We start from the raw sequence: 144179 nt of genomic DNA on the forward strand, positions 1-144179 counted from the left end.
TAGCACAGGCTTAGGTGCTTGATTTGGTACTAAAATAAGAACTTGAATGTGTGATAGAAGATTCCTTCAAGATTCCTTCAAGGTGGGAGAAATTGTTAAATGTATTCTAAAGAGTGTATGTTTAATAAAGCTTTTTTTTAAAAAAATCTTCTAAGGCATGATGCATATTTAATTCTGCTGTGGTTTTTTATAGTGAGTAGTAAAAAAGGGTTGGAAAGTAAAGTGTCTTGGAGGGTAACATCTGGCAAGGAAAAACTAACTTTCCATGGTCTTCACAGATGAACCATCAGGAAGGCAAAAGATTTTATTGGAACCTTGCTGGAAATGCAGTCTCTGCATAATGTCTCTGTAGCAGCAATTTTTTTATTCCCCAACCCTACATAAATTACTAATTTGATATAAGTCAAAGAGAGTTGCAGTTAAAGAGAGGTTACCAGATAATATTAGTAATCAGCTGTCTGTCACCATTTAAAACCAGATCCCACAAACATATGGACTAATTTTGCAGCCTGGAACAGTAAAACCTAGAGATCATAGTATTTTTAGGAATGGAGTTCATTAATTAAATTGTGGCAGAATTCGGCTTTCAAGTCTCCTTATCCTTGTGACTTCTGCAGTAACATATAAAATCCCTCTGCAGGAATTTAATTGTGAGTAGATGTGTGGTTAATATTCAGACACAGGATATGCAATACATATTTGAGCACGTGGAAAGATGCATAGTAATTTTTAAAATTAAATTTTAAAGTCAATAAACTGGTAGATATTGGAAATATGTATAATTTCATATAATTCTAAGAATTTAATAATCAGTGTGCTTTCATTCAGGGTCCTGCATAAGAGGACCACTGAATCTTTCTTAAATCAAATGATCATAACTTTGAAAAGCGTACTTTGTATAGAAATTAATTATTTGCATATGTCATTACGCTGATTTTCCTTATACTGATCACTGATATTCAGACTATTTTTTGTAGCACTAAAAGATGTTCTCTTTTCCTGACATTTAGCCCAACACAAGAAGCTTCCACAGGAAAAAAAAATCTCAGCCTGTTGTAAGGACACCAAATGTAAAGAGACCACTGCTTTTTAGAAAGATTTGTAATATACACTGCAGTATATTCTTGAGAGATGATCAGACTATGTGCTCTTTCAACTTAGATCCTGTGAGAAGCTTGGCATGGTCAAACATCCTTTTCTGAGGCTGCATTTAATGGATGCTCAGTAGCCAGCCTGGAGTTGAGCACACCTGGGTCTTCTCTCAAATTACTGAACTCACAGGCAGCAGCAGCATTCTTGTTACCACACCTGAGAGCTTTGTCACATGCCACATGTCACTGATAAACTTCATCTCAGTTCTTTAAAGGCACCTATTTCAGATGGTCCAGGTGTTACCTTTTCATTAGTGGTATGTACCAGCTGTAGGTTTTCAGCCACTTCTTCCTGTGTGCATACTTTTATAAGTTAAAGGTTCTTGAGTGTTCCTACAGTCCTCTAAAGTACAAGGAAACAGATTAAGCTGCACATTCACTTAACAGTTCTGCCTACACTTAGCAAGTAAAGTTCCTTTTGCTGGAAACCACTTTATGTAACACTGCAGATAACGTGGATTCTGCAGGACATTTTAGCAAGTGTAGCCAGAGATAATGTGAAATAAAGCTGGCCTCAGGGCTTTACTAGTGGGAATTAGTAGTCTGGTTATCCAGGACAGGAATACCTAGCCAAGAGAAGAATTCAGAATGGGAATTGTTTACTTCTCTTCATAAATTACAGAGGAGTTAGGTCTATAGACATACATAGCATACATAAGCAGACCAGTCTCTGGAAGAGCTCCTAGTTTTTAGTATGGGAATTTATTGCAAGTCCACTTTTTCCCTTTTTCAGTACAATTTACTACAAGTAGCTGTTGAAGTGAAGCTTGTACCTTGAAGACCAAGAATGTTTATGGTGCTCAAAATATCAGAAAGATGTAAAAAGCATTTCAACAGCACACTTTAATGTGAAAAAGTAAAAATACGTTTTAAAATCCATAGGTATGAGAATTCTAGGAGCTTTCATGCAAAAATATGAATATTTGAAAAATTTTAATATATAGAGCTAAATAGGAGGTACTCAAGGAATTTTGATTTGCAAAATATTAACTCTGTTCATGCTGCAAAGATGACTACTATGACTGCAGGCCATATTCAGAGCAGTATTTTAGACAAAACATGGGACATTTCTTGATACTTTCAAGAGATGCATCCTTGTATAATTTCTCTGTTTTCCAAGGGCCATTCAACAGCTCAGAGGTAGCAGTGAAATTTCTTACCACTTTGGTCACATACCAACTTCTACATTCCACCTTAGATAAGTTTTATAACCCATACTATTTCTGACATGTTACAGTATATTGCAAAATTTGCCTTACTGCAGTACCACAAAGTAGATGGTGGTAGATGAAGGGTCAGAAAAGAAAGAACTTAATTTTTGAGACAAACAACCATCTGATCAGCCATCAAAATCAAGTCTTGTAAAAAGCCTGACTTGTTGAGTTTGTCACCATAGTGACTGGCACCTGTGAAGTGTCTGAATATGGAATGCAGCCCAGGTTTCAAGTGCCTTCATTAAAACCACAAACGGTTCACATTCACCTGCTTGAAGTTCAACCAACCCTTCTAACTTCCCTTTGCATCCTACAGGAAGGTGAGCTTGTGGGGTAACAACACAAATACATGCTGTGATCACCATGTAGCAACATTTGTTTTTGAGGAAAAAAAGAGCAATCACCATAGTCAGTTGTTACCAGAATTTCTTTATATAACTAACCTGTTTTCAAGCGTTTCAGATATGATCAAACATTTTTAAGTGCTGGACTAATTGACAGAGGCCCCCAAATCCATACCAGATATGGCTGCCACACTAAGACATCCAAAGCCTTTCGGTGCATCACATGAAACAACAAAAATTACAGCAGCACATGCAAGCTTATGCTCAGAAATCACAGTCATGATAGCTGAAGAAACTAATCAGACTGCCTTGAAGGATGGGGAGAGAAAGATTTTCTCATTGCTGCTGCATTTTGCAGAGCATTTCTCTAGAACTTTTTGGCCATCAGCAGCACAGACAAGCTTTCATTCACACTTCCCAGCCTGCAGCTGTCAATTTGAAGGCACCTCAAGGCCTTGGCTTGTAGAAGATGTTTAAATATCACTCTGTTGTGGCAGTGTAAGGGAGAAAATGGAAAGTTAAGACCTGGAGACTTCCAAATTAGCATAAGAGCTGCTGGCAACTCATACAAAAGCATTTCTACAGCGTCTCTTCTGTGTGTGTCTCTATAAATCCAAATTATTTAAATTTAAATGAGAGATCACATGAGAATTTGGATGAACTTCAAGGATGTTATCAGTATTAAAAATCAGCTTATACTTGTAATGTCAAAAACGCTACACCTGACACAATGAACTGAGGTACACTGAATAAAAATCATTGTGTGCCAAAGGGCATGGTTGCGCAGGATTGAGTTTGGAAATTACTGCTACTTAACTGGATGTTGAATCTCATAAGTGAAAGTGAAGTGAAAATGCCAAGTGGAAATGGCTGCTCCGTTCCAGGCCACGGACATGGGCTTAACATGCACAAAGGCACGCCGAGTTTGTAATGAGACTATTATGTAACGCTCACTCAAACTGATTGGGCAGCTCTGCCAGATAATTGCCTCACACACTCCCTCAAAATCTTTTTAGTATCTAGGCTCCTTTGGGAGCCAACTCACACCCCTCTGGTCACCTAACTGTATCCCACAGGCAGGGGTACTTGGGACACTCCAGGGACAGGATTCACATGCTTGGGACTGCACAGCTTTGGGATGTTCTTGCCTGTGTGAATGAGCAGCTATTCCCCTTTTGAGGCAGCTAAAGTGAAAATAATAGTGATTCTGCTGTAGGAAATCATTCTTCCTCCTGGAGGCCAGTCCAGCCAGATGAGAAATAGCCTTGTAGCTGAGATACACTTGGACAAGAGTCAGGATTCAATTTCCAACTCTGCTACAGATTTCCTGTCTGGAGCTTGACTAAGTTGTTCTGTCAGTTCAGGCCTCATATTAATTTCCCATGTTTCTAGTACAGATAATTGTATTTCCCTAATTCACATGGGAATCCCGTGGATAAATACATTAAATGTTTATGTGGTTCTCAGATGCTATGGTGAAAAGAAGAGAAAAGTTATATATAACATTCAGTAAAGCCAAAATCCAGGACTGGCCTGTAATTTGTAAAGCAAGGCTATACTAATGGGTAATTCAAACCCAGCCTACAAGCTAATCATTATAAAATACCCCCCTCTGCAAATAAAGTGTCTTATGTACTAATACACAGCAGCTGAGAGTGAGAAGTACAATTAAATATGCTTCTAGCAGGGCTTGGCATGAGAAACTGGCAGCAGAGAAATTATGCTAATGTCATCACTGTTGTTTCCAGCTGCTGCAGAGAACTGAGAATTTGTTAATTCACGTTGTTTGGCTCTGTAGATTTGGTGTCAATACTTGGCAAAAAGATGGGTGTAGCAAAAACCAATTTACTTTAATCTGGAGACTGGTATTCTAAAAACTATCAGCCTATCTGCTGACACCTCGCTATTTATGATATATCTAGGAGTTAGTTCTGGTTTTTGGACTCATTAAAAATATTTCATACAAAAAATATTTAAATATAGCTGATGGCAGACTTATTACTAATGCTAGCAATGATTTTCTTTGGGGGAAAGGACAGGTTTCACCCTTTTAAAATAGCTGCAAATGTACCAAATTCCTCCCAACGCCAGACGGAACCAAATGCACTGACAGACCTGACTCTGACCAGTCTCACCTGGGGCTCAGACCCTCTGCCCATGGGCCTTTGTTTCTGCCTGTTGCATGGCAGGTGTACCTGCCTCCAGCTGTGCTACAGCTGTGGACGTGTCTGGCCATTGAACAACACCCCATCTTGGCTGGGCACACCCTGGACCATGTCTGACTGTGATTGTCCTCACTCCTGGCCTCTGCTCATCCCCATCCCCAGGGAAGTGCCCAGCACTTGAGGCTGGGGCCACCTCACTGCCCCTGCCACCCTGCTCCGGAATGGAGGTGGGACAAGACTGGCTGGGAGGACTCTGCCCTGCTGTCCTTGGGAGCACGTGGCTCCTGTGGTGTCCTGCCTGCTGGGTATCTCTGGCTGCCTCAATCCCTAAACCAGCAGTGCAGAGCCAGGCCTGCAGCTGCACAAGCTGGGCTCTGACTCTCTGTCATGGTTTAACCCCAGACAGCAACCCCAAGCAGCCGATTGCTCATTCCCCCACCATTGGGATTGGGGGTGGAATTGGAAGGGAAAAAGCTGGAAAATTCACAGTTTGAGATATAGACAGTTTAATGGGGAAAGCAAAAGCTGTGTACACAAACAAAGCAAAAGAAGGAATGAATTCAGTGCTTCCCACGGGCAGGCAGGTGTTCAGCCATCTCCAGGAGAGCAGGGCCCTATCACACATAACGGTTACTTGGGAAGACAATCGCTGCCGCTCCAAACATTCCCCTTCCTACTTCTTCCCCCCACTTTATACACTGAGCATGACACCACATGGTGTGGAATATCCCTTTAGCCAGTTTGGATCTCCTATCCCAGTTGTGTCTCCTCCCAGCCTCCCAGGCACGCCCAACTTCCTTGCCAGCGTGGCAGTATGAAGAGCAGAAAAGGCCTTGGCCTTGTGTAAGTCCTGCTCAGCAATAACAAAAACATTTCTGTGTTATCAACCCTGTGTTCAGCACAAATCCAAAACACATCCCTTTCCTAGCCACTGTGAAAATACGAACTCTACCCCAGCCAAAACCAGCACACCTTCCCACAGCACGAGCCTTGCCTAAACGTGAGTCTGAGTGAACTCCTCACAAGGGGGACATGATGCTCTTCAGGGGCCATCTGAAAATCCCCTCTTTGATCCCATCAGGACTCTGGGGCTATGCAGGATCTGCCTGAGCCCTCACCTGGCTCCAACATTCCCTGTCCCTGCGCTGGTTCTGTGCCCCTGAAATGCCCCCTATACCCCACAACAATTAAATTCTTCTTCAGCAAATCCCATCAGAGCCCACTTACTTCTCTGTAGGGTGAGAGGACTCATCAGTCTCGGAGGGAGCTCCAGGCAGGGCTCTGAGGGCCCTGCTGGCCCTGGGCCTGGCTTCACCACCATGGACAGGCTGGTTGTCCCTGGCTCTGTGTGACACTGCTCCCTGTCACAGGACACACTTTGCCCTCAGAGCTCTCTTGGCACCATAACCTTGTCAGAACCTTCTCAGTCCTGGCTGTTCCCTCAGACCTGCCCTGGCTCCCCAGCCCTCCTGTCCCCCTGGCAGTGCCACTGGTACCACCGTGAGGATGACTTGCAGCTTGCTAACAGCATAATTTCCTGGAATTTTGGTATTTACAGATGAGTTAGGGCAGCAGAAGTAGAGTTGGTGCAACTAGAGAAGCCTGGAACCTCTCCCCTCTAAACCCCACTCCTTCATACATTCATACATTCATACATTCATACATTCATACATTCATACATTCATACATTCATACATTCACTGCTGGGTCATGTCTACACATGCACTGCTGTGCTGAGCACAACACTGGCTGAAGCACCAAACCCACGGAGCAAAATGAAAATGGGAGTTGGAAAATCATCCTTGGGCTACAGGGGATATCAGCTTCATCAGCCCTTCAGTGCTGCACAGTCCACATTGTCCAGCCTGCACTGTTCTGCACAGATGTTATCCAGGCTTTCTCATGGACCTGCAGTGTGCTCCACAGAGCAGCAGGGACTTCATCTTTGTACCTTGCCTCTCTAGCCTTCATATAGGCAATCACAATCACAGGATGCATTCTTTCATATTTCTCACTGATGTAGGAATATGAAATTTTAGCAATTACTTTCATAGTAATAGTAAAAAATAGGAAAAATTCAGTCATTTCCAGGTTGTTCACAGAAATACATGTAGGAAGAATGAACCAGGGAGATTAGATGAACCTTGGTAGAGAATAACTGAAATAGAGACCAAGTAATTTTCAGCTTTAATGTTTAATTTCATGCAAAGGAGTTTTGGCGCCTGCTCCAAAGGTTGTGCAGTAGATTCATTAAACAAACAGTAATTAGGAAAAAGCCCAAAGCACTTTTACATACACTCACATGTTCTTTGGTTGCTGCACCAATTCCTAGCACTGTTAAGGCCTGCAAGGAAATAACAAACATTCAAGACTTGCTTCTGGTTTTTCTGAATTCCCAGTGGAGTTACTCAGTAGCACAAAGGATGGAACAAAAGCACACTATTTTATATGTGTTTTGTGGAAAATGTAACACATGTTATAAAACTCTTTATTAATTTTTTTCCTGTTTTCTCTTGTCCACAAGCAAGGTAGATAATGATATAACAAGGTGTGTGGAGCAGTAAAGAAATGCACATACAGTACATATGGGGTTTTAACAAGACTGCTAAGTATACCAGGTCAGGAACACAAATTCTGAACCAAACTTCCAATTTCACTGGAAACCACACATTTAAAAAAAAAAAAATCCATTCCCATTTCATATTAAATGTTGGTTGCCTTCCTTATGCAAGCATTGCAGTCCTTTTGCATATTTTTTTAGAAAGAAACTATTTATTTAAACTTAAGGGAATATAGATGCAGAATATGTATCAAGATCCTGTAGCAAATACATTTAATAATATTCTGAATCACTAGTTCAAACTGAACTCTGAATATGTGAAGGAACAGTATCAACATTACATCAGTACTGTCTGGAGTCACTCTAGTATTATTGAAATAAAATATTAAACCCCAAGCTTTGAAACAGATGCATGTCCCATCTGGATATACATATCCTCATCTGGAGAAGTTGGCTCCTTAATACATGAGGGTTTAAACTCAGCTGGTTCAGTGACCCACTCTATTGCTTCCTTTATTTCTCATTTTTGCTTTGCATTCAGCATCTGGGATAAGAAAAATAAGAATCAGATACAGCGAAGGTTTCTAGAGAGTTATTTTTTTTAAACTGCAAAATTTTTATGAAGTGGTAGAAATTCAGGAAATAGAAAGCAAATGAAAAGTTGGAATTGCTGTTCTGTCTTTATTTTACTTTTGGCTACTCTTATGCAGACTTGCAGTGACTATGTCAATATCCAGACTGGGTTCAAATTGAGCAGATCAGGACTTGTAGGAAGTAGAGCAGCCTTCTGGGGGAATGAGTATATCTTTGGCAGCACATAGTTAAGTAAAGCACCCTAAAACATGGACATGGCTGCCTGAAATTTTCAGCAGAAAAGCTTCTTGACAAAAAAAAAAAAAAAAAGTGCAGTAGTTTAAATAAGATGAGTTTTTGAGGCAGTATTTCTCTCCCACACAAGGGAGAATTTTTCTTTCTATAAAAAATGAATCATCTGAAAATTACATCATAATTCCTCTGCAGGCTCTTCGGGTCCTTGCCATTCTATATTGACAGAGTTCTTCGTTCAGCATTCCATGATTTGTGGCATCTCATGAAAGCTTTTTGCTGCACTGCAGCACACAGAGTAGGTCAGCAGCTGTGGTGTGTCAGTGAACATATGGGGCAAAGAATCTGACCCATAGCAGTCAATAGAGTAACATTTCAAAATAAAAATGAGCAACTTCCATCTACTTTTTCATTTTCACTCAAATATTTTAGCTTGAATAACTTCTTTTCCAGCTTGTTTTTAGCAAAATATCCATTAAAATTATTAACAAGCTTTACTCTGGAAGCCTCCCTGGATATAAAAACCATTTTAAATCTTCTAGAAGACAATCCTGGTAGTGGGGTTCTCCTGCAGACTTGAATTTCTGGCACAGAAATACAGGATAAAATTCTTAGTAGTACATCTGCTTTGGTCATATCCAATACTGCTGTTCATTGAAATATATCAATATTTGTTGATTTCATTATTCAGGATTTGAAGAAGGAAAAACCCAATATTTGTCAATAAATGCATATAAGAGATATGTCATCTAATGGTTTTAAATAAAAAATAGCATAGTATAGTAGCAAAAAGTGATATTCACAGTTATTTTGTCTGGCCAATCATTTCCTGTGTAGATCTCAATCTGTAAATATCATCCTGTAGATAAGCACCCACTTTTACTTTGGATGTATATGCATACTTGGAACATGAAATAGATCACTTCTGGATGATTAATGGGGCCATAAACTTGAATCCATAAACTGGATTTTACACTTTTAGCATCACTGTTTTACAGAAAGAACTTCCTTTTTACTTCTCCCTTGTGAGTAAGCTTCATCCTACTCTGAAAATAAAACAGTGATGGTTTTTGGAAGTCAACGGAGACGCGTTTATCTTCACTTGTGATCAGCCCTCAGCTTTCCCACAGCACTCCTGTTTTCCTGCAATGCAGCATTATGCAGTAGTGGAAGGGGGGAGAGTCTGGGACAGATACAGAAGCAAAGTCATCACTGCCCATATCACAGACCTGCAAAAGTTGGACTAGGCCCAGTTCATCCTTTCAAAGCATAAAATACAGAAGTGTAAAACTCAATTCAAATGTTTTCTGTACATTATCCAGCCTTCTCTCAAGGCCTATGTGTGCAACTGCAAGCAAAATTAGTCAATTGATTATACATCTCCAAATAACTCCACCAAACTGCATCTAGAATAATATCAATTTACATGTAATTACAATAAGTTTGTTATTTCTTCCTCACAAGTAGCTAGAAGAAACCATCAGAAAATTAGAACAGATGTATCAGTAACATACAGCTGAATCAAATCCCTCAGCTAAGTGTAACAAATAAATTTTTCTAATCCAGGTATGAACATCCCATAACTTGGCAACAGTATTTCTATGTATACCAAGGTGTATATTTTCTGAAAGAAAAATGCCTTGATCTGACACCAATAAACTAAGACAGAAAGTCAAGCACATGCAGCTCTCTTTGGCAGTAGGGATGCTGTTTATAAAGGAAGCTAAGGGCCCTCTGCCACTGACAGTTCCAGAGTATCCCTCAAAGTGATGGCAACCAGAATTTCTGGATTAAACCAGCATTTATCAAATGTTGAGGTTCATGTTGGCTCTGAAGACAACATCCCCATTTCTCATCCATGAAGTTACCACAGGCTAAGGGTACTGTGCTTCTCAATGTAGGTGCCCAAGCACAGATTTTATGTATTTTCATTAACACTTTAATGATCATACTTTTGGTTAATTCATAGCACCCCCCTGAGAATCCCTATGTGCATAAGCCCCTTGCATAAACCAACAACAGCTGTACCCATGCAAACTCACTGTTACACACAATATACCAATCAAGAGATTTCCATTTCTATGTTAGTTCCATGGATATATCTTCATTCATAAACACTCTGCCTAACTGGGAAAATCACTGAGATGGTATTAAGCCCACTTTTTTACCTCCCCAAATGGACCTGAAATTATACATTTTCAATCAGTCTAGCAAAACTTCTAAGCATTTAGGAGCAAGAAGTGAGAATTGATTGTCATCTGTTAGCATTTCCCACTTCACATACTATTTAAATCTTATGGCTACAAAATTGAACATTCAAACCTGTTTTAACTGCTGGTCTGAGTAGCCCAGCCAGGAATAGGATCCTGAGTAAGCCAGATATCCATCCTTTAACATTTTCTGTTCTGAAGCAGATAAGAATAATTACAGATCAGGTTGTGTTTTAGTCAGCAGTGCATTATTTTGTTAAATAATGCATCAGAGAACATAATTTGGGAAAACTGAAGGACTGGAGATGCTCTTATTTCTTTATTTTTCCCAAAACCTGGCATTTTAATCAAATAGATCAGTTTGGCCAAATAAGCCTTTGCCTCTACTCTCTAGCTATTTTATTGCAAGAGAACTGCAAGGCAGATAAATCCTTGGAAAAAGCAGAGATCAGCACAAGCTCCTTGCTAACCCAATGCAAGGAGTTACATGGCAAAACATCACCAATGTGGCACAAACCTGATGCTTGACATTGCACTCCTGGCACACACAAGAAGATGCCAGCAAACAACAGGCTTAATCTCACACAGTCTCCTTCCCACTCTCTAAGAGATGCAAAGTAATTGTTTTCATTAGGTACAGATGTATTTAAGCTCACACCTTCTTTTTTTTTTCCAAGCAGACCATTTTGGACTATTTCTTTATGGGAACAAGAATGAATATCAAATTACACTGAACTGGATCAAAGTCTCCTCACACTCCAGATTTCATCATTACCATTGTTCCTCCAGCCTGTCAGTCTCACAGGCTGATGGTGTGTTTCTGACAGAGTTATTCCCATCAAAACTGATGAGACCAGGATTAGGATTAATGGACAGTACCAAAACTCCAGCTTTGAAGGAAAGGTGACTTACCACAAGCTTCCTCTTCTGGTAGCACACCAGTATACGTATCTGAATTCCATGCAGAATAGCAAATGCTTGGCAGCCTACTTCAAGCCTGACATATAAAATTTTAAAAACCCCATAGCATGATAAACTAGTATGATAAAAAATGATTAAGTAATGCTAGTCAGTTGAGGAATGGCTGCCAATCTTTTCCCCATTTTTCTGAGGCAAGCAGGGAGTTGAAACAGCAGATATTCTAAACCTTCACACTCCCCTCTCTCATCAGCTTGTGTTGCACTGCCAAATGTGTGTTCGCCTGATTTCATGGCTGTGAATAGCTAATAATAAGCACTTTTCAGCTTCTTTTTAAACTCCATCCAAGCAGGAGTAAAAGATTAAACAGGAAAGCCAAGTCACACTAAATTTTAGCTGTCAAATTAAAGCAGAGAAGCACCCCTATTCTCATACCTCCCGCTCTCAGAAAAGGAAATACCAAGTTATTTTAGAACAGGATCTTTTAGATCTTAATACTGAAGGGAATTCCTCCCAAAATGACTGATCACTTCAGCCAGCAGATCAACACATGAAGGCCAAGCATTGATTAGCAGACAATGGTAGCACAGGCAACTAAATTACAAGTTTGTAGTTTTCAGTAAGGAGTTGTTTTTGTGAAAAAGCCCCCAGCCATTAAAAAAACTAAAACAAACTCCCAGTTATCCAGACTTAAAGAAAAGCAGATTCTAGTCCAAACCCTAAACAAAGTCACAGATTAAAGCACCTTCTTTCAATACACAGCTTCCTGTAGCTGTAGACATCAGTCCCCAGTGCCAGCTGTGATGTGAGAGAGAGAAAAGACAAGCTGTGAGCTTCCCCAGGAGAGAGGCTAGTTTGCATCTCTGCTTGAGAGCAGACACTGGAAGAGGGTATGTTGGGAGGGAAGGACTCCTCTGGGCAGAAAGCAGCACTCCCTGCCAGTGACACAGCTGAAATGAGCTGTAAGACCATTTTAGTTTGGATGCCAGCTGAAACATGTACTGTTCTAATAGGGCCCAGTTCCTTTAGACTTTCTGACCATGCCAACCTGTAACTTTCACATAAATTAGAAAACAAAACAAATTAAATAACTGGAGGCACAGTGATGCTATAACACACAGATGTTTTTTTCTTTATGATGAAATGTCACAAAATGCAAGTAACATTTACATTTGGAATGCAAAATTAATTCCTGCTCTCAACACTGAACAAGAGCATTTGACACTTTCTCCTGAAAATCATTAAGGATTGAGCACCCATTTAAACTTGGTTTCACTATGGAAGCAGTATTAGTAGAGTGGTTATTAAAAATGTGTGAAGAGATAATGACTGTGGGTTTGTGGGAATCTGTAATACACAAGCATGTGAAAGCTTTGCCCCCTAAATTTCTTTCCTTTATTACAGATTACCACAAATACCACAAAAATTGCAACTAAAAAAACATATCTATGGTTAATAAAATGAATATGAATGAATATACATCAAGTTACTGCAAATTAATATGCCACCAGTAATATATATTATCAAACAACAGCATGGTATCAATTAATAATAACAGGAATCAGTACTGTGGTACAACCAAAGACGTCAGTTGCCAAGTAGATATATACTATTTTAGATTACTGTTTATCTTGAATGAAGCAAATTTATCAATGATATAACAGTAGATATTTTTATGATTACTTATATTAATATTTATGTAATTGATATGAAGTGGATTAGTCAGATTTCAAAAGCAGCAAAACCATCTCACAGGATGGGAACAATCTGGGGGGAGAAAGGAGGACAGACCTAGACAGCAAAACAGCTAGTAGAGTCCCATTTACTAAAGGATCCGTATCACAGACTCTATTTTCAATCAGGTATCCCTAGGGAAAGCCCAAATGCTCATAGAAAGGTTGTATGGGATTCAACCAAGAAGTTCTCAGGCTCATCTTTGGATAAACATAAATATAGTCATAAGAGGGAGTGGGGCATTGAGCAGCCAATAGATCCTGTTAAATTTCTGTTTTTCACAGACAATTGGGGATGCTGTTTTCTGTTCCTTCAGAGCTAATTTTTTTCAGACTGTTTTCCACCTTCACATGACAAATTGTTGTTCTAGTCTCCTTGTTTTGTGTTTATCAGTGGTATCTGTGGATGTTTCTGGTTTCTAGGTACCTCAGCTGCACTTCAAAGAGGCCAGCTGCCCTTTTCAAGGATGTTTTTCAGTAGTTCACAGGGCCGGTCCCCAAGCTCACAGTTCCAGGCAGCCCTTTCTATGTCAGGCTTTTTTTGAGCAGAAAATATCTTTTGTTCACTAATTTTCCTTTCTAACCAGGCTGTCTTTATGGCTCCTATTTATTTTTAATAAATAGTAACATGTTAAGTATGCAAGATTTGGCTCCCAGATCAATGGCATATTCAGTATGGAAGTGGCTAGAATCTCAGATTAAAATTTGTGAGTAAGAAAGATTAAATCAAGAGTATGGTATATGAAGAAACAGGACTCAGCAAAAACATTTTCTTCCAGAAATGCCAGAGTTCACAAAATTACTCTGTAATGTTCTGACCAATGCCAGCTCTAAGTGCTGTGCAATGGCTACAATTTCCATTCTGCAAAAATTAATTTAAATTTCCATCCTCTGCATGGGCAGAGTCTCCAAGAACTCAGGGATGGCTGTATTTTATTTGATATTTTAAAGCCAATTAAATGTATAGATTACTTCAAAACCAAGATCACATGTCCATGAGGGCAGCCAGGAGCAGGGAATCTCTCTGAGTTAATAAGCATTCTTACTTTGAAGTCCCATGGGTGTCACCTTTCCTTCTTGTTTGGTCCACAGAGCTTTCAGGAGCAGCTAGAGCTGCTTTTTCACAGCAGCTATAGCCAAGTGGACAGTGCCCTTCTCTGGTCCAATCTACTAAGCAAAAAAATTGTAGACCCCTCAGTGTCACCAAAGTGGTTTGGTACTCACCAATGTCTCAGTTTCTGTTAGATGATATTTTGTTCCACAGTTAAAAAAAGTGTTAATAACACAGCAAGGGGAAAAGTCACTAATACTGGGGGGGAGAAAGAGAACAATTAATATTGGTTAAAATCACCAAAATAAAAATTAAAAAAAAAAAAAAAAAAAAAAAAAAAAAAAAAAAAAAAAGAAGGTGCAGAAATGTGCAACTTGCATCAAATACTCCTGGAATTCTTTCTGACTGGTCACTTTCACACTGGCTGGCCTGAGAACCACATGTGTTCCCAATTTCTAAGAATACAAACAGAACTATTTTGTGAAAATTCACAACTTACATGTTTGTTACTATCCTTTTCACAATAGTACCCTAAAATGTCTCTCACAGCAGAGTTGCCTGTTGCTGGTAAGCTCTCTGGAGAAGCCTTCAAAATTGTTGACAATTTTTCCCGTGTCTCCATTGACCACATGAATAAAGAAAACCTTGACAGCACATATGACTGCCAAGCATAGCCAAATTTACTGCCTCATTACATCCAAATGCCTATAACAGAAGGACTGTGGGCTCTTTCCTTAGCTGGTACTTTGAGAATTAACCTTTTCAGACAGTCTGGGAATTTGAAATACCAGCATGGAACCATTCACTTTGCACCCAGACATGGGTGGCCACTGTCAGTTTAGTTGAGTGACCATGTTTCATCTCATACTTCCTGTTTCCAGATGCTTACCCCTTCCTCAAAAATATTAATAATCACAAAGGGCTTTCAAGATGAAAATTATTTTCTATCACCTTCCACTCCACAGAAGAAAACAGCCACCCTGGACTTGGCAGTCCAAAACACTGTTAAAGGCACAGAGGCAATCCGATCCCATTATCCTGTGAGATTAGACAGCCTTTACATACCATCTCTTTCCAGCCACTGCTGCATCTCCCTGAGTTGTTTTGGTACTTGCAGCCATGTTCAAGTTCTCATTTCCTCATAAGGCATTCTGTTTCTGGCAGTGAGGTCATGGCAGTTGTGCTCCAGCTGTTTCAAGTCCCAAGACTCAGGGCTGCACCAGAATTGTTTTTTTGCAGTCCCATATACGGCTACTCAATGTCAACATTTATTCCCAGCAAAGGCTTTTGCCAGGGTAAACCACATGCCAATCTTCTTCAGCAAACTGCAGCGTCAGAGAAAGCACAGACAGAGCATAAGACTTGTACCAGCCATCATTTTCTTCAGCAGCATGGAATAAACAGTCTAGAGAGTTGACACTGATTCCAGTTCTGTGAGTTTTCCCTTTCCAGGGTATTTGTTTAAGACACAAGTAAGTGATGTCTGAAACAGTTTTGTGAGGACTCTTTTGTGTGGTTCTGGCTAAGACATTTTCCTTGCATGTGTCTCAGTTCCTCTGCTGTTCCCACCTGCACTGTGGGAACAACATCCCATCCCCCTTTTCCTGGATGTGATGAATCATGTACTACAGTGCCTGAGGTCATTTTTGTATCTAGGCAGGTTGTACTACGCACATTTCACCCATGATGATGGGAAGAGTTTTCAGCATCTTATAACAAGCCAGGTGATACACAGACTCCAACCTTAGGCTGACTAAAGATAATGGCTTGTTCCTAAAGAAGCTTAAAATAACTGAGTATGTACTTTCCAGATTCTAAGTGAATTAAAAGAAAGCTTATGAGATGTTTCTGTGAGAAACAATTGCAAAGGTAGATTGAAGGAGGAAAAGGCATGATATCATCAAGCCAGAAGTTTTGTGGGTGTTCAGCTGAGTGCTTAGAGGGTTTTGACATATTCCCTGTGTCAGTGAAACAGACTGGGATGGCAAAGAAGGAAGTGCTCATTTTGTGGTCTAGGGCTGAAAGGGCACTTCTGCAAAACAGTGATGTCTGGAGCCATCAAGATACAAGAAGGGAGCACTGAGAACTGTAGGGGAACTCATGAATGTGCTCACTGGGCAGTGCTTGTGGAACAATCAGAAGCTGTGTCCTGTCCAAACTGCCTGACAGAAGCCTCCTGCCCTGCTGGCTGTGTCTGACATGTGGCAGCTCAGTGACCTGGGCAGATCCCACTGACAGTCACTGCTGTTCTCAGAGGCCAAGGTCCAGCACTCACCCACATGTGGGCTGTGAAAGGTGGCTAGCTGCATCCCAGGGACCCCTGGGCAAGCCTCAGGCTAGAGACCCATGCTCCATGCTGCCTGCATGACATAATTGTTGTACTGGCTTTGTGGCAGCCAAATTGCTGTCAGAGCCCACAGGTTTTATATGAGTTTCTCTCTCTCTCTCTCTTTTTTTTTTTTATTTATTTTTTTTTTTTTCTTTTTTATGACTCAGGTGTCCATTGTGAGCAATAATAGGAAATTATTTTTTGCAGGTTTTCCTCTCCAAGCTCAAGACCAGGGGTCAAGGTTGGTAGGTTATGCTAAAAGTTGCCCATCTGAAAGGAAATGTTAAATTGGCCAAATTCTGTCTATAGATTCTGGCTATTGCTTGATCTTCAACTTGGCCCTGGATGAGTCAAAACACTGCTTCTCCCCTTCATAAAGGATAATGACAGAGATAATGACACCGATCTCATTTGTTTGAGAGTGTGTGAGAAATGCTATGTATTAGGCAGTAAGGGTTGTTGGACAAGATAGGAAATTCCTTGGAAACCATTGGGAGAGATGCTGCCTATCAGTAGATTTCTATTTATTGCCTGGCATAACAGTGTTCTGTCTTGGAACAAAAAACAAATAAAGCCCAGGCTATTTCATCAACAGATCAAGAGCATTTCCACCAGATATGCTGACCTGTCATAGTGGATGTACATCCCACTATCCCCCTAAATGCTCTTTGTCATCCTCAGGTTGCAAAAAGGGTCATTCCTTCCTATTTTGCTGATCAATTGAAATCAGGGGCATATCTATTGCTAAGTGTATGCACACTTGCTCTTCAGAACACTTTTAGTAGCAGTCTGAAAACACTGGGGCCATTCTAATGACAGTGGCGCCAGAACTCATATTTAGCCTGCTTGTAATCTGCTCATTATAACCTTTAACTCACTGAAGCAATTGATTGAACTTCATTCCACGTGGAAAAAAACCCCTCTCTTTGCAAATGACAGTCCTTTGATAAAGATGTCAAGAAAATTAAATGGACAGATTTTGATGCAGTCACTTAACAAGTAACACTAGACTGAAATGTAAACATGGAAATTGTATGTATTATACTTCTAGTCTTTTAGCACAATGGAAATAATACACATTTGTGGTTGTCATAAGCCACTTTGAAAGACAGAGTCATTCCAGAAGTGAAGAGGATAATATAGAACAAAATCAAAACTCCAGCGAAAGGGGTTCAGATCTGACCTTGCTCTTATAAAGCTACTTAATTGCCAGGCACTCTCCACTTAAAAGAGGAAACACCAACCTGTGAATTCTGACATGTGCCCATGCTATTACTGCACAGCCACGATGGAGAATAAAAGCTGATTGGTTGTAAACACTCCAGCTACAACTGAGAGGCATGTAAGGAACATAAGTCATTTAGTCACCAGCTTTCACTCTTAGGAATGTGAACCAACATTCTTGCCTTTTCCTGAAAACTCTCCAGAAGGACAGAATTACTGACTTGGCATTCTTTGCAGGACTGAACAGGGGCTGCAATTTAGCATGGCAATTCCCTGTTCCACAGCACACCATGAGCATCTCCCTGAGTGGCATTTTCTACACTTGCTGGAGAGGCAGGGAAAAGTCCTCACTGTTCTCATGATGAAGCAGTCAAATGCTTAGATGTTCTCTTCATGTGTGGTACTTTTATCATAGGAGTCATACTGAACTGAGATTTATCATATTTTGTTTTTGAAAGAGCAGAAATGCTTCCTTATCCTTCCTTACTTCAGCAAATACACCCCTGGCACTGCCAAACATTAGCCAAGAGAAGGATCAATGGCCATTTAGCCCCTGGAAGGCTGCCCCAAATGTGGATAAATGTGTGTGTGGGGGGTATTGAATGAATGGTGAATCCAGCAGCTGGCACCTGTGGAGCTGCAGGAAAAAAAGGTGAATCATCAAGCACGCCTGGGATGGATTTTCAGGGGCAAAGGTAAAATGCACAGATCTATCCATTTCCCATGTACTTACCAGCAGCCTCAGCTAGACTCAATAATCTAGCAGCAGGGCACAAAGGAAGTGCTCCTACTGGCAGTAGCTTTTTGATTAAAGAAATGAATGCTTTCACAGCAGTCAGCTTTCCAGTTGGTACATGACTAATTCATCAAGACTGCTTCTATTCAGGTTTCCCTTTTACATTTCCAGTCTGTTTCTTAGACCCTGCTGAGTTTAACTGGGAATCTGTCCTGTCTTCTTTAAGAACAAAACAAAAACAACACAATGGCCAACACGTTTCTCCTTGCCTACAGGAAATTAAATACTAACAGAAGGTGGACAGTATTCTGTAAAAACACACAGTGCTATAAATACTTTGATACCCCAACAACAGTTACAATTTGACAAAAACTATGCCTTTAAAGAGAATGTTAAAAAATATAATCAATGTGCTACCTACAAAAAGCATGATTGCATGCAGAACCGACAAGGAAAATAAGCTCAAAGAGTAGGACTATGGGTGCCATGGGTAATGTCTGAACTCTGAAGTTCCTAGGCACACCATACCCATACAAGGGAGAGGAGGGAAACCTGACACAAAATCCTACATCCACATACATTCACTAGGAAAGAAATGCTAAGCTACCTCCCAGAGTCTAATATGCTGTGTATTTGGGATTCAGGGGCCAGTAACTCCCTGGCCAGGCTCTCAGTATATTTATTTATTTATTTATTAATTTTCCTAAGAGCTGATCAAGGTTCATTCTTAGAAATTTGATGGCAAAACAATGCTTGGGACTCCCCAACTAATATGAAGTGGTTTTGCTAGAAACCAGTCAGGGTGAGCTGCCCAGAACCATCAGAGAACAGAAGCAGCACTTGGCATTAGCCTTGCTCCATTTCCACTGTGCACAGGGGAACAGATGCTCTTCAGCTCCCCTGCATTTCTACCTCTTTTTCAAAATATGAGAACATGACATCTGCCATGCCACGCCCCTGAGCCTGCTTCCCTCTGCCCAGTGATGAAGTGTGGTACCTCAGCTGCTTGCCTCCATCCTTCCATCTCACCCTCCTCCTTTTCATCCCCTATGCTAAGGGAGAAAGAAGCAGGGAAGCTGTTGCTGTTTCTGTAGCTAACACTCTTTCTGTGTCACCAGGAAAAAGTGCAGAGAAAATAATCTGGTCCTTGAGGAAACGTTAAAGTCTGCAGCTGAGGGCGAAGTTCTGCAGTGGGTTCTGCTTCCAACTCTCAACAAGCTCATAAGTCTCTCACAGCTGACAGCCAGTTAGCCAGGATTCTTGATCAGAACACAGGTTTTGCACTCAAGGCTGTTACATCAAAAATAGATACAACCACCTCATTTCCATCTCCTGACTCTTCCCATCCTGTGTTGGAAAGGTGTCTGCCAGAGATGTATATTTGGAGCCTCACAGCGACAATCATTCTCCTGCAGTGCCTGGAAGGTCAAAGGCAGTTTCATTCCTGTACTACACTGAGGCTGAATTGGGAGCAAGGTGTGTGCCTATGAAGGCACCTGCACTTTCAGAGATTTGCACAGAGCCCAAGCACCTATTGCACAAGGCAATAGTTATTGGGTAATCACAGTTCTGGACTTAGGCTGTTATCCACCCAGACCTGCTTCTGGTGCCCAGATCAGTTGTTGTAATTTAGCCCTAAATTCTTTAAGCCAGGTGTGAGGATTTGAGACTGCTGCTGACAATGTACTGTTTAGCTTACACTGAGTGCTCCTGTGGTTTAACCCCAACGTGACAGTGGCTCTAATTGAAGTTGTGTAGGGGAAACATTGGCACAAATACAAACACCTACAGCGTCTCCACGGAAAACTTAAAAACTGACAAGTTTATTGAATAGTTGAAAATAAATAACAAAAGTAGGGGCTCATTAAGTTTACTTCTTTATACTCACTCCACCTGCAGAAAACGTGTTTTAGAATAAACAGTACTGTAGATGACTGTGGGTAAGACAGCATTCTGCCTTGTTTCTGCCCATCAGCACACTCTGTAAATCTTTCTTTAAACAAAAAATTAACTCCAACCAACCAAAATAACCCACCAAACTGACCAAAAATCCCTCCAAACCTTTCCAAGGCTATTTTTCAGTTTTAAGGGCTACTCACAAGTCTGGTGAAATGACAATTCACTGGTTGCAAGGGTAAGAACACGTAAGGTTCTTTTCATAATGCTTTATGCTAAAGTAGGAATGTACTTTATCTAAATAGTAGGACTGTACACATGTTTATGTTAGGAAGTTTACTCAAAAATACTATGAACATATTCTTAAAATACTGCAGCTTGAAACAATGCATGACAGAAACAGTCTGCAGGCCTAGCATGCAGAATGGGAATCACAGGGTTCAAATGGACAACAGGGAGGAGTATAGATTACCAGAAATTACATGATTGTTCTCATTAAAAATAGTCAAACATTAATTACATTACAGGAAATACTAAAAATACAGTAAACTTTGCAGTTTGTAGGTTCTGTAAGAAGAATGGTTTTAGTGCTGTGTTAGTTATTATTGAAACTCAAACAGTACTAGCCCCTTGACCTACATGCCAGGATCTGCACTTTGAGTTATACTGGTCATTGAGACAGGTAACATTCAATGAGGTTGAGATAAAACATTGGCTATCACAAGAACAAATGTATAAAATTCCCTGAAAAATCAGACAGAAGTGAACAGTGGCTGCTAATCCCAGAGAAAGCAAGAGGGAGGATATGTGCTTGCCTTACAGCGTGGCATGAACTGCCAGCTGAGAGTTTTAAGCTGGACTTGCTCTCACAGGAATCCCAAGTCCATCTGTCTGTCCACCACAGCGGTTTGTTTTAAGCCCAGGCAGAGGTGTTCTAACCCATTCCTGCCAAGGACCTGTGAACCAGTCTAGAAAATGTCTGTTTTAACAGCAATAATGTACAATGAACTCACAATCCTGTATGAAAGTACAATTTACAGAGGATAAAAAAAACCTCACGAACGTTTTATTCCCATCCTTCTCCCCTCAATGTGAAGGTTACTCTGCTTTTTTCCCCCTCCCACATTCTCTCCTCCCCCACCTCAAATAAGCAGATGCAATCAAGGTGAAATTTATTTTGAACCAATTCTGCAAAACAGTTCAACAATGCCATACTTTTATAAAAATACTTAGTTACATAATTAAACTTATTACTATTTATATAAAAAGTGTGAATGTGAATTTTAAACTCTGTTAGGGTAAGAACCACATCAAGGTCTTCAGGTGAAACAAATAAATTTTCATAAACATACAAACTCTTTTGGAGAAGTTTTATAATACACAACCATTTACAATGAACACGTTCATTAAGTTAGTGTTTTATTCCTTTACTATACAAGTGTTATTACAATGAACTGTTCCATTCAGTAATTAAAAATCCATATAATGCCAGTGTCATTTTTGGCATTTTTTGTTATGACTGTATTAATACATAAACTCATATGATTGTGTTATTAATTTTAAAATATTTAGAAAAATTTAAATGTCATCATATTTTTTGGGTTTTTCCGAGTATTTTGTGTGTGTGTTTTTTTGTTTTGTTTTTGTTTTTCTTACAGAAAGCCCTTTTAAAATTTGATAACCACAGATGTATAGTTGATGAGCAATGATGAGGGAAAATGATGGCACTGTTCCTACACAGATCTGATTCAATGTAGTGTAAACCAAACCCATGAATGTTAAGTTTAGTACCAGAACTATATTACCAGCTTTTCTGAATTCATTTGTTGGATAGCTTTACAATGATAATATGAATTCCAAGCCAGTAACTAAGTAAGAGTGTTTCAAAATTAAAGTATATAAGCTTGATCAGAAAATTCAAGAACCTCATGCAAATTGTTGAGTAAAAGACATGACGTTATTGCTTGATATGTCAGTAACAAAAAAAAAATAAAAATCTAAATGTAGTGTCAGCTGGGCTGAATGCCAGCAAATTTCATTATTTGGACAATATTAAATATATTTTATCCCTTTACTTTTTAAACTTTCACATTTTCTTTCATTTATTTTTAGTTAAATAATTCTGTAGGAAGGGCAGAAGTGGGAAGAGCAACTGTGTGTCTTAATAGTCAAGAAAAGCAAAAGTGCAATCAAATCCCTGAACTAGTGACAGACAGCACTTGTGGCACCCACCCTCGCACTTACAAGCCACATACAACAGTACCAAACCTGTCTCTGAAAAAGGACCAAAAGGTGGCCATTTACCAGCTTCAGTCTTGCTTTCCTGGTGAACTTTGTTCAGGTAGTCTTCCCATACAAAAGCTCACTGTTCCATTGGAGCTTAAAAGATTAAAGGTTTTCCCTCCGTGATTGTATTACATAGCTTCAAGTTCAAAGTATCATCATACTTTATCAATACAATTTTATAAAATATTACCTCATTTTCTAGTTACCTTCATTATTCTTAATTAGCTATGCAGAATGAAAAAAGGAAAAATCTCTCATGCTACTTTCCAGTTATATTAATACAAGTATTAACACAGTGCATTATGCTCTCTAATCTCACTATTGAGGTCTACCATTTAGCTCAAGTTTCTCATTCACTTTTTCAATTTCTCTTTTTGCCTGCCTACCCTAATTACGTCCATGAAAGTGGAAGCTTAAAGATCAAGACTATAAATCAAATACAGTTGTACCATCTTTCGTTTTGCACACACATGTAGTTTTAAACACAGGGAGTTTTACTGAACTGGAATAGAATTGCTTGGTCCCAACAAAGTTCTGCTTTAAAAAGGCCTTACCCCAAGATCACTAATTCCAGACAATTCCCTCATTAGTAGAATGATTAGCAAATACTGGGAGAATAAAGGATTTGAAACATTGGTTTTTCTGCTATTGTTCACACCAACACTCATTTTTTTCTGCCCCGTATTTTCAGTAAGCTTCCTTTGGACCCTGAAAATAAGTTGGGAAAGAGGAAAAAAATAAAAACATGTCATTGGTAAATCAGAGTATAACACTTTAAAAGTGGTTTTGTGCAACTGCATTATGAAATTCCAGTTTGCCATTAAGAGCATGCAAAGTAGCGAAGATTTTCTTTCCTGTGATTCCTTAGAGACTTCAGGAATTCTTTGCAAGTCTTTTACATTTGGCAGATTTGTGCATGTTATATAGACTGTTGGCTTATAAATTGTCTCCAGGCTGGTACTGTGGTTCTGTAGCAGTAAAGTAGTCCTCCAAGAAAGACTGTATATACTCAAATGTTGGCCTCTCATCAGGGTCCTTCTTCCAACACAGTTTCATTAGCTCGTGGAGAGACTCTGGGCAGCCTTGCGGACAAGGCATCCTATAGCCACGTTCCACTTGCTCCAGAACTTCTCGGTTCACCATTCCTAAAAGGAAAGTGTATTAGCTCTGAAGGACATTATGCAAAGAACAGTTTCCCAAAGTTTTTCAAGAACCTCTGCACCTGCAATACAAGTGGTTCTACCAGAACAGAACCTTTAATGAACACACTTTATAGTGAATGATTTCTTTACATTTTGCATTAAATATATTTTCTGAACATTATTTCAGTACACTGATAATTCTTCAACACCTGGTCCTTTTCCCCTTTCCCACTACCTTGGACCTGTCATTTCAGAAAAGAGACTCCAGCACAAATAGCTTCTCCCTGCCTTAGGTTTCACTCAAGGACCATATAACTTGAAATCAGGCCAAGAAAAAGGCTAACAGAACTGCCTTACAAATTCCAGATCCAGCAAAATATCTGCTGAAAAATATTTAATTTCAAAAACTGGTTTAGTAGATTCAGTGTATTGATGCTCTCTGTAGCCTGGGAAAATGTCAGAAGTAGAAATACCAGGAACAGACAGATAGGAAACATAGGGATACCACTAATCTGAAATAAACTGTCAGTCACATTTAGAAGTGCTATTATTTTAAAACACTTTAAAGTATGCAATATTTAATCTGAAAATAAACCAAGGCATCTTTGTGAACAAAGGAGCTAGTGAGGTGTGACTAAGATTTTGTCTCTGCTTGTCAACTGTGGGCTCTGAATAAAGGGAAAAAGTACAAAAGGTTACTTCAGAGGCAGAGAATACAACAAAAAAAGAAAAAGATATTAAATCTTCCTGTTACCTGGATATGGCACTCTCCCCTTAGTTACCAGCTCTGTCAGTAAAATTCCAAATGACCACACATCCGACTTGATTGTAAACCGACCATACAAGGCTGCTTCTGGAGCGGTCCATTTAATTGGAAACTTAGCTCCTACAAACATTGGAAAGACAGTCTCAATTTCCCTTGCTAATTCACAATTTTCTTACACTTCAAAATATTTTGAAAATAATAATGCACTAAAAACATTTTTATACTTTACTGATAAAATTCAAGGCATTCATAGTATTTTAATATTTCTCAAACTAGGACAGCAACTACTGGCTACAATATCTGGAAGCACTAAAGATATCTGCAAGTCTTACTTAAGTATGTTTCAAAAAGTGAACCTGATGAACAGCTTCTCAGGAATTTCATCTCTCTTCAAACTGTAGCATGTTTTTCATCCCCCCAAAATAATTAAAAATGCTTTTTGAAAACCCAAACAAACTGTCACATAACTTCAAACACAGGAAGTTTACGAGGATTTGACTTGGGCAAGGAGCTCACCTAAACATAGCTGTGAAAGCACAGCTCCATGCATGATCTTTATCCACGAAAACAGAACACACAAGCATGTTCTGTTAAATGCAATAGTTCTAAGCAATTGAAAGGCAACCAGTCTTATAAATTAAATAAATTAACTGGCCTTACCTTGTCTTGCAGTGTACTCATTGTCCTCTATCAACCTTGCTAAACCAAAATCTGCTATTTTACACACAAGATTGTCTCCTACAAGAATGTTAGCTGCCCGGAGGTCCCTGTGGATGTAGTTCATTCTTTCAATGTAAGCCATGCCATCCGCAATCTCAAAAAGAAAAGTGTTATAAAAAGTTATTTTTCACTACTGTATACATTTCTCCCAAGCATTAAGCTGCACCCCCTTATTTTAGCTCCATTCCCATTGTATAAGTATAAGAATTACAGCATAGTAATCAAGAGCTTGGCACTGATTAGTGTGTCTGGCTATGTAGTATCTGCTAATTGCAAACCAGACTGTTTCCTTTCTGACAAATTACAAACCCACAACAGAAGGTGTAAAACAGAGCAGCATACAATAGCCAGAGCATTCAATAGTTATGTTTAGTTGACATCTGACACTTTTCTCTAAGCACAAAATACAGGCTTTTTTGGTACCTGAGCAGCCATGTCGACCAGCTGTGGGAGTTTTAAGTATTTCCCTTCCCCTTCTTTAAGGAAGTCTAGCAAGCTGCCTGTAGAACATGACACATTTTGGGGGAAAAAAAAAAGGAAAAAAAAATCAAAAACATTAACTTGACCTGAAAACACCAATAAGATTTTTTCTTAGACATTATACTTGACACATTTATCTCATGAAATCTGTGCTTGAAAATTCATCATTTACCAGAATGTGTGACCCAATGATCATACCCAAAATTACATCTGCATTGATAACTAGTTAGTGCTATTCTATCCAAGTGGTTCAGAATCCACTTCAATAATGCAAATAACTAAATACTAGTAAAACAGACTGCTGTTTCTGGCACTACATTAGCATTTTTCCAATGTTGTTGTAATCAGTGCTCCTCCTAGCTGGACTTTCTTCCACTGTGAGATTTATAATTACAGAACAAAAAAACCTCTATCCCTTATATTTTTCTGCCAGCCCCAATCGTATATTGAAGAAATTATTCTGAAATTGTTGCTTTTTCTTTCTTACAGAGAAAACTATCTTCATTCTTTACAATACCTTATTTTCTCCCATTTATATACTGCAATAAATAGAGCATTATATGTGCAGTATCTGAAATCAGTTTCAAGGACCTGTGCTCTGTTAAGACAACAACCTTTACTTGTGCAGTGAAACTTTGTCTCACCATAACAGTTTTCCCTACAGGTGGCATTATGTCACATGAGGTAAGAACACTACCTCTGCTAAGAAACTAATGAAGATTGGTAACTAATCACTCTTTTCAGTCAAAATTACAGTAACAAAATTACAGGTGTGGCTGTGGTGGGGAAAGAAACTACTTGACTGTATATCCTGGATTCATAGCAGTAACTCTGAACTAGATTTCTCAAACATAAGTTTAGTGACTTGCTGCATTTTTGCACAATGAAAGTAAAAATGAGGCAGGTCAGACCCACACTGCTGCTGCTGTTTGCTGTGTGTGTTTGCACAGACTTTTTCTGACCTTGGTTCATGAGATCAAAGGACTGAAGAGGAGCAAAGATTTCACACTGATCTCTAGTAACCTGTCCACACTGCAAAAAACAGTTGGACACTTTGCAGTTTGTACCTGCTTCTTTTCCTTGTAAAAGGGGATATATAAATAAAAATAAATTGTTTTACTAGCTTACAACAAAGAAGTTATATGGGTTTTTTGTAAAATGCGATAAATTTGTGAAAGGAAATCCCTAATTTAGACAAATTACAATTCTTTACTTCTGCTTTTGCAAGGTAACCGGTTCTGGTAGTAAACTTTGGTTTTATTTAGACAGTAAGATAGTAAGGAAAAAAATACTTATAACTGTCTAAATCTCATTTCTGAACAATGAAAACTGATTTTGCATGGCTATCTAGTGTTATTTAGGAACAAAAACGCAGAAGGAATTTTTTACATTTTCTGTTCCTTTTTACCTTTTCAAACTTGAAAAACCCCATCCAAACAGGAAAAAAGCAAACCCATACATTTGTGATGCTGTACTGAACACAACTGGCCACTCCCTTGCTTCTGTATCTTATGAGGATAGCAAAATTTCTCTATGAGTTCAACAGCAGCTTGCATTTTATAAAATGGAATAATTGATTTGGAAATCTGCTGCTTCTTAACACTAATATGCTTATGATGTTTATTTCTACATTCTGCCTAAATCTCTAAATCTCTGTTCCAGCAGCAGGGGGAGGGGAAGATGATGAAGAGCAAAGGAAGAAGGATCAAAGACTGAAAACAAGAGGATAAAGGAGGGAGTCTGGGGAAAAAAAATGCTCAACCTTTTTAAAATTTACTATTACACTGCTGGGAAAGAAATGCTAAAAACCCAAAGCTCAACATGTTTTGTTGTTAGCATGACCTGTCTACAGGCAGACATAATCTCATCATAATACGGCCAGCTATACTGTTCCATTTAAATGTGGTGGACAGAATACACTAAAAACAAAGAGGAAAAAACCCCAATCTTGTGCTTGGAAGATTAGCAAGGGTGACACAGATGTGCAAAAGAATCATGCCTCTGCCCATAATCTAAATCAGAACTGCTCCAAGTAGGTCAAGCGTTGCTCATTTTAATTTAATCAAAATTAACACTTGTACTCCAGTCAGCTTATACCTAACATTAATTAAACATCTGATTTATTGCTGAGGTCTTAAATAACCTTTTGAGTGCAGTATTTCTAACTGTCCTGTCCCACACCTTTTGTCATGAACTCCGTGACGATGTAGATCGGCTCCTCAGAAACGACCGCGTACAGCGGAACAAGCTTGTCGTGTCGTAGCTTCTTCATGATCTGAGCCTCCTGCAGGAAAGCTTCTGGCATCATTGTACCAGGTTTTAGTGTCTTGATTGCTACTTTTGTGGTTCCATTCCATGTTCCTAGAGAAACAGATCAGGTTTAATTTCCCACTGTATTAGTGAAGAGATTCTTTGCTGGAACTTTTTTTTTCTTCTGTTTTCTTAGCTAAAAGAATAATCATAAACTAGAACTATATTGAATATCAATTTTACCATTACATGCATGATCATAACTGGTATTTTTTCCTTAATTTCTCTATGATATTATCTTCTCAGATCCTAATTTACTTAAAACACATTAAAACATCACAGGAACAACTGAAATGTGTCACATTAAACTCTTACCCATCCATACTTCACCAAAACATCCTTGGCCCAACTTAACTTCCAGCCTCAAAGATTCTCTAGGAATTTCCCAGGCATCTTTTGCTAGTCCCTGCGTTTGCGGTTTCACAGTGGGACAAACAGTTGTTAGCTTATGACACAGCCCATCGGCATGTTCTGGAAAACAGAAAAAATAGTTAATAGCTTCACAGTTAAGTAGAGGCAAGACTGTAACAAAAGTAACATCTTAATGTTGATGAAAAAGAACTAGTCCATTTCCTTTTTGTTGAAATCAGAAGGTAATTGTATAGCTGTGAATTTTAAGAATAAGCTAGGTAGTCCTTCCTCACAGTAGGTAACATTGGGACACTGGAACTTGGGCTTACCTCTGTAGTGTTTCACCAACTTCTGTAGAGATTCAAATTGTGCTCTGGTTGTGATATAGTATCCACCATTGTCAAGTTTCCTGATTTTGTAGTGTTTTACATTATCACCTCTGACCTCATCCCAGTCACGTATAGAAAGGGAATAAGCACCTAGGAAAAAAGTCACATACTGGTTCTTTACCAAAATACAAAAAGGTATTTAACGAATCTCCCCAGTTGTCTCTGTACACATACATGTCGTGCACATTCATGTGTATCATGGGGTAGGCATAAAAATGTTCACCTTGGTGTTGAGGAGAGCAGGGAATGGGAGAGAGGAGAGATACACAGACACATACATACCTTTAGTGGTTTCACTCTCTCTTACTAAGAAAATACCACGCTGGTTCCCAGGATTTAAAAGTAGCCTTTCTGCATCCTTCCTGCCCATCTTACCAAAATACCACCTAGAAAATTTAAAAGGAAATATGTAAATAAAAGCTTCCTATGCTTTGGTACTCATATAAGCAAAAGATTTAGAAATCTCAAGCACTGACTGGACTACTAATATTCCAAAATAGTTCCTGGGCTACAAGTATCCCCAAGCAGATACAGACCAACAAAAGCAATGGCATCTATATAATCACAATATTAAGATGACCTATTTCTATATGACTCTCATTTCTATTATCTACAAAATACATGTAAAGAGTCCTGTATCTGCAAATACTATGGTTTTCTGCTAATTTAACAGCAGACATCAATTGTTCTTAACATTGAAGGAACACCCTCCTCAGGCTAAGTTTACAGACCAAGGTGAATCAGATGGCACACTTTGGTAGCACATTCAACACTACAGCAGCTGAAACTCCCTTCTTTAAAAAGTTTTGGCTCTATGTTAGAAAACAATATGTAATGGAAAGTGAGTGTCCATAATTATCATTGGATGATAGGCTCATTCAGACTGGAAGGACCCTTGGAGTTCTCTGGTCCAGCCTCCTGCTGCAGGCAGGGTCAGCAGTGATATCAGACCTAGTTGCTCAGGATGTAATCTACTTCAAGCTTGAAAACCCTGAAGGACAGACCACCCACCTGGGCAACCTGTACCACTTCCTGAATGTCCTCAGGATAAAAAGATTTCTTATATTCAGCTGGAAACTCTATTGTTTCAATTTCTGTTGCCTCCCATCTTTCCCTACCTCAGAAGAGAGAGCACTTTTTTCTACTGATCATTTAGGAACAACTCTATGGTAGGTGTCATTTACTTCTCTGTAACATCCCAAATTGCTGAATCATTCTGATACCACAAAGAACACAGATGTTTGAAAGGATTTGCATATTTCCTTGCCTTCAGCTCTTTCACAAAAGAGCTTTTTCTTCTACATTTCCAAAGTGTGCTCATCCTGACGAACAGCCTGAGCCAGTGATAATTTTAAGGTGCATCTTCAGATGAATCACCAGACTTTGGAATAAGACTTATTTCTATATATGTTTTATTTGTATTAGATGCCTGGAAAGTTACAAAGTGATGTAAAGTATAAATTTCAAGCATTTTTGTCTGTCACTATCTTATCATCAAGCTAATTTGGCTTCATGAGCGATGGGAAAATTAGTACTGGAAAGTGCTGCAAGACAATGGCTTTGTGGGTGAAACATTTCTGGGGAAAAAAGTAGATAAAGAGGGATCACTTTGCTGGTCATGAACAGAATGGCCTGTGAAATCACATGGAAATTTGAAACTTATTCTTACATTTTGTTGTATTTGCAGTTTGAGTGTTGAAGGAGATATGCAAAGTTAGAAATGGATATGAAAGTAGCTGGACACAATTTGGATGTAACATATAATCTTACAGAAGCAAACTTGAATCTTAGTTCATAACTTCACATGAAAATGCCTCTTCCCCAGACTACAACAATTCACAAACTATATTGTAAAGTGCTGTTTTATTTCACTACCTATAAAATAATAGTATGATTGAATTGCTTTCTTTTTTAGAGACAATTAAACATTTATATTATGGTGTCATTAAAAAAAGCACACAAATAATATGGATCCTGTCACAAGCAGTTTCTGTTATAAATGCCTCTAGGCTTTGAAAAGGCCACAGACAACTTGGGGCTCTGTATTGCATTTGCAAATCTAATTGCAGTCACAACACAAAATCTACACACTATCAAAGCACAGGGCTAACGAACTCTAAAGCAAATGAACTGTATTCCAAATACTGTGGGGATATTTCATAAAATTAGCATTGGTTCTTTAAAATAAACAGTTTTTAAAAGCTTCCTCATTCATCACCCTTCACACTCACGTCTAGTCATCACATAAACCTATGACAAATCCCACCACTCTGTTCTGGCCAGTGTTCAGGAGCCATACTTTCTTTGAAAAGGGCTATCATTTCCATTTTACCACCACTGCAGTTATAATGACAAGCTTTTATTGCATAGTTTAAAAAAGAATAAATATTTGACTTTTTTTTTCCCCAAAAAATAAACAAAAGTTAATAGTTTTCAACCCAGATGAAACTCAAGGATGTAAATAACAGAGCATCTTTGATGCAATCATTTTTTAATAGGAAAGAGAAGTGAGAGCAGCAGCAGCAACATGCTAAAGTCTCAGCTTGAAAATCAGGCACTTTTCCCAGACGTGCAGTAGCAAACAGAGAAGTGCACAGATCACATATCAGTGAACTGCTGATTAGCAGTATCATGTCTATATACTGAAACAAGAGCTGTGCAACTTTATATTTCTAGTACAACAAATACAATCCCCTGGAACAACCTAAAACTCTACTCCAACCTATGGGTTCCACAGTCATTTTATGCGATTGTCTAAGCACCCCAGAATGTTAGTAAATAAATGCAGTAAGTACTGGTATACAAAGCAGTATAGTTTTCCAAATTCATAGCAAGCCTTAGCATACCAAACAATTCTGTCACCAAAAAGTTATTACAGATTAACAGATTAGCAATAATTGTGCACACAAATGCTTTTTTTAGAATTTATGGTAAGGTCATACCAAGTATATAGCTGATCTTAACTCAGGGTCTGGCAAGCAAAAACAAGGATAAAAACCTAGAGTTGATGGTGTGTGAACTCTTTAGCTAAAGAGTTTTTTTTTTGCTTTATATGATACACAAGGTGTGCCCCCCAATTTTTATCATTATTGAATTATTTCATCCTTTCTCCTTTAGCCCTGCATGTAGCAAGCAGGCATAAAACACAGCGTGCATGCCTACCACATGCTTACTAAAAATTATACCTTTGATATAATCCAAGATGCACTGCTACCCTCTCATTAATAGTATTTTCCTACTCTACCCTTAAATGTTACATATAATGAAGTTAAAAAACAGTATCACCACAGGGTACAAAGTGTATAAGATTGACAGGATAGTGTCTTACTCTTCTGCTTGAATGGAGTCTGCAGGAGCTACATAATTGCTTGGGATGTAGCCTGTCTTTCCTGTAGCAATGGATCTTGCTTCCCACCAGTCTCCTTCCCTGCAATGAAATATCATTACCTCTTCCACATATAAACAACACACCATAGCACCTGCAATGCACTTACATATGAAAGGTAGGTAAATTTAAGGAACATGTTATTTTAATTATGAGGGCATCTAAACTAGTTTGTGCTGCACCTACACACATCTTACATTGTGAGCAACACAAATGCTTCTTAGTGGAATTTCATATTTTAAACATTTGGGGCTTTTTTTTTTTTTTTGTAACATATAAAACTAAAATGCTTTATGGCAGAGATGTGTAAATAAACTTCTGAGTTGTTTAGTCTTCATCTGCCTCTCCAGATCAGAGAGTAACACATCTCCAGGTGCAGAGTCAGGGATGAAGCAGTACCTGTCCCCACCTTTGCTGCCCCAAAGTGGGTAGCTGTGCCTTGCCGGGGAAGGGAGGGAAGTCACCCAACTGAGAAGAGGCTTGGGGCTACCACAGCTCCTACAGCACTATATCTGCACCCAAACCCTGATCTCAGCCTGCAAAGTTATTGTTTTTTAGCAGTGTTATGTATTTTAACCCCATGCTTGTTGAATATTGAATGTATTAAAAAAAAAAAAAAAAAAATTTCAAAAAGAATTGAGGATCCAATTGTTCCAAACAACCCAGTGAGGTCTGTGAATGGGAACACTTACGTGTTATTTATTATCTGGAACCGTTCACCTTTCTTAAATGAAAGGTCATCTGTAGTTCTAGCTTCATAATCATATAAGGCCACAAATACAGTAACACCACCTTAGGAAAAAGAAAAAAAAAAATCCAGTATGATATAGCAGTAATGTTGCAAAACTTAATTTAAGTACTTGTCCATGAAACAATTACTCAGTTTTGATTTCAAAACTAAACACTCCAGGTTGCTTTTCATTCTGGAAGACAGATGAATAACCTGCTAATTTCTTAGGACACAGCAATCCCTATAAGCAGACATTCTGCAAATATGCTTCCACACCACAAAATGCCAGTAGACACATCACTGGAACTACATTAATAATTACAGCACTTATATACAGAAACCTGCATGATGCATCATCAGTAAAAAGAACCCCATAGCTTCTTTATTAAGCTTGCTTCTTGTTAAGAAATGCAATTCTGGAAGAACCTACACCACCACAGTGGTGAACCATCAGCCACTAATTTTCACAGAAGTAAAAGTTCCCGTTGAACTTAGCTACAAAAAACTGATGCATTCCCATTTGAGGCTACACATCAAGACCTACCCAAGGAACTGAACCAGAAATAAAATTATTCTCCTGGGGACAAAGACACTTCTCTCCTTTAGCACTGATGATTTTTTTGATTCCACCAAGTCTCCCCACCTGTGAAGCAGACCCGTGCTGAGCATGATCCATCAGTGCATTACTCCAGAGAATAAGGGCCAAGACAGGTCACATGAGGATCAGCTGCACTCCACCAACCCTAAGGAATCTGCTTTCCCATCCTACCTCTGGATTAGGGCATGCTGTGGAACATGTCCCCCAGTTAGGACAGATGTGAGAGAGGTGGAGGTAGGAAAGCTTCCACACCTACTACCAGGAAATCTTTTTCTATACTTCAAAGAACTAATCTATAAAAGATGGGAAGAGAAGGAAGAGGAAAAAGAGAACAGGCTGTTTGAGATGTACAAGCTACTTGCAAAAATAAGGAACCATGTACCATAACTAGGAAAAAATTAAAATAGAAAATCACAAATAGACAATTTATAAACACTTTTTAAGCCCTAGAAATGCTATTTCTTACTCTGATGAACATTTAAGAAGCCTTATGATCATCCAAGCAATAACATATTTTTAAATGCATAACAGTGCATCTCTAATATGCACATATACATGTCAGGATATACATGAAAGTCCACTAAGAGAAACACGTTGCAAATAATTTTAGATCTTACAATCAGCATAACAATTATCAGAAAGGAAGAATACATAATGCAATGGGGACAGTCTAGATGGAATGTTCTTTTGCAATGTACACTTTCTGACATAAGAGCTCCTAATCACCTAAATATTTTCATTTGATTTGGAGTCTTCCTGTGGTTACAGTCTCTCAGCAGGCCTCAGCTGGAAATGAATTTACAGTTCCACTAGAAAAAACACAACAAAATCCCCACAGGAGGTTAGCGTAATTGAGGGTGGTTTTTTTTTTTTTAAAGTGTTTTAAAACTTTAACTTAAAACTTAAAAAAAAAAAAAAATTATGAACTGAAAATGACTTAAAATATTCCTTAGAAGTTTGCAGTTCCTAATTTAAGTTAAAATTCAAAACAATTCTACAGTTTTTATTACTACATTATTTTGATGACACAAACTGATATGTGGAGCAAGAAAATATTGTGGATACAACCTCTGTTTGTATTCACACAAACAGAAAGCAAGTGTTATGGAAATAAACCATCCCCAGAGAATTCTTCAGCAGATGAAAACAATCAATACTCTTAAGTCACAATATCACAAAAGTTTTTAACTGTATTTAAAGAAACTCAGAAAACCTCAGCTAGCATAAAATCTCTTTTTATTCTCAGTCACAAGTGCTATTTTTTCATAGCAAAGAATAATAAAATACTTGAAGAGGACAGCATCAGCACAGACTGATTTAAACAAAGATACTGTCAAATGATATTTCAAGTCTCTTACAGCTGTTTTCTTTGTGAACCACTGTGAGGTGATCTGGTTTAGCTGCTCAAGTCTGTAGCCACAAGACTTCCCTTAAAGATTTTCCTTTTATAAGGCCAGTATTCCATCCTCTAATCTATGACTGTTTTTGGAGAGAAGACTTTACCCTCTTGCTCAGCATGGGGACTACAGTGCACTAGCACAGCTTCATGGAAGGCAAGAACAGCAGTCCATTTTTCTGTTTTGATTTTCAGCAATATTCTATGAATTCAAAGTATCTGAATACTTAGTAATGTGTAATACAGGAGCAGTGTGACTAACTCAGATTTCTTCTCCTTTTCTGCTCTAGAGGAATAAAAGATGGCTCAACTCTTTTCAGCCTCACTACAGGCCATGATGACAACCATATCATCCTCTTGCCACACATCACTGATCAACTGGGTAAGTACTACTGACACTTACATCCTGTTTGACAAACCCATCTATTCTCCTCTCTTGTGAAGCAAAGGGTGGCAGAATGTGATCCAGTGTTTTATTGGTCACAAATACAAAAAGCTTACAGCAGATGAAGGCTGTCATCTCACTCACTCACAAAAACACCCAATTTTGGTTGATCTGAAAAGCAGTACTGAATGTACCAAATAATTGTTAGTGCAATTTTACTTATGTATGTATTTATTTTTTAAAAGGTGTGTTTTTTGTGGATAGGATGGTTTTACAGAACTAAGAGGAATAATTTCATATGCAGTATCATTTTACCTAATTGCAGAACAACAGGAGCATTCACACAAATCAGCCTGCCTGCTGATAACTGATTTCACACTGATGAGATATTAAGACTCTCTTCATGAGAAATCTCTTTTGTTGACTCTGGCTCAAGATATAACATGTTTAACAACCAGCAGGAACAGGAACAGGCAAGAGAACATCCCTTCTGGTCTCTGCAGCAAAGGATTTGTGGTACCCAGCGGGGGGCTACATCTCTGATGTCTGGTTATGCCGAGGAGTGCCTGCGTGCACTGCTGGAGCTTCCTACATGACCAAAGAACCAGATCTAGTAAGAAGAAATATGCCAAGGTTCTTGAGGGAGATGAAATACAATAAATACAGCAGGGCTAATGAAAATAAAGGAATGCTACCCTTATTTAACTGCTGCATATGTTCATCCAAAATGGGGATTCAGAGCTGACTCATAAATGATACAGGGTAGATGTTCATTTTAATTATTTGGTTTTTAATGCATTCCCAAGAAAAGGACTATGAGGTGATCATTACCTGACAATTCATTTTTGGTTTCCTGAATTGCTTAATGTCAAGGTCAAGATCATGAATCTGAAATTACTTGTGTTTAAAAGACTTTATATGCCACTGGAACAATGCAAACGCTTAAGCACTGTAATTGTGCCAACATTAGAGGTTTGTGGGAAAACCAGAAATAGACTAGTAAGAAATTATTTACTCTGTTTTTTGAAGTTTCTATACAGAGCTTCTAGAATAAATTAGTCTGTCTTTTCACCATCCCTCAAAAAAAAAAAAAAAAAAAAAAAAAAAAAAAAAAAAAAAAAAAAGAGTAAATCACAGCTTACTCTCAAAAAAATCCAACCAAACTATGAAATTAGTTATGTGGACAAAATCATTATTTTTGTAAGTTTTAAGATTTTGATATAAAGGTGGGTTTATAACATCAAATGTGCATGTTGCTTTAAAATGCTGTATCTTCTATACCTCAACCAAGGAGGTCTCTGTGTGTTGCAAATTCTATTTTTACATTTTCCATTTTGGTTTTAATATGATCACCAACAATGGGAATTCTGCTCTTTTATTTCACACATATTGTTCCCACAATAAAGTACATAGAATATAATGCAAATCCTGTTTAGTGTATAAATTGATTCAATGTTGTATTAATATAACTTAAAAGTAATAAGACTTGAAATCAGTATAAAATATCAATTTCCTAAATCTGAAGTGTTTTTCACTTCATACATCTCTCTAAATTTAAAGCTATTATCCTATATGAATCCTTTCAACAGCTTAAAACTTCTAATTTATTTATATCAACTATTCCCATTATTGCCTTTAGTAAGTCTTAAATTTCTCTGTGCTGCAACCCTAACTGTCTGCACAAAAAGAAAAGCCTAAATCAACCCAACCTTCATGCCCCAGTCACTAGTGACTGCTAGTCACTACAGGCTGAATTATTATCTAAGCAGTAAAGATATGGAAAATCAGGAATCTCTAAAAGGCAATTTATTTTAAATTTGCAATTTATTTTTGTGTGGCAAGGTGTCATAATATATTTTGACTATGACAGTCAAGCAGCTATAATACTAAATAATAATAGCACCATTTAATGTAACACTCACCTGTTAAAGTACTAGGATATGTACTTGGCACAGCTGAAAATGAAGATGATGCTCCTCCAAAGGGTGTCATTCCTGAAGGCCCTCCAAAAGGAGTCATGGAATGACTATTAAAGTTAACTGCTGATCCCTTTATTGACGGTGACTGTGTTGCTTGGCTGGAATCTGATCCATAATGACTGACATGGGAAATAACAGGTTCTGGAGCATTTTCAGTTCTGTATTTCATGGCTGGGCCTTTACCTTCTTTGCTTTTAATACACCCCATGGTTGCTTCTGTGAGAATGAGAAGGAAAAAATAAGAAAAACAGTTCACCTTCATATTGTCTTTAGATAGCTAACAAAGGATATTCCAAAACAGTTAATCCAAATGCTAGTTTATTACTGTTAAACCCCATGCAGAGTGCAAATTCTGATGAAAAAGTGCTCTGGAATAAAATCTAAACTATTACCAGACCAGGGAAGCTCTAATTATTTTCCCTTACAACTTCCCATAATAACAGCACATTTGGATTATTCTTCATCCTGGTTACTTGATGGACTGTAAATGGTAACAAAGGAAAAAAGGGGGAATTAGGCAACAGATGAGGAAAAGACACTGGATCTGCTATAGCAGGGTGGAGGGGGAAACAGATGTGACAAATCCAGAGTCAATTACAGGAAGCAAATCCAAAGCAATTATACCAAGAAAATGAATGGGGCATTCCTGCTTTCTTTTTTAAGCATCTGTGCAATGAAGTCTTGACCAAATGGTGACATTTTTAAAGACACAGAGAAATTTTCATCCATTGCCAGCTCCCAAATAGATCTCACAAACAAACCTCGGATATTCACAGCCACAGGATAGGGTTAAGCTCAGAGTAACTAAAACTACAGAAAAACCAAGAGTAATTACAATATCCTAAGGGATTTAGAAACGGAGCTGCACCCAGACAGGTGACAATTTATAACCCTGATGGCCCAGGGCTGCCACCAGCTCCCACTACAGGCAGACAGTGCCAGAGCTGATTACCTGGGGACACCTATTACCTGCTGCTGAAAGGAATCAGAGAGACCTGTCACCAGCAATTAACACCGACTGAGCCTTAAGAAGTCACCACCTGCCATCCATCACGTGGTGACAACTGGTAGCAGGCATTTTCTGGCTTACCCCAGCTGGGAAACAAATCAGGAAGAAAACAGCAGCATCTATTAGATGCAGCACTAGTCTGGCATTAAAAGTCCTGCATTATTTGCAGGAGGGGGTGTAAAAATCTGCTTTGACTACAAAAGTAAAACCTCTATAGACACATGAAATCAACTACTTCGCATTCTCTAATGAATCAATAAAAGAAATAAACAGCAGGAATCTGAAAGCATGAAAACCACATATTTTTATAAGTACAACAACAATTTCATGGACTCTAACAATTAGGGCAACACAGTATTTCCCAATGTGTGCCTAATTCTTTCCTTCCTTCTCAATTCCTTCTCACCTTGTTAACTATTAGACACAGAAATATGGAACAAAGTAAATTTTACTGAACAAATACTGCCTTAATATAGTCAAACTGAGAGAAAATAATACCCTCAGTACAACTAACCATTACAATAATAAAGATACTGTAATTTCCTCAAGAACCATGAATCAGAGTTCCTCGAAAGAACAAGGTCTATGGACAGTGAAACACGATATAAAATTTAATGCTCAAAAAGATTAAGTATATTCACCCTGTTATTTCAGTCCTTAATACTGCAATGTAATACAATTACTGATGCAGAAACAAGCAGCAACAAAGTCAAATAACTGCCCTTTTATAAATCACATTTAAGGTTTTCCACAGAATAATGAATCATCACAAAGCACACCTTTTCAATTATTTTTACTTCTTATTCTATTAATGCCAGCTTATTAACTATGAACAAGTGTTAACAGAGCAAGGCTTGAATATGTGCATAAGAATGCAATGTGCCTAAATACTTTACAGAAAACACCTTAGTATCTACAGTAGAAAAGCCAGTTATTAAATCACTATAGAAGTCAAACATCCAAAATCACATCCTTTTAATTTCTCTACCACAGCCAAATAGACACTGTAATCCGAAACACTTTCTTTTGGCCATGTGGCTGCCTATTGTGAATTCTTGTTTTCCTCTGAGACCTACTTGACAGTTTTTAAAAAACTTGAATCCATGTTTTCTTCTAGCATTGAATAAAAATCCAATCACCTTTACAAAAATGCCTTTTCTAGTAGCACTGATTCCTTGTCTTTGGCTGGAAGTTAAGCACACAATTCAAAAGTCCAGCACACTACTAAGGTTAATCAAGTAGATGAAAAGGAAGTACAGAGACATCTGTCCAAATATCCACCACAAATACTTTTCCTTCCTTCTGGCATTTACCTAACTTGCAGCAGGCTGACCTCAAGAGTAAAACAAAACAAAACAAAACAAAACAGTAAATAATTTACCAAGTCCGGTAAAACTGCTGGATTCTGCCCAAGGAATTGCTGATTTGATCGAATGGCTGGTAACTACTATCACCCGTACGTGCTCACCACTAAGGCTGTGTTAGCAGCAAGAACTTACTATTGGTACACTTGAGGGTCACAAAAAAAAGCCCTTATTGAAGACCTGAATTCATTCTAGAAAAACAGAATCAGCCTCTCCCTTGCTTCTCCCCTCCCCAGCCACTTCACTGTTAAGGTAATCTTCTTTTAGGGGTTAAAGAGATTAACAGCAGAGATTCAATCAGCACTTCAAAGAGAAAGACATTCAGAAATAAGCAGACAAAAATGTAAACTACTTTTATAACTGCATACCAACAAAACAAAATTGAGCAAACTTCTTAGCTTTCAAAAGCAAAAAAAAAAAAAAAAAAGCTGCAAACTACAGTAAAATTCTGTGTATGCATTTGTGAGGAGGAATTAGAGGCATGACAAACCAAGAGTGAGTAGTAAGAAAACCCTGACTGCTCATCCTGTGGGGGCAAACCCCCAACGACTTAGTACTGTTTGGTCTTGTAATAAATTGCTGGATAAAGAACAAAAAACCCCTAAGCAGCTAGTGTGCAATGTTGGATTTCATTATTCTGGTACTGCATTTGTTATCAAAAATGTATGAAAAAACTTTACAACTATTTTTATCAAACTTTACCTGGCCAGCAAAAACATATTAAGGAATACATTTTTGTAATAAAAAGCAAACAGCTGTCTTTTTGATGCACTGAACTCTTTAGAAATAGACTTAGATGGGAAATTCCTGTTTGTACTGCACAAGTTCATCTATTCAAAGAAATACTAGCCCAAAGTATCTTCTTCACAAGCCACTGGCTTCCCACTAGTTAGATCATTATTTCACACCAGATTGGTGTCTGAGAATCTGCTTGAGTAACTTCAGCACCTTGTTCTTTCTTTGAAACAAACATTGACCTATTGATTCTGATCACTGTGCCCACACGTTTTGGGTGGGAGAGGGTGGCAGCTTGATGGAGGTCCATCAGGAAACCATGTTCAGAAAGGCATGGACTGCAAGCCCATGTGTTGTCCTGCCTTCTAGATGAAAACAAGCCTATGCTAAAAAGTTCAAGCAGAAACAGAAGTTAAAATCATCACGCTTAAGGAGAGTTGAAGGTTAACAGGATGCACACAGAAATCAACAGAAGAATGAGAGTACTCCAGTACTCTCAGCAGGAATCAAATGAGATTTTAGCATCTCACTGGATTTGTGCTTTTTGGAGAAGTCATATAAAGGGTAACAGTTAATTGTCACTCAATACTCTAGAAACATCTCAGACAATGAAGAAGACCCTTAATAAACACACTGACAAGATGAGAGCTCCAAGAACTGTCAATGCTGCCCTCTTATCTTCCCAACTCCTTTTTATAGCAGAGTGCTAGATCACGAGGAAAGCTTTCAACAACAATTGAAAAGTGTGGCCAGTAAAGTCTTTGTGTTGGCTTTTTTCTGCTTTCCTTTAAGGATGAGATACCAGACCAAGAAAAAAAGACTTTCTTCTAAAGCCATTGTACCTTAGCATACTGACAAATCCCCTCAGGTGTGTGCAGCCTGTCCATGGAGCCCAGAGACCTGGGTGTCACAAGGAAACCACTTATTTATCCAATCTGTCTTTGCTCCCTCCAGTTGGTAGTTACAGAAGTTACTCCTTGGTTCCTTGGGACACAGGATTGTAAGGAGTGGTTCAAGGAAGGTCTCCTCTTGAAGAAAGATTAGATAAAGTTTTCATTGTTCCCTTTCCCCATAGTCTACCTATCAGCACTTTGAGAACTAGGTTTTAGCATCTGAAACCCTGAAGACCAAGGGCTGGGAGAGCCCCATGTTTGCTTCACTTGCTGTAATGCGTTTGATAACAAAACGCATTCACTATTTAAAAAAAAAAAAAAGAAACGAAAAACAAAAACAACAAAACAACTGAACAAAAAGCACCCAAGAAAATTGGTGTGTTTCCTTTTTGGGCCAACTGAATACTCCTCTGATCTTGCTCTTCTGCTACAGTGCAGCATGTCCCAGCTGCCTTCTGGAGACTTCACTGAGAGGTAAGGCCAGGAGTGACAGTCATACATAACAGTTCGATGTGCCACAGTGACAGATGCTCTAGGGCCTTCCTCTCTTTTCAACCTCTCATATAAACCAGGTACTGTACCCTAACTAAGAGGTACAGCAAAAGAAAATCACTAAGAGAAAGGCAGTTTACAACATTTTGATTTCATTACTGAAATTATTCATACAGCTAAAACAGAGTGCATACGTGACTTTTCACTACAAAGAGTAAGTCAAGATAGAAGAACAAGCAAATTAAGTCTCTTTCCAGTAGGATAGGGCAAGATTGCAAATATTTTCCCACCTAAAACATTTAAAAAATCCTCCAATTAAAAAGTAACTCTCCATGCTATCTAACACAGAAAAATAATTTAATTTGAGGTTCACAAATGGCTAATAAAAAGATGAAGAAAACATTGAAGATTTGCATTGCTACTGTAGCTTCACTTCTCAGTGTTAGCATAAAAAAATAAATTGTTTCTGTCGAGAAAAGACATGTCTTCCCTTCTGTAAAACAAATGTCTTACAAAAAGGTCTTCTTAACTTTCAACTAAAGTAATGATTTAAACTTATTAAAATTTCATGCAGTGACAAAGACAGGATATTCTGTGGGAAGTTTGCTAATGGATCCATTAGCTGCCAGCTGTCTATTTGCTCAAACAAGTGTAGAGCTGATTCCACATGTCACTGGAGACACAGAACCTATACTGGCTTTTTGTACACTGGACAAACAGCATAAAGCCAAACAGCTGGTTTCAGCTGGTGGTATTGAAAAATCATTTATTAGATGTGACATAGACTGATAAAAATGAAAACCACTAGTAAAGAGGCTAACAAGTCTTTAGCCAATACTGTAACATCCAGCTAATTCCATCCATCTTTAACAGGTCACTGCTTTGCTATGAAAACAAGAGTGAGCTTTCCTGCCTACAAAACAACCTGCCTTATTTATAAAGGACAGTAAACTAAAGAATTGCTCTTGTTCTTTGCAGAGTACATGCAAAGAATTATGCACGGAATTTTATCATGGGATATAATTTATCTTTTATGAGCTGTCATAAATTGCAGGGTTTGCTTATTTTACCATGAACAACCCATGACATTTCAAAGAATGATGTTCTACTGTATTCAGTTTTATAATTATCAGTAACATTAGTGTAATGAGGCCTTAGAGAGCCTGCATCATTATGCATTTAAAATGCAACTGACATGACCTTGCAATTAACAATCTAATAAGGAGCAAAAACTGAAGATAAAGGAAGAGGCATTAAAAAAAACCCCACTGAAGCAAGCATTTATGTTACTTGAATTTTAATGTTTACCACACATCTTTGTGCAGTTCTAGACCAAAAAGTAACCACAAACCAGTACTATTAGACCCCAGCTTGCCCATACACTAAAATACATATTTAAAACCATCCTCTTTATTACTAAGGCAATCTGAACTTTTGAATCCTAATGGTTGTACAGACCCAGTCCTTCTTTGATCATGACTATACAAACATTAAAAAAAAAAAAACAAACTGGGTCTGCTATGGTAATGATTTTGATTTCACAGCAGCAGAACAGACCCCAGATTGTTTTCTAATAAAGCTACAGTTAGCAAACCCACTGTAGCAAACAGGATTCTGTACAGAAGAAAAAAAAAAAAACAAGTATACAAATGCTTTTTAGGTGGATATTTTGCATTTCAGAGTCAAAATATATTGGAAATACTACATATTTCTATTCTGGTTTGTGTTTTTTACAAGACTCAGAATTTTGAATTTGCTTTAAATTAATGACTGATACTGATTCTTCTACTGGAGGAACCAGTTAACTGGCTTACAAGATCACAACAACTATGCTCTGAAGGAATACAAGATTCCAAAATGCTACCTGGAAAACAAGGATAAGCAGAAATTGGTAAAAGAATAAGGTCCTTCAATCCTTCATTACCTTCCCTATTTCCTGACTTTTTTTTTTTTTTTTGAATGGAAGAAGTTCAATGGAAGTTTGTTTCCTCTGAGGTTTGAATGGCTTAGACATGGGAGATTTGCCCAGATGTATCAGACTCTGAACATCGTACTCATGCAGGAGTCTAAAGATTTACAGTCCTCCAATTTGGATTGACCCAGACAAAGGCTTCTCTACTGAAGAAACACCTACTGTCCTTGTTGGAACCAATGGGTAGGAGAGGGTACTACCCCAGCAAGCAGCACAACCCTCATATACCAGCATCCAACAGGCCCCAGCAATCCAACTGCAAAGTCCCACTGGATGCTAGGTTGCAAAGTTGAAAGAAAAATTTACTATGGCAATGAAAAGTTCTAAAATCAAATGTGGAATTAGGGATTATCTATGAGGCAAAGTTAGGAGAGAGAAGAACACTCTGTTTTTCATCTAAGTTACATTCTTCCTTTTATCTGGACCAAACATGTAGGATCTCCTCCCACTCACTCAGTACCTGGACAGCTGAATCTGTAGAGGTACAGACTTGTGTACCTCTAAAGTACCTTTCACTTTAGAGACAGGCAAAGGCTCAAAGAGCACACTGGAGACAATGACTGTATCATGGATGATATGTGGCTGGCTCTGCAAAACATACATGCTTATAAATTTGTGCTTATTTATAGTCAGTTTCACTTACACTATCTAGGGTAGTAGGCTTGCTTTTACCAGATGTTATATGCAAGAAAAGGTGGCTCTTTCAATCAGACTAGGAAGTGGCCAAGAATGACAGACAAAAGACAGATGAAAGCAAGCCTACTACAATTTTAAGCATGCTTCTAGTCAAAGAAGCTTTAGTTTAGTATTCTGTCTTCAATAGTGGCCTTTGCCTCTAACCAGGAGTTCAACCTTCACTATGGGTCTTGGACTGTTTTTTTTGTAAAGAGCCATCAGCAGATGCCTTGGAGCATGAGACAAGCAGGATGTGTACAGACTGCTCTGACCTCCACCAATCTATAGCTCAGAAACTCCACTCAAAATCTAGGGACTCAGCTACCTGAAGAGAACTCCAATAGGTATGTCTCAGCTTAGGAATTTAACCAACCTATTTATGTTGATGCAACATCTGCACAGGATTTGCATTCTAGTATGCCTTCACTAGAATTGTTTTATACTGGTTTAAGTCAGAATAATCTTATCCAAGAAAACAGAAGTAGTTACTACTATAATGACATTGACTTAAACATCAGAAACATTCTGATCTAGATAAGGCTTAGGAAAACCCACAAGGGGTGAGTGTCACAGTCAAGACCAGGACTAAGTTGCAAGTGCAACTGCAGCAGCCTGACTTTTAGTCTGATACACCAGTGCAAGGCTTCCTCATCCAAAATGCTCAAGCATCTGAAAAAGCAGGTTCCCACCATCAACCTCCTTGACTTCCAGCTGCTCACAGCAGCAAATCTCCACTTCAGCTGGAAGCTGCCTATCTTGTGTGCAAGACAACGGAAAGCACAAAAGAAAGAAGTTGCTGGGTGGGGAAAAAAGCCCATGCAAACAACAACAAAAAAATAAACCCTAACACCCCAAACCAACCTGCAGCAGGCACAGAGCCTACCTGGGGTAGCTGACATACATCCAGAGGGAGCTGTTTCTAACTTCCAAAGCAGAGCAGAGGAAACAATGGCAAACTTAAATAGTTAAAATTAATTTTTTAAACCCCTACCAACTTCAAAATAGAGCTTCTACATAAAGAAAGTTTGTTTTCAGGATGTATATTAAATTTTGAGTCAAGTCAACATATTTTTTCACTTTCAGAAAGAGTGAAAAGGCAGGAAATGCAAAATACAAAACACTGGTGGAATAATTTTCTTTATTCCAGCAGTCAAGATCACAAGGGAGAGATAAACTAAAATATCAGAATTGCAAAAGTAGTTTTATGTGATGAAATATATAATACATATACATGAGACCATTTTAAAAATTTAGAGTTACAATGTCTAGCCATACAATTTCATGCCCTTACCACACAAAGACATTTTCTCTGACAACAGATGATACCACAGACAAAACAACCAATATATTGTCTAGACAATATTACTGCTGCTCTACAATCTTGAACATTTAAGTATATAGTCAATAAATAAATGCAGAAAAGAAAAATTCTGCTGGGTTTTTTTTAACAGTGTAATGGCTATTTTCATTAAATTGCAAATAATTACAAGAATCTTAAAAGCTAAAAGTTTGATACGTTTAAGAAGTCTGGCCAAAAGATTGTTTCAGATTCTAAGGCATGTCATACCTTGTCAAAGATATCCAGGATATTTTAGACAGGATGTAGGAATCAATTTACAAATAGAAATATTTTTTTTCCTTGAATTTTATTTGGAAAACAACAAACTTATGCCTGATATCGTAGACCATTTTCGTACAATCAGTTTTCAGACATTCTATTTAAGTATATTTAAAAAAAAAAACAAAACGATCCAGAAGTTATTTAAAACAATTTAAAATTTTGTTTACTAAAGTAAACTAACATTGCTTTCTGGGTCTCATAGCATGAAGCATGCAAAACACCTTCCCAAGGGACATCTGCCTTACAGAAAAAAGCAACACAAAACTTATATGGAGGTAGAAGAACAAATTACATTTTGGTTCTGATAAGATAATTTAAGAAGCAATTTCTGTCAATGTTCAAACTATGAGCTACATGTGAAAAATGGACTACATCATTTGCAAGCTCACAGAAACTCAGAGATACTGAAATTCTTATGAATCATTTTCATCTTGTCAGCTGGGCATACTTTAGGATGATAGAGAAATTCAATATCAGCAAGAATACTCCTGCAACTTCATTAGTCAACTTAGAAATATAAAGGAAAGGAACAGTTGCAGCAACTTAAAGAGATAAATCAATGAAAGACCCTATAATGTTATATCCACCCAAATTACAGCACGCTAGTAAGAAATCTCATGGAACTTAAGACATTATTTGCTGTGTGTTTGATACACTGTACTTTACATTTGCACATTCCTGCTCAACAGACATGAATTTCTCATCTAATCTTTGCCAAACATCATCCTAAGCTGAAAGCAAATTCTCCTTTATTCTCAATGCTGTTTTATCCTAATATACTTGACATGATTACCATGCTAAGAAAAACCACTAATTAAAGTCTTTAAGTCCATTACTGACAAAATGTTGCAGCTAATTTATTCAAGGACCATATACCCAGACCTCTTTCAACAATTAGCTCTTTGCTGAACAACAGGATTTCAAGAAGACAGCTGGAAAATATCAACCTTTGGACTAAAACAAAAAGGGAAAGTATGTATAAACAATTACAAACACACATGTACATTGTTCCTCATTAATCAACAGCTTGTGTTTTTCCTTTGTACATAAAAAAAAAGTGAAAAGTACAATTAAATTGCAAAGAAATTCAAAACAAAACAAATAAAAAAAATGACACCTGCTAAATAACACTCTTATGAAAAGAGCTGGACAATGTATTAACTAAACAAGAATTATTACCCTAATAGCTATCATTAGTGCTGTTCTATTGCTTCTCTACTGACAGATATAGAAGTGTTCACAGACAAGAAGACCAGGAGAAATTATCTTAATTACCATGTCAGGCATCTTGCACAATAGAGGCCATAGGGCTGCCCTAATTTAATTTCTCCTTTTATGCTCTTGAATGTACACACATACTCAAACTCATTCAAAGGGACTGTTATAGAAAGCTCATCCACAGTCTGGACAAGTCCTACATTTTGAGCACAGTGACCACTAAAAGTATATGCCTCACATCCCATCTGAATTTAATACCAACATCCAGAAAACAAAACCCCTTTGCCTTGGAGCCCTACCATGACCCTGTTTCTGTTTCCTGTGTAAGAAAGATCACAGCTCTCTCAAACCTTCCCTTTGACAAGACTCATGCAGACCCTCCAGACTCCAGTCCATCAAGCAGCTCTTCAGTCACTCAATCACCTCATTTTCTCCAAGAGCCCTCTGTTTTTCAGGAACTTCCATTAACAGTGATCACTAAGAACAGACAAGGTATTCAAGGTAGGGGATATCCCTTAATCCTTTTTTCATATAATCACAGAATGTTTTGGACTGGGAAGGATCTTCAAAGCTCATCTAGTTCCAGCCCACATGGCCCTGAGCAGTGATATCTCAGGGCCCTATGCAACATGGCTGGGAACACCTTCAGGGATGGGGCATCCACAACAATTCTGAGTGATTTCTTACAGTGTCTAACCACCCTCATCCTGAAATACTTCTTACTTGTATCTGATAACAGTTTAAAACTTTTCAGTTTCAGTTTAAAACTGCTACTCCTTGATCTGTCACTATAGGCTCTGGTAAAAGTCTCTCTCCACTCTTCCAACATGCTCCATTTACGTACTGAAAGTCCACTCTTCCTGGAGCCATTTCTTCTCCAGACTGAAAATCTGAACTCTCTCAGCCTGTCCTCATAGGAGAGGTGCCCCAGCCCTCTAATCACCTTCATGGTCTCCTGTGGACCTGCTCTCACACTTCTACCCTGCTCTTTTTGTTCAGGGTGCCAGAGCTGGATGCAGCACTCCAGGTGAGGTCTCACCAGAGCAGAGCAGAGGGGTAGCATCACCTCCCCTGACCTACTGGCCACATTTCTTCTGATGCTGCCCAGGATATGCCAAATTTTTCATCCAGCAACATCTGTCTTTTTCTTTGCAGGGCTGCTCTCAATTATTTCCTCCTCCAGTCTGTATTGCTATTAGGGATTTCCCTGACCCAGGAGGAGGACCTCACACTTTACCTTGTGGAAAATCATGATTGTTCCCTGGGCCCTGCTGAGATCTTTAGTATTTATTTTGACAGCAGCTTTATGATTCTTAGGTCTTTTTCAGCACTGCTCTTGAACTGCTCTTTCCACATCCTGAAAGCATGGTGCATATCCTTCTTGCAAAATGTACTATAATAATTCTTCTGTATTAAACAGGCATGAGTCTCAGTTAATCCAGGTAACTCAAATCCTGGAGTTGTGAGAAAAATTTGGAAAAAAAACCTCAAAAATCTATCACTCATCTGAAAATGGAGACACCAGGACACAGTAAGAGTCTCACCATTAACCTAGCCAGCCTTTCTCATTAGCTCCAACACTCTATTGCCTTGTTCATCATCTGCCCTGCAAGCACCTGCTCTGTGTTTTGCAATGTGCATGGATCTCAGCTATGCAGCAGTTCTACCTTCCAAGTTCATCTGCTTCTGCAGGACAAAGACATTTCTGCTGCACCTCAGGAAGCACACCACCACAGGAAAGCACTCACATTCCTCCTGTCTTTGTAAGCAGGACTGGTTTCTATGTAAGTTAGAGCCACTTATCCTAAACAAGGGCTGGCTCCTGCAAAGTAGGTGTATCCTCTGTCTCCAACACAAAAGTTTTGTTCCAAATGTGGGCATTTCACTAGTGATTTCATTAACTTGCTACTACAAAAAAAAAAAAAAAAAAAAAATCATTCTTTGCTTTCTAAAACTAGGATACTACCTTCCCTTACATTCATGTTGTTTCATTTGCTTAGGGGACCAAAATATTCAACCCTTTCCAGCTCCAGACTAGCAATTAGAGAGACTTGTACCAAGTGTACCAAGCCTGCAATGATGGCATGTAACGTGAAACCACATAGTGTTAGCTTCCCACTCTCTGTTTGCTTTCATTTCAACTCACCTTCTCCTGATTTTCACTCTATCACTTAAAAATCACTGAAAGGGCTTTACACACAGTTCATAAAAGCATTTCTGCAAAAGATGTCAAAGACAAACTTTTCCTGAGGGTGTTCTTATCTGATGGAGTGAAACAGAGGGAGACCATTTTAGTATTTCCTATAATGGGGAGTTTTATCAACACAGAGCTCAAAAATAATGTTGAAGTCTTCTAATGATATTTTAGAGATGACATCAGTTTTCTGTTTCCTCTTTTTAAAAGGTTTTCCATATTACCCAATGGGCCTTCCCTCTAATTTAGCATATTCCAAGCATAAGCTAGCCAACAACATGTAACACACATCACCAGTCACTACTCCCTGAACATGAGCAAAGTGAACACAACAGATAACTCTGGTAAGTTTTAGCCACAGTACAGGATACCCAATAAAACAGTGATAGATGAGAGAACAGTGAGTTAAAGAGAGTGAACAGATGTTGGAACAACAACTAGAGGGCTCAAAGTTATCTTTAAAAAGAGAAACACCACTAATAATCAAAAAACAATAGGAAATAGTTTTTACACATTTCATGTAAGTCAATACTGTTAACTTCCAAAAGGGTACACCACAGCACAAAGACACTCTTCAGTTTTTACTGACCAGTTCAGGCAATGCTTTTCTGAATAGGTAAGTAAGAGCCTTGGCTATTTTGTATTCTCAATCACTCAGGTACCTTGTTTTCAGAAGTAAACAATATAAATTTAAGAATTCTCTTCAGGGTAAGTAACTGATCTTTAGTAAAAGATTTTCTTGCTCCTATACAGTAAGCGATATTCTTTTGACTCCATTCATATTGCCAGAAGGAAGGAAAATTTCCATTTCAATTAAATGTTAAATTGAAGGGTGGAAGGAAGATGTTAGGCATTTAGCAGAAGCATGCAGCCAAACAACTTACTCCTCAGTAACCTGCATGAGTTTTTAAAATTTTGGTCCCAGGTCAGAAGGATTCCAGTAATGAGTAACAAGAAAACAACAAATTTACACTATTCAAAAAGAATTAATGTTGCCTGATAGAGATATTTCAATGACAGAACTGCTGATCTTCAAAAATAAGCAGCATGATTAAAACAGCTTAAATGAAAACCACTTTGCTGCAGATTTGAGTCTCTGACTGAAAATTTCAATAAGCCTAAGTATTTATTAAAAACAAAATAAAAAGTATAAGCACTTAAAATAAGGCCATTTTATATCACCATAAAACAAGAAAAAGGAATAAGTTTTGTCATTGCTCTATGTCTCCTCTGGAAGGTGGGGGAGACATTTTAAGTACTTTAAATGTAGTTTTCTTACTCACTTCAGTGTTTTGGTTCTTCTTATACTGATGGTTTATAGATATGCAAAAACTTGTATTTCTCACTTCTCACAGGTTAAAGTAAGAAGATGTATCTGAGAAAAAGTTGCATATTATCCCTATCCAGCAGAAATGGGATTTCTTTGCTAAGCTCCTAAACTTCCAAAATTCTTTAAGTCCTTACCAGCTTTATAAACTTAATACTTCTAAATGTCATCTTTCCAGTAGGAAGAAATGCAATACTATAATTCCACAGGTTAGCTTTAAGAATTAATTTTGCATATTTTTGAACACTGTCTTTTGGACTAAACACAAAATGGATCTGCAGTAAAATGGGTTCAGCTGTTTGGTGCAATCTGTAGACTGCTTGCCAGAATCTACTGCTATTCACAAATAGTAGTACTAAGAGGGATAACTGAGCCTGAGCAGAATTAGAGGTAAAACAGGCTGTACCTGCAGCCACCAAAGGAGTGGCACAGTTCACTGCTGACTGGTCTAAGGCAAGAGCAGCACAACACAACACTGAACCCCAAATACACAGTAAGAAGAAAGGAGAAATACCCAGAAGGGAGAAACTCCTTTGGAACTGCCTACAGGGAGGCAGCAGGTAACACTTCACATTTCTACCAAGTTCTGGCTGTAACTCAACAGGAAGAAGGTATATTGTCCCCAAGCAAAGTCCTACTCGGCATCAAATGGAGAGCTCAGCAATTGCTCCTTATCACACAAACTGACAGGTTTGCATTTTCTGCTCATACAACACCCAGCATTAAACTGCCAGGCTAGGAATTGAGAGAATTACCCAGCCACTCCCAACTGGTAGGTACTAATGGGCTTTTTCATGTCCCTTCTTTGAGGGAAGACATTTTTTTCTAAAAAGAACCTGGTAATTTGTACTTGATAAACTCTCTGCTCGTGCTAAGGGTTGGTGATGTGCTTTACCTGCCCTCATATCTTTCCACAGCTTGACATAGCTATTACTTCTGACTTTTGCTATTTCTGTTAGCAGAGTTAAGAACTGCATTACATCCTTGTCAATACAAGTAAGGAGCCCATACAATATCTGTACAACATGCAGTTCTCCCAATTAGGAACCCAAATAACCTTTTGAGTCCAAGTTTCCAACTATTGATCTCTCCTAAACTCCTAGTAAGGAACTCCTCTCCCCACCATGGTTGTATCTGGTGGAGTAAAGTGTTCAAAGGACAGACTTTTCTATTCTATACATGACCTCAAATGTTCTTGTGAGTTATTTTCTAATCCCAAACTACTTTTCCAGAACCTTCAGGCTGATGTAGGAACTAAAAAACACTCATTTCAATGCAAAAAAACCCCAAACCAAACAAACCTGAGAGAACTCTACCATCCTTGATAGATAACACAAGAATACTAAATGGTATAGAAAAATAAAAGTGGTACAATAGCAATGAGACTGTAATAATTCTTTGTATTTGATTCAAGTATTAGGATAGAATCTGATGGCAGGACTTGATCAGTGTAATCATGAGGAAAAAATTGCCACAAATCATGACATAAAAGCAGTTTCCAAAAGAAAAAAATGGGAAAAGAACAGGAGATCACCCATGACAGGAATCAAGACCTATAAACAGGAAAAATGAAGGTGGGGGGAGGGGGTGAGCATGGCACAGCATGAAAAGTACTTTAAAAGGATACCAGTCATACCAAGTGTCTGCTCCAGACAAACAGAAACTAAAAAGGTATTTGCACTGCCTGCCTTCTGTACCTGAAGATTTGTAGGCTGCATCACCTCACACAGACATTGTGTAAAATCAATGTAGAGACACAGACTCCTGTAAAGGAGCAATGATTCTAAGGACACTGAATTTTAAAAAAATTCCTAATATTTAGCAGAAAGTTCCAAGCAAAAAGACATTTTTCTGACAGCAGGGACTAGCATAACGAGGAGAGCAGGGCACATAACCCTGTTGTCATCCCCTTACTCTGGCAATCAAACCAGCTGTCAGGAAGAGTCACCCAGCCTGGCAGAGTTAGATACTTAGAAATTAAGCCATGTGAGTATATCTGACTTGTAACTTTCAAACCTGCTGCAAAAGCAGGGCAGCTCCAAACAACACAAAATATGAAACAAGCTACAGAGTGCTAGTTTTAAACCTCTGAAATGCAATTCATGGACGAAAACAAGAGACTTCTACTCAATTGCTGTGCCAGTCAAGCTAGTGTCCTTTAAAAATATTTCCCTAGTTTAAACTAATGACATTTATATTCTGTAATGGACTTCAGGTGGAATTCATCTTCCAAATTTAGACATCCATCTGGGGGTGAGATGAATCATGCAGTGAAAGTGCTTATTTCTCTCCACTGACTATAACGGGAGCCTACAGAACCAGCTCGTGTATAAGCAGCCAAAGCTGGTGTTAACCAACCTGTCTCCTGATAGCTAGTGCACAAGTTTAAGAGGCATGGCATGCCTAATGGTCATCTCCTTCCACTGACTCAAAAAATCAGGCTAGAAAAGTCCTTCAACGGTGAGAAGCAGCACTGCCACAAATTAGCAACTGGAATTAGCTTAAGTTGTATGTAAATATTAGCATCCACTATTTTCCCCCTGCCCAATAGATAGATGTTTGTTCATGGAAAAATAAACACACCTTTCAAATAAAATTACACATGCTTCTGACATATTTGTACAAGTCTTGATATCTGTTGAATAGGAAATAATTTTTTTAAAATAAGGCAATTATATAAGGAAAGCTATCAGGAAGTCCAGATCTTCAGAAAATGATATATAACTAGATGAAAATATTTTATGAAGTCTACTAATTCCTTAACCTCAGCCTAAACTTCAAAAATGTTTCTACAGAAAGCAGGAACTAAGGATTTAATAATCAGTTACATATTAAAGTATACTACTAAATCAAAACGAATCAATCTATTATGATTGAACTAAACAGTTAAAACCCATTATTTGCAGAGCTTCCACCTTCACAAAAGGAACAGGGCAGCCATACTAAATAGCAGTCTCTTGTTTCAAAGAGTGTGAAGATTTTCATATGGAATATTGCTGTTCGACACAGTATTGCTTCTTAATTTACAAGCAGTGAGATCACTTGATTATTTCAATAGTCATTAGAGACACACAGAAGTGTATTTTTATCAATAAGCATGTCTGGAGGAGGAAGTGCAATACAAAATCACTGCACAAAGGAGTCAGAAGGGAAAGCAGAAATAATCTGCCAAGTCAGCCCAGGCCATGCATTTGTTCGACCTATACACACTCAAAAACACCTCTTCCTTAGAACATCCATTACATGACCAAAATGTTCTATGCACCACTAAGAGGATAAAGTCTTATGAAATTAAGCCATTGACTGACACGTACCTGCAGTCCTATCCCTGGTCTGAACATGATCAGATTTTATATTTTGGAGATTTTATATTTTGGTGGCACGCACACAGTCTCACAAAGAATATATAATCAGTGGCCCTAAAATCCCCCCCTAAATATCTTAGCACCCCAACATGGGCCAAAGTTTCAGTGCTACTGTCAGAAAGGATTCTGGAAAACTACTAACAGAGAAATAAAAATAAAAAAAGGGTAGGCTTTGAAGCAAAGTAATGGCCATACTAAGCAAGATCCAGAAGTCTGTGTCCATTCAAATATTCTCTCACTAACATCAGCCAAGAGTGGAGCATACAAGAATACAATAAATACACAGCAATGTTTCCCGAGAATATTCTTTGATTCCCCCAAAGGTTTGCAGAGCAGGATTTCCTGAACAAGAATAGGTAGATATTTGATGATTCTTCCACGAAACAGCAGTTTCCCTCTACACTGATGTAATGTTTAGACTCCTTAAATTCCTGAGCCAAGAAATTCTATAGCTTAATTACACATTCTGCTGGGAACCACCTCCTTTTGTCTGTTTTCAATTCATCAGCTGCTATTTTCATTAGATACCTCTTAGTGTGCGTGCACTAAAAAAAGACAGTGAATAAACACTCCCTATTTTTGTCCAATTGGTTACTGAACACTTAACAGGATGCAGCCACACCACTTTTTGGTCACCTTTTCTATCTGAACAGATTCGTGCTACTCCTCTTACAGAAACTGTTCCATATTTCAGATTTTCTCTTCTTTGTTCTTTTTACAGCAATGACAGGGATAGGTGTAAGCAGGGCAAAACTGCACAAGATGATTAAATTTCTTAAACATTATAATCATTATTCTCCCTTTCTTTCCTAACCATTTCTACTGGCAATAGTCAGCTTTGAGCTCATCTTTTTAGATGCAAGCTTGTTCCTCCCTACCTCCACATAGAACACATGAAGCAATTTACGGGAAATTTCATCTGCCATTTTAATGTCTGGTTGCTGAGCAATGTCAGGTCCCTGTGTAATGCTAGGGTTTGCCTTTGCATCTGCTACCCATCAGTGAAGTCTGTGAGCTCACTTTTCTTCTACACACCTTATTAACTTGAACATGCTCCCTTGACATAACCCTGGAGAATTATTACCTGGAGCCCCTCTCTACTCTATTTACTCCAACTCTTACTCTTATATTTTAGTCATTAATTTAACCACATAAAATACTTTCCTCCTATCCTGTAACTGCTTGTTTTCTTCAAAATTCTTTGGTGGTGATCCTTGTTAAATACTTGCTGGACATCCAAAGAAACTGCTTCTGTCAGATCTTGCTTATTCATGTACTTGCCTTCAAAAAACCTCCTGCGAGTTTGCAAAAACATGACATTCTTTCACAGCAAACTTCTAACTCTTCCTCAATACATCATGTTTACCCATGTTATTCTCATTATTACTATTTTGACTGATTTACTTGGAACAGATGTCAGGCTTAGTAATCTGTGGTTCCCCAGATCTGTCCCGAAGCCTTTTTTAAAAATAGTGTCACACACAGATTAGGACACTATAGATCACAGGCACACATGAATTTGTATCTTACCTAGATGTATTTGTTGCTTACTCTACAGTACAATGATCCTTGCTTGCCTGCTGTTTGGAAAGCTGTACTTCTGAAGTGCAAAGCAGGCCTCTTCCACAGAAGGTTTGAGCATTTTCTTTAGGAAGATCAGTACATGATAAAAATTTACTGTAACAGTAATACTACAACAAGCATTTAATTGCTTGTTCAAAAGTCTCATCTTTGCAGTCTGTAAATAATAATTCCATAAATATATGCTCCTGTGCAGCAGTAGCCATTCAACTATGTAATAGCTGTCCTAATTACCAGGAAACACAAATGAGCTTGTGAAGACACAGTTATTCATTTGCAAATGAGACAGTATTCAAAGAGAAGTAAAACTTTTAAAATCTTTCTGGAATTGGGAACTTCTGTGGAAATTACAACCAACAAGCAGGCAACTTGAGATAAGGACTAAAACAATGTACACAAGTATTTTTAGGCTCACCCATTTTATGTGAAGTTGCTTTTACAACACAAAAGTTTTTAAATGCCATCTAAGTTTCAGGTTCAAATTCACACAAATTTTCTTCAACATAGTGCCAACTTTCATCTCTTTTAACTCACATATCCAAAGACAAAGAGTTGAAAATTAGTCTTACAAACTGATCAAGTGCTTTTCTGTGGTGGCTAGGTTCGCTGTGACTGTATTTCTACTGGCAGGATGCTACAGTTACATGTAACAATGTGTTTAAATCCATATGCGACTGCTTCAGCTCTTTTTTGCATCAGTATTTTATACCCCTGTATTTTGCATCAGTCTAATAGAAGCTTGTAGTTCTAATACCAACAGAAGAGGAGCAAGGATTCCTCAATTCAGTATGTTTAAATCAAATGTAAGGAGAAAACAAAAGAAACCAAACACTATTAGTAAAAAAAAAACATTGGAGCAAGCATAGTGTTCACATCCTAAGCTTTTACAGCATTAAGAAGAAAAAAAAAAAAAAAAATCCTAATTACAGATGTTGAAAAAACACCTTTCCAGACATGAGATGAAAACTTTTCCTTGACTTAAAGCCTCTAGTGCTGCTCAGTTTTCTGGGCAGCACAGAAGTTAACAGTAGTCTCACTGCTGCTGCTGCTGGAGTGAGGGGACACAGCTGACAATAAAGGCATACACAGCCCTGATATTAATAGCAGAAAGCTAAGATACCCTAGAGAACAATGCAGTTGCAAAGAGTTCTCTCTCCTCTTCCTAAGTGGTCATAAGAAAGCTGGGAGGAACAAACAAACAAACAAACTTGTCTGTGAATACAAACAGAAATATTCTGCCTTTAAACACCTGTATTTTGTTTCATTTCAACTGCCACACTTATTGGTTTGGCCCTCTTAAAACATTTAATGAAAATCAGAGAACAGCTGAAACTTGAAGGGACATCTGGAGGATGCCTACCCCAACCCCCCTGCTCAAAGCATGTAAATGACAGGCAAGTTGCTCAGGGCTGTGTCCAGCTGGGTTTTGAGTTATTGCCAAGGATGGAGAATCCACAACATTTTTTGGACACCTGTTGCAGCGATCTATCACCCTTAACATATAAAACCTCTCTTTTTTATGATTTTAAATGGAATTTCCTGTATTACAATTTGTGCCCATTACTTCATGCTATCAGGGGAAACTACCAAGAGCAGCCTGACTCTATCCTCTTTATTCCACCCCGTTAGGTTATTTTATACACATAGGGTGCCCCCACATTCTTTCTCCAGGCTGAGCAATCCTGGCTTTCTCAGCTTCTCCTCACAAGAGGAATTCTCCAGACCCTCAGTCATCTTAGTGGCCTTTTGTTGGACTCTCTCCAGTATGTCCATGTCTCTCTTGTACTGGGGAACCCAGAAGCACACAGCACTCAAAGCATGGCCTTACCAGTGGTAAGCAGGGAGAAAGGATCACCACCTTGATGTGCTGGTAACTTTTCCTAATGCATCCAGAATGCTTCTGGCCTTCTTTGTTTAAAGTGCACATTGATGGCTCACATACATCTTTCCCACCAGAACTTCTGGGTCCTTTATTGCACCTTCTTTTCAGCTGATTGGACCTTACCACACACTGGAGCCTGGAGCTGCTCCTCCCCAGGATCACTGAATTTCCCTTTACTGAACTTCTGGAGGTTCCCATCACACAATTCAATTCCTCTGTCAATGTCCCTCTGGATATTAGCACAACTCTCTTTGGTCTGTCAGCTCCTCCTGCAAGCTTGCTGAGGTGCACCTCTGTGTGACCCCCAGGTCAGTAACAAAGGTGTTAAACAGGATTCTCTGGTACTGAGCCCTGCTAGTGACTGGCCACCAGCTTTTGAGCCACTTGAGACATTGTGCCACCAATGCCAACCCTTTGAATCCATCAGGTCAGACAGTTCCCAGTCACTTTCACTGTTCAGTCACCTGGCATACACTTCACTGGTTTGTTTATAAGGATGCTATGGAAGACCATGCCAGAAGCCTCACTGAAGTCAAGACAAACAGTGTGCGCTGCTCTTCTTTCACCTACCCAGCCAACCTCATCACACAAGGTGGTTAAACATGATTTCTTCTCTAGGCTATGCTGACAGATCCAAATGAACATTTTGTCTTTCATATTTGAAAGTTATTCTAGCTCCTGTTCTTCACCTTCTCTAATCTAAGCTTTTGTTTTGTTTCTTTTGATGTCAACAATATACTTACTAATAGTTGCATATCTGCTAATGGAGATGTCCCTAAAACAACCAACAATCTCACTGCTTAACAAACTACTCATTCCAGCCAGGCACTGAAATAACAATGCTTCTTTTTTCCTCCACAAATGTATGTAAGCCAGTAGCAATGTTGTTGCAGCTGTAATGGCCTAATGACCTCAGAGAAGCAAGGAAAACACCCTCCTCCCTGCCCCCAAATATACTCACTACTTACTATCATGCCTGTAAGAAATTTTCTCTCCTTTAAACCGAGTATTTTGTTAACAGCATCCTTTCTACACATTTAGGATAATAACCATATTTTGTCAGGCTCTTGACAGAAATAACTTTTTTCAGATTTCCTGGCCTCCCTGAAAAAGAAACACGAGGTATTTCAGGGAGCATCTTCTCGACATGTTATTTTCTTAAATTTTTTTCACCCTCTCTCTACCCTTTAAAAGTGCAGTGAAGAAATATCAGGGCCCAAATAATGCTTAGGAAAGCTCCATCCTTACACTATCAAGAATGAAAGAAAGCACAGCACTAAACCCTTTGCACTCAAGTGATGGTGTACCTAGAAGGTAAGAGTCTTTTCAACCTCCTCTAAAACTAAAAAAGCATCAAAAAATTTTGGTCAGCAAAGAAGTGATGCAATTTTCATAAATTCTATCCACTTTCAAACAGTTGCAGGTAATGGATAATCCAAGTAGCTGGCTTGGCTAAATGGTAGCTCAGCTCTGTAGGCACTACAGTAATGACAGGCTACAGTTGTGGTTTTACACTGCATTATACATCCAGCTAAGTGTTTCTAACACACGCTGTGGCATTAAATGGAACTGGAAGAGCAGATTACAACATAAATCCTGTATTCTTTCACCAATTTAGCAATGTACTGCCAAAAAGGAGTCCATTTTAAAAGCTGTGTAGCACATTCAGCCAGGACACGTCTGCTACAGTTCCGACAGACCACGGACAATTGCCTGACAACCACTTCTGGGGTACTAATGCTCTCTGCAGCAGTGATTGACTACAATATTTTGAACAAATTTTGATGCAATCCCAATCAGATTATAGCAATTTTCAAGCAGCTGATGCTCTGGGCCAATGCTAGTTGACAGCACCCATTTAAAAACTCTTTCACACCCATACAAAGTTAAATCAACTTGGCACTCTCTCTGGTAGACAATTGTTTTCTTAAAGCATGAGCACTATTCATCCAAGTGAATTGCTGCATTAAGGGGGCAGTTGGCTGGCATGGGGAGGGCTGGACTGATTGACAATGCATCTTAGTCACAAAGAAGTTGCAGCAAGAGTTTCTAAAAACCAAAAAGCAGTTAGGACCTTGAATAGATGAAGCAGGCTGAAGACACAAAATACAGGATGTATCCAGGAAGATGCCGGTGCTTCAATAAGCTTCCTAACTATGACTAATCTTAAAACAGTTCTCGTGTCTTGTTTTGTAAATTTAGCATCTCAAGTGTTTCAGAGAATTTCAGTTTACTACTTAACCCCTTAACACCAGCTAAATATTGCAGCAACAGTTATTTGTGGAGGGTTTTTTTCCAGAGCTATGTATGCTAAATAGCTAAGAGCTCTGTGAAGCTTCCTGGGGAGCAGATTTTATTTCACCTCTGAAGTGTTAATAAAGAAATTCGGGGCAGCATTTAAGGACTCGTTCTCAAATTATTCTAAGGAGATTACAATACTCCCATCCCTCCTCCCCTTGTGAAATTTCAGAGAGGAGGTATTAAAAAACCCATAAAGTGCTAGGTCATAATAATCACAAAGACAGTTGAATTAATTCATTATTCCAAAATATACCAGAAGCACCAGAAGAAAAACTTGATATGCAAGAGCGCAAATGATACATTTTACAAGAAATAAAGCAGAGTATTACATAAGTAATCACTACATTTGAGTTCATTTGTCAAATATTATTTCTTCATCGTTTGTGTACACAGAACAGATACCATTGAGTAAAGCATTAGTGGAAGATGCCAAAGGCACTACTGTCTACTTTGGAACTCAATGGGATTACTCCAGACACCACCAGCAAATAAATGAGATAACATCCAGCTCAATTTTCGGTGTAAATGAATTACCCACTTCCCACCTCAGCAAAACTGCATAAAGTCACTCAGGATGCCAGCCTGAGGCTGAAAGTACAAATAAGGCTCCTCAAACATCACACAACTTGTCATATAAAGCCAAGATTTAAACAGCAATTTAAACAGGTTCCTTTCATCTACTTAAGGATAAACTCCTCAAAAGTTTGCCTATCCTTTACCAAGTGTTTGTTTTCTCATGACAATTCTTATGCCACACGAAGAGGCTCATAAAGAGATTCTAGTTTCTGTAAAATATTTGTAGTCAATGTTAAGTGCCACATGTTACTCACTGCTCAATGCAGTGAACTAATATAACTACAATCTAATTGAAAAAGGGCAAAAATCTTTGATTCAGCTGCTAAATTAACCTAGCTGCTTGAGCTAACAGATCCAATTTCACTGCCTGTTAAGGCAGGCAACACTTTTTTTGTCTTCATTTTATACTCTAATGAAGTCTACTTCAATAGAGTTGCCTCCACTTATCCCAGAGGACGATTTAGTCCTTTTGTGTAAAGCTAATCCAGCTCTCCCTGAAGTCAAGGGGAACTTTGCACTTGACTTCAGTGTGAAAAAGGATCACATCCTAGAATAGCAGTGCCAAAATGAATAAAAACAGGTTCAGATTTTCCAGTTCCTAATTAGCCAAAAAATGCCCCAGACAAACAAACTATCCTGAAACAAACCTTTTAAAAAGGAAAAAAAGGTCCAATTTCCATTTAAGTTTAAAGCATGTGAGTAGTTATTTTACAGGGCAATGTTTTTAAAGAAAATGAGCCCATTCAGATATTCTGACTGTACAACTGTACTATCAGCATCTGCTTTGACTTTCAGTTTCAGGGAAACTTGAGGGAAAAGTAAAAATCCATCAAATCTAGGAAATATTTTAAGAGAAGCAACAGTTTAATGGCATGGTTTCCAAACTGTAGAAATCTTGCAGCAGTAACACTTGCTAACTTTTCAATTTTCCATCAGAGCAGTCAGGATTTCCTAAAGAATTTCTTAGGCTGTAATAAATAGACAGGCTCAGAAGTTTTTGCAGGTTACCCTGTTGGCCTAAATATGATTTGATTCCATCACATAAATTACCTGGCTACCTGGCTACACTGTATTGCACAAAATGCAGTAAATAATGCTTACTTCTAAGTATTTGTAGAACAGCAAAAATAGAATACAACAGACCTATGAAGCTGAATGAAGTCATATGTTGATTGACCACACGTCATACATAGTTATAATAGTAAGTTACCCTTTGATATCATTTTTTTAATATTTAAAGTGGTGAAAGAATTTTTTAACTGAAATTTCTAGAAATATTTACTTTTAGGATAACATATACTGAATTTTAAAACATATTCAAACTATGTTGTTAGCCACCAGAACTTTAAACAAATTTAAATCACCCAACTGGCAGAGCTAATTCATAATCACCTGAAATCAGAATTTGAATACCCAATTATCTAAAGTAACATAAGCTGTTGCAAGTGTAAGTAATATTCTACCCTTCAATGTTATCTAGATACCCGTTCACTAGCATCTTAGAAACATTTAGGGAAAACAAGTTTTAATGACACAGGAGGGATTCTTTTGTTTCTACTTTCAAAGAAAATGAAAACTTGGAAGTATGGGACCTATCCATTCTAATGCCTTGAAGGTGGTGGTGACCAAAAATTATTCACAAACTAAAGCTAATACTCTCTTTTATAAATAAGTCTATCAGATTTAAAGCAAAATGTGGTATGCACTAGAATTATTGCCCTCTATATCCTTATCTAGGAAGCAACATATTAACCTGTACTTTAAAATGTAACACTCGTGATTTATTTATTATCTGAATTCCAATCAGAATTTCCATTCAAATACCACTGAACACAAACTAGGAAGAAATATAAATGTCTTGCATAGAAATTACACTTTCATTGCTTAAATAATTATGTATATAGCTTAAGAGAATTATTAAGACACTTTATTATTACATTAAATATACACACAGAAAATCCATGCCCCTGGCAAAAAGCTAACAGTGTAAACCTAATATGTAGAGTCAATATATTTTACTGACTAGTAAGGTTCAAGCACTTTCTTTGGGAAAAGAACAAAGAAGCCCAAGTGTAAATCTGAAGTAAAATAGTAATTTTAAATAACCATATAAAATAAAGATATCATGCTTGTTAATGTAAGACACGTATTATCTTAGCTATGATTTCACCATGTATGCACCAGATTTAAATAGTATTCTGATGATATGTCAGACCTAAGGAAAAGGGAAGGGGAGGTAATCAAAGAGCCCTAGATTTAATAACCAATGCAAATGAATTCCAGAATATTTAAATACACCTACTATGCATGAACAAGTCAAACGTTTCCAGGGAAATAATTTTTCATCTATAAACTAACACTTGTCTCATTTTACGTACATCACGATAGCCTGAATCAATCAGTTCTACGGTTTCTACAGCGTACAAGCTAAGAAATAATTCCTAAAACGAAAAAGATGGATATCTTTAGCAAATTACATAATGTGCAATTATTCAGCAAGATATTTTGAAAGCTTATCACTTTAAATAGCCTCAATCACTATGATTTATGAATTGTGTTTTAAGTGTGTAGCTGTACTTAAAGTACAGAATTGTACTTGAAAGTAAAAAAAAAGGTAGCCATGTTACTATGGCATCCTAGCCCCTAAAGCCATATACGATTAGGATTTAATTTTTGTGTGTTCTCAAGCTGAAAATTTTGTACCTGCATTTTGCTGTCTCATCAGAACCACAGAAAAACAATAACAAAAAACAAACAAAAAAAACCTTCTTAAAACCCATCAAACAAAAACACATAACCCTTTTTATCCCACCAACTATGAATACATTCTTTTCAGGCTTGAGAGAACAAATTTTACTCCAGAAAATTTCTCCACCTGACTAGTAGTAACATCTCAGGAATTACCCTTGTTTTCCCTTCTCTTTTCTTCATGGGTAATTGTTTTCAAAAGGAATAGTATTTTGTTGTGCTCTAAGTGTTCCTGAATAGAATATTTAACTCTACTATGAAAGCTGAATTCAACATGGCTGTCTACAGTGAGACTAAAATACCATTTTTCTCTCCCCAGTGAATGTTTTTCAGTTAGGTATGGATGAGCTGATGTGGCCAATGTTATTATAACCTTTAATTGTCCATTAAACAAATATTTAACACCAGTATCAGCTAAACAAGCCCATCCTTTCTTTGCTTTAAGGGTTTTGTCATTCTATAATGCAACTTCTCTTCTGAAATATATCTGGCAGGGGAAGTCCCAAAAAAATAAAACCAAAGAACATACTTTGGTAAAAATCCCATATATCGGATGTCTCAGAAGCCAGAGAGCACACTTACATTTTAAGACACTTCTGCTGGAAAAAAATCCGAATACTTTTTATTTAGAACAGGCAGAATGAGAAGTGCCATCTGTTGCTCAAAGAACCCATTCTAAAAATTAGGCTCCAACTAAACTTCCCAAAACTTTTACTTGAGACACTAAGAATTTATCTTGAATTGAGTGGATTGAAAAAAAAAAAGTAAAAAAAATCAAGACAACACATTTGCCTAGATAGACTTCTGGTCTGATTTATAACAACTGCTCTTTCAGTAGGCTAAGAAAAGAACATGTGCATCAAAGAGAAGCTCTGTTCAGATTTAGGATAAAAAACCACCAAACAATCAAGAAAACTACAAGTCTTCTGTGCCCATTCAGTAAGGGACAGCTCTCTTTTAAGAATGATACACAACCCACCTGGGCTAGTCATTACACAGAGCAGAGAATGGTCTTTGCCCTGCAGAACTTATTTAAGCCTTGCATAAATCTGCATTAGGAAAAAGACAACAAAATCCATATTTTCACGTTTGCCTGTCACTGAAGTATTGCAGGATTTTCTATCAGGAGAGATTACCTATGAGCTCATAAGATGCACTACTAAGTATGTTCACAGCTTCATCAGAGCATTGCTACAACTTCACATCTCTCAGAGTACCTGGAGTATTTCAACAGAACTACTGCAATCAGAGCTGGTCACAACCATTAAATACTAGGCATCAACAAAACACCAGAAGTCAGGAAAGGTTCTGCTGGTATGTTCTGTTTTCAGCTCAAGAAGATACAGGATGAAGGACACAAACCACTTGCTTTTATCACCAGAAGCTCTCCTCCCATTTCGTCTCACCCTTGCTTTGCCTCACATGAATATAAGATTTTTAAAATGTGAGCTTTGCTACCAGGTTTGGTGCAGATCTGTAATTTTAAGATGTCTCAGGATCCCTGTTTCATACAAATTTCAGACCTAAATGTCATGCTTAACTCTGTTTCTCACAGACTAAGTCTGATCAACTTTAACTAAAGGACTACATATTTTTTCTGTTAATATTCTTCTGAAGACCTCAGTTTGGAAATCAGTAATGTAAGGTTTCTAGCTCAAACTGCAGACCTCCAGAAAAGCAGAGGCAAAATCAAGGCAAAGAAAGGAGATACAAGAGAAATAAAAAGATGTATGACTAATCTTGGTGTTTTGTTTTTAACACTTTACAATGAAATTCAGAACTTTTGTATTTATTTTTAGATTTCCTCCCTCAACCTTTGTTTTGATAATGTTTTCTTTCCGAAGTTTGGAAAACAAATGGTAGTTTCAGATAAATGTGCACTTTGAAAACAAGAATATTTTCTAGACGTTAATTCTATATTCATTTGTCAGTGAAGCATACTTTGACCAAAACCTTAAAAGCACTGCTCATCTGTGAGACACGTTAAGCCTACTGAAGGCCAGTTTTTATGAATTAGACCAGAAGTCCATCAAGCCAAAACATCTCTGACTCAGACCAGAGATTCACCATGGGCCCCCACCATCCCAAATGCTGGGCAATACTGGATGCTCAGGAAGGGAGCCTAAGAATTAGGAAAGCCTGTGGCCATGCTGTCCTTGGTGCAGTCTTTTAGCCTCTGGACTTTGGAGTACTATTACTGGCAGAATAAAGCATTTATGTTGAACAGGTTGAGCTGGTAAAAATCAACCAGGAACAGGAAGAGCATGTAAAGAAAGAGAAGGATTTCGGAGGTTTTTTCTACTCTTCTGTGGTTACAAGTGTCAGTCATGATTTCAGTTTCCAATAAAATGTTCTTGAAAAGCAAGAACATACACATAACAACTGAGACTTGTATTTTCTTTGTCACACTTTAAGCATAAATATTAATGTTGTTATCTAACCATACTTAAAATAACTTATTAAAACTGGATTGTTCACTATTAATTTGTTTTAAGTCTCCCTTTCCTGGCTGACTGCCAAAACAGTTATAATGCTATACAATTGCAATACACAAGAGATCCATAGCACCCTCTAATTACTCTTTAAATACCTCACACAAGCACTGCCTTTTCTTACTGTGAGGTCATTAGGTAGGGGTGAAGATTTCAAAACCTTTAGCCCAGATACTTTATTTCTGAAGTTTGCAGGAACCATCAAAATGTTTGCCTGAACTATGGGCAAACATTTGGAACATGAACACCATCCTCCTTTCCAAGCCCTCTTTTCTACAGGGGCTGTCATCCTGGGAAGCATACCTGAGGCCTGACTGCATTTATACTCCACAATTCACATCATGAATAAAACACAACTACTGCCTCAGTTTTGAAACACCTGAGAGTGCTTTGGGCATGTGCAAAGGAACTTAACCCTACTAAATCAAACTCCTCTAATACAAAGACTAAGTTTAAATGGGTGATTAATGCCACAAAATTCTCCTGAAGGTTTCTCCAAAACAAATTTAAAGGCCCTGATCTACAAAGATTTAGTTATGTGGGTGTGTTTACTCAACTTCACTGTCAATGAAGTTAAATAAAGTTATTCACTCTTGTAAATCTGGTCTAGATAATCCTAAAATTTCAACTAAAAGGGCTCATCACTTCTGAAGAATCATTTATTTTCCCCCAGACAACTCTAGACTTCTGGTGTGAAGAAAGCCATAGAAACATCTTAAGCCATAAGAGTTTTTCATCTCCCTGAAGTGACAAGTCGAAAGACAAATTATTTCATGTTCAGTAGCACCATCAGAATTCAAATTTTACATAAACATTTAAGATATAGGTGCAGTCAATATTGATACTTGTTAAAGTCTCATGTAACACTACTATAAAAGCACTTGCCTTCCAAAAATACAAAGATAAAACACAGCCAGGTTAGCAAAAATGTTATCCAGTTCCCTACTCAACAACTAACAGTGTTCAAGAATCTAAAATACAAATCATTCCAGTCTGAGATTTTACTTCCTCAGCATTCTCCAACCATGCTCTATAACATCACCTAATACTGCAGTCAAGAAAAATCGAAACTAAACCCCAGTCTTGGCCACAACAATCAACAAAGCCTTAAATGCAGATCTCTACAGCAGTCTCCCACTGAGTGTGGGGCTTGGATACAAGCCAGGGCTAGCTAGAAGTCAAGCTCTAGGGCTTCATTTCAGCAGTGCATGGCTTTGGTCCACCGACTTAGGGGACACAGCATGAAACCCAGTGCTCTATGCAGTGCCTACCCAAAATGACAACACAGAGCATTTCCTATCCTATTTCCAGCTACCCTTTACATTTTCAAAGAATATGTATTTAAATCTAAAGGGAACAAAACTCATTCATAAGTAATAGTGTTTACTTACTCAATTTCTAGCATTAAAGTTACTATCATCTTGATCTCTGATCCTGCAATCAGCCGTGCATGTTAACTTTACCTAAGGGTGCAGTCCTACTCATTTCAATAACTTACTTTGGTGCCAGTTTCTGTTTTAATGATAAATCCCATAAGTGCAAAAGGCAGTAAGAACCACCTCTCATAACCTAAAAAGAAACTTGTCCTACAATTAGCTGACAGCATCTTTTCAACATTACTTTTTCCCTACTAAACTCAGAATACACATAGGAAGTTGTCCAGGTTTACCTTCAAAACTCAGCAATTGGTGATACAATCTGGAACTCTACAGCTCTAATCACTGGTGTGAATGCAGCCAGGAACTGCAGTGACTGAAAGAAGTTCCTATATGGCAACTGCAAAACAGTTTTTATTTTTAAAAATTATGAAAAACAGTTGTAGCCACATCACAAAATCCATCACTATAAAACAGCCTCCTACTGGCACTCTCAAGGAGAAGAGAAATGAAACAAATCCTCAGATTTAGTTATCTACTTGTATTTGGAGGTGGCTCCTCCAAGACAAAAACTAACCTGGTTCTGTTACAGTACTTAGAGAAACTGTAGCTCTGCCTCATGGATCAATCTGTTCCATCAACAGGCACAGGACTTCCAGTACTAGAAGCCTGAAACCTTTCAGGAGGACTTCACAGAAACCACAGGTTGTGTACATATGCACAGAAGGTGTCCTACCTGAAAAAGGCTGCTTGATGTAAGCCAGCAGAATAAGGATGTGCTCCTAAAGTCGTATTTGCGTTAGTACTGACACCAATTTTTAAATTAGCATCAAGGCATCTTACTCCAACTGTGATCAAACCATGCAGCAAAAATAGTTGGATGCAAGTAGGGAACATGGACCAAAGAACATATTTCTTTTAACTAATGTTTTGAACACAAGGAATTATCTATTGAAAATGTACAGCTTTTGTCCACAGGTAGAGCATACGGAAAAGTAAAACCATGCAGCCAGTTTGTTCATAAAGTAAACTTTGACCACATAATCTGACATGTGCCACACCGCAGACTTTCATATTGCTGTCACATGATGGCCATGATTTATCAGACCGAACAGAGTGACAATTTAATTCTTAAGGAACTGCAGAAGTGTGCAAAGCTCAATATAAAGAGCATTTCTTCGGTGCAGAAGAACAGTTAACTGCTCTGTTGCATGAATATTGATAAAAACCCCTATATTGTGAAGTTTTTTAATAATTCCGTTACAGAGTATGCAGCACACCAAAAATGTATTAAGTATTTTTCCAGCTATTTCAAAATAGTGCAACAATTTAAGTATACTTTCAATTCCATTCATTTGTTTCACAGCCAAAGAACTGTTGTTGTGTGACAAATATTTCCCTGAAAATCTCTCTTTATAACACAAAATACAGATTAAAGCTACCTTAAGTTCACCAGTCCATTCCAGATAGAATGGTACTGAGGTCCAGGTATTAAATAACTATTGAAAACCAGACCAGTAGCTCTGCAAGCAGCAAAGCCAGAGAGGCCCCATTTCCTGCATCAATTTCCAGCCTGAGGTAAGTGTTGCTGTGAACTCTCTGGTGTGCAGGTTAAAAGTTCCGTTCTACCTGGCTTCCTTACTTCCAGATATTTTGTAGAAACTGCTCACCTGGGAGACCTCAAATTTATTTGAAATCTTCTAACAGTCAGAATAGTTACTAGAGGGACTGAAGGCACACAAAGATTATAGTTCTATTTGAGCTGCACTTGTTAAATAAAGCTAAAAAAGCACGTGGAATAATTATTTACTGGCAATTGATGCTAGTAATTACTATCACACCTGGTACCGCTGGATCTTTTTCTTTGAAATTCAGGAAGACCACAGCGTCTACACTGCTGTCTCTGCTGCCATCACAGATGCCACCTTGTCTCAAAATTAGACACAGCTTGCTGTGCAAAACACACACATAGCCTCCACTCTATGCTTATGCTCAGTAGGAACCTCCTATAACTAAATTTACAGATACACATCAGAAATAAGAGTGGAAGTGCAAGGTTTTGTAGTTTTTTTCTTGTTTGGAAAGGAAACATTCTTACTTCTGTGAAGCCTACCAAAACATGGTTATGGCTGAACTGTACTACCTATCAATAGAGGTACTGCAAAGGCAACTGGCAAGGTAATTTTATCCCTCTTCAACATCTTACTTTCCAAAAAGGAAAGAAAAAAGACTCTGAAGTAAACTTTCGTATCTAGCTCCCCGATTTAAGATCGATTTCAAGTGCAAAATTTGCCTGAAATATCATTCAGCTGGCTATGAATTATTAAGTGAAAACCAATACACCTTCTTTGTCAGCACACTCTAAGTTTCAAAACTGGTTTGGAACATTCTGCCACTTTAAGTAAACCCAAAGATCTGATTTTTAATTAATGACCAAACTCTGCCTAGGGTAAAATCCAGCATGTACATCTGAATACACCTTTACAATATGAGCTTCAGAAATATTTCTGTCCTCGTTTTCCCAGTGCCAAGTGGACCATACCCACATGCATACGAGACATGCAGAAGCCCATATATGAATATAATAAAAAAATATCATAAACTTCACATATTTGTAAAACTGAATGTAGAAGAAGTCATGCCAGCCCTTGGTCTGAGCACACAACTTTAAGCACACCAAGCCTGCGGGTCCACACAGAGCAGAAAGTTATGTGCAGACTCCGCAGGAACAGGGGCCTGTGTGTGTCCAACACATTTTATCTTAAACTGTAAGGAAGACAAGGAGCCTTGATGAAGTGTGAAAATTGAACATTTAAATTAATGACTCAGAAACGTAAAGCGGCCGCGTCGCAGGCTCGATAATGGGATATAAACCAGAACAGTGGGGCGGGGGGAAAAAAAACTAATAGGAGATAAAACAGCGCAGGCCAAGCTACGGGCGACTCCTGAATGTTGCCCGTTTACATCCTCCGGCCCCGCGCCGGGAGCGGAGCCGGGAGCGGCTCACGCCGAGCGCCAGCCCGGGCGCGGAACGCCGCCCCCGCCGGGGGACGAGCAGCCGCCCGCGGCGCCCGGCGGGCAGGGCAGGGCAGGGCCGGGAGGACCCGGGCCGAGCGGGGGGCACGGCGCCCTCCCCCAAAACTTACTGCCCGCAGCCCGCCCCGCGCAGCCCGCCCAGCCCAGCCCGGCTCCCGCCCGCCCGCCCGACCCCTCGGCCCCGCGGGCAGGGGCTCGGGCCCGGGAGAAAGTTGCCGAGAAAGTTGCGGAGGAGCAGGGGCCGGGGGTGCGGGACGCCCCCCGCCCCCGGGGCGCGGCGGCGGGGCGAGGCCGGGGGCGGGCGGCCGGGGCCTAGCGCCTCCATCGCCGCCGCCATCGCGGCCGCCGCTCCCGTGGGGCGGCGGAGCGGGGACGCGGCCGGGGCCTCACCTGCCTCTCCTCGGCGTGGCGGGTGGGAGAAGGAGGGGGGGAGGGAAGGAAGCGGGGGCCCCCCCGCTCCTCCCGGAGCCGCGGCGACCCGGGGAGGGAAGCGGGGAGGAGGGGAAGGGAGGAGGGACGAGGAGGAGGGAGCCGAGCGCTCCGGTGCGTGCGGGGAGCTGGAGCCTCGCTGCGGGAGGAGGAGGAGGAGGTGGAGGAGGAGGAGACTCCCCGCCCCTATGGCCGGGATCTCCGGTGGGCACCGCGGCCCCTCCTCCGCAGCGCGTTTCCCTCCATGCGCTCCGGGCCGGGATCGCCGCGCCTCCCGGCCGGGGCAGCGCCTCCGCGCCCGAGCCGGAGGCCGCGGGGAGGAGCCGGGCGGCCCCCGCGGAGCCGGGCTGGCGGCGCTGCCTCCTCCGCGCCGCTGCGCGCCCAGACAACATGGTGGAGGCGTGCGGGGCGGCGGGAGGGAGCGGGGCTTGCCCTGCCCGGGGGCGGCCGCCTCCGCCCGGCCCTGGGTCGCGGGGTAAATCTGGGGGAGCTGCTCCTCCCGCCGTGCCGTGCCGTGCCGTGCCGGGCTGGTGTGCTCGGCGAGCCTCTCCTGCCAGAGAAGCCGAACGTGAGACATTCCGGCAACGGAGCCCGTCGGCCTGAAAAGCGAACAAAATAACTTTTAAAACTCCTCGCCTAGGCATCTTCAGGTGGGCCACGGCTGAGGCTGAGTGCGTTTGATTTGCAGTGGGTCGCAGAAGCAAGGATGGCCCTCCGGCGGTGCGGTGCTGCTCGGAGCGCCAGGGCGGCTCCGCGGGACGGACCTGCCGCCCAGCGAGGAGCCGGCCTGCGCATCGCGCACCAGCGGCTCCAAGGAATTCTGCCTCGCGCGTTCCCACTCGTCGCGGTTCCATAAACCAGGGTTTTGAGAAATAAAACAATCGGGTCTTCACGGATAAAGGTGATTCAAATGCATCTGGCGTTCAGAACTGCAGACTGCAGGAAGGAAAAGAAAAAAGTAACCAAAGAGGCAAAGTTACTGAGGTTTACATAGGCAAATCAGCAGTTCTCATTAAGCATTATCTTTTATTGTTGCCAGCTCTCTAGTAGTCAAATGTACATCTCTCCCTGCTTTATTTTCTTTAAAGGCTGATCATTAAAGAGTAATTGTGTCGATCACTGATGATAACCTAATACAGTTTATTCTTAAGAAAAAGAATTGAGTCGGAATATCCAGTTCATTTTGCAGGCAATGCTGCAGAGTAAAGCCATTTGCATTTTGAATTTCAGATAAAGCAAATATGTATATTTGCTTTTAGAGTACCATAGATACACTTAAACAGTTAACAAAATACAAAAAGCCAGAAGTGTTGTAGATTTGGAGACTCAATACTACAAATCGTTCTCATGTAACCCTCTTAGAGTGGTGGAGTTTTATCATTTCCTGTTCAGTCAGAAATACGACATTATACAGAATTGATTTTTAATTTTAAAAACAATGGTGATTTTTACAAATTGACCTTGGCAATGAATTATTTAGCAGTTTGCAGACTGGTTGAAGCTCTAGGTCTGCCGTGGCTTTGCAACTCCAACTGGGCTTATGGTAGTCTTGAGTGAGAGCAAAGTTTGAACTCCAGTATTATTTGTGGGGTTTTGTATACACAGGCAAGTGCTGCTGATTGGTTAATTTTACAGCACAATAACTTGCATATCTGAAAAACACGAGACCTAGTTGTGTTATCACCTTCATTACGTTTCAAAATGACTCACTTAAGACGTTTTGCAGCATTGGGCTAATGCTTCATGGTTAGAGACATACTGGCTCTTGCCAGCTGTCGCTGTAATTTGACTTCTGGGTTTCAGGTTTGGTGTTGATGGATGGGATTATATAGTAGTCCTTTCTCACGGCACCTGGCGATGCCTGTGTAGCACGGAAAGGTTTGTTGGGATTCTCAGTTCATCACACCTCTCCTGTTGCTTTCTCTCCTAAAGACCAATGTAAGGAATGATTTGGTGGGTTTCTGGAAGGCTGAGCTATAACTGTGTCCTCTGCTTGCTGTCTTATGTGTGCTGTTGGCTGCCACAGACAGTACCGGGGCTGCACCAGTGATTGACTCGGTCAGTAGTGGGAGAGACTGTCACGCTTCATTTCAAGCACAGTGTGATTAAAATAGCAGAGCAGTTGGGGAGAAGACGAGCTGGCCAGTCCCATAGCTGAGAGCAAGCTCAGACTCACACCATATGGGCATGAAAGAGTAGATGAGGGTTTGAGTCAGGAGTCTTGGAGGCTAGACATGCTTTCATTGAAGTGGAAAAATTGGCTGTGTCTTAAATTGTCCTGCACTTGTTACTGATAGTCTGAGTGTTGCTCAGAGTGTGCCTTTTATAAGGAAATGTTGAACAGGTGACTTAAAATGATCAAACTGTTGGTGGTTCAGCTTCTTTAATCCTGCCCAGGATGGGACTCAGGGTGTCATTGCCACCTTTTATCTGCCAGCCAGGCAACCTGCAACCTGTCTGGGTAAAGCTCTCTTGCCACAGCCATTCCTGAGTGGGCTCTCAAATGTGTTGGGTGCAGGTGGACTGACACCTCTTTGTTTTCACTCAGGAGACAGAGAGAATCAGCCAGAACTACCACAAGTCTCAGCTGCCAGTCAAGCAAAGCCAGTGCCTACTTCTAGGAATTTCCCCTCTCTTTTATTTTTTTGCTTTAAATTAGTATTTTTGACCTTGCTGGGGAAGGAGGAGGGTGGAGCTGCCCTTGAATGCTTTAGCATGGCTGGAATATAGTGTAAGAAGCTACTGATGCAGGGCTTCATTGCTGCCATTTTCTGGACACAGTTTCCCAACACAGCTCTTCAGACAGGCTCAGCATTCACTAACTCCTCATCTGTGTTGTGTGGTTAGTTAATCTTGAAGATTTGTGCAAATAGCCTACTTTTAGGAAGGCATTCTCCATTTACTTTTATTTGTGCTTATATATTTATTTTCTTTGAAAATTATCATGTATTTAAATTACTTTCTAAAGTAAGTAATCATTTATATTTACACACTCCTTAATGTTTTTGAGTAATTTGAAAAAAAACCCCAAAATGTATGATAGGATTAGGTATTTTTAGGGTGGTATGGGGGAATACGGGTGTAAGAGCAGAAAGAAGGAGGAGCAAGGGAATAGAGATGAAGAAAGACAGACTAAGGTATTTCAAACACTGTTATGGGTTCAGTGGTTTGTAATTGGGGCATACGGAACTTGCATCCTGAGACATTGAGTGAGATTGATTCTCTGAAGAGCTTTTACATTACATGCCAGAAGTTAATCTATGGGACACATGGCACTAACATGAAAACATTGAGGCATTCTTGAAAACACTTGGTGGGATTGCTTTCTAACAATTCAGAATAAATAGAAAAACACTATAGTGGTTCACAGGCAAACAATTTTTTAATAAATAAAAAGTGTTTCTAGACCTAAATTCATTCCCTCTTTTTGAGAACTAACAGGTAGTCAAGGCCTCATTTTAGCTATTGCTCTTTAAAAGTGTGGAAAGCAATGGTATTTTATAGCAGCAACTCTTAAAATTCTTGTGCAACGTTCCCATTGCTCATTGTACTGTGTGATCATACTGCAAAAAAGCAGTTCATCTTGGAATTAGTATTAGTCACTTACTTGGAAGCTCTTGGATCAATATTTTAAGAACATGGCATTTAGCAAAACAGGTATTTCTTTTAAATCTCATATATTTCTTTTGAATTGAAATACTCTAAGCGTTAGTCAAATAAGTGGGTAGGTTTTGTCATGTTAATTTCTATTTAATATTCCAAAAGCTATTAATAAAATCATTGATGTTTAAAAGTGAAACATCTTCCTTGGATATAATGCAAATTACATACCAGTATAGTAGTTCAATAAGGAAATGGAGTGCTAAGTCACTGTGTGGTAGATCTGTAATTATTTCCTATTCTGAAGCAAGTATTTAAGCCTTATGTTAATCTTAAAAATTTTAAGCTGTCCCATTTTGTCTGCAAATGTATCTGCATTGCCAAATAGTCAGGATCTTTGTGTTTGGTACCCACATCTATCTGTAAGGTTAAATCTTCTGTTCTTTCTCAAATAACACTTCTGTTTGATCTTGCATAACATGTCTAATTATTTATGCATATTATACTTCTAGAAAATATGCAGAGGGTTCTTTTTGAAAGATACTGTTTCAAAGATTGTTTTTGAACTTACTAAAAGTTATGCTTAAAAGCATGTTAGACTTTGAAAAGCCTGTATTCCCAAACCTGTTGCTATTTACATTTGTGTCACATCCAGTTACATCAGACACGCTGGATTACATTGTATAATGAAAGCTCTATTGCTGTACTCTAATCTTTATCTCATTATATCCGATCTCCTTTGAATTGCACACGACTATTGCTTATGGTTACTTAAAATAACTACTGCTTTTGTTTCAAGGGCAGTGCTATATATGATGAACACTTAACACTCAACCCTGCTTTGGCAGCAACTTCACATCCTGTGTCTTTGGTTCTTGCATGATTCAGTTAGGAAGCTTACACACATTCTTTTTTTATTTTTCATTTAAATTTCATATTTGAAAAATCTGAGACGTGTGGAATCATACATGTTCAGAAAAAATAATATATTTACTTGTGCCACTGTGCTCTTCTGAGAGATTTGGAATGTATGCCTTCCTCCTCACAAAGCAAGTCATGTACTCTTAGGAAGAGTGGAAAAGGTCAAAGAGTAGGAGGAAAAGAAGTTTGTGCAGTAAAGCTGACCTGAACTGAGGTTGGTTTTGACATCAGAGTCAAAACCAGAGTCATTCATAGCCTTTGAGAGACTTCTGACCTCATTGATAGCCAGTATAAAGAAGTAATATCTGCTGACTTTGGGAGACTTGCACATGTACATACTGGCTATATGTATTTTGTTTTCCTTCAACTGACTACCCAAGACTTTATTGTGGGAGTAATGCTTTATAATAGTTAGTAGCTGCAGAATCAAAATTAAAATTTAGGAAGCACTGGAAGGGGATTCTGCACCAAAATTTCCTATTTTCCAGGGCATCCTGAATTTTTACTGTTGAACACATGTGCTGTTGTGGTGCTTTTATACATTACTTCATAAAACAAAGCCAAGTGAAATAGAATTTTAAAAAAAGAAATCTTATTCTCCTATCATCAGTAGTTAAGCCTTACTTGGGACTCTGCATGGTCTTTTCCTCTCAGGTACCACCTTGCTTAAAAATGAACAAATTCCTCCGGCTGAGTGCCCTTTATTATATTTTGATGCTTAAAAGATCTTTTGAATTTTCAGTGACAGGTTGTTTTTCCTACCTTAATGTTTTAAGTATAATTGTTTGTCATAACCCTGAGAATCAGAAAGCCTTCCTTCTTAATTTAGAGATTAATGTGATGAAATTTATTACTTTGGGAATAGTTCCAGGAGCAAAATCATCTCAATCTGTGACATCAAACAAATCCTTAGAGTGCAGCTTGGATCAGGATGGGGCTGTTCACCGCTAGAAGTGGACACTGTTGTGCACCATTTAGAGATCTGAGAAAACTGGACATCTGCCAGATCTGTGGGCTTGTTTTCTCAGCATGCCCTCTATTGCTATTGTTTTCCTCATGACTTTCATTTTCTCATCACCACTTTTTCAGGTGGAGGTTACAGTCCCCTCAGGTCTGCCGGTGTAACTACAACTGTAGGGTTTTTTCCCTATAGTTTTTCAGCTCTGCCAACATGATCTTAGTTTATGTCTCCTAATAGTTTTCTATAAACCAAGAACATGTTGAGGCAATTTTGCTAGGCAATGATATATATACATTGTTGTGCTCGCTGGCATGAGCAAAGATATAATAACATAGGGACACCAGTGATTTCTTATCCTACCTACAGCCAGAAGCCTGAATTTTCTGAAATTTCACATTTTAGGAAAATCCAATGTGGCTGCATTAATAGATGAGAGAGCAGTGATACTGGGGAATAGGGAAGACTAGAGGGCTTTGTTTTCCTGATGTTTAACTCATACATGGTTCTGCATGGATGTTTTTCAGTTCTCGCCTCTCTTCAGGTAAATACTTTTTGGTTTGCTTATCCCTGTCTGCTGTGTTCCCTTGAAGCAGCCACAGTCTCTTCCATCTTCCCTGAGCATCTCTATTGGGGCTGAATGAGGGAGTCATGGAGCCAGTCAAAGCTGCTCAGGGGGCTGCACTTGTACAAAGCTTGATTCTTAACATCTGAGAAAGACATGAAGAGATGGAAGAAGCCTGGACTTATTAAAAGCAGATCTTGTATAATTTCCTTGTTGTTAGTTGTTATTACTGAGTGTGAGAGTTTTCAGTTGCCTATAATCACACAGCTTCCACTTTTTCTGGGCGAAGATTGTTCTTGGCAATTGCCTGACTCACTGCTCTGACATTTGTAAGGTGAAAATCTGCTGCTTTCTCATGTTAGAAGGAAGCACCTTTGGCAGCTAAGTTGTAGAGCAGCACCTCTGCTTCCAGACTGGGCACAGCCATTTGGAATGTCTTAAGTCTCCCCTGCAGATGTCAGGGATATGCATTTTGCAGTAGGTGCTAATAGAACATCCATACCTGCCCAAAGGCAAGTAAGCTTCTGCACAGTTTCACTACTCATGCAGAGGTAGATCCAAGGTGAGTTCTCCAAAAACTCTATCTACATTTCCTCTCACAAGCCAAGGAGGTTGGAGATTCTTTGTTCCAAGGCTTCAAAGGCTAAGCCAGCTTTTCTTTGCAAATAGGTAGGAACACAGAGCTGGAGCAGACCTCCCACCATGCAACAACTATTGTGGGAAAATATTAGCAGCTCTAACCTTCTCCACCCTTAGCTCAAAAAGAAAAAATATATACAGGAATTATTAAAGAAGGAAAACTACTTTTGAGGTACTCTTCTCTTTGTTCTGCAGATTCCTGGTTTGTCCTGATGTTTTATCACTGTGCTTTTTGGACATCTGGCTTTCAGGAGAAAAAAAAAGGAGCAGAACAGAACCAAACCTGAGCCTGCCTTTATGAGTACTCAAGCTGGCGATGGTACATCATAGCCACCCAGAAACTTTTTGTTCATATTCTTCAAAAGAAAAAAGAAAAGACTGCTATAAAGGTTCAGAAGAACTAAGTATATGCCATAAATTCAGAACTGCAAACTATAAAAGGCACAAGTTTATTTAGAAAGGAGAGGTTTCATCAACATATATATATATATATATATATATATATATATACACAAATTTTGAGTAATTCTAAGAAGTGCAGCTGGCAAGAAAGGCAGCCTTTCCCCCTCCCCCCACTTCTTTGAATATGCAAGTAATTGATCCTCTTGTTTCAGATAACTGTAAGACTTCAGAGGGAATGTAAAAATCTTTACCTATTTTTTAAGTAACGTCATATTCCACTATTTTCGTTTGTTTCATACATTTCATAAAACACTTTGTTGAAGCCAGATACCATTGTGTGTTGGTATTTAATTTCTCATGGAAAAAGTTGTAAGTTATGGAATAAAAAAATACATTTTTCAATTCTCATAGTGGACAATGCTGGTTAATAATATTCAGAAAAATGTAGCTAAATGAAAGAATAAAAATCCCAGCTAAAGAAAGATATATGGCATTGAGGATTATATTAGTATGGCTCATATGTTGCTTCTTTCTGCTTATTTTTCCTTTCACTTTTGGTTAAAGTGGGATTTTCCAAAGCACAAGAATTTCCTACTCCTCTTTCCTTCAAAATGGAGCCTGTTGAAAATCATACTGTGTCTTCAAAATTGTCCCAAATTTTTGCTTTTGTTTTCTATTTGGGAAGAAAGACAAAACACAGAAAGTTTCGAAGTATTTTGGTTTTAAAATGTGGGTTTGGACATCTTTGATGCATCATCACAACAGCTAGAAGGAACATTATTGTTCTTGATGGAAAATGAAATCCATTCAGGAACCCCAGGATGATGGGGGGAAATGAGAAACCTAAACCATGACAAACTCATGATGAGTAATGACAAACCATCCTGAAGCCAAACATTTAGATTTGCTTGGGCAGTTCAAAACATTTTGGATTCTTTTTTTATTTTCCCAAAGGGACATTATATTGTTTTGACACAACCAACTTTTTCCTGTGGAAAAAAATATTACAGAAACCACTTTTTTATTAAAAACTGTGAACAGAAAATTCTGGAGCAGCTATAGAGGGAAGGAGTCAAGCCAAAACCAAGTGCATTTGGAAATGTCCTCTCAGGAGAATCTTAAGACTGCTTCAACCTGGCAATAAGAATTTTATTTGAAGGTAAGTGTATTTCCTAGACAACAAACATAACCTCATGAAATCCATGTAGCATAACTTGGTGTGTTTCAACACATTTGAAATATGATGTTTCACAGAGTCACTTGAGAACCGTAAAAATGTGAAAGAGCTCTGGTGAAGGCTTGGGCCTTTGACATGAAAAATCTGAGATTTCACAACTGTTTTGCTAGGACTGGGCATTTTTAAAAAACTTAACACTGTTTTTTGAAAAAAAGTCCACCAAGCAAAAATTAGTATGTCTAAAACATACTTTTAACTTTAAAAAACAGGTAGCTAAATTCATCATTATTTCATGTTTAGAGGCTTACTCCTAAACTTGTTTTTAAATAATGGGCACAAACCTCTTTTTAATGACAGCAAAGTATTTTCAGCAAAGGTAAGGGTTGCCATACTCTCACTGAATTTTTAGGATACAGGTAGTTAGGATAACCTGCCAGGACATTTTATATCCTTGTAAAAGTTGCTGTGAGTGACTTGCTAGAACTGATGGCTATCTCAACTTATTTGTCAAGGGAACCTGTGCTTTAAATGTGACAAACTGTGTGCTGGCTTCTTCCTACATCAGGGCAAGCTTCATCTTGTCAAGAGTGGGTAGGAGACAGAGCCTGTTATTCCCTATTACCCAAGTTAATCACATGCTTTTCTGAGTGTAAACAGGTGATTCACCAATTTAAGAGCAGAAGTGACCAACAGACCAGCCAGTGTCGAGCACTGTGAATATCTATCACCACTTCTCAAATTCCACCCACACTTGGACCCTATCTCTTGTGCCAGGCTGGATGTCCCATAGGGATAGAAGGCTCTTAGAGATGGGAATTGCAGAGCTTTGGGCAGAACAGCTTAAGGCACCAACAAGCAAGGAGAGCAGAGCAACAAGCAAAGCCTGATGGACGTTTGAAGATGACTGTTGGCATCATGCCTCTTGGCACATGGATCATTTGGTCAGTGAGGTTATGTGAACTCTCACCTGGTTCTTGCCCGAGTGTGTAATTTTTTGTGTTCTTTGTGTATGCATTTTTCACAATGAATGCTGGTCCTTACAGCAGGTCTGTTAGGGGCTTTCATAATAAAAGGTATGGTAAAATAAACAATCTTTGCAAAATTGGCTCTGACAACTCTGAGTTTCACCACACCTCAGTGAATTCAGGGTGAGCTACTGAAGGGCCCAGGATCACTGTGGATTTATCCTGGTAAAATCAGTAAGTGCTATATTTGCTTCATGATGTTTCTGGGAATGTCTGGGAAGTAAAATTAAAGAGGAAGAGTGGATTTCATGGCTGGGGGCTTCCCCTTGGAATGTTTGTGGCTCTTCACTAGCTCAAAGAAAACTAATTACAAATGGTTCCCACAGAGGTTTGAAAGGCCAATTTTTTTATTCAACATCACCTGACTGCACTGTTTATTGATACAATCAGTATGTTTCAATATAACTTTTCTCATCTTTCACCACATTTGATGATCTTTTTTTTTTCTATAATTGTTTCATTAGTCATTTCTGTAGGCAGCCTGGCAGCTGTTGCTGCAATCCTTTTATTAACTGTGGTTGGCTCTGGATTTAACAAAATGCAACTGCACCCTCTTGTGGAAGCTGCTAAGTAGATTTTTTTGGTTTCCTGGTACCACCTGGTTAATTTTTGTCTGGACTAGTCAAAAGAAAACAAATAGCAGAAGTGTCCTAAGGCCACACAGCAACAAAGCTTCCTGGAGAACTTCAAAAGAATAAGCTGCAACTTTGGAATGTCTGAACTCAGAAAACCTTTGAAGACAAACTTCTGTGGGGAAGCCCTTCAAAGGCACCCCAGGAGACCTTCCTGCCCGTGGCTTTTGTGGGAATCTCTGTCATAATATATTTTTCAAGAGAAACAGTTGGTATGGCTATATGCACAGAAATTGTACATTCACAAGTCTAAGGACAATAATTAAATATGAGTATCCAGCACAGACCTGAAAAAGAGTTTATATTCTTTCTGTATTTGTACAAATCCATGAATATAGTTGTCAATCTCTCTGTATGTGCTAATGGAAATAGTGCATGTTTTTGAAGGCAAATACACTTGTGAAGGGAGTAGGTTAGGTTGCACAAAGAAGGTTTAAGTTTGAATTCTTGTCAATCTCAACCTGTCACTTTTTTCATGGAACTGCTGCAGACACTTTGGATAAAAGAAGTGCCTTTAAACTCATGAATGCATTTGTACTCTGCTCTATCAGAAGTAGAGGCAGAGGAAACCAGAACTCCTTTAACTTCTGAAGCAGCTATATTGGCATATCCACCTCCTACTCTGCATTATATGGGCTTGCACAGAGTACCATACAAAATATTTACCTTAGTTTAAAAAAAGAAAAATTGTTTACAGGAAATAAGTTTTCCTGAAAAAAAAGCCTCAAACTTCTTTCATGTTTTTTACTGTTAGTATGGACACAAGGACTTTCTGATTAAAATAAAATACAGGAAAAATGGTTTAAAAACAATATTCTTCATAAGGGATAAGTGAATGTCAGAGACATCCACTGAAAAAGAGCAAAAATGCCCCCAAAATAACAAGGTATTTGTGAAATTATCACAATTTTTAAAGAAATTATATTGAGATTTTTTATATAGTTTCTAATACACAAGGTATTCAAATGCATTAAAGCCTGATGTAAGCACTGGTTTTCAGGGCCACAGCACAGCTACTCTTTCTCAGAGCAAATAATTTAACCATAATCTGCTTTGGTGTCAGTGAGAAAGATGGAAGAATTTGTCTTGCTCTCTGCAAATGGCTGGTTTAAAAAAAAAAAAAAAAAAAAAGAAACTGTCATACAGCATGTATGTATGTATATATCCCCTACATAGAATTTAATGAGGTGAGTTGATTTGCATTTTTATGTCTGAACATGTTCTTGCACTGCCAGCAGGTCTCACTGAGAGGTGAAATACAACCTATAGACTCCTCCAGGCAGGGCAACCCAATTCAAGGTGATTGAAAGGCTGAAGCTGAGTTCCAGAAGTCCTGGTCTGATGCTAGCATTGTCTTACCTGTGACAGCACTGCACATTTTGAAGTTCCACAGTGTTTACAGTTTGTATTTCTGCTTGTTTCTCCACTGCACTCTTGCTCTGTGCTTTAAAGGACCATTTGCCATCCTGGGATGGTACATGTTCCTGCAGTCAGTAATCTGGTATTTTATCCCAGATGAGGGTAAAAACTCACTTTATTCTCCCTGTTGAGTATTTGCTGCACTTTGTGTATTTCTGGCAAGCCTGACACTGTGCCAGCTGACCCAGGAGGAGCAGCTGTGGTTGCAGGTCCCCAGATGGGGTGGCTCACACAGCCTGGAGACTTTGGTCTCTGTGGGCTATCACAAAGGGAGAGACACTGGCCAAATACCCTCATGATTATAATTATGATTTTGTTGCATCTTTCCACAGGGCATGGAAGTACACACAGGCTGGTGGGGAAAAGAATTGACAAGCATGCTCATGTATGAAAAAGTTGCTTTTTGGAGCTCTGTGTGCACACTTTGTGCCATCAAACTCAGAAGGAATCCTCTTAGCACACTTCAACCACAGGAGCTTGCTCCTTCTCTAGAGCAAGTATGGATGTGAAGTTTATGCAGCTGCATCCCCCTTTCAAGTTAATGATATCACTCTGAGCACTTCAGCTATGATCCCACACTGCAGTGCCTTGTGCTTGAACCAGCCTGCCTCTTTCCCTGGGTGCCTGCCACGGAGGTTACTTCCCTGCTGAAATCCTGGCACATCACCTAGTGCTCTGTAATCCAAGTTTCTTTCAAGCTCACATACCCAGAATTCATCACTCTGGCCATGCCTCATGTCTCTACATGACTTCAGCTGGTTTCCCTTGGGGAAAGGAGTATATTCAGCCTCATTTAAAAAAAAACCCATTGCTGTAAACCAAGGATCTACAACCCACATTACAAAGTACTACCTAAAACAGTTCCTGAATGGCTAGTAAATAATATAAAGTCATTTCCAACTCCTAGTATTGATCCCCCACTTTATAATGCTGAGCATCTGTACCAGACACAGCCCCACATCCCTGGCACTGGCCTCTTATCCCACATTTCAAGTGTACTGAAAGCAGTGTTGATAACACAGAGATGTCTTAGCTGTTGCTGAGCAGTGCTTAGATCAGTCAAGGCATTTTCTGCTCCTCACACCCCACCAGTGAGCAGGCTGGGGGTGCACAAGGAGCTGGGAGGGGACACAGCCATATCCAGAGGAATATTCCATATCATATGGCATCATGCTCAGCATATTGAGCTGGGGGAAGAAGAAGGAAGCAGGGGAACATTCAGAGTGACAGAGTTTGTGTTCCCAAATCACTGTTAAGTGTGATAGAGCCTGGCTTATCTTGGAGTTGGCTGGACACCTCCCTATTTCTATGGGGAATGGTGAATGATTTGCTTTGCTTGTGTGCAAGACTTTTGCTTTACCTATGAAACTGTCTTTTTTCTCAACCTATGAATTTCCTCACTTTTACTCTTCCAGTTCTCTCCCCCAGCCCACTGGGGGGAAGTGAGAGAGCAGCTGCATGGAACTGAGTTGCCAGCTGGTGTTCAACCTCCACATCCTGTTAAGATAATTGGGTGCTCCAAGTATTAGGCTTTGCAAATCTCAACAATCAGAACCACTCCCACCCTCAGCTCATTTCTTCTGAAACACTAACTTAAATATTAAACATTCTCTGCTAGATGAAGCCTACAAAATCTTGCAGGCATCACTCATTCCTCACAGAAGAAGCTCTTACCTGACACCATGCATTTTGCAGGGACTAGGAATGTATGTTCTTCATTAGTCTCAGCATTGCTGTGAATTTCAGCTCTAATTGTAATCACAGGCCCAAAATCACCCACTACTTACACCTAAACAATCTCCTTTCTTACAGCAACCTCAGCCCTTCTCCACATGGATGCTGCTGATATTGTTGAATTTCTTCATTCCTTGCTGTCACAGAAATGGAACATGGCTGGAGGTGGCAGGGATGATCTGAGAAGGTTCAGTTCTGAGCCTAGTCTTAGGATTAGGGTAAAGATCTGTGTTTTATAACAGAAAGCTTGAAAAATTTGTGTTTATTGTGTATTCCTACAAGGACATTAAAGTTAGAATGGGGACTAGGGCTGGTAGGGGACAACTCAGAGTAATTAGGCAGGACAGGATATGGGTCTTTTCAGTGAAGGCTGGAGCTGCAGCTAGAGGTTCAGATGGGAAGGGCTGATCCAGAGAGGTAGCAGGGGTGATGCCAGTCACAACTGCGGATTAAACTCTGAGTTCTGATTAAAACTAGGGTTAATGTTTGAGACCCTAATCCAGGGTTTTAGAAGTCTGAAGAGCCAAATGACTGCTGTATTGAAGAGATGTGTTGAGTCAGGCTGCAGATGATCCTGGTAGGGAAAATTAACTCACTGTTTGGGCTGGTGATGGAAGGGGATTGGTAGGATTTATGTCAACTCTGTGGTTGGGTTAACATTAGAGTTTGGTTCACAAGAATCTGAAGAATTCAGGAACTTCTAAGACCTAAGATTATGATGAGGTTTAGTTTCTTGATGAACCTGGTAAGTGTAGATGCTAAAATGGGGAGAGATAGTAGATTAGTTCAAGATTGTTTTTGTTAGTGCTTGCTTCTGGCTATATTGACTCTGTCAGAGGAGGCAGGGGCCTCCTCATGTAAGTTCAGCTATTGTATTTTTGAGGAATAATAGGATAGATTATGTTGGACAAAGCCAATTTTGATAAGTTTGGAGTTAGAGCTGGTGCTGAGGAAACATCTTTGGACTCCACCAATAAATGACACTTGAGAGTTCAAAGGTTGTACTCAGGTGTCAGGTATGCTGGCTAAGACCAGCAGGAAAACAAACACACCTATATAAAAAGTGTATGTACAAATCAAACATTAACTGGTGTTCTCAGTGTCCCGTACAGGAAATGCACACACACATATATGTGGTTCAATTTATGGGCTCTAAGAAAACTGAAGAATTCAGATAGGTGATATCACTGTGAGAAGGTTTCAGAAAAACAGAACACTTCAGCTCAAAGCCTAGTTATCAATTTTACCAAAGATGGTGGCTAGCACTCAAACTTTCATTATATCCAGTAGCTCCATTGTAGAACTCAGACAGCAGTAATTCCAATTTATTTATAACTTTTCCGCAGTTAATTTGAAAGTAAACAATTCACCCATTTTTCTAAGTGTTTTTAGTTACACCTCTTTTTAGCAATCACAGAAAATTCTGAGTTGCAAGGGACCCACAAGGGTCATCTAGTCCAATGAGTGAACAGCCCATATGGGGATCAAATATGCAACCTTGGTGTTATCAGCACCATGCTCTAATCAACTGAGCTCATCTCAGATTATTCATGATGGATAAAGAACAACATACATAAATAATAAATTGCATAATGCACATTGCAGAGGGGAATGCAGTAACCTATGCACTCACACAACAAATTTTGTGGGTAGCTTGGTTTGGTATTTATAGAAAACCATAGTGGCTCTTGAAAACTGTTGAATCAATATTTCAAGAATAGAAATTTACAAAAGTGCTCAGAGTGATCTTTCATACTAGAATGTTTAATAATACACTTTGGAGGTATTTATTCAATTTCACATGGAAACCACAAGTCAGTTTATGCATTATACCTTAGAACAGCCTCTGGTATCATTTAGATGTCTTATAAAACCTTGTTCAAAAGTCAGGAGGATTTTCCACTTGTCTTTTTTTGGGTTATATTCATCAAGAGGTAAATCCTACAGCCTGTAAAGCAGCCTCACTGTCCTCAGTGGAGCTGCTCATGAGACAAAATGCTGTTGGGAAGAGAACACCCTTTAATAAAAATGAACATGGAAATAGTACTGAGGTTAAGTTACACCCTTCTCATTGCAACAGACACTTTTGCCTTTGAATACAGCATTGCATTTATCACATGTGCTTGTTCTAAAAGAGCTAAATAGCAGACAAGTGCATGAAAGAGAGGGGGCCTTTTGCATCTTAAAGTGTGGAGTTATAAAAAAGCCAATTGCTGAGATGGATGCTCTATCACTGGGCTCCGGGGCCTAGAAGGAGGAACAAATTAACCTCCTGTCTGTCTGTAGTGGCTCTATTTAAAGCACAGCCTTTGGAATTTAGACTGCAGGCCATCATTCCCAACATCTGCTTATTCCTTAAGGCTTCTTTCCCGCAGAGCTTGCTGCTTGAGGAAGTACTGTGACTGATTTCAGGTGGGAAATCTGATTCAGAGCTCTGTGCAGGTCTGTTGGTCTGCTACACCACTGGCAATCCTGAGAGCAGGGTTTTCTCCATTTCTGTGATTTGCTAAGTCATGGGAGTTCTCCTGTCAGTCTGAATAAAGCAATTAATATTGCTTAATCTTGCTTTGCATGCCTTACAAGTCGCAATTAGAAATTATAAATTAAATGACATACTTACAAGAGTGTATAATTTAATTTGACAAATACTTTCAATTATAAGCACTTGTTTCAGTATGAGTTTCTTCCAGCAAATGATAACTGATGAGGGCAAAAATATTTGTCAGGAGATTTCTAAAGATCTAGTACTTTTTAAAAATTCCTCAAACTTCAAGCTGAAAAAATATTGATAGAAAAAATGTCAGGTGGTTTGGGTTTTGGGGTGTTTTTTAACAATGTGATGAATTTCTAAACACATGATGGTTTTGCCCTCTTCCTTTTTAATAAAAAGTTTTAGAAATATATATTCTGAAGCATCCTGACTAGCTCTAACTTCAAGTGGAAAATCCAGTTACATTACACATTACAAGCAATTGAATTCCTAAAAGGAGAGCCAAAACTAGAAGCAGAGCAGTGCAAGGGCAAGTCTGCTCTTTGGTGTGACATTGGAGTTTGGATGAAGAAATGCATTAACCAAAACATGCCACATGCTATGAGCATGCCTGGAAATGAAGGGAATCAATGACTGCAGGCTGCCCACAGTGCTGCTCCACTGTGGATTGAGACAATAACCAATATTGGACAAGCCTGAAAAATAAATCTGCCAAAAGTAGAACCTGAGACTTATTATGTTTGCCCAAACAAATTCATGGTGGTTCTTGAAACTTCTGTCCTGGAAATAATGCAGTTCAAGGAAGCTCTTGTTTCTGTGCACATTGTATTTCACAGCCATTTCTCAGCACTTTGTCTGTCTTTTGGTCTCTCCTTGCACATAGGGTGCTTATAAACTCTGAATGTTTACAGGTTGTTCCAGTTAGTCTGTTGCTTCAAGGAGAAGTTTAATCAGATTTTCCTTCTCTTTTCAAAGCTGATCATTTTTCTCTGGGATGGGAGATCTCTTCTCTTGGGTGGGAGATGGGAACATGAGAAATTCCTCTCAGGCGTTTCCTGGAGGCTGCTCCCTTTTTTCTGTACGTGTCCACCTCCTCAGCCTGTCTGGCAGCCTTTTCCTTTTCCATGGATTACAGGAGACATCTTGTGGTCATGAAACAAAATCGCCGAGCATGCAGAGTGAAGTCTGCCAGGGCTGAGCAGTGATAGACTCCCACTGTCTCCCAAGTGTTTAGTTTTCCTCTCACTGACAGGGAATAAGGGAAGTAGGAGCCATCCATCTGTCTGCCTTTTGAACTAGGGCAACCTGGCTGAGCCAGGACAGAACGAAGGTTTGAGGCTGTGGAGGTGACATGTGGGACATTGCCAGCCTTGTATGAGTGCCCTTTGAAATCTGCAGCTGGCTCAGGCAGATGTTTCTTAGCTGAGACCTTGCTTGCAGCCACTTTCCCCAGGAAGGAGCACTAGTGCAGTCTGCCACAGAGCATGGGAAATGAGGAGAAGCACAACAGAGAGCACATCCATGTCTAACTTCAGCACAGTAATATTTCTGTGACACTGTGGAAATGGACATCAATTCAAGCAGGCACCTAAACCTCACTTGTGACAGCCTGTGGAATTAGGATGCTCTCAGCATTCTTACCAGATCAATGCAGGGGGAGAGTTCCATTGACGAGCCTGCTGTTTGAAGGTGTCTGCTCAGAAAAAAAAAAAAAAAAAAAAAAAAAAGCAAGAAGGAAAATGAAGGAAAGAACATGACAGGGAAGCAGAAGGAGAAGGCTAGATGTTTTTAACAGGCACCTATCTCTGATGATAATTACAATTATTGGGCAATTATGTCACAGTATTTCTCAGCTGGCCTGGACTTTTGCTATAGTTGGTGCCATGCCCATACATTTGGAAAATGACAATATGTGCCTCAAAGAGAGCATCAGCTATGAGACAAGCTAGAGCAGATGAAGGAGAAAAATAAGTGGACTGTGAAAGGGTGATGGAAGACATGATACCTACCAGTAATAAAAGGATGGGTACAGTTCTAAACTTGCCACTATACCATACTGTGCTATTAAAAACCTTGTGAGAGAGCAGAGAAATAATGAGTACTGATGCTACATGAGCTGGGGACAGCAGTAGCAGCAAAAGGTAACTCCTAGAAACTAACTCAGAAATCATTCAGTAGAAGTTCTGGCAGGCCAGGCAATCTGGTATTGGACTGTACAGCAATCATTTGTCCCCATGCTGCTGTTTTCCATGGTGAGGAAATGATTCTTGCAAGTGTGCAATGAAAAAGAACATGATCTTCCAGACCCCATGGAGTCACAGTTTATTAGCAGAGACTTGCAGAAGATGGAAATTCTCTTTGGCAAAAGACTGCCCACTCATTCTCATTAGCTATGGCACCAGTAATTCCACAAGTTCTGTGCAGAAGGGTGTTTCATAAAGGATTAGTGTCAGGTTGACCTGAATACTTTGTTTTGAGATGTGGAAATTTAATAGTTTATAATAAAATATAAAATTAAATGAACAGTCCTTTTGGGGAAAAAAAATAAAAGAAAGAGGAAAAAAAACATTTCAGAATTTTTGTACAAGTGACAAAAGAACATTTTGCAAAATTTTCACAACTCCTCTCCCTTTCCTTTCCGCTTTGTTGAATGAAATGACAGAAAATTATGCTATTTTGCAAATGTGTCAATGATAAGGAAAGTGAATTTTCTGTTCTGACATTGTTTTCCCAGCAAGCTTGATTAACCAGTTCACTTGTCTTTCAGAGGTAATTTTTGTCCCCTTCCCTGAAAATTTTGCACAATTAATGCTTGGCCCAGCTCTACATGCACTGCCTCCAAACAGAGCAGCTCTTCTGCAACCAAATGAGAACTGCAAACATGGGGGCCAGTGCAGCTTGGGCAAGATGTCCTCTTGGAGCAAGACTGGGAAAATGGCACAAACAGTCTGGTCCTTCTGATCTCCTTGGAGCTCTTTGTGCAGTGTGCTCCTGCCCTAATTTACATCATAGAATCACAGAACCATGGAACACCCCAAGTTGGAAGGGGCCTCAAAAGTTCATCTGACCCAAGTTTTCTTGGGAAAGGGAGTCTCAATGAGATTGTCTAACAACCTGACTAGTCTCAAATTGAAAACCTTCTCTGATTGCCATTTTCCTGGTAGGGTTGTTCCACTGAGCTATTAGTCTCACTGTAAATTTTTTTTCTTATATCAAGATGATATAATACAACTTGTACCCACTGCTTCTTGTCCTTTCCATGTGTCTCCTTGTATCTGCCCTCTAGGTACTGGAGTACCTTGGTGAGATCCCCATAAGCTTTCTCCATGAATCAAAGATCTAACTCTTTCAGCCTTTCCTTATGGGGCAGGTTCTCCAGCCCTTTGGTCATCTTTGCAGCCTTCATTTGAACCCTTTCCAGTCTGCTTCTGTCTTTCTTGAAGTGTAGTAACCAGAATTGGACACAGCAGTTCAGATGCACCCCAGCCAACCCTGAGAGGAATGATCACACCTCCATCACTGCCAGTAATGCCCTGTGGCTGCAGCCCAGGATCCAGTTTGACTTTGTTGCTGCAGCCAGGCTCTGCTGACTCATGTGCAGCTTTTGTTGTGAAATTTCAGGACCCTTTAGCAGGGCTGTCCCCAGCCACTCAGATCCTAACCCCTAAAAAGCCTAACTGGGCTCTTTAGTAATTTCAAATCTCTGCTGCATTTACCTTTGTTGGCTGCTGAAATATCTGGGAATGGTTGGCATAAGACAAGGTCCAAAATCTGTGTCTTCTGGAATGTTCCTTGTGCTAGGCTCTCTAGGACAGGACAAGATATGGCATGAGGGGTTTTCACTACTTTTATTCTGTGTGCCTCTTGGCCATGATTTTCTTTCTAGCCTGCACTGACATTGAAATGGATGGTCTAATACATCTGAAAAATGTTGTTGAACCCTCATCCTTACCTGCACAGCAGTGGGTAGATTCACATCAACTCTGGGCTTTCCAAGGACTCTTTATAAATTGCAGGTGGGGAATTCCTGTGTCTCAGAGATGCCTGGATGTACTCCAGGGTGTCAGACTTGTCAGCATAGAGCAGGCACCATACATTGCTCTGATGTAAAATCTGAGATGCAGTTCTTTGCCATTGCCTAGCTGGCTAGTCTAGAACTAACATCATAATCTACAATATTGAATGAATTTTGCTGATAAACAGGCATTACTGACACAATATTATCTGAGAATGCTAATGCAAAGATCAAACAATTAGCTTATCTCTTCCTCTTGCCTGATAAGGTGAGTGTAGCCACCTGGACATACCACACTGATATTTCACATCTGCCTCACTTGCAGAGCTGTAGTGTGAGTTAAACCTGCTTGGCAATAAGTTCCGAGCATGTTTGTCTTCAGGCTCCTGCAGGTACCCTTTTGCAGTACCCAGTCTCCAAACTTCATTGTGGACTCTGTTAATGCTTGAGGGACAAGTCAGTAATGCTAATATGTAGATGAAGCACATAGCTGCCATCCACAGAGTGCAATTTCACAGCAAAGGAATGAAGTGGGCAGAAGTTCTCCTTTATTAAGTGTTTAACTTTGAAATTCTAGTCACATTTGAAGTAAGATTTCAGCATGGCAGTGGGGGCAGGGAGGGGACAGAACCCTTAAAGTCCAGCCCAGAATAGACACTTGATTTGGCACGACTTCTAATTAAGCTGTGAAAATCTTTTCACGTAGCTGATGCAAGTCAAAGGTATAAAACTGTTGAAAATGCAATTAGACACATTCATAGGGAAAAGTCAAACAAGGACAGAACATCAGAATGAGGATACACTTAATACCTCAATAATTCCTTAAGCCACAAACAGCCAGAAGCTGTAAGTGCTTGGGGGAAAAGTGTCAATGTAGGCATGTGCTGTTCTTGTGGTCTTTCCTAAGCATCTGTTAGCAGCTGCTCTTGAAGGAGGCAAGCAGTTTTGATGGACCACTGGTCTGAGACAATTAAACAGTTTTTATGCTTTTTCATCTCCAACTCTGCTCACTACAACTCTTAAGTTCTGCAGCCTCAGGAATGTCCTGCATTGCAAAAAGACACCTCAAATGTGGGACTGCATGCTTTTTCATACAAGTAATCTAAGCACAACCAAGTTTTCATGAAAGAAAAAACTAAATATCCACAGAAATTTGTAGTGTCTGTAAGGTCTTGTGTTTTCCTCCTGTACAAGCAGATGCCAGAGTGCTCCTAGAAATTCAGAGCAGGGTATCAAACTTACATCTCAGCAAACTGCTATTAATGTCTGCTATTGTTTCTGCAATAAATTCCTCTCACCAAAACTTTGGCTTAAAGTAGGGGAAAACCTGGGTTTAGTCAGCTGCCATTTTCAGTTGATGATTCCTTAAACACTTTAATTGGAAACACACCTGATAGTTCCTTTCAAACACATGGTGAACAGCTGTCACATAAGCACAGTAAAATTTCTGCACAGCAGTTTTCTCACAAGAGATCCATGGCTAATGTAGCAAAAATACTGCTAAAACTGTGGGCTTTGGGCCATGCAGATTGTACTAATGCTGGTGAAAATTAGTTTTATGAGCTTGTGTCTAATAATACCAACAAAAGAGCAAATCCAAAAATGGGATAAATGCTTGATATAAACTGCAAAATAACAGCAATATGGAATGTGTTATGTGTGTGTGGAACAGAAGCCAGCAGATTATTGGTATTGTGTCTCAAAAAGAGACTATTGAGGGACTAATTTCTGGTAATATTAATCATGTCTTAAGTATATTTGACCCCCACAGATCAATTGCTGTTTTCAGGAACTGAATGCCACATGACATAAAAGTGTTCCCAAAGGAAATCTATTCTTCTCTACCCAAAAGTCATTATCTAAAAGTGGATAAAGATTATTTGCATAGAGAATGTGAAAAAGATATTTTTCAGCTATTACAATGCTTCTGGGATTAGCACTTTTAGGCGAGATGATTCCTTCTTCCTTTTAGTTTTGTTTTTAAGTGGAAGAATAAGGCAAATTCTCATTCTGGATTTTAATTTATTTTTATTTTCCTGCAGGTAACCACTGGCAAAACCTCCTGCTTTCAACAATTTTGTTTTAATGCAAAGGTATTGAAGACAATATTTTTTTAGGAGTGGCAGGAGCAAAACATGGTTTTGTTGCTGTTTTTTTTTTTTTCTATTTTTTGGACTACCAGAGGCTCATGCTGCAAAAGACATGTGGTTGAATGCTATGTAAGAAATATGGATAAGATACTGTTCTTAATTCTATAGTGCAATAATCCCTTCTTTCTAGCAGTATAGAAATAGGAATCATAGAAATCTAATGTTAAAGATTTCAATAAATATTCAAATCAAAGTTTTTGCTCAAAGGCATAAAGTGTATCTAGTCCACTGGCAAAGATGTTTGTCAAATAATTAATGAATATCTTAAATGAAGGAGGTTAATCAGAATTTCTCTACCCCTTGGTTCTGAGACTCATTGTCTTTACAAGGAAAGAATCCACCACATATCTAACATAGTTAATCTTTGCTGAAAAACAAAATTTTTTTTGGCCTTCTTCCAGCTGGTCAACAGCAGTTCACAGCTTGACCCACACTCCTCTTGCAAATCATAGAATGGTTTGGTTTGGATGGGACTTTAAAAGACACCTAGTTCCAAATCCCTGCCATGGCCAGGGTTGTCTTCCAATGGACCAGGTTGCTCAGAGCCCCATCCAACCTGCCCTGAACACTTCCAGGGATGGGACATCCCCATTTTCTCTGGCCAACTTGTTCCAGTGCCTCACCACCCTCACAGTGAAGAATCCTTTCCTAATATCTAAATCTAAACATAACACCTTTCAGTTTAAAGCCATTCCTCCTTTTTCTGTCACTACATGGCCTTGTAAAAAGTCCCTCCCCAGCTCTCAATTAGTCCCTACTGAAAGGCCAGAATTAGGTCTCTCCAGAGCCTTCTCTTCTCCAAGCAGAGCAATTCCAGTTCTCTCAGACTTTCCTCATAGGAGAGGGGTTCCATCCTTCTCAATGAAGCCAGAAATAAGGCTCTGCAGCCACCTCACATCAGCACACTGACAGTGCCCTGATGCCAGCAGCACCATGAAGGGTTTTCCATCCAGGACACACTCCAGCCCTTTGCAGAAGCACCTCTCAGGACCAGAGAAACTCCCTGAACTCCATTGCTGCTTCTCACCCCTGGTGCAGCCTCAAGATCCCTGTGTTTAATCAAACGGATTGTTCAATAAGACTTGCAAAAAAAGTCCAGGAAAAGCTCAGAATGAACTTGTTCAGGAGGATCTGAAAGGGTGGAAGAAGCAGGACTGGGCTTGGAGGGGCTCCAGCTGCAGCAGATGTGCTGCTGCTGGGGCACACTGTGTGACAGCACAGGCACATCTCAAAAGCATAAATCTAGAGCTGTATTGCAGCTTTCTTCAGGGGAAACTGTTGGAAAACCCAGTGGGATTTTTACATGTTGGAAAATCCAGCTCATCTGACTGGAGCTGTAAAATTTATCTTCCATCCCATCAGGGCTCTGCCAGGGCCAGGGGCTCCCTGGTGGCTCCCTGGGGACCATGAGAGCTCCCTGCTGGCCCTGTCAGGGCAGGTTCTGGCAGCTGGGGCTCATCCCACACCACAGCCAGGAGCATTGGGCACCTCCCTGGGGACAGGACAAAACCTGGACCTGTAAGCTGAAGCAACTGGGAGCTGGAGATGGCTCTGCTGTGGTTTTGGGGCAGGGGGCTGATGGCCATGGCAAGCTGACATGAAGTTCTGGGCTGTGGGCAGGGCAGGGGGATCCCTGGAGGGATGGAGAGGGACAGGCAGGACTGGCAATTGTACCTGAATTTCCAAACTTGTCTTCCTTTCTATCCTTCTCAACCAGCTGCACTTAAGGCACAAAAATCTGGTGGATGTGAGGTGCTGGTAAGTGTTTTGAGACTATCCAGTTTGAGACAACCCTTTGGCACAAGTGCCATGGCTAGTGCACTCTTTTCATCTGTCCTTTGCAAGGCAGAGTTGATTTCCACAGAGCAGAAACTTGGTCCTTCTCTGTGCAGAGTTATCAATGAATCAATCCAACTATGGAAAACATGAGGGTCACTTGCTCAGAAGTTCTTTCTAAGTGTCACAAGATATGTAGAGCTGAAAAATGTCATGCTGATGAAATATCTTTATAAGCATATTTTGTGTGAAATGGGTCATGTCCCAGTAGCATGCAAAGTGTCAGAGCAGCAGGTGCAAGGGCTGGGCTGCATAAATTCTGTGCACACCTGAAGACTTGACACTTGCCTTCTTCTCCAAGTTGTCTGTGTGCTACTCAAATGTTCACCTCTCCATGTCTCTGCATGAAGAACAGCTGGAAAAAATTCAGTGAGGAGTTCTTCAGGCAGTAAGGAATGAATTCCATCATGTTTCTCTCTATTTCCTGGGTAAGTTTTAGGTTTTGTTAGATTTCCTTCAAGGTTTTGCAAGGATCTTTGAGACAAGCTGTGACAAAGAGACAAGTTTATGTTCCTAAATGTCTTCAAACCAAACTCAGAACCATATCTGTTTCTTTGGCCAAAATGAGGTTTGGTCAACTCAAAATTACTCGGTTCAATATTTAGCTAAATGATATTGAATAAGTGAAACAAAATGAGTTTTTCCTCTGGTGTGGAACAAAAGAAAAGTTAAAAAACATGGATCAGAATTGCCAAGAGCAGAGCCACAGTTCCACCTGCTCACTGCTGTGGGTGTGAGTCACAGTCCTTCACTCCCAAATAAAATGTGGACTGAAGAAATCCACTTGAGACTGCAGAGATGGAGCCCCCTGGGTGAAAGCAGAGCCTCTCTCAAAACCTGGTTCTTAAATTTCCAAAGTCACAAATCAAGGTTAGACATGATATACTGTCATCTGAAAATGACAATTTTTTTCTCTCCTTTCTGGCTTTTTTAGTTGAAATGAAGTATGAATTGACTAAACCCCAAACTGTCTGTTTATATTTACTTGTAAATAAATATCTTGCCATTAGAGACTATTATATGTCTGCAAAGAAGTCTATTTTTTCCTGATGTCACAAAAGTAATTTACCAGAATACTTTTTTTTTTTTTTTTTTCTCGGAATGATGGTGCTTAATCATTTTACGAAAATGTGGGAAAGAACTGTCATGTGTCCTTTGCCTTGTAAAAAACCATTAAGATTTGGACCTATTAGCTGGTGTTTGAAGGTTTCATTTGTCTCTCTTTGTAGTTATATAATGAAATATTTATTGAAAAAGAAGAAGTAACTGTCAACTCCCTTCTATCAGTAAACAAGCATCTCCTTCAACTTGTGAAAGTATAGGATGGACAACTCTTCAATACAGTGGATACATGGGTTTGCTGAAGACACCTTATCTGGAAAGTGAAACATCTGTTCTGCCTCTCACATTTTTCTTCAAGGAATTCCTTTTTTAAGTTATCACAGTTTTGCATTCTGCTAAGGATTTTATTTATCACTCTGACACGTTCAAAACTAGTAACTTGAAGTCCATCCACACTGTACCAAAGTAACTATGGTAGCTGGAGGATTTGATACTTGGCTTTCTGTCTTCAAGTTTGTAAGCACCTGTTTTCCTGTAAGAATGTGCACAACTTATAATTCTTTCTTTTGTGCCCCCACATACAGAAATCATTTGTTAATAGTGTCTCATTTTGTCTTAGGCATTTCTGTTTTGTGATTCTTCATATATTTTTGAAATATGTGGCTTCTGTTTCAATATTAATTGACACTGCTGTGTTGTCTTTTAGGCTTTTATGATCCAATTAAGATGAAACAGTAAAAAAAACCAGGAATAGTAACCTCTGACACTTCAGAAGCTTAAGAAAGTAACGCATGTTTTTAGTCAATGGCCATGTCAAATTATTTCTCTAATAAAATGTTATTATTTGTCTTTCCTGATGCACTGTTTTGAACATATTAATTTTCAACTACTTACTAAGAGACAGATTATTAAAGAGACTCAGCACCCACCTGCAGACTGTCAAGCCCTTAAACACTCACCTTTGCAATACTTTAAGTCCAGATATTCAAATAAGCCCAGAACCCACTTCCAGGTGTGTGAACATCTGGAAGCTCTTCTGATGCCCAAGTGAGGGATGGGTATTTATGAGAGTCTATTCACATGCACCTTTTCTTTGACATCAGGCTCCTAAAATATGATGTGTAGTCCTGAAAAAAGTTGACTTGCAATGTTATTTATTAAGCATAGTCAAAATAAGTCTTGGGTTCTATTTTAAAAAATCTGTTGCCATGCATGGAAATCACCTAAATCTCTGACAGTCTTAGCCTATATTACATCTGACTGATTTTGATACAGAATTTAGTAGCACTAACTTTTCACCAGGCAGAGCAGATGAGTTTAGTGCATAAACTCCTACCCTGTCAACACATCTGAGCCTGACCTTCAAAACACCCAGCCTTCAGCTGTGACTCCTTTTCTCACCAATCCCACTATTTGCTAAATTTCTAAATTTCACCATTCATCTTCATTGCAAGCATTTTTGGATGGGAAGGCATGGGAATTGAATTGAGCTGGTGGGGCATTGAAGAAATATCTCAACTAGAAGTACTCATGGTCACCTTAGGAAATAATAGTACAATTGCACCCAGCTGTGTTCCTTGCTTTGCCTACTTTATTTGTTGCACTTTATGTCTGAGAACTCTTCTCTATTCTTTTTAGTTCATACATTTTGGCTAAAATTTCAAGAAATAAAATACAAATAGAAAATTCAGCATATTAAAATGTTTTATTTTTATTACTTTAGAACTCCAAAGCAGATTCCAGGTGGTCTAAATGTGGGAACTGGGACCTTTTCATTTGTAAAGTGTCTGGAGGAAAACGTTGAATCCTAATTTCTTTTATTAAACAGCAATTCTGCTTGCTTAGTTGTTTTTCTCCTCTCTCATTATCTTCTGTCAGTAATGAAATTAAGTGCAAATGAAAGTGATATGTCTGATCTTTGAAGTATAATATATAGAGGAAAATGTTATTTTAAATGTGAAAGTACTGCACTGTCAATTCTTCCTTTTCTTCCATCATGTTTAAGGACATCTGATTTCAAATTACCTTTATCTCTAAACAATAATTTTCCCAGGAGAACAGGGAAATGGTGACAAGTACAATGATATTCATTATTTTGGCAGTATTGGTTAAATAAGATTTTGATGTGCATTCTTATTAATCAGAAATCTGCAATTTGAAAGACTGCACCAGATATTTACAGTTTCATAAAAGTTGTTTCATTTCATGACCTCTCTTTCACTTCTGGACCTGATCTTTTATTTTGCTTATCACCATTCAGCCACTCAGCTCCCAAATCTGGTTTCATGTGTCAGTTAAACACATTATTTCACTTTCCCAAAACACCAGACACTGCAGATCTGAAATGAACCATAAGAAGCTGGATCAAAGCAATTTGAAACAGGATTTCAGTTGCATGGACTTCATCCACCTGTACTTACCCAGACATCTCTAGAATTTCCAAAAAGAAATTATCAATTTGAAGAATAAAATCAAGCTTTTATGACAGTTTAAACAAGAAAACTGAGAAGGAATTCTTTGTGCTGCCATTCATGTGCACATGCAAATGTGTTTCCTTCCTAATTTTGCCCATATGCAGCTGCATGTTCTCCCTAATTAATGAATTGCCCTCAGGTTACTCCCCCAGACACATCTAATCTATCTCTGTCCAAAGTGACTAAACTCTGTGCTGCATTAAAGATGTAAAAGGCCACAAATTACTTTCTTGATCTTTTCAACTAGATCCCTGCTTACTGAATGTCATTCTCTCCATGTGGCATTCAGGGTGATATCATCACCTCAGGGCTGAAGCTTTCAGTTGAAGTGAAGTAAAACCTCTGTTTCTAAAGAGCTTCTCAATTCAGATTCCAGTTCAACAGAAGAAATCTCCACTTCAAGTTTATCCTTGCAATAACATGAATTAAAAAAAAAAAAAAAGTGTGAATATGCACTACTTCCATCTTTAAAGCACTTCAAAGTTTTTTGAGAATAATTTCCAAATAAAGTTATTGATTGAGATTAATTTTTTACAGAAGGGTATTTTTTCCAGACCTTACAATAAGCAAGCATGTGCAGTTAGCATATACAGCATATAAAGCAAATAAGAATATGTCATCTTTAATACCATCTGACCTCCACTGTGGTGTATGGGTGGTGCAATAAGGGTGTATGCAGCTGTCATGTGAATTTTACTGGCTTTTTCCTTACATTTCTTAATTTTTTTTTCCTCCTTAAGGCCTCTGAGAGCAGAAAAAAACCCACTTCTTGCTCTTCTTCTTGCTAAGAAATGAAACATCAATAGTACTTGGGCTAAGGGATTGGAAATTATAGTGCTGGATGTGAACTCCCTGCAGGAGTCCAAGCAGCAGGCATGCTTGCTTGCTTATCACTTTGAAGACAAAAAATTGTCTGTACAATCTGACCTCTGTTTCAAGTGTGAACTCCACAAATCAAGAAGTTATCAGCACAGTAATATTGAGGATTAGGTAACAGGCACAAGTTTGGCCATAGATTTGCATTTAACAGAACACATTCCATGTGATCTTTAGCTGGAATTTTCCAGTGAGACCAAGGCTAATTAATGTCCAAACCATGGAAAAAAGGAAGAGAAACACCCTAGTTGTGTACATCTAAGTAATGTGCTGAAAGAGAACAGCAGATGTGGAGTTTACTTCCCACTTTGAGACCACCTTTCCTGTATAACCACAGGGAAGCAGTCTCTCTTGTCCTTACAGTTTCTTATTCATGCCTGTCCTCTCTTTTCAGGTTGTGAAGCCTCTGGGTAAGAACTGTTTCCAACAAGTGCATACAGTGCCTGACAGTGCACTGCCTGTACTAGCCAGCACATTGTGATTTGAGCATAGTAGGAACAAAACTGTGAGGGGAACATTGAGGAGCTCTCTGTCAGTATAATAAAGTAATATTGAAAAACATTTTCTGCTTTTTGTTTGGTTTAATGTAAGTTAGAAATGTGAGTGAAACAAACCCATCACTTATTTGGAATGCTTGAAGGCTTTTGCTGGCTTCAGTTTACTTTTCAAGCATCCTTTGATTAAGTCATGTGTGCCAGATAAAACTAGAACTTTTTCTAAAAAGTAGATTAGAAGAGAAAGGGTTCTGGAAAATGGTACCTGAGTTTGAGATTCAATGAGGCAAAGTGCCAGGTCCTGCAAAGCACCAGGATGAGAGGAAATGGCCTTAAGGGAGGTTTAGAACAGATATTAGGAAAAATTCTTCACTGAAAAGACAATTAGAAATTGGAAAAGGCTGCTCAGAGAAGTGATGGAAACACCATCCTTGAGGTGTTCAAAAGGGGTGTGGAGGTTGCACTTGGGGATGTGGTTTAGTGGTAGAATTGACAGTGCTGGGTTCAGAGCTAAACTCAATGACCTTAGAGGCCTTTTCTGACTTCAATGAGTTTATGATTCTATGGTTTTTAGTTTTTCATTTGACTACAGAAATTTTCAGTTTCGATAAAACAGATGTGATACTGCCATACTTTCCAGTTTTCTGAACTACTTTTTTGCTCCTGATGTGAAAGGTGCCTTGAAAATCATAAAGTCAGCAGCTGGCATGCTATATCCTTGTTTTGCTACCCCTCCTGACTGGCAATTCTGAACTGTTGTTACTGTAATGCCAAACTGTATGCTGACTACCACTCTATGCTTCTGCTTTTCTAATTGTGTTTGGATTCTTGAGGAATAATTTCAGCATAAAGAATTCTGGACCTCAGGCACTCACCCAATATTTAGGACAGTGTAATCAACCCCCTGGGAAGATAATACAGGAAAGCTTGATTGCTGGTGCCAATAGGGTTTCTTTTCCAGGTCACTGCACAAAGTGAGTCTTGGATGGTGTTTATTTTCCAATTTGTTTCTTTTCCTAGTCATTAAAGAGGCCAGATTAGTCACCTCTATCTTTCAGACCCTTCTGCAGGATCCAGAGTTAATGTTCCTCAGATGCAGAATGTTCTATAAGGCTCTTTTGTAGTCTTCAAAGTTTATTACATTGCAGTCTTTGTATAGGTCTTCAATATTGACATGAGGTTGGTTTTGTTTATTCTTTGGGCATATTGTTTTAATCCTAAAAAAAAAAAAAAAAAAAAAAAAAAAAGAGGAGAAAAACAAGTAAGAAATCACCACAGTTGAATTTTGTATTATGCACTTTGCATTTTTTATAACCATAAATTATCCTTACCGAAGGATATTCTCTAGTGACTGCCTCTGAGTTCCTGATAGAAGGGCAAAATATTGAAGCTCTTTGGGGATCTGTTACTGCATAGCACTGCAATGTAACTCTTACTGGCAGGTGTCAGGGTTGGCAGTCAACCTGAGCTCCATAGTCTTCAGTGGATGAATTGGTTGTGAATAGCTGAAATTTCATTTTTACTAGTTGTCCAACCAGGTTGGCTAATCTCTGTTGGCCAAGGCATTGATGCAAGCTGTGGATTGCCATCTTCTTAGAAACTGAAAAAGTTTTGCAAAGCAACAGATGACCAGTGGTTTTATCACTTGCATGGCTATTTCTGGAAGCAGGATATTTTGGTGCAGAGTGATTAATTTTTAGCTGTTAGTGTCTTTGATGCTTCCTATTGAATGAACAAATAAAAATCTTTTAAAATAAAAAATAAGCTGCTGTTTGGTGCTATTCCAAAACAGTGAATGCTTCCTTACTGTAATACTCATTTCTCTCAGCACAAAAAACAATTGCAGCACACTATTCCTTTCTGACAGTACCAACACTAAGATTTTCTTGTTTTTTCTTCCTTAGCTGCATGCTGCAGTGGCCACAGCTCTACGTTGTTTCCAAAAATATGGAAGACTCATAATTTATAAACTAATTGTCTGATTTCACTTGCAAATTTCTGTGCTGAAATTGCTCTATAGGAAGCAAGTTGTACAGTAATGAGATGATCAGAATGAAAGCCCAAGGAGAAGTTGCAGGAGACAGAACTCTGAGTGCCCATTCTATTTGATCAAAAATTGCTTCTCCAGTTGCTGAGAAAGGAAAGGGTGAAATTGTGACCCATCCATATGTTTTCCCAGAGACAGCAATGGCAGCAGTGTACTTGAAATATGTGAGATGGGCACGTTGCTTTCTGTGTGGCAATTTGTCTCTTAATATCATCAGAAGCAGAGGAAAATCTCTGTTAGCAAAACCAGATTTGTGCATCCTACCATCCAGTGCTGGGATGGTGATACACATGAATGAAGGAGTGCCAGGATGGTGATGCATGTGAAAGGAGATGAGAAAAAAACTCAGCAGAAAACTGTGACCACTTGGTGACACGGCCTGGGCCATGTGCACCACATGCAAATGGCTCACGTAGTCCTCTCAATATGTGTGATGAATTTTCCCTACAACAATTTTATTCTATTACTGAGGCAAAGATCCATGTGTTTTAATGCCCATTTTGTGGAGAATACGTTTACAAATTGTTTTAATAACTGTTATGTGCATTAATCTCACAATGCATTTTCTTACTGTAATGCAATTACAGAAAACATTTCTCTGAAGCCTGGTAGTAGACCAAGTCTGGAAAATGAAAAAAAATAAAAGAAGCATATTTCAGAGTTTGAAGATTCAAGAACTTTTAAAGGCAGCTGCTGTCAATGTTGCTTTTGTGTTGACAGAATCCTTTTAAAAGGTTTTGTGGTGCGAAAAGCACCTTTTAGTGGGTTTTCATAATGCACTGGGAGAGAACAAGAAAATGTTTTTCTCGCCATGGGCAGTCTCAGGGCGCACTTAGAACATCTTGTACCCATCCCGGGGTTGGTTTTCCATCGGGCTCCCTGGACCGGCGCTCACGCCTGCCCCTGCAGCCTCCGAGACTTGGCCGCGTCCCAGCGCACTCGGGATGACTCAGGCCCTTAATGCCCTGCAGGAGAGGCTCGGCAGAGGCTCACACCCGCCCCAAAGAGCTGTGTGTGCTGGTGTCCGCACAGCTTGCAGGAGGAGAGGGCTTTTGTTGTGGGAGCGCGGCTCGGAGCGGGAGGGGCGGCATCCCCATCCCGCTGTGCCAGCCCAATCCAGCAGCCACAAGGTGGCACGAAGGGTCTGCTTACATCTCAGCCTGGCTAAGGGAGAGCCAGCCTGCGCGTAGTCCTGCTCCTGCACAAATCCCCCCTTCCTGCTGTCTCTCAGGATGTCCATCGCTTTTTGTTTTGTGCGGTCCGTGGCAGTGGAGGACGCCTCTCTGTCCTGGTTTGAAGGACAGGTGTCTGCCAATAAAGGAGAAGCTTCTCTTTGAAATGGAGAATGTAAACCCCTTTCCTCTAAATTATTACTATAATTTTGAAATTAAGGGGCTCTCAGGCAAAGATAGGGGAATTAGGAATAACAATTCTTTACTAGGAAAATTAAAATAGAAATGAAGTATTACAAAGAGCAATCCCAACCCTGACAGAGTCAGAATACAACCTGACACCCTGTCAGTCAGTCAGGGTGTTGGTAGCAGTCCCATTAAATGATGGCTGCAGTCCCCCTGCAGTGGTAGATGTGGTTCAGCTGGAGCAGTGCTCCTGTAGAAGGTGCAGTTTTCCACTGAAGGTCCAGGGATGATTTGAAAAAAGTCTGGTTTTCCTCTGGAATCCAGTGGAAAGAAGGGTAACTTGCTGTCCAAAATCTCAGTTTTTATCTGGTACGAAAGGCTTGGATCAACCCCCTGTCTGGAGCATCTCCCAGTGGGATGATGTAATTTTATCAGTCACACAGTGGGACTGAATGGCCCAGCAGCAGGTGATATCTTACTGGAGGGAGAATGGGCTGTGGGAAAGATAAAGATGACTGCCGCTGGTTTTAAAGATGGCCCATTAGCAGATAATGTGTGCCACAGAGATAAGGAATCACTACCCCACCCAGCTTCAACACATGGTAATAGAATACACATTTCTGGCCACATCCTGTATTGCAGCCTAAGACACTCTCCAACATGTAACATGTCAAGCCCTCAGCTGAGATGGCCAGACCCCTAAGTGTCTGCTGGGACCCCATGCCCACAGCACTCATGTGCCTACAGCAGATCTTATGCAACAGGGCTGTGAGGGATCAAACTAACCGCAGATATTCCCGATTGGACCCTCTAGTCCTGCTGCTCACAGCCTAAGCTGTAACAGATCTAACAGCCAGGAAAATGAGAAAATCACTCACACAGGAGTCTGCCACAATCTTCTGCACTGGCACCTTGCTGATGCTATGGTGGGAATACAATTGGATTTTCTCTCACAGATGAGCCCCTCCTTGGTATATGTGTGATACCTTTATTGTATTTGATACATCTGTGACACTTATGGCTTTCTGGGGGTGGACAGGACAGGACAGGACAGGATGGATGGATGTATCTCATGCTGCTGTAGCTTTTGCCCAGGCAAAACTGAGTGATGAGGATGTGATAGAAAGAGAGAGAATCTGGTGCTGAGCTGTTAAACAGTGCACTACAGATTTTCTTTGCAATATGTCTGTGTGAACTTCACTGATGTCTCTGCAATACTGCTTCATTCACAGGCAGGGTTTTCCTTACAACTACTTTCTGATGGTTTGTGCAAAAAATGTTTAAGAGTTTCCATCAGAGGTCCAGCTTCTGCTGGTCCCATTGGGAAAATTGTGTGAAGGTTTCACCCCTAAAATTTTTCCTTTTACCCTGCCTTCACATTTTACTGGAAGATAGTCAAAAGGTTTAAGATACTGTAAAATAGACAGTTCCTACAGCCAGTATTATGCAGGTGCCATTAACAGCCCAGTCCCAAGGAAGGCAAACATGCAGAGCTCCTATTTGTTGTATTCATATATTTAAAGCTTGCTGCTTTTATAAATAGGATTCCAGGCCATGTGAGGATATTAGTGACATGTAATAGTTCACTGGGAGTTGCAGGTATGCAATGCTCAGCAAAAGTAAGGCAGCAACTGTGGACTAAAGCAGCTCTAAGTACTCTGCTCACAGACCTCTGGGGAATGAAAAAGCTGTACCTGACTTCAATTCACCTTGCTTCTTCTGAATTGAGAACCCCACCAGCCCCCACCTTTTCTCCATTTCTTGCTGGTTTAAAAAATTGGATTTTAATATCTCTGTGACCTTTCAGTTTTATATTACCTAACCAGTGCAGAGAAAACGTTTTCTTCTTCTAGTGCAGCTTTCCTTTTGCTCATTTAGGACTAGTGTAGCACGGCACAAAATACCTTCAGGATGTACTGATCTGCCACACTTTTCCCAGTAACATCCCTGAATTTTATAACCATGGATCATGCATTCTGGGGTGATTTTTCTTCCCACCCTGTGGAATCTATACAAATGGTGAGGGGAGATCCTGGAAAAGTATTTACTCTAGGTTTATCTATTTAAACTAAATGCAGATGTTGAAAACAAGAGGAATCATTGGACATGACACTTTTCTTCACATCCTAATACCAAGTCTACAATTTTTGTCTGTGAGTCAATGCTTGGGAACCTTTGCATTTTTCTAGTTCACTTCAGTGACTGTGCTGACTTTACCTGTCACTGTTTTCCAGAGCAGCTGTGTGCACCATTGTTCATTAAGAAAAAATATGAGGAAAACTTGTGATTCAGCTCTCCTTACTGCCTCTTATTCCTGCACGAAAATCAAGGAAGAACACCAACTCTATTGAGTGTAATGACTAGCGTTATTATTCACTAATCAACATTGGAAGATGGGGAAAGATTTCTTTTGAAGGACAGCTTTTACTCAGTTGCAGTCTCCTTCTATTACCACGTTCTCAGAGGATGAGTAATGTTGTTTTAATTCTTTTTAGTTTAGTTCAAGGTTATTAATCATCTTCAGACTAGTAACAAATACATGGATTCACTAGTGTTTCATGTCATTGACTGCACATTTTCTTTTTCTTGGAGACATTTTCTTTGCCATCTAAGTGTTGCTGATTTCTACATGCACTGGTGGAGATCACCATGTGGTGACTGCAAGTTTGAGGCCTGGGACAGGAGTTTCTTCAACTAAAATCACTCTTCAGAGGGGCTAAATACTAATCTCCCTTGAATCCATGACAGAACTCAATGGCGGAGAGTTACTTTATAGCTTAGTGGCACTGAGTGTTTGGAGACACAAGAGGTATTTTTCCTGAGTGGTAAGCCTCCAACACTGGCAAAAACTTGGGAGTCAGATTACCAGAAGTGACCATCTGACCCCATTAAAGCTGTCAGGAACTTTGCCTTTGACATTAATGGAGTCAGGTATTTGTTTTAGACCTATTTGTGTGTTTTAGCTATGTGCTCCCAAGAAAGTCACTGAGTTTGCTGTAATTAATACTTTACTGGAGGAAACGATGTAATATGTTTATGACTTATAAGAATTATGACTTATAAATTTTACAATAATTTTATGGCGTAAGAATATTGTGAGATTAGTGAGATGAAACTCAGATGAATGCATCTCAGATGTGAGATGCTTTCAGATGAAACTTATTGCATAATTGTAGTTTATTTTATAAGTATAAAGAACCCACATTAAATATGGGTGTACACCCAGGTCACATGCAGCTTGTTTTTATTTAAAATAAAATACATTTTTTTCTAAATCTGTGGTGTGGGGATTTTTAAGCATAATTTTCTAAATACTGAACAAATAATTTCCCCTTCCATAAAGAGAACTTTATTCTCCTATTCCACTATTTATCTTGTCGTAAACAAGCTTTACCTTGTTGTACCTCTGTGATAGTTATATAAAAATATTCTACATTAGGAATGGGAGGAAAGAAAAGAGGCTATGTGGACATGAACAGGACATCAGAAGCAATCTCTGTCTTAGAACAGATCTGGTAGAACTGATCTGAGGAGATAAGGGTCAGGAGCTGTATTAAAACCAGAGTTATTTACTTTCCATAGAGGAGAAATTTGAATAAATAATGTTCTTGACAATGGCTGTCTTTTGAATGGGATGATTTTTTTTTATCCCAGAAAGGTATGTGAAACATATAAAGGTATCTCCTTGTGAAGTCCTTACTGAAAAAATCAAACCAAAGCCAAACCCAAAAGCTAAAACATCTTTAAGCGTTAGCATTAGATGATGTTATTACTGCATTTCCTCCCTAAAACTTGTTGTCTATTGTGTTTCAGAGCAAATTAATGTCACACCTAGATATTTCATCAGAGAAACTAACCAAAGTTATTTATTCAATGGCAAAACATTCTTTACAGACAGTTAAAACCAATACATATTTTAGACCAATCTCAAGTGTTACTAAGAGAAAAATTACATTTGACATAGAGTAAATTATGTCAGAGAATCACCCCAAATTATATGGAAATAACTTTTTTTTTTTTTTTTAAACATATATCGAAGTCAATAACATGCTTGCACTTGGAAGCAAGAAATCCCCAGGAAATGGATTTTTACTACAGTGAAAAATACCATATTTAAGTTTCAGGATTTAAAATATATCTACAGAGTATCATAATTTACAATTATGTTGTTGTTATTGACATATACAGTTATCTCTGGAGACTGAACACAGATTTGGGGATCAAAAGAGAGACTTCAGTCTTCCAATGTCCTAACAATTTCTGGTTTGTGCTGTACTCTGCAAATTTCATTTAATTTCCTATGAAATTCAAAACCTACTAAAGACATCAGTATTTACATAATGAACTCAATAGACATGTACCTGGAGTTATGAAATCACACAGGAGTGTCTGCAGACAATCCTCTTTCCTAATGAGAAGGGTCAATAAACCCAGTGCAGCTCTGTCTGAAATCAGTGAGTGGCATTACAAGGGTCAGAGACCGATTTTTGACATTAGAAGAGGCCATTACGAACATCCAGTCTGACCTTTGCATAAAGCAGGGCAAAGAATGGCTCAATAGCTTGAGATCTTTCAGAAAGATAGCAAGCCTGACTTTAAAGATTTTCTAGTAATGGAGATTGTAATCCAATTCTGTTTAAGTGATTAATTGCCTCGGCTGTTACAGAAATGCATTTTATTAGAAGATAGAGATGGATCGGACCATAAGGCCACGCACAAGAAATTCTTTGTGCTATCTTTAAATATAAAAACTAAGAACCATCCTCTTCTAGGCTAAGTAGACTTGAATACTTCATTTAAGTTATGACAGCAGACAAAGATGATGTGCTGCTGCCTGGCCCCTCTGTCTGGCTGGTGGCCCCAGTGTCTGCTGTCCAGCCAGCTCGTGGCACAGAGGCCAGAAGATGGAGCTCCCCAGTCTCACCCCACATTTCTGGAGCTACGCATCTGGGTGAAGCACAGGCCCCCTGTGCTGCTAAGGGATGTGGCAGCTCTCCCTGTGCTCACTATGCTCAAAACAGGGAGCTAAGCCATGTGAAGGGCTCAGGGTGATTTTGGCTGTGGCCAGCACAGCCTGCAGCCCCACAAGGCAGAGGCTGCACTGCAGGGTGCACAAACCACCAAGGACAGGCTTCTACACCCAACCACACATCTTTTTTTTCCTTAATGAGAACGACTTTGTTACTCTCTCATCAAAATATGTGGTTCTGATTGATATTCACTGGGCTCTGCGTGACCCGTCTCTGCCATCCTTAGCGTGGTTAATTGGAATTATTGAGCAGCTCCCAGCTCTGGCAGGCTGGGATTCACCCCTGTTGGGATGGTCCTCACCTGCCCGCCCTGGGCTGCTTCTGTGCAGCCTTGCTCCCGTCAGACTGAATTAAGCTGCACTGTCAGGAGCCAGAGACCCTTCAACAGTTTTCCAGTACAAGCAACACTAAATTAGTGTTTGGTAATAGGCTGCACACTGTTTTGTAATAAGAAAATATGGATGATTCTATTTATTCCCTCTCGCTCCCTGCGATGATAAGAAATGTTCTAATTCATTATTAATTTGTTCCAACTATTTCTGGTAAATGTAAACTATGAATAACTTTAGCTATGCCATTAGCAATACCTCAGAACTACAGATGTATTTTTGTTTCTGGACACAGGCACATGGCAATCCCACTGTTTCTAAAGGGGTACCCAAAATTCTGTCACATTTGGGTAAGAACCAGAACTCATCATTCACCTTGGGCTACAGCTGCATCTACAGCAATCTGGAACACAAAAATACTGTGGCTCTTATTCTCCAGTATAAATTATTGTATCTTGGCAGTACTTGTGAAACTTTGTATATTCAGTCTGCTCAAGGGTTTACCCTCCCCCTGAGCGCTGGACCAAATGGAAATGAGAGTGGGGATAGATCTGCTGCCAGTGCTAAAGCCTTTTATTCTGCCCTGTGGACTAGTGAGGTCTTTAGGGGCATTTTTATAGCTTGCTGGCTTTAGTGTAGAATAGGCCTTTGGAATATTAAGTCTTAAAATAAGTCCTTTACTTGTTTTTGTTTTTTGCCTCTCATAATTTATTTTTCTAGTTTTCATATAAAAATGGTTGATCAAAGAAACACTGTCAGAGAGCATCAAGGACAATCCTTTTCTTTTCTTACAGCATACGAGTTTATTTGGGTGAAAGATGAGAGATTATAAATAAATCTCTTGGTCACCCAAGGAAATTTTGTGTCACAGGCATAGCATGGTGCTACCTCCTGCTGAAACTGAGTCCACTGCTTGGTCATTCATTTATTTAGAAAGTGATTTTCCTGCCTTTGCATTTGGATGGGGATGACTCTTCCTTTGTCTCTGTATTGTCATAGTCATCTGCCTCCATGTACTGAATAAGGGGAGGAGGACACCCACGGGGTGAGGCTGAACACTGAGCTGCTGCGTGGGCAATCATGCGAGACACAGGCAGCCCACTGGCCTTGCACCTCACCGTGACTGCTAAGCAGAGTGACTGGGCTGCTGTGGCCCTACACTGCTGCCCTGGCAAGTACTGTTCTGCCTCCTCACTTCAGAGAGGGGAAGAAAAAAAAAAATAGACCAGCCTTTTTTTTCCTTTTTTTTTTTTTTCCTTTACTGTTTGCTTGGAAGTGAGGTTATGAAAGGCAGCAAGGAATTATCTGGAAGATTCTCACAGAGACTTTGCTAATGCTTGGTGATCTCATGCAAAGAGGCCAGCAAGGGTCCTGGCCACCAGGTGAGGCTTGCCTCTATCATCCCTTGAGAGATTTGTAGACCCAATACTGTCTCTGGTTTTTGCTCTCTGGGTTTTTTTTGTAGTTCGTACATTCTGCCCAGAACATCCCTGAGTGACCAAGCTTCTCTGGATTGCAGCTTTGTCCCTTTGGACATGAGGAAGTACACAAATGTTTGTTCTTTCTACAGCTTGCCTAAGCATTTTGTTGGTTTTACATAAGGAAAGCATGAGAAGTAATGGTTTAATAAAAGAAAACGACTCTGTGAATTAAATACTTCAGCTCTTTCTGTCCCTGAGTGGATTGACATCTAGCCTACAGGAGGAAAGTAGGGCTTTCCCACCTCTGCTGCATGTTCCATGCCTCAGCTAGAAGTGCTGAAATGTCCTCCAAGCCATGCTTGAGATATAATACCTTCTGTTCTGATGCCAGGCTATCCCTAATTAGCCTTTTACAGATGAACACAGCTACAGCTGAATGATTTCATGGATTTCAGGGTTAATCTCCCCTGTGACAAGTTCATCCTTCCCAGGAGCTGGCCCTTGGGGAGGAGGAGGAGTCAGAAAAGCCAAGAAAAGGTGAAGGCTGGTGGCATGTTTGTGAAACAGATGCAGACAAGTATTCATTGGCATACTGGTTAGCAATAGATTCCCCAGGCCACCCCAGTAAGAAAGGAGGCCTGGCAGAGGTAGTTACAAGATAGATGATAAATCCATTAATGTGTGTGTGAGAGAGGGAGAGAGAGACAGCTGGTTTGGTAGGATTGCTTGCTTTTGAGAAAGAAGAATTCATCCTTTTATATACTGGCAGAAATACATGTGTCCTTTCATGACAAAATTATGTATTCCAGGTGCATTAACTCTTCCAGGTTCTTTTTAAAATATGCTAAATTTGTACATACTAAGAAAATAGGAATATAGTGGCTGGACATCCAACCAGTGTGCATGAGATATCTGGCTTTATGGACCAATAGAGTTTCCTGACAGTTTGATAAATTACTCATAGTATATTTTATAACATATGCATAAATACATAAAGGAGGTTTCTGAGGAGTCAAAAAGATGCCCATCATGGTACATGTTGAAATATGTTCCTTTGAATTAGAACTATAGCAGCAAGGTTTCCAGCAGTCAGTTGCAGTTGGCTGCAGTCAGGCTTGACAAGGCTCACAGGATGTAAGCTCCCCTAGAAACTTCTATGGAATTATAATGCTCTAGTTAATAAAATAGATATTTAAAGTAGAATAGTCAGATAAATTAAAAGGTCTAATTTAAGCTGGTAGGGGGAAGATGAAAGAAATTCTGCCAGTAAAAAAAAAAACCCTGCTTTTCTTCAGATGCTGCCATAGGAATTTGCCCTAGAGGCAAGTATTATATGCCTTAAATCCCTCTCAGCCTTGAAATGACAGTTATTGAGAAATTTACTTGTACGCAGAGACCAGATTAAAACCTTTACTTCCTCAGCCTAAACCACAGTCATGTCATAATCATATTCACTTTGCACACACACCCCTGTGACATAGACTGAGATGCTATGAAAGTTTTATTGGTACAAACCAATGGTGTGAGTTAATCACTTGCTTAGAAGGTGCATTTTTTGCAAACCGTCCTGACACTGCTGCTGCATGCACTGTAGCACCAGGGTGGCACAGGGTCTCTGTGTGGGCTCTGTGGTTTGTTTTATGGGTATCTCTACCTCTGTGCTGCTAATGCCTGCTATTTCAGGCTTCCTTATCGTTTCTGTAAGGTTCTATGGGAGTGGGGATGGAGGAGAGGAAATGCAGCTGTATCTATCAAAAGCAGCTGACAGTAGTTTTCCTAAAGTGAAAATCTTTTCTAAAGTGAAAGCCACAGCTTCAAAATATATTACCTCTGTGTGTGTGTCGTCTCTTTGGAGAGAAGGAATGTTTCTTCCTGTTCTTTAGACGGAGCGTGTGTTCTTTAGACGGCGTGATTCACACACGGGTTTCTAGAAAAGCCCGTGCTTACCAAAAAACCCACCACAAACCCCAGCAGCCCGGTGAAGGGGACAGCGGGCAGCCCTCTCCCGCCGGTGTTTCTCACAGCCGGGCCGGGGAGCCGGGCGGCGCCGCGGGGTTTCTCCGCAGCCCGGCCCAGCCCCGGCCCGCCCGGCGGCGGCTCCCGCAGGTGCGCAGCCGCCCGCGCGGTGGCGCCCTCCGCTCACGGACCGTGCGCGCCCGCGGGAGCGGCGGGAGCCCGGGCTGGGGACGGGCGGGACCGGGGTCACCCTGATCCAGCGAGACCGGGGTCACCCTGATCCAGCGGGGACTGGGGTGACCCTGATCCAGCGGGACCCGTGGGGTAACCCTTTTCCCAGCGGGAGTGACCCTTTTCCTAGCAGGAAAAGCGGACTGACCCTTTTCCTACCGGGAGCGGTGGGGTGACGCTTTTCCCAGCGGGGCCGCTTCCCCGGGCGCCCTGCCCTGCTCCGTTCCCGCTCCTGTCCATCCCGGCGCGAAACGCCCGGCACAGAATGACAGCGGGGATAGCGTCCCGCTCCGTCCCTAGTCCTGCATCCCCGCCCGGGATCGCGTCGTTGGCCATTTCTACGGGAATCATTCATTCACGTCAAATTTCCTTTATCTCCGGAAAATATCGAAACCTTAAATGACCGTAATAGGAATGTAATTGTATGGTGTGTTTTTTGTTGTTGTTGTTTTTGAGAAATCGATTTGGGCTCAAATAACTCATCCAAGCATGTTACACCAAACCCAGTCAAATAGGAAACAGGAGAACTATATTATTGCTGCTTCCTGAATGCTCTGCTTATGATCCCAATAATTAAAATGTCTAGTAATGGCTCCTGCAGCCTGGATTTCTTTGGGTAATTCTCGGAAATGAAGGGCACATTTTCGGTCGCGGAGGGAGGGGAGTGCGGAGACGAACAGCAATAGCAGCGGCTGGGAGCCCGCCGGTGGCCCGCTCCCGGCGCATCACTTCGGGGGAAAATTATTCCGGCGGCGGGGAAGTCCCCAGAGAAGGGATTTCCTTCCCGGTCCCTCCGGCAAATCAACTTTTTTTTTTTTTTTTTTTTTTTTTTCCTCTCCTCATGGCGATGCTCTTCCCTCCCTCTCTGCCAAGCGCCGCGAGCCGCACATCTGTCTCTGCACAAGGCGGAGAGACGAGAGGGTCGGGCCAGGAGAGTGGGGGGAAAAGCCGCCCCCCTCCTCTCCGGGCAGCGCCGACCAAGAATGGGACCCTCCTTGCGGCTCGGCCCTGGGGTTTGCTCCCTACGCCCCGCGGCTTCAATACACGCAGAGCGGTCACGGCGCTGCTGGTTTCCCCTGGGGGGGAGCCTTGTGTAACGGGAACAATACTAACAATCCTTAAAAAAAAAAAAAAAAAAAAAGTAAAATAAAAAGACAAAGGAAAAAGAAAAAAGAAAAAATAGGAGGTTGGGAAAAAAATAGGCACTTATATTGTTAAATCTCCGCGGAAGTGGGGGGTTCCGCGCCGGGGCTGCTCCGCCTGCGCGCTCAGAGCCGGGCGGCTCCGCGGGGGCCCCGGGCTGCGTGCGGGGCGAGCGGCCCCGAGGAAAGACCCGGAGCAAAGCCGTGGGGGAGCTCATCAAGCCCGGGGACCCCCACCCCACCCCTATCTGCCCTCCCCCGCTTCCCTTCCCACGTCAGGTAAAACTTTACTGTGGCGAACATCCTTTTAGGTTTGTGCGGTGGGGGTTTTCTGCGTGTTTGTTTGATTGTTGGGTTTTCTTTTTCTATTTTTTTTTTTTTTTTTTTTTTGGGGGTGGGGGGAGTGTGAGTTGGTGTTTATGAGAAGCTTTATGACTCCTGATAAGCTCATCTTTGAGGACGACACAGAACTGTGTTCCTTGAGGAATTGGGGTGGTGACGTCTTTTCTGATACCCGATTATTACGTGACTGAGAAAAAAAAAAAAAAAGGCATTTGATTCATGAATAAAAATCCGGACACCACTACGGGGGCAACAAACAATATTGCCCGTCCTCTAAGGTAACAAGCAGGCAAATGTTTACGAAGAGGGCTCTTGCTGAAGCGGGTTGTTTGCAAAGATTTTCTTGCTAATTGCGTATCAGACGGAAGGCTGCGGAAGGCTGGTCAAGTTTGGAGCCACCGAGCAGGAGAAGAAGAGAAGGCTGAAGGCGCTCAGTGAGGGGAGAGATCTGGGGAAGACAACATCGCACGCAGCCAGCCCGTGGCTCCCGCCTCCGCTCCCTCCCGGACTCGCTCGCTCTCTTCCCTCTTCCCCAGTGCTCGGTTCTCCGGCGACATCTCGCTCCATCCCTTTCTCAATTCCCTTGTAGACTCCACTCCAGATCTGTGCTGCTGCCTGCAAACTTTTTTCCTTTATCTTTTTTTTTCTCCCTCCTGTATCTCTTTTTCTTTTTTGGAGTGGATTGCCTAAAACCAGCAAACAACTAACTGCTGTCGCTTCTGCATCTTCTGCATCCCGCCGGTTCTTCGCCCATCGGAGAGACGATGTCACGAGGGTTTTAACTCTTTTTGGACGCAACTTGAGAGAGATCTCGATTTCTCCCCCTCCCCATTTTGGGTGTTTATTTTTTTTCCACCCCCCCAAGACCTGCCGTTTTAGTTTCGCAGCCAAACGCTCTCAGTGCCGGGTGTCTAGAGTTTAATGGTAAGGACACGAGGTGGCTCGCCGGGCCTTCCCGCAGCTGTCCCGGGGCGGGCGGGCGGGCGGGCGAGCACCGACGGGGCGGGCGGCGGCAGCTCTGTGCGCCGGGCAGCGCTCCGCTCCTCTCCGTGCAGCTCCGCTCCGGCACCCGCTGCCCAGGGCGCTTGTCCCCCGGGGCCGCGCTGCCTCATTTTCCGGTAGGCGAGGCCAGGGGTTTGGTGAGCCGTGGGGTGGTTTCTTTGGGTTTTTGTCAGTGATTTTTCTTTTGTTTGTTTGTTTGGTTTCGGGATTTTTTTTTTTTTTTTTTTTTTACAGCAGTTTCCTTTCCCTCCCGCACAGAGTGGCAATGTGTAGCAAAGCGATCTTAGCACTCCTGGTCTATGGCATAATAATGCACTGCAGCGTCTACTGCACACCTGCGGCCGGACTTCAGTACCCGGCGCTCAGGTAGGTCCGTCAGCTGTCGGGAGCTCCGTCGGGACCATTTCAGCCCCCCTCAGCCCCAGTTTAGCTAAGGGCAGCGGAATCTACCGGGGAGGAAAATGAGAAGGGATGTGGAGTGGAGTCACTAAAGGAAATCCCCTCCACTTGGGCTGCGTGCCCACCCCCTCCAGCAGCATAGGACCCCCTCCGGCTGCAGCACTGGCAGCCCCCAGCTCCGCTCCTCGGGACCCCGGTGCTGTAACCCACGGCCTCTTGTCCCCGGTGAAGTCCCTGGGAGTGGGGACCTGCTCTTCTGCGTGTCAGCGGGAGCGGGCCGAGGTCCCGCCTGAGTGTCGATGGGGCCCAAAAGCTCCTCTCCCGTCTGCCCCCTGTCCCGCGGGGCCCTTGGCAGCCTCCGGTTGTCCGCAGCTCGCCCAGAGTGAGCGCCGAGCATCGCCTGTCCAGCTCGGGGGGAGCGGGTGCGGGGACGGGCGCGCCGCTGTCTGCCAGCATGTGGGAGCTGTCATGGGTCGTGTAGCGGCATCGGAGCTAGAGGGATTCGGGGTCTGTTTACCTGTCTGTATGACAGCCCTCCTCGAGAGGGAAAGGGGCTGGCACAGGGCTGTTTGGTTTTCTGTGTTCGGAGTTGTCTTGCTGGGCTCCAGCGCAGACTGGTGCCTGTGCTGTCCGTTTCCGGCTGGGAGCCGTGGGCGTTTGAATCCCTCTGTGTTTGGGGCAGGAGTGGAGGACACCCCGAGGCACCAGCACAAGGGAGTTTCCTGCGCTGGTCTGAGCCTGGGGGCTCAGGGCACCAGGTTCGGGACGGCCTGCTCTCACCCTGCTTGTCGCCTGCTCGGGCGACCGATGCTGCTTGGCCTGGGGGCAGTTTTGGGTTCGGTGCTGTCGTCCTGCTCCAGTGGCGCTTGGCTCTGTTCCGGGGTGCCCTGCGGGGGTCACTGCCGTGCGGTGATCGGAGATGAAGGGAGAGGGGGGGCGATGGCAGAAGCGCAAGGTTGTCCTAGGTGGGTGTCCTTTTTGGGGCTCCGAGGTGCCCTTGCAGTACCCGGGAACTCGCTGGAGCCCCCGTCATCTTCCTGGGCAGTGCGGCTAGGGGGCAGCGGGCTCGGTGGCCTGAGGGGCCATTAGCCAGCAGCAAGCCGGCTTTCTTCATTCAAGCGCCTGAATTAGCAGGAGTGAAACACTTTAGCGGCATCTATTATTAATACCTCCGCTAAAGCTCGCAGACAAAAATAGCTGCCTGTAACGTGCAATGACCTACATCGTACTGCAGAGAGGGAGGCAGAGAGCGGGGGCTGGGTGGGCTGGGACACACACAAAACTGGCAGAGATCTCGAAGGGCAGAGGCACGGCTCAACGAAAAGCAGCGGGCGAAGCCCCCCCGTGCCGGCGGGCGCTGCGGGGAGGAGCGGGGCGCGGTCCCCGGCCCCGCGGCGGGGCTGCCGCTCGCCGCCCCGTCTGCGCCGCGGAGCTGCTCGGCTCCAGCCCAGCCCGGCGCACGAACGCGTGTGTGCGCGCAGCCTGCGCCCTGGGGAGCGCCAGCCGCGGCTGTGGCTCAGGAGGATGGATGCTTCTCGGGCCGGGGCGTGGGCCGCGGAGGGCGGGAGGAGGGGGGGCATATTTGGAGGGTTTCTTGGAGCGCATCTGACGGCGGGTGTGTTCCCTCCTCCGCGGTCCTGCCCCGCAGAGGAGAGGGCGGGGATGGAGAGCGGGCGGTGCAGGGAGGGGATGGGGCAGCCGGACGGGGTTCCCGATGCTCCCGGGGCTCCCGGGTCGGCTCCGCCGAGGGGTGGCCGCCGAGGCAGCCGGCAGCCGGCAGCGGGGAGCGGAGGGAGCGCCCCGCGGAGCCCGGCTGACTCCTTCTCCTTGCTGCTCTCGTTGCCAGGCTGGAGGATGAAGTCTACGACGAGGACGGGAACACCCTGCAGGACTTCGCCTACGACCACGAGCCCCTCGGTATAGCGAATCCGTCCTCCATGATCGGCGAGATGTACACCTTGTATTACCCACCGGAAAAGAGGTGACTGCAACTCGCGGGGGTGTCAGGCGAGAATTTGGAGTAGGGAGGAAAACGGGTCTGGCAGAACCGATTGGGGGAGAAATAGTAATGATACCTAACAAGCAAACAGCAACAAGATCAAAATAAAAATCCCGAACTCAAACAAACGACGGTACTGCCCGGTCCCGGTGCCCAGTGTAAAGCTCAGAAGAAATGGAAAAGCCGCCTTACCTCCAGCAGCGCGGGGGAGGGAGCGGGGGAGCCGCCCGCGCCGAGGAGGGCTAGCGATGCTCCCGCAAACGGAGCAGAAATGCCCGGCCGGCGCGGAACCGAGCGAGCGCGGCGGGGAGGGATCTGGGTGGGGACGAGGGGTCCCGGGGGACGCGGGGAGATGCCGCCCTCCTCTCTCCGGCGGAGAGGGATGGTCACCGCTACCGCCCGGCTCCCGCAACCCGCCGCTCCCGGGCCCCGCCGCTCACCCGCGGGCTCTTCCCTCTGCCCAGGCACGCCGATGGGATCTTCAACAAAGCCTACAGGAAACTCCTAGGCCAGCTATCTGCCAGGAAATATCTGCACTCCCTGATGGCCAAGCGGGTCGGGTAAGGCTCTCTGCTTGCTCTTTTCCGCGGTGGGCGTTGGTGCTGCTGGAGCGGAGACGCTGGAAGGGCTGCGGCTGGGGGGAACAAAGCTGCCCCGGCCGGGGTCGGGAATGTGTTGCGCCCGCGATGAGAGTGGTGGAGTCCGGCTGCTTGCGCGGGTGTTCGCGGAGGTGTGTTTGGGTTGCTACGCTCGGGCATAAGGATGTATTTATATATATAGATATACATACACATGCATGTCTATATATCTATATATCTATATATCTATATATCTATATATCTATATATCTATATATCTATATATCTATATATCTATATATCTATATCTTCGTCTACCTATATGTCTCTATAAATTTTCATGATCAACCGATTTAAAATTAGCAAGTTGGGCAGCCCTTACGGTTTGCCGGGGGGAGCAGCTTATGGAGAGCGATGATCGAGGGCTCAGCTGCGGCAGTGGAGGCTCGGTCGCAGCCCGCCGCCGGGCGGGGCTCCCCGGGGCTCCCTGCCGCTGGCGGGGGGCAGGGGCGAGCCCGGTGCCACCCGCTGCCCCTCGGCAGAAGGTAACACGTTAATGAAGCCCCAGGGAGAGCAGCTTTCGCGGCCGCCATGAATAATTCATGGCGGGGAGATATTGTCTCTCCCGCCGCCGCCACTTGCGCGCAGGGCCTTTGTCTCCCCGCGCATCTTGCGCGCAACGTGTTGCGCCGGGGCCGCGCAGGGCGGGGGCGGCGCGGAGGGGCGCGGAGCGGGGCGGAGCGGCCCCGCCTGATGCAGCTGTGCTTCTCGGTGCTTGCAGCGGTGCCAGCGGCGGCCTGGGGGACGATGCGGAACCGCTGACCAAGCGGCACATAGACGGCATCTTCACGGACAGCTACAGCCGCTACCGGAAACAAATGGCTGTCAAGAAGTACTTAGCAGCCGTCCTGGGGAAAAGGTATAAACAAAGAGTTAAAAACAAAGGACGCCGAGTAGCGTATTTGTAGCGATGTGAGTAACCAGCCACTCCTGTGTATACAAAGTCCTAAGAGAGAGAGAGAGAGAGAGAGAGAAAGAGAGAGAGAGAGAGAGATAAACCCAACAACAACAACAAAAAAATCTAAACAAAAACAAAAGTCATTTCCAAACTGACTGAACAATCACCGCTCCTGTGTTATCTAAACATGTATTTATGTATGAAGTAAAGCCATTAAATGAATATTTTGATAATAATATTGTTTTTCTTTTGTACAAAAAGCACTAGAGAAACGCACAGATCTACTTTGTGGACCAATCATTAAGTTATATATAATATATAAATATATATATATAAATACTACTAAGAATAGTAAAGAACAATTCTTCATGAAAAGCCTGCACAAGAACAAGAATTCGCCTGAGCTGTTTATGTTTTTATATAAAATAAATAGAAAAAAAGAGACAATCATTGTTTTGAATATTACTCCTATTTTTGTAACAGAAATTAAAAGGATAGTATTTTTATCCGCGACAGGGTCGAAGACATTAATTTTCACCATTTGCTACTGTACATAGAGAAGGATGACCTGCTCCCAGGGGGATTATGAGGAAATTGATTTGGGAGAATTGGTGAAGCAGATTCTTCCCCTGGTGAGTCTCAAGGCAGGCTCCTTTGCCACTAGCCTCTCTGAAGGGGCAGCGTCCCCTTTCTTCTAGATTTCGATTATTTTTTTTTCCTCTCCTGCTTTCTTTGATTCCAGTTTTATCTCTATTAATGTATCCTCAAACAATGAGCTTAGAGGATAATTATCTTGTGAAAACAACAGCTCGATCCAAATTGTGCATCTCTGTTGCCTATTGGAGGGAGAAATAGTTTAAAACCCCAAAACTAAAATAATAATAACAAAAAATAAATTAAATATAAAACCAAAAATAGCCAAACTCAAAACCCCAACCCCAAAATCCCGAACCAGCAGCAAGGGTAGTAAGTACTAAGCCCCGTGCACTGCTCTTCTGGCTGTCTGGGCAGAGTTGCAGAACAAAGCCAAAGCAGAGACAGGACCCGTTTGGAAAGAAGTGGGGAAGTGAGCGGGGGCGGCCCCCGGCGCGCCCCGGGGCCGGAGCCGGTACCGGAGCCGGTGCCGCAGGGTCGAGGTAAGAGGTAAGACGAGGCGATCCCACCTCCGATCCGCTACCCAACTGCCCCGGGCAGCTCGGTACTGGACCTGGATGCAAAGTACAGTGTGTTACTCTCCAGTGCTGTCCATGCTTCTCATCATGTGTAATAACGAGCAGGGTTCTCGTCTTTGCATTTTTCGGTCGGAGTTGCTCTTTTCTTTGATTGCTTTTTCTTGTAGGACCTCCCGCCTCTCATCCTCTCTTCGAACTTTTCCGAGCTCTGTTTAACCCACTTGAGTCACCTTTTTGGGTTATGTTCTTTTTGGAAAAAAAAAAAAAAAAAAAAAAAAGATTGTGAACGCTCTCTCACTCCTTTGTTCTGTTTTATGCAAGCTCTTATTGTACAAGTTTAGGAACCCCTGTTGTAGCTACCACTAAAGAATTATGCACTACTACGAAAGTTTTTGTTCCTTGTTTATTGAGTTTGGAGGTAAAATGTATTTTTCTACATTCTGGCTTATTGCTTAGTAAAATTTATTTCATAAAACAAACTTTTGTCATAAAAGAATGTGTAGTGTTCACCTGTGGTCCGGTTTCTAACGAGATAAACCATTTTCACCTCATCTCTCTATGTACGGACTCCTATCTTAGCGTCTGCCCGGGGGCTGGTCCCGTCCCCCGCCCGGGCCGGGAGCGAAGGAGGACGCGTAGGTACCCGCTCCCTTCCAGCTCACCACACAAACCTTACAGGAGTCTTTCCAAAGACACAAAACGAGCCCCGCATTCAAGACGCCGGAAAGCAGCCCCCCAACCCCCCAGACCCCTGGCGGGTCAAACCTTCCCGGCCCGGCGCGGAGGAGCGGAGCGGGGGGCACGGCCGGCGGGGCGGGCAGGCGCGGGGCGCAGTGTGCAGCTTTCGTGCCTTCTCTTCACCTTGTAAATCGCCACGAGTTTCACGGATGGCTATTTAGTGGCCCTACGATGCTGCAACACATCGGCTTGCGTTTTAGTCGTCCTTCTGTTCTTTGGCCATGGGCAGAGTGCGCTGTGTTTGTGTCGGCTGTGGTATAATGACATAGGGCTCTCTTGACGTTTTGTTTATGACCTTATCAGTTAGAGTTCAGTGGCTAGTCGCAAGCATTACGAAGTGATCACTAGGTTATTATCCTTTGTACGATTTCTTCCTTTTCCTTTTTTTTTTCCCTTTCTTTCTTTTTTTTTTTTTTTCTTTTTTTTTTTTTTTTTTTTTTTTTTTTTTCCAGAAACGCCAACAGCCTTACCAAAATTTGAGCAGATTTGAGATACAGTCATAGTAGGTAGATGTTAGTCTTGGAGAACTTATTTTGTGTGCAAATGAATATAAAAAGAACTTAAACAAAGTATTATTACACACATGATATCTATAACTAGGACTTTGATAACTGTTATATAAAGTGTGTAAAGTTTGTATTAATAAATTTTTGTAAACAATGCAATTTCGTCTAATGTTTGGGGGAGAGAAATCTAGAACCTAACAGTGAAAGCTGCATTTTATTCAATTTGTTTTTTAATTAGTTCATTGTTAAGCAGAATTCTACTGCAGTGTTTCATGCCTGGGATATCTTTTCATTGTTTCCACATTTTATCACCTCCACTCTGTTCGAGTAAACTAAGCAGAACTGCTGGAATAAAGAGCCTAGTCCCATACACATCAGCTCAAAACTCTCTTTAAAACAAGCAAACCAAACTAGTCGGCGCCTGTGGTCCATTCCTCTAACAGTTCCTGTGCTTAGAAGCCGTTTATTTCAAGCGGAATTGGTATGTTTGATGAGATCTTCTCCTAATCCGCTTTTAATGAACATTCTGTATGCGATAATATGCCTCCAAGTGCCACCCGGCTTGGGCAACGGCAGCATCCTTCTTCGGATTAAAGATGTACTAGCTGTCCTAAAAAAATTACATTGCAACACGACAAAGAGTTCCTTGAGTTTTTTTCAGGGTAGAATGTGGCTACAGTGAAAAAGCACAGGATAGTTTGTCGGCACAAAGTGGAGGTCAGAACTTAAATCCTCACTTTATCTTAACAATAGCTGCTTATGTTTATTATTTTTATTGTAGATCCAGGACTTAAGGATGTTGAAAAGTTGCACCAATTTAGTTTAAACTAAACTCTACTTCTTTCTGACATCGAACAATAAAAAACAAAGCACGGGAATTTAAATGGCAATTTCCTAGCAATTTATTTTTCATAACTCCGCCTCCAGGATTTGAGACAGGCTGGTCATATCCTCTCTGCCATGAATTCACCTTCTAAACTTGTTCCAGCGACAATATTTTACTGACAAACTGGAAAACACTGAGAGAGCTGATGATGTCAGAGGTACATGTCAGGAGTTACTGCAAAGTGAGATAAAAGTGTTGAGTAAATGCAGACCAGGTCAGAGAAGAATGCCAATCCCCCATGCCCCCCAAAACATACCTGTTGAGGGGAGGGTGAAATGTGAGTGATTTCCCAGACCTACAGCATAACAAAATCCAGCCACTATTTCCCAAAACGAGCATGCAGCAAACACCTGCTCTTAAGCTTATTCAGGGCTCACACATAGAACTAAACTGGAAAGGTGATTAGAGCAACCATCCTGAATACCTTTGTTGTATTGGTAGCTAGAGCCTGAAACTTAGGATTGGTCCACCTGAAAAATAAAGTCTTCAACAGGTCCTGGTATGTGCTGAAGATCTACAAAAGATGGAAATTCTGCTGTAAAACACATAGAGATAGTCCTAGCCTCACTCTACTGAAATTTCTCTTTACCAAAACAAATACAATTTCATGGAAAAGGTCAGCTCAGTTCTCAGTGATATAAATTATACTAATGGAAAATGTGCAGTACTGAGTCTTACAGTATGAGTTTTGTGGGGATTACTGGAGTTCTGTATGCTGTCACCCACCTAGGAGCACAAATGAACAAAACTGGCTGAGGAAACAAGAACGATGGCAAGACATGGTTTTGGAGCCTCACAGGAGGTAAAAACTTCCTGACATTCAGTCAAAGTGATAAAATCCCATAAAGTAGTAAAGGGGAATGCTGTAGATTCCATCTCTTGGAAATGTGGTCCAACACCACATCTGTCACAGAGCTACACATGTCATCAAAACCAGAAAAGCCAATTTCTATAAATCCCTTCTGTAAACCCATATGCAGCCAGTATCTGCCTTTCACAAGATGTGCTTGTGAGGGTGCTGACCTCCTCTCCACGTGCCTTCAGAGCCTTTCAGTCTTCTTCAAAACACAAAGTTTGTCCATTGTCTGTACATGTTTTCACCTAGAATTAAGGAAAACAGGAAAACAGGAGGAAATTTGATCTTTTGGGGGCTTGCTACTTCATACCTTTGCAGCTTACTTTTCAGTTATAGGACCAATAATTTAGTCTTCAGCAAAAACCTTCAGGGAAAATTCATCCTGAAAAATGTAAGGACCTCTAGAACTACATGTCCTCTGAACTACACTCATGGATTTTTAAGACCCAAGTGGACTCTTATGATCATCTACTCTGTTTTAAATAATACAGGGCATAGGATTTCATGGACTCCTTCATTCAGCATTTTGTTTCTGAATGAGCTATTCTGTATGACAGCAGTATTGATTGCAAGGCTAGCAGGGATGGCAAATTTACTGGCTAAGTTGTTCCAAATGTGGCAGTTTAGCACTCTGTTCTTTGTCTCATTTTTGAGTCTAAGAGATTTGTAGCCTGCTGAAGAATCTCTAACGTCTGTAGATTTCCCTCTCTGCATAGGTAGTCTTAGGCTGTGATTTGCTCTCCTCTGTGCCCTTTCTTTGAGGTAGTGAGGTTGATCTTTAAGTGCTCAGCATGAGGGAGATTTTCCTCAGGTGGCTCTATGTCTGAACCACTTGTGTTTATTAACATCCTTGCTAATGTGTTGAGACTAGAAATGGTTACAAACCAAGCAATGACCACCTTGAGGATGTGACCAAAAGTAGCAACTTCTTCTTTAACTCCTCCTTCTGAGTGCTGCTCATTGCTAGCAAGGGCTGCATTTGCTCTCTTGGCCATTTTGTCATGCTGTGAGATCACAACCTGTTGATAATCCTCTCCCACAGCTAGCTTCTTTTCCAGATGGTTACTTCACATGCACAGAAGCCATGGCCTGGAAGTGACACCACTCTCTATTCCTATTTTGTACTATTGTTTTATGTTGTGTTAAAGTATATTTTTCCTGTTTGTTTTTTTTGGTTTTTTTTTTTTTTTTTTTTTTTTTTTCCTTACTGAGCTATTACTTTGCAAAACAATCTTTTTTTTTTCCTGCACAAAAACCATACTGTGCCATCTCAGCTGTCACCTGGCACCCATTTCTGCCACCTTTAGAAAGTAGACCCTTTCTAGCAAGGCTGCTTGTGCATTTGTGCATTGTGATACGTGGGCTCAATCCTGCTGCAGTGCAGATCTGTCTAACTATTCCAGATAAGGATTTGACCCCGTTGTATGTGCAAGTCCTGTGACAGAGCAAGTCAGAGTGACTCATAGCAGGTTGCTGGCCAGATCTCCTTTTGCACTTGGGCTCCTAGAGGCAATCCTATGCTGGCAGAGCTGAGGTCCCATTTATTCTATACCCATGTGGGACATCTGAAAGTGGTTTTTGATACAGCCATGGCTCAGTTACTCACCTGGAATACAAAACCAAAAAAAACCTTTTCATGATGCATTAATGGTAATGTGGTTGAAGTGCTAAGGTTGAATAAGTGTAAAACCTAATTAATCTTTTGAAATAATCAGTGAATTGGCTGCTGATAAGATTCATCCAAATGTAAGAAAGGAATTTAGTTTAGAGCACCAGAAATAGGGCAGTTTACAAGCAGTGTAAACTATGTTTACCATTTATGCAACAGTGTTTGTTGTGCAGAGGGACCCATCAGTATCATTGAGTCCAACTCCTGGCCTTGGTCAGGACACCCCCAAAATGCCTGAAAGCATTTTCCATACACTTCTTGAACTCCCTCAGTGTTGGTGCTGTGACCACTTCCCTGGGGAGCCTGTTCCAATGCCTGACCACTCTAGGTAAAGAACCTTTTCTTGGTATCCAGCCTAAATCTCCCCTGGCTCAGCTTCATGACATTTCCCTGTGTCCTGAAACTGGGTGCCAGAGAGAAGAGATTAATTGCCCCTCCATTTCTCTTTGTGAGGATGTTGAAGACTACAGTGAGATCTCCCCTCAATCTCCTCCTCTCTGGACAAGCAAAGTGACCTAAGCTACTCCCTGTATGGCTTTTCCTCCAAATCCTTCACCATCCTTATGAAGGATCCTTCCTCTGGACACTCTCTAAGAGTTTAAAGTTATTTTTATCCTGTAGTGCCTGAAGCTGCCCCCAGCACTGGAGCTGAGGCTGCCCCAGTGCAGAGCAGAGTGGGACAATCCCTCCCTTGCCTGGCTGACGATGCTGTGCCTGATGCCCCCAGGACAGGCTTGTCCCTCCTGGCTGCCAGGGCACTGCTGACTCAGAATAAACTGGCCATCGACCAGGACCCCAGGTTCCTTTCTGCAGCACTGCTTTCCAGCCTCTCATTCACCATGTATACACAACCAGGGCTGCCCCTCCCAGGCGCAGAATCCAGCACTTTCCCTTGTTAAACTTCACATGGTTGGTGACTGCCCGTGTCTCTAATTTGTTGATGTCTCTCTGCATTGCCTCCCTGCCTTCAATGGAGTCAACGGCTCCTCACAGTTTAGTGGTGTCAGCAAACTTACTTAGTATTCCTCCCAGTCCTGCATCCAAGTAATTTATGAAGATGTTGAAGGGCACAGGGCTTGGTAATGGAGCCCTGCAGAACATTTTATCCAGAAGGATTCTGTGTCAGACAATACAAAAATCTTTGCTGAGGTCCAAAAAGATTAAATCTACTGGCTTTCCTAGATCAGCTTGGTGGGTTACCCTGCCATAGGAGGAAATCAGATTGGACAAGCAGGACTTTCCCCTCATGAAGCTGTGCTGGCTGTAACTGATGACTGCATTGTCCTTCAGGTATTTTTCCATATCTCCAGAACAACCTTTTCCATGATTTTACTAGTCCCAAAGAGAGACTGACAGGCCTGTAATTTCTGGGGTTATCCTTCTCATTCTTGAAAATCACAACAATCATTTTTAAGAGGATGTGAGGAACTCCATAGCTACAATTTATGGGAAAGGATGTAGCATAAATAAACACCTCCCAGCTGACATCCCCAAAATGGAAATGTGAACTGGAGAAAGGAGAGGGACAATGAGAATTAACAGTTTCATGTATAAGGAATTTTCATTGCCATCTTCTGCAGACATTCAGGTAGGACCCTGTTTTTTAATTTTAGGTGTGTATTGAATGATAGAGATATTTTAACAAAAATTAATGTATTTTTTTCCTCTCTGTTACACATTTCTGGAAGTCTCACTCTTTGCTCATATCAGAAAGGTTGGTCAGCACCATATCATGTCCATGTTAGCAGGATTAATATGTTTCTCTGATAGCACATATCCATTCTGATATGCATATTTATAGAAGTAGAGGGCAGACTGAGGGAATTGTTGCCCAGGCTAAAGGGTTTGCTGTTCAAGATTTGACAACAGATCTAAATATATATTCATTTTGGACAGATTAGATTAGACTCAGCCTATGGATGGTCTCTGTTTTGACATTTATCTCCATGGTGAGAAGAATGGTTACTTTTGAGTGGTAGAGTTATGAGTAAATGACTGCCTTTCCCCCAGGAGTGAAGATTAGTGTCACAAGAAATCAGCCATCATGTATGTAATATGCCCAATGTATACTCTCAGCTCCCACTGCTTGGATGGGATTGAAACTTTCCTGACAGTTTGAGGGAATGAAGAGTGCTTGGGCGTTGTGGCAATCAGGCTGCTCTGAAAATGGTTAAACTTCTATTCAACTGTGAGCTCTTATGTCACCAGCAAAATAACAATATATGCAAATGAAACTGTAAAAATAGAGCAAAGAAATCTTTCTCTCCCTTGCTATGTATATATATAAATGCATATGTGCATGTATAGACACATCTTTCTTAAGCAGACAAGAATGAGAGCACATTAAAGTTCCGATATTTATGTATCGGCCATAGCTAAACTTAGACACAACATCTAATTTACACTGACGTCTTTCTTTAACAAGTTTTGTAAGAGGAATGATTTAAGTTCAAGGAAGTGCACTGACTCATCTGCACGGTGGGCCAGTGGCTGAGCTAAGTTTAGAATCAAGGGGAAGTTTGGATCTTCTGGCTCTAAGTTTTTCCCTTTACATCTCTGCTTTTCTCGTTCTTGGTGCTTAAAAAAATGGGAAACTTTCTTCCCACTTTCCCTTCTTTTCTTGCTTGCTTTTTAAATGTATCCTTGATTCTCTAGTCTTTTATAGTAAATCAGAGAGTTTAATTTAATGAGCTATCTGAGTTTTTAAAGTCAGGTTAGCTGATGACCTTGCAAATAGCTCCTTGAGACATCTCTGTCTCAGGAGTGCTGAGATTAAAAAGCACAAATGAAAAACATGAGGTCTGCTCAAATGATACCTGAGCAAAGCAGCATTCCCCAGTCTCAAGAAAAAAAAATCTGAAGCTGAGTGAAGTCAGTCCCACCTCTCCCACTCAGCACAACCTCTCTTTGTATCTGCCTGGTATAAAACCACACATAGTCACTCTCTTCAGCCTTCTTTTCTCCCAAGACTTTCTGTGGGCCAATGAGTTTCCTGCCAGCCCAAGGGTATCATGCAGGTTATGGCACACCACAGCCTGAGGAATCCAGCTCATTCCTCCTCTGAGAGACACCTCTGAAACCAGACTCATGCCAGAACAAGGGAAGACCAGCACATTCTCTCCATAAATGACCTGCAGCCAAGCTGTTCCCAGGTTAAGAGTATTTTTCCTCTGTGTCAGACCCAGGATACACTTCTTGTGCCACATGGGTTAGGGCTTCATGGTTCCCCTCCAGTCTTTTGGCATCTGTCCTTAGCACAGCCCAACTGATGGATATTACAAGGAACATCTCATCTCTGATCCAAATTAAATGGTTAATCTGCTTTTGTACAACTTCTGTAGATTTCCTCTATTTTTTTTCCCAGGCCAACGAATACATAAAAACTAAGAAAGGCTGGTCTGAGTCTTTAAGCTTATGCATGTTTAATAATTTCTGGTGTCTCTAGTTGATTTGGTGCATTGCTGTGTTTTCAGGAAAGAGCCATGACACAGCTAAGTGGTGATTAAGCCCAGGACTTTGTGTAGCATGCTGCATGCAGGCAGGTAGAACAATTAGACTGAAAGGAAGCAGTTTTCTGATTGTGTTTCACTTGCTATAATAAAATGCAGTTATGTTTTTTACCAGTTTCATTTTATTCCTTATACTTCAATGGCAGCCTTATTACACCACTGTTTATGTGCTTTTTAAAGCTTAGTCATTGTTTAATCTTATAAACAGAGAGTCAGCTTCATGCCTGATAGTTGTTGCACCTACAAGGGCAACCCTATACTGCTGTTACCTCCCAGTAGAGGTGGTCACTCAGAAAAAATAAAAACATTGAAATCTATTGCATCTATTGAAATCTATTAATCATCAGTTATTAGTACACAACAGGACCACAATTGCATTTGCCTTGTATTCAGTTTTATTTCACTAATAATTATAGTGCTAGTGTCAACAGGGCCAAAACAAGAAAAATGCCTAAGTGAACTTCATCACAATCTGACCTCATCTCATTAAAAAAGACTTTTTCAGCATGTGCAGTCTTTTCATATTTCAGATCAGTGGTTCCTAAAGGGTGGGCTTCAGAGTCAGAAAATCACAGTACTCCCTTGTAACTTCACAGTGAGCAGCTGTCACTCTGTTAGGATAAATGCTACCTTTTATAAGCTGCAGTTACTGCTCACTTTTCTCCACAGTCCTTATATCTCTGCTTTGACCTAGTCTGAGTCATTCCCTGCATGGGAAACGTTTCTTCCTGTGGGCATACATTATGACTGGGGTTGTGTACTGATAAAAGAGGGATAATGCATCCTCTGACTCCTCAGCAAAATGCTTCTGCCTGGAATTACGATGCACAGACAGTGAAGACAAAAGCTATCAGGAGTTTGTAAGATTCCCCTGCTATAGGTAGACAACAGGTGGAAAATCAGTTTTTAAATGGCAATGAATACCATGCCTGTGTTCAGGGACAGCTGGGAGGGTGAGGCAGGAACAGGGGGTGTCCAAAGGCTCTGCTGCTGCTGTGTGCAGAGGCCTTGAAAAGGCACCAAATGAGAACTTTGTTCCTCCACCTTTGAATTGTGAAAAATAAGAACTGATTCCTTTCCTTCTCTGCTCTACCAGCAAGGCCATAAGAGCTTCCATATGGACCAGGCCAAAGGCTAGCCCAGCAGCCTGTTTCTGATGGTCATCAACAGTTTAAGAAATGTCTCTAAATCTGGGCATGCTGAAGGGCCATCTTTGCCAAAATGAGCATCTGGCTATCAGTAAATCATGTCATGCTACTCGTAAGCTGCCTTTATATGAGTGTTTAACAGACCAGGTGGACATTCACTGATTTACTGGCTACCTCTTAAAGTCCATTTTTATTTTTTAACTTTATTTTATCAATGAATATCCCAATTTAACTAGGCACTATATATTCTTGTGTTTTGATGAATTAGATTGTCATATGCATAACCACCCTCTGAAGACACCTCTGAGTATCTACAATCAAAGTATCATTACTTGTATATTCCAAGACAGGATAATGTTGGCTCTTGGAGATGATGAAAAAAATACACAAATCTTACTGAATTACTATTTTCTGTCCATTCTTCCTACCTTGTTCACAATTTAGGCATTTTTAAAATTTCTTGGCATGAATTTCAAGCTATTTATAAACTTTGTGTCTATACACAATACAGCTTTTTATGTCTCAGGAGCATTCTGACTTCTGTTTGTCTAACAATGCCTTTAGAATGAGCACTATGAGAAAGCACTGTGTGATAGCTTTGTTATGCTTTCCATATAGCTCCAAAGCCTGAGTTTGAAACCTAGGAGTGAATTTTTGCAACTAAACCACCAGTAAATCCACCAGTGCTTCAGTATGCTTTTAGAATGCAAAGCCACATATTTGAACACCAGCTTCAGGTGTTTCCACACCTGGCCCAACAACCTGTAGTGATTGCAGCAAAACATTGAAGAAATCACATAATTTTCCACCCAATCTGAGACTTTCACCAGCTTGGCCAAAAACTGGAATTGCCTTCCTTTTGAACTTTTATCTTTTTCATATATATACACACCCAATTGTACAGAGGCTATAGCATGGCCACGAAGGCAAAAAGAAATACTCCTATAATACCTGTCAAGATTCACAATACCCAAAGAATGACATATTCCTTTGAATCTCACAGAGAGATGCTGCTGGGACTTGCTGCATTTCATGGCTGAAGCCCTTTCAAGTACAGATTCCCTCTGGCTTTCAATGCCTTTCTGCATGCAGGCTCATTGCTGTAGGAATACAAAAGGGGCAGGAAATGCTGCTGCCTTTCTCTGACCACTTGGAGTTAAGATACTCAGCATCACAGGGAAAGACATAAGCCAGCAGGACTTTGTTAGAGTCTGGTTGCCTTAATCAGAAAAAAAAAAAAATCTGGTGAGCTGAAGATGTCCAGATGGATTTATAAAGACAAAAATACCAGACTGTGTTCTTTACCCCCATGACAAGAAATAATTCTATGTTGGTGATGCTTCCACAGCACACTACCTCTGCTGCCACCAGGGCAGGTTTCACAGCAAAGTGCCTCCCATGAGCAAAGGCAAGAGGGAGTCCATGAATTCAGCAGGAGGTCTGCATGCAGCTCAAGAAGGGGAATAGTGCTGCAGAATAAGAAGAGGACTCAACTCGACCAGCAAAGTTTGTTGGTGCCAGCACATAGACAACATGGTCAGGGAAAACTTCAGGCAATGGTTTGTATTGGCAAGGAGCTGAGCTTCAGCACTGAGGTCCATTCTGATAGGGATGCACACATATCAAATTGTCTTGTGTTGACAGGTCCTTCACTTTGTTGAGTAACTTTTGCCAACCACATGGGCAAAGCCAAGGTGATCAGAGACTGTCATTCTATAGTGAGTGTTTCCTATTGATGGAAAAGAGGGTGCAGTTGATATCAGATGATTCAAAAGTGATGCATACACTGAGGTTAGTTTGGGTGCTGGGGTGTTGTTGTATTTCCAAGCCAGCAGAAAGTCATCAGATTGTTCTTTAAGGAGCATTTTCTCAAGAGTTTCAGTAGAGAGAAGAGAAAGTTATGAGTTCCAGTTCTGCTAGAAGTAATTGTGGTAATGACTGTGGGCTCCAAGTCAGATACCTTTCCACAGTGCTCACAGTTACCTGTCTGCCTCCATCAGCCTAGGAGCAGCCAGGCCCTCTGCTTTCCTCACTCTGCACATGGAAGGGTCTGTGAAGGAAATCTGTCTTTCCAGTTGGGTGAAGTTTCAACAAAATTTTTCACAAATCCTCATTTTTGCACAGCTTAATGTTCATGGTACAAGGGGGAGCTCAGTGAGGCTTCCCTCTCGTGCTGCTGCTGCTTGCAGATGCAGCACATGAGCACTTGCACATGAGTGCTTTAATGTGGACATGGATGTAGAATGATATTGAGCACAAATGTTATTCTCTTTGATGAAGTCTCAACAGGGAAACCTGGAAGTGTTCTTGGTGGATCAGTTCTGCAGGGGTGGCCCCAAAGCCTTTACCAAAGGTGTATTGGGAGGGTGGGTGGTACTTTGGTAAGCCACCCTCTGCTCAGTCAGAAAGATTAAGAGTAACCCATCTTAGCCTCACAATTTGAGTTATTCTCTATGTAAAGCTGATGCAGGACCCCACTTGTATTGATTATTCTAATTCCGAACAGATTGTTCAGATCCTATTTCAAATCTTAACTCTTTAGGCTTAAATGTTTAAATGACACAGGTTTGAACATTAAGTTTGCCACTACTTGCCATCTCAAAATTTGACTCTCTAACCAGCAGCACTGAGTTTTTAACAACTTTAAGAGGATAAAGATATGAAAGGGATGTATTAGGCTTCTCTTTTACGATACTGTATGCCTTCTTTTCTCTGCCCCTCCCTTCCCCCGCCTTGATTTTGGATTTTCAATACAAAAGTTGGCACTAGAAGTGTGCATCAGGTTACTGCTGCTAAGAAGCAGCTTGTCTCTTTGATCTGAGGTAAAGCACAGACTGGATGCTCCTAGATCATTGTGCTTGTCATAATAAATTCACTTTGTTTGTTGGTGGTAGATATACCCTAGGGTTTGACATTGAGGGCTGGAGACATCAGGAGGAAGAGATGGCCTGGTGCCTGGGAGAGCACTGTGTTCATGTACCTCCCACCCAGCTGTACAGATGTTTGAAGTTCACTGATGTGTCTCCTTCTCCTGGCAACACACACCAGTTTTGTGTGGGCAGACATTTCCACCTGACTGCCCAACGTCCTGACATGAGCAAGGGTTGGGCTGCTTGAAAGGACCCAGATGTTTCCTCACCTACTGTCTGTCAGGTGTGCTTCTGAGGGGTGTCACCCCTTGGGGTGCAGAACCAGGCAGAAGCCAGTGATTAACCTCTGAGCTGGAGAAATTTGGGTCGCATCCTACTGCTCTCCCCTGTTGCATCTCTGGCCACTTCTTTTCCCATGGCAAAGCTGAGTGATCTTTCATAACCTGCTGTCTTCAAAAGAGCAGAATGCCACTTTGGCTGTGGTTGAACTGCAGTTTAACTTTTCTCACAAGTAATGTCTTCTTTCAAAGAATGCTCGTTATGATATGAAGCCGTATTACTCTCTGCTGTGCTGCTGTTAAGAAGATGTGAGTTGGAAGAGTGTCTTCTGTAACCAGAGGATTTGGGAAAAGGTAGGATTTATTTGTTTTTAATTTGCCTTTCTTCCCTGCTGAGGCCTGCTATGAAAAAATAAAAGAAATTATTATTGCTGTACTTTAATTCTTCAGAAATGTTTTCTGTAACTAATAACTATTTCAGAATAAGCCACTTCTAAAAAAACTTGCAGTAGTAAGCAACTGCAATTCCCATATGTCTATGTTGCTGCTGGTCCTTAGTCTTATGTAGTGCAATATGTTGCAAGGAAGATGCAATGAATTATCAACTTAATTTTTCAAGGTTTGTCTTTAGAAACACAAGCTTCTTTTATATCTGCACAATATCATCAGGTCTCTATACTATCTCTGAGCACTGTAGATTTAACTCTCTTCTCCACAAACCAGCAACACATTCTATTTTTAACATTTAACTTTTCATCTATTTTAGAAATGTGTCAACAGGCAAAATTTCAATAACCACTAGAGTTACTGGATATTATAAGATATACCTGTCATACAATAATGAAGGTTTATACTTCCTTATTTTCTAAATACACCTAGCAGCTGTTTGTATGTGATCATTACACATGCATATGAACATAGCTATTTATCTTTGTATGAACTTAATGTATCATTCTTATAGGATTACATATAATTTTATTTCAGTAAAAATAACCAAATTTGCAGGTTCAGAGGTTCAGATGAACTTCAGATTTTACCTATATTTGTTATTTTCCTCTGCAAAACAGGAGGAAAAGCAGCTATTTCTCTGCATGGCTTTGATTTCTAAAACTGATGAGCATCTACAATGGAAATGCATGTTATCACACATTCAAAAAAAAAGAAAAAAAGAAAAAAAGAAGATGTTGAAGAGTCTCATAATCTGGAGATTATTCAAGAAACATCAGTTCTGCAGTTCTTTCAAATATAACTCTTGATCTATAGCTTCGTGTTGCATCTTGGTCACATGAGCTTAATTACTGTTATATAATAAATAAAAATTATTTTTTAATGTGAGTATAAGTGTAAGTTACAGGTATTTTGTGGCTCTTTTTGCACTGCTGGATAAGTGTAAAAAGTTCTCATCTGAATGAGAGTGGGCATGTCATGATATTTATTGCAGAGAAAGAGAAGCCCATGAAGTTATTGGTGTCCTCCATATGTGCAAACTCACAGGTCTGGACATGCCTGGCTCTGACATGTGCACTCACATGTCCACACACACACATCTCCTCCCAGGCACACCTGACAGCAAGCAAATTCATGACCAGCACTTCCAAAATGCTACAGCACTACATGGTAGAGCCACATTACCTTTTTCTGGTGTGTACAAGGCACGATAGTTAACAAGTGTTTTGGAGCACCCCCATCACTCAGAAATATTGCTCAGAAATACTAAATTGTAAGTAAGTGCAGTTATTATAATTCTGGTTATAATGCTCACAAAATCAGAATATTTTATTCCAATGCATTATTTTTACTATTTATTTATTACTTGTATTACTTGTATTGCCATAGCAACTAGGAGCTCAGCCAAAGTGAAACCCCCCACTTTGCTAGGAACTGCACAAACAGGAAAAACAGATGAGGAGCTGACACTCACATTAATAAGGTGTTCTTAATTTTAAAAGGTCTCTGAGGTCATGTATGCAGCTGCAGACAAAAGATGCAAAGCAAGTTCCAATATGAAGGATAAATAAAACCACAATCAGACCCTCAGTGATAACTTGGCTGTCTGCTAAAACTCCTCAGAGAAATGCTGGCATTATCAGGAGACCTTGAACCATGCCCTTAAGGAAATAAATTCAGGCTCTATCAAGCCAATCCTAGTTTTTGTCTATTCTCTCATATGGAAAAATTATACATAGCAGAAAGAAATAAATCTAGTGAAAACCATTTCTATTTCAACTGAAGCAGGAAAACCTTTGAGGTGTGCTCAGTCCCTATTTGGACAAAATGCCTGTTTCTGAGTATGAGGCTTTTAAGGCCAAATGCCTAGACAATTTGCTATTAATGGGCACATGAATGGGAAACCAATTCAGAATTGATGCTAGAAAATGTTCAAGGTCAAATGACAGTATTTAGCTCTCATAATTTTTTTGTATCTGCATCTATAGATTAAGTATCTCAAATCTCAAATGCTCATTGGTTGGTATAAAAGGTTCATGTTGAGATGAGGCAAAGATGCTCTCAAATCTGGACCCTGAAGTTTCCCCAGATGTGCAGCAGAGATTGAAGCCCAGGCAGGTGAGCAGCACTGATCTGAGAAAGGAGGGATGAATGAATGGATAGGCTGTGTGCACAGCACAGTTTGGCTCTAATGGGTTGGGATGTAAAGAGCCTTTTTCTTTCAGCTGCCTCATGCATGGTGGCTGCCTGTTGTGAATACTTTTAAAAGGACAGTTCGAAAGAAAGACTAGGAGGTTCCCATACTAACTGCTCTGGAGAATATTTTTTGCTAGTCTTTTTCTGTTGTAGGCATTGACTTAGCTCTGGCTGTGGATAAAAATTGCCTGCTAGCTGTACAGAGGTGATGTGTTCAAATATTTGGAGATTGTTTGGCATAGTCCTCCATAGAGCTCTGCATCTGAGCTGTCTGCTACCAACACATCTTTGAGCTGCAGTCATATTCATCTTTAGCTTTTTAGGGATTCTTCTGCTGGATATTTTATGACTGGGCATAGAAAAGTGCCAAAAGTCAGCCTAGGGGCTCTTTGCTCCTGAGCTCAGTCTTCACCATTCACTACTGCCTTCTGAGGGGCTGATTCAGAAGGGTTGTCTCTTCTGCTTTATCCTGCATGAATTAAACTTTTCTTTTACTCCCCAGGCTAAGGATGAGTAAATTCCCTTCCTTAACAGAAAAAATAGGATATGTGGCTGTGTTGGCACTTAGGCACATCCTGCTGGCTTCATGCAAAGGATGTTAATTCACCTCTCCTCTGCTTTTGGTCCTGAATGCCTATTCCTGCCAAGTGTGCTGTGGGAACGTGTGTAAAATGTTACTGTCACTTTTAGGATATGAAAGATGATAAATACTGTGGAGACAAGCTGTGAAGAATGAAGACAAGAAGCTGATGTTTGGTGTGAATGAAGAGGGGGAAGGCTGTGAAAAGTGAAATCACATGCTCGGAGCAAAAGGCTAGGAAACTTTTCTTCACTGTAATGTTATGAATGGAAATAGGTAGCAATGATATATTTGACAAATTTGTAGAAGATGATGTTAGTTAAGATGAGAGATGGTGAGAGCCTGGAGGAGTGTTTTATGTTATGAATGAGAATAAAATTGTATAATGTATAACTGCAAAGTAAAAGGATGGAGTAAGAATCAATTGGGAATTCAGCTTCTCCATGTGCCAAGGCCATGGACCTGAGGAGCTGCAGAAGAGGCAAGATAGTGGTATTTCCATAGTGACAGAAGAAGGGGAACATGACAGAGGGAAAGATGAAGAGCCCTACTCTGACTGTGCCACTCTTAAGCAGATGGCTGAAACATGGAGCAGGTACATTATTTATTTATTTTGCAGATGAGATTATCTGGAATTTGATTATTTGCATAATTATCTGTAAATGAATTATCTGGAGACAACATGAAAAGAAACAGAGACAGAGCCCAGGTGTAGAAGGCTTCTGTGGAAAACTGGAGGGAAGAATGGGAAAAATCCTTTGAAATGTATATTGGAGTGTAGGAAAAGAGGAGAATCAAGACATAGATGAGTCAAAGTCTGTGGAGAGCAGCTTTACAAGAAGAAAAATCTTGCAGGAAGATTGGAGAGGGTGACAAGGGGTGTCAGTTCTGGGTTTTGGGAGGAATGATTTGTGAGGTACTTTGGTGGAAATGTATCTTCTTTGCTGGAGGGCAAAGGGAAGAAGTTGGGAAAAAAAAAGAAGGCTTATAACTGAGCTTAATTGGAAGATCTCCAGAATACATTTGCAGACAAAAAAAGTGGGTGGGATGGTTGTTAGATAGGAGAGTGGAGTCCAAGATGGTTTATTTTTAAAAGGACATTTATATTGTGAGGTGGAGCATCTTGAGGAAATTTAGAAATAGAGATACTAAAGAGGGAGTGGAAGAGTGCCAGTGAGATTAAAAGACAAGCTTGAAAGAAGCAGATAAGATGCTTGTCTGCTTAGAATATTGTGGAATATATGTCCTGCATGTTCTGCAGAAGGAAAGGAATTTTGAAAAACCTGACAATTCTCTTGGCAAGGAGAAATGTATGGCTGGGAAGTGGGGGAAAGGAAAAGATGACTGAAGGACTAATTGAGGGTGGTGGTAAGACGTCAGCTCAAAAAGATGGGATTAAATTATAGAAGCATAGAGTGGTTTTTTTTTTTTTTTTTTTTTTTTTTTTTTTTTTTTTTTTTTTTTTTTTGTTTTTTGTTTTGTTTTGTTTTGTTTTTTTGTTTTTTTTTTTTTTTTTTTGTTTTTTTCCTAGGGATGTAGCAGAACTTAAGATGTGAAGGAGAAAGGGAGGAGAAGGGAAGGAATTCAGAGTGGAGGTTGCTGCCCAGGCTGGGGAGAGGAGGAAGAGAAGAAACAGGAGGGGGGGACATACCTTGCAGTGGGAAGGTGGGGAAAAAATAAGTGTGAGTGAGTAGACACAAGGTCTGTGGAACTTCATGAGCATGTGATAAGAGAGGAGAGAGAAAGAGGGAGCAGGAGACACTGAAGAGCAGAAGAAGGGGGTATCTGTGCTTGTGATCTGGGCATAGGAACAAGGTAAACTGAGAGAGAGATATTTGATAGTCATTTGTTGAGACAGAGAGATAAATCTTCAAAGCTGGCAAGAAATCAAATGGATATGCAAAGCTGATTTATGGCATAAGGAATTAGGTGTACTATTAACATAGTACTCCAAGACAGGGAGCATAGGTGAAGAAAAATGTTCTGTGATATTATGACAGATGAAAGAGAGAAATATGAGTTCAAAATTGTTAGAAAGAGTGGAAAAGATTGTAACTTGGAACACTTGTAAGTGGGATAGAGTTTTGTAACAAAGTTGTGACTTGTGATACTTCTGATAAGGCTGTGGCCATTATAATGCTTGATGACAGGCTTGCTTTTTAATGTCAGGCTTAATGTTACTCATTAATTTGTTGTATTTCCTTTCAAAATTTAAATTGTCTACTCATAATACATTAAAGTTATCTTCTGTGGGTCCCATTAATATTTTTCCCAGGATGCCATCTCCTTAGTGCAGAACCTATAATATACTCATTTATATCTAGAAACTCCTTAGAATTTATAAATATTAAGCTTACTAAACAATGTATTAACTTAAATAATGAGTCAATGAGTAAGAAATTATGAAGTGCTTCCTGCATCAATAGGTACTGTGAATTAACAGGAAAATGTGTGCTGAAGAAAACTCTGAGTAGAGTTCTTATGAATGCCAGAATAATAATGATAAAGGTCAACAATGAACCGGCTGTATTTTTTTTTTTAAATTTATTTATAGAGTTGCATGTAGAAAATAAAGAAGAATAAATATGTTGCACCTCAGATACACATGTCTATATAATATATCTATACATATCTATCTATATCTATCTATATCTATATCTATATCTATATCTATATCTATATCTATATCTATATCTATATCTATATCTATATCTATATCTATATCTATATCTATATCTATCTATATCTATATCTATATCTATATCTATATCTATATCTATATCTATATCTAATCTATATCTATATCTATATAACCTATAACTCTATATATTTATCTGTACCTATCTCTATGCAATCATCTCAAATATACCTAGTTAGGAGTTACATGATTTCTCAGCAGGTTAGAAATTTTTGCTGTGATCCTGGAAAAGTCTGAAGCACATTCTTATTTTGAATCTTTATTGATCTGATGACGCAGCAGTAACAAATTGCTTGCTAAACCACGCACTTTATTTATGATGAGTGTCACCATCATTTTCTAATTAAATGAGTTTTTTTCCTCCATTAAAAGCATGAGATTTCACTTGCATTGGAAAGGATGCCCTTAGTCATCTAATGCCTTTCTTACAATCTTGCCATTTCTTTCCAAAATTGCTTTTCAGCTTTATTAGAGGTTTAAATAAGGTGTCTTATTTTGATGTTTACTCTTCCAGCTTTATCACAACAGTTGTTAAGACTTCTTGAGGGTGTGGTCCTTGTTTATGGAGGGATTGTTTGATAATGCAATATTACTCCAACTGAGACATAAATCCCATGTATAGCACTTCTAGCCCCTTCTTCATGGGCAGAAAGCTGTGTAAACTGGAAGCATGGTGTCAGGAGTGTGAGCTGTGGTGTCTCTCTTTCAGTATTTTTCTCATTAAAAAAATCCTTAATAACTTTGAAAATTAGGGAATGTTAGCAGAAACACAAAGAGGTTGAGGCACTGTAGAGTACAGAGTTAGCTGTTGGAAAACTTCTCTGATTTTCAGAGGTATGAAAAGATGATGAACTTGGGCAATGCTAGACTGAGCAAACGGCTACATCTATGCCAGGAAATTAAGTGGTGACAGGGAAGGCCCCAGGGCACAGGCACCTGGCTGTCTGCACTGTTATTTCTGCAACAGCCCACGAATGGCACACTTGTGACCCACAGAAAATAACAGCTTGCAGCCAGCTCAGAGTGATTCAGGAGCTGGTAACTCCCCAAAGGCAGTTTGGCCTCCTCAAGACTCAGAGAGCTTAAAAGCATGGACAGGGCTGGTCCATGCCTGCAGGTCTCAGTGCCAGACTATGGATCAAGAAAAATTTAATTGACCAATGTGAAGAAGCCTTACAACACTATACATTACATGTGCCAGGGAAATCTGGAAATGGAATGAGTGATCTGTTGATTGCTCAGAGTAAAAAGGTGATCTGAGTCAGTCAGTGATGGAGTTAGGGACAGTACTCTTCACAAAAGGATCTATGCTAAGGCAGACATCATTTCTTGAATAATACTTTTTTTTTTTTTCCATGCCCAAATATTTGTTCTAGAGATGAATCATAATTCTTATTGAGCTTCATACAAGTCATAAACTTCTTCATTTTACAGCTCCTGCAGTAAGAAAATATTAGAGTAAATAGGCTTGTGGGTAAAATATAACAGCAGATTAATGCCATTTTTTCTATTTATTTCCTAGCCATCTCTAGGAAACAAGCTAAGAAAAGCAGAGAGTCTGTGATTCCCTATGTGATGTTTTACAGTCTTATTAGCTTATAAGGACACTTTTGTCCTTTCTAAATAATGGTTATATCTATTAGAAGGTTGGTTTTTTTTCAGTTTTAATGAAAAAAGGACTCTCTAAGGAGTGCTTGAGGGATAGGTGAATTGACCCGAATTTTCTCCTCACACTTGGACAAATATTCTAAGGAGCCTTAAAAAGTTCATTTTATATTAAGTTTTTCTTCTGTCTGCATAGGTTGGAAGAGAGGGACTTTTCCATGATCCTCCCTGCTAAGTGCTTTAGCATGGATGATACTGTCACTGCATTGATCAACAATCTCATGGTATAAAAAAGACCCTCAGGCAATGACTTGAAGCAAAGTGGCCAACTGTCTAAGTACATGAGCAAAAGCATTTCTAAAATTCAAAGAGCAAGGCTGTTCTAACTGCTCTGATGCAATTATTACGTGGTGTATGCTGACTAGAGTGAACAGAATTGGGCATTATATCCAAACACAAATCTGTCCATGCACACACACAAAAATAGATACTCAGGCTTAAGGGGAGAACAGAACAAGAAGTTGTATCTTGACCAAGACATTTGAAAATTATTTTGACTTTGGTGTTCTCTGTGAATTTGATGTAGATGTTTTTATTTGAAAGAGAGAAGCTCATCATTCTCTGGAGCTCTGGACACATCTCAGTCTGGACAAAACATTATAATTTGAGAACCTCAGCCTTCTTGTAATTTTTCCAATCTATAAAACTTGTTGGCTTTATACTTTTGTATGTACTGCATCACAGGAGAGTTCAGCTGCATTGTGATCCATTTTTGACTGCTGCTAGCAAAAGGGATGGGTCTGTGTTTGGACTCACCTCTGTCACCCCACTGCTAGGAAGGAGAATAATGACACCACGAGTAACGAGATTGCTTCTGATTTGCAACTCTGAAGCAATTGCAAGCCTGTCTTGCTTCTGGTAGCAAAGTTTCAAGCATCTTTTACTCACACTTGGGAAAGCATACCTGGAATTCTTGCCTGCTTTATGTCAAAGCCGCATCCCCTGGGAGAGCTTTATCTCTGAAAAAGTGAATGAGGTTTCAGATAACCTTTGGGACAGACTCTTAAACTATATGTAGTCTCCCAGTGTTAGGAGGCTGTGAGGTAAATTTGGATTAGTGTGGACTAAATATAGATACACTGCTCACTTCCCTGAGCAGTTGATGTGAAGAGGTTAGACTCCTGCCAGAAACAGGACCCCAAGTCCCTGCTCTGCACTGCTTTTCTTTGAAGGCTGAGGTAAATAATTGAGACATTCAGTGCATTAAAAGGGATCCTTGGCCTTCACTTCCCATTTGTAAAGCAGCACAATAATACTTAATTACTGAATAGGGACAGTTCAGACATGTCTGAATTAGTTTGGTAGCTAGAAACATTTTAGCCAGTAATGCAAGATTCGAGTTACCTTGACATGCAGAGACAAGTGGTAGTGGATAAAAATGTATTGATTCAAACGTTTGGAATTCAACGGGGCACACACATAAAAGTAACATGGAAAGTTAATAATTATAGAACCAAGAATTTTTAAAAGGGAATCAATGAAGGCTTTGGATGAAAGGTATGTTTCATGCTTTCCCAGAGTATAACGTAAAGGTGAAAGCTTTATATCAGCAGAGTTAAAGACCACTTCTTTATTTCTTCAACATTTATGAGGAGTATACAGGAACAGGGAATTCTTAAAAACTCATGCTGCAGTTTGGTTCACTGTGGCTGCTGACTGAGCTGGCAGTGTTCATTTAAACCCTCTCTCAGGCAATGCTTTTTTAACACAAATGGAACCCACACCTGTTCAGGAAAGCACTGACTCACATACCCACAGGCCAGTATCATTTGAGTGCTGTTGACTTCAGTGGGATCTGAGTGTGTGTGGCTGCACCCTACTGAAACGGGGGTGTTACTCAGAGCAGGACCTGAAGGATGATTTTTCCTGAAGATGACAAACTTTGTAGCAGTTGTTAATATTTGAACAAGCTCTGAGTTTGGGTGGCTCTCCTAAGACTGCATTTCTTGACTTAATGTGCTTTGTTGCATTTGTGTGTTCCCAAAGATGTTCAGGTAAGTGGCCCGTCATTAAGGACTATTTTGGAAGTATTTTTCCATGCTAATTAGATTTTATTTGATTCAATTCAGTATCTAAAGGTATTTAAGAATTCAGTGCTGTTATTTAAATTACTTAGGGAAGCAAGTATTTGTGTGGTGTTGATTAAAGGATACCTTGAACAAGTGTGCTTTTCCTTTTAGAATACTTTTTAAATTTTCAACCCAGGGAGAAACCAAACAAACATCCCAAGATATTCATAATGGAAAGTGACATAGGGAACTATTTGTTCAGAACTCAAAGGCAAGTCAGGCAAGTCAGACTTCGTATATCTGTCCAAAGAAATTGCAAACACACGAAAGGATTTTCCTTGAAGTTAGCCTTGACAATGCAATTCAAGTTCAGGAAAAAAAAAAAAAAAAAGAGATCCTTCCTCCCCCAATCTCTGTGAAGAAATCTGGAAGGTGTTTTTCCTAATTTTAAGACAGGGACTCACAGGAAGGTGAGGATGAGTGTTCCTGAGTTTTGGTGAGAGCAAATACTTAATTCATCTGACAAATCTAAGTACAGGCTTCCAGGCTATATTTCATCCCCTGATATTCAGGTGATAAATGAAAGAAAATAGCTCTTTTATGGCTTTTTGTGTAGATAACAGGAAAAGCAAAGGAGAAGCCTTAAGGGTGTCTCTCAGTGGGCTAGAGCTGTGAGCACGCTTTATGAACACAGCACAGCCATTCCTGTGAATATGGATGCAGAACATGAAAACATGGAGCTTTCTGTACCCCAGTCCACACCTGGGGCTCTGCATTATCAAGCTGCTGTCCTTGTGATCCCCCAGAAATGTGAGGGGTTGCTGAGCATCCCACAGCTGCCTTTCTCTCTAGGGAAGGGGTCCCCACTGGCTGGACCAGTCCCCAGGTGTGGGGACCAAGGCACAGCTCAGGAGGTTTGCAGAGCTGAGAGCAGGGCAGTGGCAGGTCCAGGGCAGGGATGGACAAGAGCACAGGAGGAGGATGCACCTCTCTGAGGCTTGTTTAAGGAAAATGAAGTGTAGGCAAAGGGGGCAAGCACTTGGTCACTGTTTTATTTACCAGTACTGATTCAGACACAGAGACCTTAGGACATTGCAATCTACAGCTACTTATTTCTTGTTGCTCCTTCAGCAAGCAATAAGGTTGTTTCTGATTTCTTTTGTCTTTGTGAATGGTTTAACCCTGACAGCTCCTGAATCTGCTGCTGCTAGTTTGGCTATGGCCTTTGAGGTGAGTTGTGGACCACAAATACATGCTTTACTGCAAGACAAACCAAACCAAAGCTGCCTGTGCAGAACGTTGCTGAATATTACAGCCTCTGTTATGGACTGGGAGCATCAAGAGGGCAGTTCATGGAAAGGGGGAATGTGCTGCCAACTCCCTCCACTGGCCACCTTGAAAGAGAGGGAAATGTTAAAACAACAGCAAAAAAGTTAGTGAAGATAAGGTTGTCCTCCCATCAAAATGTGGGGGGATTTCTGCTGCTAACTCACAGCTGTCATAGGTTGCCTGAATATTGCTCATGTGAGGCAAACAGTGTTTAAGGAAAGCACCTTGTTTATCTGCAGCCTGTCTGAAGAACAGGATGTGTTATGTGGCTGGTATAGAGAAGATATTAAGACTGCCTTTAAACAAAACTTGCATTTTGTTATCAAAGTAAAATTTAAGCAATGTTATGGTAAAACATACAGTGAAGAAATAAATAACAGCTTACAGGCTACCAGAGCCATCCAAGGTAAAATTACCTGAGTTTTATATTCTGTGCTGAGTGTCCCCCTATAACAGAAACATCCACTGCTAGGACAAAGATCAATGGGCTAAAGCTCTGGCAGATTCAAAAGAGGGAATCTCATAAAGTAACGTGATTGATAAATTATTCTGTGGATTTTTGACAACAGGATGACCATATTCATGTTTTTTTTATTATGACGCCTCCAAAAAAAGAGTTGCAGCCTTACAGAGTTCAGAGTTACACTGCTAAAGATTATCTGCAAACTGTGAATACCAAAGGGCAAATGACATGGTAAAGAGAAGTGTGAAAAGAACAAAGCAAATCCTCACATTGAAAGCTCTAATTTGTACAACTATGACTCAATTTCAACTAATGATTTTACTTTTTTTCAATTAAATAGGAATGAACCATATGTACTGTTCTGAAAAGGAAGAGGCTAGAGCACAGCATTTCAAAATAAACATCTGTTCAAATATAAATTTCCTGTTTATTGAGATTACAGTTGTATCAGAGTAAAGGTCTCAGAGTGGCTGAGCAAGTCAATCATTATATACCTTGTTAGTGTGACAGCCCCCTGTGTATTGTTCAACTGGAAACAAAACACAAATACTCCAGACCCCTGCTGTGTCTGCTTCATGGTGCATGAATCTATTGTGTGCCATGTCACTTAGAGTTTTGATGGCAGGCTACCAAATGGCAGAGGAAGATACACAATCAAGCCTTCATTTTCATAAATGAAATTAAAGTACATACAGGAAATATAGAACAGAAGTGTTTTCATTAGTGTTACTCCAAGGGTCCATCACTCAAAATGGAGACTTTTCAAGCCCCACTGAACATTTGAATACATATTCAAATGAGTGGTTTTCCCAAGTATATATTATTTTATTTTCCAAATTTGATAGTATTTTTGTAATAATAAACCTGTGCCAAATAGTTTTCACTAGTACTATGTCTTGTAGCTGGTTGGATTGACAAGGAAAGAACCCTTGGTCACTGGTGGGCTCCAAAGCCTTCCTTCACACAAGTCTTGGAGGTGTTAGAGGGGTTTAAACACCCAAATGTATGGCCTCCAAGGTCAGCAATATAATTAGAATTCATGTAAAAAATAAGTTTAGGTTAGCTGCCATCTTCAAGCCTTGGGTGTTCTTTACCTAAATACTGGCTCTTAGGAAACACCTACAAATAATTGACAATTTTGTTGGGCATTGAATGGAAGAAAAGCAAAAATAAGAATCTTATCCTTAAACCTAGTGATCTAAACTGGCCTGAATGCTGTGCTAGGCAAAGAGTCCATTTTGAGTAAAAGCATAAATAAAGATGTGCCCTAAAGATATTTGTCCACCCTGCATAATTTTGGGATCTAACAAATAAAACAGGTAAATTTGAGAATTAGATT

At 40.4% G+C, this 144179-nt stretch overlaps 4 protein-coding genes across 6 annotated transcripts in view; 2 read left to right on the forward strand and 2 right to left on the reverse strand.

Moving 5' to 3' along the window:
- The window catches only part of TYMS (thymidylate synthetase), an 8436-nt gene extending 8278 nt beyond the window's left edge, over nt 1-158 (forward strand). The window contains exon 7 of the mRNA XM_056485504.1: nt 1-158. This exon is cut by the window's left edge and continues 423 nt beyond it. The gene's annotated coding sequence lies outside the window, so the exon portion shown is untranslated.
- Nucleotides 159-3076: 2918 nt separating this feature from the next.
- On the reverse strand, nt 3077-15261 carry ENOSF1 (enolase superfamily member 1). Its single transcript, XM_056482801.1, is given in 8 exon segments — nt 3077-3207; nt 7179-7218; nt 7826-7978; nt 8758-8843; nt 9079-9146; nt 9570-9607; nt 10582-10664; nt 15237-15261. Coding segments are annotated over 8 exon segments (624 nt in total).
- Nucleotides 15262-21511: 6250 nt separating this feature from the next.
- YES1 (YES proto-oncogene 1, Src family tyrosine kinase) lies at nt 21512-71202 on the reverse strand. Its single transcript, XM_056484225.1, has 12 exons — nt 70521-71202; nt 37217-37489; nt 32878-32977; nt 32129-32227; nt 29083-29186; nt 28741-28890; nt 28376-28531; nt 27932-28111; nt 25694-25770; nt 25211-25364; nt 24539-24670; nt 21512-23787 (listed from the first exon to the last, which is right to left on the reverse strand). Exons 1-12 carry the CDS (start codon nt 71134-71136, stop codon nt 23579-23581), a joined length of 2250 nt encoding a protein of 749 aa, XP_056340200.1. The 5' UTR covers nt 71137-71202; the 3' UTR covers nt 21512-23578.
- A 41475-nt stretch (nt 71203-112677) lies between these two features.
- Nucleotides 112678-119734, forward strand: ADCYAP1 (adenylate cyclase activating polypeptide 1). 3 transcript variants are annotated; one of them, XM_056484044.1, is made up of 5 exons: nt 112678-112822; nt 114146-114253; nt 116133-116267; nt 116750-116845; nt 117645-119734. In XM_056484044.1, the coding sequence occupies exons 2-5, from the start codon at nt 114153-114155 to the stop codon at nt 117829-117831; spliced, it is 519 nt and encodes a 172-aa protein (XP_056340019.1). In that variant the 5' UTR covers nt 112678-112822; nt 114146-114152; the 3' UTR covers nt 117832-119734. The 3 variants fall into 3 exon arrangements, with proteins under 3 accessions (XP_056340019.1, XP_056340018.1, XP_056340017.1); XM_056484043.1 differs by lacking the exon at nt 112678-112822 and adding an exon at nt 113034-113809 and having other exon boundaries at nt 114122-114253; XM_056484042.1 differs by lacking the exon at nt 112678-112822 and adding an exon at nt 113099-113809.
- The last annotated feature ends 24445 nt before the right edge of the window (nt 119735-144179 follow it).

Source organism: Oenanthe melanoleuca, chromosome 2, assembly GCF_029582105.1.
Source record: "Oenanthe melanoleuca isolate GR-GAL-2019-014 chromosome 2, OMel1.0, whole genome shotgun sequence".
Classification (NCBI taxonomy): domain Eukaryota; kingdom Metazoa; phylum Chordata; class Aves; order Passeriformes; family Muscicapidae; genus Oenanthe; species Oenanthe melanoleuca.

Excerpts from the sequence above, each read along its gene's own strand:
- YES1 (XM_056484225.1), bottom strand. The coding sequence starts at position 71,136 with ATGTCTCACGTTCGGCTTCTCTGGCAGGAGAGGCTCGCCGAGCACACC. Across the intron at positions 28,532-28,740 it reads GTTGGTGAAACACTACAGAG|AACATGCCGATGGGCTGTGT; the intron begins GTAAGCCCAAGT and ends TCTGTTTTCCAG. Across the intron at positions 23,788-24,538 it reads GGGGAGAGTGCCATATCCAG|GAATGGTGAACCGAGAAGTT; the intron begins GTAACAGGAAGA and ends CTTTCCTTTTAG.
- ADCYAP1 (XM_056484044.1), top strand. The coding sequence starts at position 114,153 with ATGTGTAGCAAAGCGATCTTAGCACTCCTGGTCTATGGCATAATAATG. Across the intron at positions 116,268-116,749 it reads TATTACCCACCGGAAAAGAG|GCACGCCGATGGGATCTTCA; the intron begins GTGACTGCAACT and ends CCCTCTGCCCAG. Across the intron at positions 116,846-117,644 it reads CTGATGGCCAAGCGGGTCGG|CGGTGCCAGCGGCGGCCTGG; the intron begins GTAAGGCTCTCT and ends CGGTGCTTGCAG.